The 143,153-nt window shown below is 39.1% G+C and overlaps 9 protein-coding genes and 1 pseudogene across 17 annotated transcripts in view; 2 read left to right on the top strand and 8 right to left on the bottom strand.

The window, feature by feature from the left end:
• Window positions 1–689, top strand: part of LOC116324169 — a 6,183-nt gene extending 5,494 nt beyond the window's left edge. The window contains exons 19-21 of the mRNA XM_031744737.2: window positions 111–249; window positions 338–431; window positions 592–689. Coding sequence (XP_031600597.2) covers window positions 111–249; window positions 338–431; window positions 592–662 — 304 coding nt within the window. The 3' untranslated portion in view covers window positions 663–689. The remainder of the gene's footprint in view (window positions 1–110; window positions 250–337; window positions 432–591) is intronic.
• A 3,343-nt stretch (window positions 690–4,032) lies between these two features.
• zpax1 (zona pellucida protein AX 1) lies at window positions 4,033–8,767 on the bottom strand. The gene is made up of 21 exons (XM_039599504.1): window positions 8,608–8,767; window positions 8,447–8,523; window positions 8,273–8,368; window positions 8,069–8,193; window positions 7,717–7,860; window positions 7,556–7,636; window positions 7,316–7,480; window positions 7,138–7,234; window positions 6,848–7,065; window positions 6,616–6,772; window positions 6,332–6,540; window positions 6,139–6,256; window positions 5,862–6,061; window positions 5,652–5,766; window positions 5,411–5,580; window positions 5,222–5,310; window positions 5,008–5,138; window positions 4,723–4,912; window positions 4,435–4,570; window positions 4,227–4,356; window positions 4,033–4,127 (listed from the first exon to the last, which is right to left on the bottom strand). The coding sequence occupies exons 1-21, from the start codon at window positions 8,625–8,627 to the stop codon at window positions 4,060–4,062; spliced, it is 2,736 nt and encodes a 911-aa protein (XP_039455438.1). The 5' UTR covers window positions 8,628–8,767; the 3' UTR covers window positions 4,033–4,059.
• Window positions 8,768–8,944: 177 nt separating this feature from the next.
• On the bottom strand, window positions 8,945–11,721 carry ttc32 (tetratricopeptide repeat domain 32). Its single transcript, XM_031744746.2, has 3 exons — window positions 11,557–11,721; window positions 11,177–11,343; window positions 8,945–9,731 (listed from the first exon to the last, which is right to left on the bottom strand). Exons 1-3 carry the CDS (start codon window positions 11,670–11,672, stop codon window positions 9,604–9,606), a joined length of 411 nt encoding a protein of 136 aa, XP_031600606.1. The 5' UTR covers window positions 11,673–11,721; the 3' UTR covers window positions 8,945–9,603.
• Window positions 11,722–16,279: 4,558 nt separating this feature from the next.
• On the bottom strand, window positions 16,280–21,053 carry matn3a (matrilin 3a). 2 transcript variants are annotated; one of them, XM_039598731.1, is made up of 7 exons: window positions 20,863–21,053; window positions 19,820–20,266; window positions 18,741–19,316; window positions 17,623–17,748; window positions 17,186–17,284; window positions 16,973–17,038; window positions 16,280–16,875 (listed from the first exon to the last, which is right to left on the bottom strand). In XM_039598731.1, exons 1-6 carry the CDS (start codon window positions 21,029–21,031, stop codon window positions 16,983–16,985), a joined length of 1,473 nt encoding a protein of 490 aa, XP_039454665.1. In that variant the 5' UTR covers window positions 21,032–21,053; the 3' UTR covers window positions 16,280–16,875; window positions 16,973–16,982. The 2 variants fall into 2 exon arrangements, with proteins under 2 accessions (XP_039454665.1, XP_039454664.1); XM_039598730.1 differs by lacking the exons at window positions 16,280–16,875; window positions 16,973–17,038 and having other exon boundaries at window positions 17,045–17,284.
• Window positions 21,054–21,930: 877 nt separating this feature from the next.
• On the bottom strand, window positions 21,931–31,226 carry laptm4a (lysosomal protein transmembrane 4 alpha). Its single transcript, XM_031744740.2, has 7 exons — window positions 30,998–31,226; window positions 27,028–27,148; window positions 25,490–25,566; window positions 24,332–24,454; window positions 23,334–23,429; window positions 23,096–23,194; window positions 21,931–22,881 (listed from the first exon to the last, which is right to left on the bottom strand). Exons 1-7 carry the CDS (start codon window positions 31,163–31,165, stop codon window positions 22,807–22,809), a joined length of 759 nt encoding a protein of 252 aa, XP_031600600.1. The 5' UTR covers window positions 31,166–31,226; the 3' UTR covers window positions 21,931–22,806.
• A 7,705-nt stretch (window positions 31,227–38,931) lies between these two features.
• Window positions 38,932–59,251, bottom strand: pum2 (pumilio RNA-binding family member 2). 8 transcript variants are annotated; one of them, XM_039598822.1, is made up of 24 exons: window positions 59,016–59,251; window positions 57,373–57,736; window positions 56,830–56,868; window positions 55,640–55,708; window positions 54,220–54,325; window positions 52,267–52,454; window positions 52,002–52,174; window positions 51,417–51,714; window positions 51,220–51,313; window positions 50,979–51,086; window positions 50,686–50,831; window positions 50,101–50,221; window positions 49,702–49,842; window positions 48,341–48,646; window positions 48,017–48,244; window positions 47,545–47,812; window positions 47,208–47,337; window positions 46,941–47,069; window positions 46,663–46,800; window positions 46,348–46,473; window positions 45,994–46,065; window positions 44,942–45,063; window positions 42,431–42,623; window positions 38,932–41,571 (listed from the first exon to the last, which is right to left on the bottom strand). In XM_039598822.1, the coding sequence occupies exons 2-24, from the start codon at window positions 57,721–57,723 to the stop codon at window positions 41,440–41,442; spliced, it is 3,678 nt and encodes a 1,225-aa protein (XP_039454756.1). In that variant the 5' UTR covers window positions 57,724–57,736; window positions 59,016–59,251; the 3' UTR covers window positions 38,932–41,439. The 8 variants fall into 8 exon arrangements, with proteins under 8 accessions (XP_039454756.1, XP_039454755.1, XP_039454758.1 ...); XM_039598821.1 differs by having other exon boundaries at window positions 46,935–47,069; window positions 48,341–48,643; XM_039598824.1 differs by having other exon boundaries at window positions 46,935–47,069; window positions 52,267–52,358.
• Window positions 59,252–59,622: 371 nt separating this feature from the next.
• On the top strand, window positions 59,623–62,807 carry LOC116324150 (rho-related GTP-binding protein RhoB). The gene has a single exon (XM_031744718.2). It carries the CDS (start codon window positions 59,866–59,868, stop codon window positions 60,454–60,456), a length of 591 nt encoding a protein of 196 aa, XP_031600578.1. The 5' UTR covers window positions 59,623–59,865; the 3' UTR covers window positions 60,457–62,807.
• Window positions 62,808–64,149: 1,342 nt separating this feature from the next.
• On the bottom strand, window positions 64,150–78,776 carry LOC116324148 (apolipoprotein B-100-like). The gene is made up of 26 exons (XM_031744710.2): window positions 78,650–78,776; window positions 77,998–78,042; window positions 77,604–77,716; window positions 77,352–77,497; window positions 77,069–77,216; window positions 76,513–76,665; window positions 76,106–76,230; window positions 75,919–76,004; window positions 75,338–75,788; window positions 75,101–75,215; window positions 74,780–74,926; window positions 74,446–74,657; window positions 74,112–74,331; window positions 73,772–73,945; window positions 73,463–73,666; window positions 73,199–73,366; window positions 72,805–73,007; window positions 72,455–72,625; window positions 72,032–72,153; window positions 71,700–71,901; window positions 71,423–71,595; window positions 71,170–71,345; window positions 70,963–71,078; window positions 70,465–70,838; window positions 65,654–70,350; window positions 64,150–65,543 (listed from the first exon to the last, which is right to left on the bottom strand). The coding sequence occupies exons 1-26, from the start codon at window positions 78,705–78,707 to the stop codon at window positions 64,425–64,427; spliced, it is 9,918 nt and encodes a 3,305-aa protein (XP_031600570.2). The 5' UTR covers window positions 78,708–78,776; the 3' UTR covers window positions 64,150–64,424.
• Window positions 78,777–93,246: 14,470 nt separating this feature from the next.
• Window positions 93,247–113,968, bottom strand: LOC116324192 (apolipoprotein B-100-like). The gene is given in 36 exon segments (XM_031744764.2): window positions 93,247–94,490; window positions 95,107–95,293; window positions 95,462–95,573; window positions 95,667–97,581; window positions 97,584–97,656; window positions 97,658–101,381; window positions 101,623–101,849; window positions 101,851–101,994; window positions 102,083–102,192; window positions 102,318–102,478; window positions 102,812–102,984; window positions 103,070–103,088; window positions 103,091–103,279; window positions 103,579–103,709; window positions 103,798–103,980; window positions 104,185–104,390; window positions 104,481–104,611; window positions 104,614–104,647; window positions 104,736–104,930; window positions 107,316–107,495; window positions 107,580–107,775; window positions 107,854–108,065; window positions 109,642–109,652; window positions 109,655–109,787; window positions 110,279–110,393; window positions 110,505–110,949; window positions 111,042–111,127; window positions 111,230–111,354; window positions 111,622–111,774; window positions 111,921–111,979; window positions 111,982–112,067; window positions 112,148–112,293; window positions 112,385–112,497; window positions 112,591–112,623; window positions 112,914–113,082; window positions 113,748–113,968. Coding segments are annotated over 35 exon segments (11,058 nt in total). The 5' UTR covers window positions 112,969–113,082; window positions 113,748–113,968; the 3' UTR covers window positions 93,247–93,494.
• Window positions 113,969–139,199: 25,231 nt separating this feature from the next.
• The window catches only part of LOC120433040, a 20,373-nt pseudogene continuing 16,419 nt past the window's right edge, over window positions 139,200–143,153 (bottom strand).

Raw genomic sequence — 143,153 nt, 5'->3', positions numbered from 1 at the left:
CGCTCAAGCTGGTGTTTGCGTATTAGCATAAGCTTTTCCTTCATACTGAAGCAAGGATGGGGTGGGGACTAAATTTTTCTTTCTTTTAACGTATCTTTTAAATTGTCCAGCTGTCCACACACAGACCCACACCATGTGGTCTTCCATCCAGTGTGGACTGATGCCAGGGTTCAGCATCCCTCTCACTTCAAGCGCTTTGAGGTCCAGATGTTTGCCTTTGCTGAAAATGAAGAGGATCTAAGTCTTCAGGTAACTCGGCCTGTAAAAACAAATCATTTCATGGTTCAGAAAACTGCACATGCAAATCAGTACTCATAAAAACACTTGCATCTTCTAGGTCTTCGTCCACTGTGATGTTGTGATCTGTGATACCAGAAATCCATTAGGTGGCATTTGTAATGGGCAATGTTCAGACCCAGAGAACAGAAAAGGTATAGTATGAGGTCCTCTATAATGGAACACTCTGTTTCCAGGGTTTGACCCAGAAAAAGAGAACCTTGTGTGCCATAGTACTTCCGTCTCTGACTAATTTTCTATTCAACCTGTTGAAATTGGTTACTGTTAACTTTCTTCATTCTCTTCTCTCCACAGGTAAAAGACATATCTCAGAGGAACCAAGTTCAAAATCATTTGTGACATTTGGACCAGTAATTATGAGTTGATACAATAAAGCTTTTCTTTTAAATTCACTTTTGTCTTGTCTTTCCTCTGCTTTGCTACCTGTGGAAATTTGAGTTTTCAACTGTAATTCTGAGTATGGAGTCAGTAATGTTGCCTCACCTATCAAATTATGTGAGAAGTCATAATTGAATGTACCTCTTTGGGTTAAGGACTCTTACAGAGGTGAGTGTGCATTCACAAGTGGAATACTAGTGACCATGTGTCTTAAGAGACAAATGTAAGGTTTATGATATGGAGAGATGTGTGGTTTTGAGATTGTGGCACTGACAAACCGCAGTCAAAGCTGGAGAAATGAAGGTGCCAATATATTTGGGGGTTGCCAGACTGGACAGGATTGAAGGACAGCTTAGGTTGGAGACAAATTGCTCTGTCAGGCAGGAGGAAGACCAGAATGATGATGTTCCGTCTTGTGACGGAAGATGCAAATGAAAGTAGATTTAATGTGGTGATGCCTAGAGTTGGCAAAAGACTGATTAGAATCCTAATAATTTAAGGTTGCTTTTGTACTTTTAAAAAATGCCCAGTAAGTATTTGAGTAGTTTTCTTCAAAATGCATCAGTATAAAGGGGCTCATTTTACAGCCCACAGGAACAATTTCCACACAAACTCCTATTTTCAGAGGCATTAACTGGGATTTTTGTAGTGTGGTGGGTGCCTTTGTGCACTTCAAAATATTTCTTGATAAATGGATACTTTGTCATTAAAAAAATTCCATTCAGCAGCTCATCAACGGTAAATAAAATGGAGTACTCTTCTTTCTTGAGCAGCCGACCAGTGCATCTTTCCAGAGTGGTGTAGTTCCGATGAGGCCACTTTCGCCGCCCTCTGCACATCTTTCTGATCTTGTGCTATCAGGAGCCTCTCAATGGTGGAACAACAGAAGCTCATTAGCAGTTGCTGTGATTCAGGATTGGAGTCGATTCAGCTCAATACAGTGCCAAATCACAACAGTGGCCTTAAGGGGCTGTATATTGGAAGTTAAAGACCTACAACAATACAGAGAAAACCCCAACAGTCAAACAATCCCCAATGAGCCAGCACTTTGGCGACACTGAGAAGGAAAAACTCCCTTTTAACTGGAAGAAACCCCTGGCAGAACCAGCCTTGGGGAGCGGCAGCCATCTGCCGTTACCAGTTGGGGAAGATGGGATGAAAGACGCACTGTGGCAGAGGGCCAGAGATTAATAACTAATGATTAAATGCAAAGTGGTGTATAAACACACAGAGTGAAGAACAAATACTCGGTGGATCATGGGATGCCCCCAGAAGCCCAGGTCATTAGCAGTGTAACTAATGGAGGATTTGGGTTCACCTGAACCCATCCTAACTATATGCTTTAAAGGAAAGTTTTAAACCTAATCTTAAAAGTAGAGGGAGCATTCCACAGAAGAGAAAAGCTGGAAAGCTGAAGGATCAATTAAGAGGAGCTGATATGAGAGAAATATGCTCTCACAGAAGCATTTGGAATCAACCAAAGGCTTTTCTGTTAGTTTTTAGCCTTATAATATCAATTACAGTAGTCCCACCTAGAAGTAATAAATGCACGAACTAGGTCTTCAGAATCACTCTAAGACAGGATGTTTCTAATTTTAGAGATATTGCACAAATGCAAGAAAGCAGTCCTACATATTTGTTTGATATGCATGTTGAAGGACATATCTGGTCAAATGATTCCTCCGTGTTACTAGAGGCCAAGGTAATGCCATCCAGAGTAAATATCTGGTTAGACACTATGTTGATGAGGTCTGACATTTGGGGGTCTGTTTCACAGGGAATGTAGAGCTACTGTAACATCATCACATAAATGACAGCATTACGTATGCTTTCTAGTTGATCCAGGTGTGTAAGAGAGTTATAACTGCATGACCTGTTAGTCTGATATGCAGTAGAAATAGCAGTCTTGATGTGGGTTTGAAGTATGGAAAACACTTAGCGATGATGGGCGGACTGGGTTATTAGTATTTATCCAGCTGACTGCTGTTTTCTTGAGAATTGGGACAATCGTGGCCGACTTGAGCCAGGTGAGAACTGCTGCCTGCCTTAGTGAGAGGTTAGAGAACATGCTTTTCTTGTGCACAGGCCTTCAGCAATCATTATCTCCATCTGCTCAAGCCACTTCTGTGCGGGGGGGTCTGAGCCGGTGTTGCCTCCTCCTTCCCTGGAAGCACAAGATGGATGCTGACTCCACTTTCTGGCAGTCAGAGCAAGCAAAGTACTTTAGTTTGTCCATGAAAGTTTCGTCAAAGCGATTTATGGCTGTCCCTGTAGCCAGTGATTGTCCTTATTCCACATGCATTTTGAGTTGTACTCTATACACTGACATTTCAATTAAAAGTTTATGGGTGAGGGTGTGATTTTATGGTGCATCTATACAAGACTACATAAATTATAGGGCTAGGACAATATCTGATCTGTGCCAACCATAAGCTGCCTTCTGTGAAAACTGGATTATAAAAATGAAACCAGTTTATTTGTGGTGCAATTTTAACCCTTGAAGGGTTGATTCTTCTCAAGTGAATATCAAGAGCAATTTCATTTCATTAAGATCTGTGATTAAAGATTTCTTTTTTTACCCCTCCAAGCCACTTAAACTATAGGATTAAACCGACTAGAAAAATTATTGAACCACAAAATTGTAGCCAAACTGACATAATTTACAGGTGATAGTTTAAAGTGTAAGTTTTACTGGTTGCACAGACAAATTAAAAGCTATGAAGGTGCACAATGCATTGTCACTAAAATATGATGAGAAGCAATTCTGTGAGTAGCCTCAGATAAACTTGCTCAACTACAGAAGTTCTGTAATTTGCCATAGTAGCAAGAATTGTTTGTCGAGTATCAAGTTACATGTATAAACCAGAATGGCCATTTAATTTGAATACTTTGTTCTGCATTAACCACAGTACCATTCTCACAGTCACTAGGAATCACTCAGCATTTACAAGCCTTTGGCAAACAGCAAGATGTCAGCTAGGAAGATGAAGTTGACTCAGCCACACTGGGTTGTGAATGGAACACCCCATCCACAGAGTATTGCATTTATAAACAGTGACCACACCCTTCTGAAAGTTGTAGCAAGTTTGTACAAGTAATTTAAGCTTAACGCTTCATGTGAAGCTCAGCCCATGACTCTACCATGCAGTTTACTTCACATTTCAATGCCCTTTTGTTTGAACCCAGTGTGTTCAGACAAGTGCATTATGCAAATGGCATTATTTTAAGTAAACTGATATGACTACATTTGAAGCTTCGTTATAGCCAGTTAATGTCAACCAGAACAGTTTAGAACTTGAGGCCTGTGTCTACAATACAGTCATGACCAAACTTACAAATTGAAAAGCTTAGACACCACATGCTTAAGATTTTTTTATTGAAATATCAATTTGAAAGTAGGATGGGTCCAGAGGAGAGCTGCCATTGGTGAGCTGACTCTGTACTTCTTTGCTCTACAAGTGGGGAAGGAAAAAAAAAAAAAAAAGAAAAGTTACCAACTGCACTTCAAACTTAAAGTTTGTCCCAGTCTTACTTACACCATTAACACGTACCCCTTTTAGCACCTTTCAGCCCTTGAAATTTAGTGCCCTTTGCGCCTGTGGGATGCACACACTGGCCTCTGCAGATGCCATCTGGTGGGCCATTTGTATTACAAATCACTGCATCACAGTGCACATAGATCTGTGGGGAGACAAAGGTTAAGCACACATTGATACAGTATTGCATTAGACAGGCCTATGACTAGATCGACCGAGTCACCTGATCTCTCAGAACTTCATTGTCATTGGTGAAGGTGAACATCCTCATAGAGAAGCGTTTGACATGGGATGGCATGGCAACATTATCCATAACTGGGTGGAAGACTGTCACATGGGTGTCATCGCGATTCTCACAACTAGTGAAGAAAAAAAAAAAAATGTAGCATGAAGACTCATTCGCTAAGTGAATTAACCACCCACTCTAGACTATTAATGATGGCAAAGTTAGCTGAACTACATAGTTGAAGTATTGAGATCTTCAACTTTGGCATTTACTTAATGCCATCACCTGTTCACAATGATGTCCCAGCGGGGTACAGATGTCCTGTCTTCTTGACGAGTAGCCCAGCAGTTCTCCACGATGAGCTCCAACTGAGGGTCTGTTGACTGCATCAGCACCACCTCAAAAAACAGGGGGTCTCTCAGGTATTTCTTCAGTGGATAATCTTGAGCTTGGTAAAAGTGCTCATAAGCAGCATCTGGAAGAAAAGCTCAATTAGAACACTAAGGTGGTGTATACACCTAAAGACATGTCAAATTCTCCACCTTTTAGCAAACCGACTGTCAGACTTACCCCGGGCTAGCCTCATTTGCACCATTAGCAGCCCTGTCCCAATTTCTGCTCTAGGATCATAGCTCCTTGGTTTGTGACTGAATGCAACAGTTTGTGTTTTGTTGACCATGTAGTAGCAGTAGATGGTTTGCCTAAACGGGATAAAAAAAAAAATACATTTTAACTTGGGAAATCAGCAGTTCATCAGGATAACTCACTGGTCAAGTCTACCTACCTGTACTCAGGTTCAGCAGGTGATGTTTTTGCGGTTACCTTGTGATACAGGCTGATCTCATTTTGATAAAGCATGTAGTTGTCAAAGAACTAAAAAAAAAAAAAAAAAAAAAAAAAAAAAAAAAAAAAACAAGTTGATTAACACATTTCCCAAAAGGCACTTTCAACTGAAAAAGGTCTGTAAACGTACCGTTCTACTCGTTCCACATGAATCTGCAGAGAAAGAAAAGCGGGCAAAGCGATCGTCGCTGAAAACTGGTCTACAAGACCGGTCCTTCAAAGTTAGCTGACTTGGGACGAGACTGGGCACAGATTCCAGCTTCACAGCCACTGCTGTTATTGTTCCATTGGGATAGCATTCTGAAGAAAGTAGACATTTATTATGATTGTGTTTGTTACTTTAATGAGAAGCTTAAGTGATCAAATCTTACTAGTCGTCATCAAGGGGAAGCTGCAGGCCAGGGAGAGGTCACCAAGCACCCACTGATTGTTTGGTTCCCAGAGCACGATGTCAAGTCTGGCTTGGATGGAAACTGAGGAAACGAGCTGCAAGATGTTCAGAACACATTTAATTCCAATCCTGAGGAGACTGGCATTTACCAGTCTATGCTTGAAGGTTTTCAAGGAGTTATATTATATACCTCAAAGTTTGAGTCTTGGGCAGTGTAGGGCACTCTGAGGTGCAAGTGTGTGCGGTTTTCCTGCAGCTTGTAGGCTTTAGCCAGTTCAGGGGTTAGCTGTCGAGTTCCAACCGTGGTCTCAAAATTACGGCCTTGACTGCCATATTTCACCCTGATGTAAAAGTGCTTCTGATCACAGGTGCCAGTAAGTGCAGGCAGCACTTCAAGGAAAAGAAAAGTAAGTCATCTGGAGTTCAAAGCTCAATTTTCAATTCTAGAAAAGTTAAGATTGTCTCACCAACATCCTGCAGAGATGCCTGCAGTGTCACCTCATGAGCAAAGGAAGTTCCCTCAGGCAGGATGAGCAGCCCAAAGGTCAAAGGAAGAGAGTAGGTTGTAACCAAGGGTTCAGGATTCTTAAGGGAGACAAAAAGTCATGTTGGGAGTCGGAATACAGTATTGAGTGCAATTTCCCATAGTTGGCCACATACAGTCTTCAGGACGACATCGGCATCGAAGGCCACTTGTAAAGAGAAGCCCTTGGTGCCATTGGTGTAGATGTGCTCCTGGACAATGAGGCCTCTGGCATTGCTCTCCTCCACAGTGAGAACACCAGTAAAGAAGGTGATGTTCTTCAGCTCCACATCATGAAGGAAGCTCCCCAACCTGACGCTAAACAAACCGTCCTCTGGAACGGTATCTGAGGAACAAGCCATGTGTTAAGGCTTTTCCTGCAACATCTACTTTCAGTTCTTTACCTTTAAGTGGGACTTACAATCTTCCGCATGGGGAGGTCTGGGCATCAGAGGTGTTGTAATGGGGAACAAAACCTTGTATTTTATATCATTTTGGGTCCCATCTGCCCTCCAGAGTACCTCGAGCATCGGCTCCACAGTGTAGGTGACATGGTACTGGTATTCTGGGGCATGACTCTGCAATTATTTATGGCATTTTAATAAAACGTGCATACAAACACACAAGTTGCATGTTGAGCTAGATTTCCAGACCTTGTAGTAACCGTCGGGTGAGCCCACTGGGATCTCGGCAACAATGTGAAAGTCTGTGGTGGATAGTGTGTACCCTCTCGCAGCCATCTGAGACCTATCCAGCCTCTGCCCATTGATGCCCATGTGCATCTCTACAATTCTGAATGTGCCGTCCATCAGAGGGGTCATGCGGCGAGGGATGTACCAAGAGATCACACTCTCAGTGAAGAGGACGCCCCCTAGAAGAGAGGAAGCAACTTATTGACAATTCTGCACTTTAATGCTTATTGTGAAGTAGGTTTGAGGCTCACCTGTGGGACAAGCTGCTGCCAAGTTCACGATACCCAGACCACTTTCTGCCTTGTTGTAGACGCTCACCTTGAAGACTTCCATGGGGATTCCAGCCACCTTAAGGAAAAAAATAAAATATGGAGCTTACTGTCATTTTTAATTACCAGAAATAATTATCCATTATGAAGTAATCCTTACATCCTCCGAGAAGGTCTCTGGTGTATTGTAAGGGCTTCGCATAATCAATCTGGTTGAGGTAGTCATTGCACTGTAGCCAGCTTGTTCAGCCTCCCTCGGCACCATTACCACTGGTTCAGGGGTGAAAAATGTCATCTTCCAGATACCATGTGATGCACCAGAGTCCTGCAGCAAAATGGAACATTTTGAGCCTTCATTCAATTGCATTTAGTAATTTTCTTAAATCTATAATCTAGGAACCTCAAGCAGATTGGAGTCAACGTTTTGATCCTGAGCCGGCCGCTTAGTTTGTGGATTAGATTTCATCAAGTAGTTTGACACCTAGAATACAAGACAAAGCTAATTGAAGAGTTTGAAGGGCACAAGTATTAAAGTAAACCTGGCAATGTGAAGTAACCTACTTCCATGTAGTTCCTGTCACAGAGAACCTCTTTAGGGGCCCAGCGAGTGTAGCTGCACGTCTGACTCACATCATGAGTTACCACATCTGATGGCCTCTGGCTGTACATTTGGAGTTTCAAGCCAATTTTAAATGTTGCATCATCCTATAAGAGAAGAGTTTTTTTGAGCAGTTAGTTCCCGATACACTATTACCTGTACTCATTTGCAAATTTAACTGCAAAACTTGCAGACCTAAAATTTTAAGGTTTCTATTAAATGGTAGGTTGAAGTAAAATCTAGTTGATATTTAAATTTGTAAAGTTTGGAAAGAAAAAAAAAAAAAAAAAGAAGTTCCACCTCAGCTCAACATACCTTGTTGTCCACAAAGCAGCCCATCAGAGATGTGTAGATTCTTGTGTTACCCCAGGGGTCAGACTCCATGCTGTACCCACACTGAGCAGCCAGGCTGGGTGTCAACAAGACACGCTGGGTGCCATCTGGAGATGACATGCAAACATGAGGGATCACTTCTCAAAACAATGACACAGCCCGTTACTAATTAGGCCTTTAACTCACTGATGGCTTCCACTACAAGCTGGTTCCCCACTGCTAGAGCCTTGTCCATTGACAGCCTCATTAGATTTCCTAAACAGTCTGCCTTTATACCACTGCCTGTGAAAGAAGACGATGGTCAGGTAGTGTAGTCTCACTTAATTTGATCTGGAGTAGTTTAACATGAGTTAGTCTTACTTGACTGTGAAGCGAGCTTCGTATTTGGCCATGCTTGACCTAAAACAATTACTGCAGCCACCAAGTTCCATAATAAACTTGAGGGGGGGAAAAAAAAAAATGCATTTTAGAAAAATTTGAGTAACCGTCAGAAAACTAAACAAGACTAAACTTAAACTTACATGTTTTTAAGCCGCCACATGCTGCAGTGTCAACGTAACCATCCAAAAAAAAATAAAAAAAATTACTGAAACCAACCACAACCAGAGCTTGGCATTGGAAACCCCCCAGCAAGACCTGCCACCAACAAACCAGCTCTGACACAAAAGAGCTGACTGCTTCACTCAGGCGTCAGCAGCTGTTTTATACAGCAGGTAATCACCTCTGCACAGGTGAAACGCATCAGTGATGCTTCCTGCCTCACTCACTGTGGGGAGGCTCCACTTATGATGCCTTTGCTTCTCGTAGGACATCACAAAATCTGTATTTGTGTGAATAAGGAAGCGTGAGACAGACATGTGTCATTAAATAATTTATTAGTCATTGATTTGTGATTCTATTTACATTTGTCTATATTATATTTATATTGTTTTCTGTGTATGTTTGTTGTTTCTATATTTGCTGGCTTCCTTCCTTTAAAACCACATCACCTTGTTGTATTAAAACTTAAGCTGTGTCCGAGCTTCAATTTAGGACACAAAGTGTGCTTTATGCAGCTGAGACATTCCTCATTATCATTTTATGTCAGATTCTTATTAGGGTTCATTTAAAGTCACAAAGCCTCTCCTAAAATCTTCAACAGGGTGCTCCAACATTTATCAGGCTTTCACCTGATGGGTCGATAAGTCTGCAGTGTCTAGTCACAGTCTTATACGGCCCTTTATAAAGGGATATCAATTTTTCACTAACTGAGAGGAGCTTGAGTCGGTGTGAAAAAGGAATATTAATGCTCTTCTTAATAAAAATCCATCAACTGTGGCCCCTGATCCAGTGGGACGTCTGCTTCATCTGATCAATTATCCTCTGATTTTCAGCTCTGTCTTTGTTTGTGCAAATCACTTTATATTTAAAAACAAAAAAATGACAAGCGAATAAAAACAGTTGGACAATTATTGATATTAAGTGCACTGGTGTACATTTTGTTATCAGAGCCACATGACACGTAGGTTCAGAAGCTGTCAGTATCCCCTGTTTATCTTGTGCTCCTGGTCCAGAAGTGTCTGTTGAAGGCTCACTTTGGCATCTTCAAAATCCGGATTGAGCTTTAATGCCTGCTGGAAATCGCTCTTGGCATCGTCAAAAAAGCCTGTAAGATAATAAAAATAGTAAATACATATTAAATATAAGGGTATCTTTTATAATACACTTCTTGGCTGGATTTTAAAGAGTCAGCAGTTGTTGGGCAGTAAAAGCACAAGGGTTGTGGCAAGTTTGACAGCAAATACACAGCTCCATCTAGTGTTGTAGAAAAGAAAGCACCAAACAGTTACAGAATAACAGTTGACGATTTCAGAAGCCTTTACTGTTTCTACTGTCTTGGATTTATTCTTATATACAATGTCTTTTGTCTTTGCTGTGTTTGTGTTTTCTTGTAATCATCTTTAGTTTTCAGTGGAGTTGCAGCCATCCACAGATCATCACATCTCTTTTTAAGCCACATTTTGTGACAATATGTTAAAATTTCTGTATACATGTAAGGGTTCTGGCTGCCGGATTCTGAATTAGTTTATGTTGTCCTACTAATGATTTGGATAATCCCGCAAATAGAGAGTTATAGTAGTCTAACCTCCTTGATATGATTACATGGACCCATTTCTAAGAGTCAGTTTGAGATAAGATTTTTCTAACTATTGATATATATGTGCACCGTAGAAAGCAGTTTTGGTAATCGAAACTGATATCAGTGTCCAAAATTATGACATGGCTCCTGTCTTTTTCAGTGTTTCAGAGAAAAGGGTGATAAATAGGTACAGCTGTGTATCATCTGCATAAGAGTGATAGGATATATCATTATTTTTCATGATAGTACCAAACAGGAGGAGCATGTCAGAATAATGGACCAAGAACGGAGATTTTATTTTTCCTCAATAAATGTACTACCTGAAACACAAATGTCTACCCTTGAGGTAGACATTGACAACCTGACCCGTCAAACTAACTGAATCATGAAGCCTTTAAATTAAAGTGTCACGATCATCAGTGTCAAAGGCAGCAGTGAGATCAAGCAAAACAGGGATGAAACTCTCTGTGAGTCATTGATGACTATAACAAGAGCTGTTTCTGTGCTATGATTGGATCTGAAACCTGACTTGTACTTAAATACTGTCTAGCCAAAATAGTTTAAAACACCTTTTCAACGCAATTGGAAGGAGTAATGTCATTCTTCTAATAGACATAGTGTCATTTATGTTTCAGATGATGCTTATGAGGAAACACAGGCGAGTCTGCTCTAATGGAGATGTTCATCCCATATGTTGACCTCACACACCTTGTATAAATACACAGTGTGTGCTTATATTTCTTTATATGGTATACAATAGGTGAATTACTTCTGTCATTATTCATTTGTGATTCTTATTTACATTTTAGTGGACTGTTTTCAAATAGGACCTACAGAGGTTAATAAAAACGAAGCAGAGAAAACGACACTTATTTTGAAGGTAATGGGCGGAAGTTGTTTTTTTTGGCTATTGATGTGCTCTTGTGTGAACTGGCTTGCCGCTGCGAGCTGTGTCTATCGCTTCTTCTTACCTAATCTATAACGAATTAGTCCTCTGTTGTAGAAAGGCACTTCAAACTGGCTGTCTGCTTGTATCGCAGAGGTGTAGTCATCCACGGCTTCACGAAAGTCCACCCGGAGGTACTTTATCTGCCCGCGATTGTTATAAGCAGTTGCTAAACTGCTTGCTTCACATTCCCTGTTCAAATATAACACAGTTAAAACTCCCATTTAAAATCATGGCTACAGTTAAATGTGAACATGAGAGAGAAAGGGGAAGGGAACTGAAATTAGCTAGCAGTTAGCGACAATTGGTCACAAAATTTAATGTGTAACAGAATGTGTCGTAACACCACCATGTCATAAACGACAACAGCTAGCCTTTAGCGTCTCCAGAATAAAATGACGATACCTGGACTGTAAGCAGGAAGAGATAAACTTTGTGTACAGCTCCTCTGCCATTTTAAAATTCTCCCTTTTAAACTCAGCGTGGGCATTTTCGAGTATTTGGGAATTATTCTCCTCCATGTGTGCGAAAGGTTTTCTTGTTTTTCACCTGCGGATGTGACGTTGCGCTACAAACTGTCCAATCATAGCGTGGTTCACATGTCGGCGTAGATCAGCGATCAAACTTACTTTTTAATGTTTGTTGTATAATTATGTGTGTTCATGGTACTAAACACGAATAAAGTTTTAAAACCTTTATTAGTAAAAAAAAAAAAAGAAGAAAAAAATAGTTTTTATTGTTTTGAATACTTACGAAGCACCATTCTCTATGGTCTTCCTCTTTCTGTCCTGCCTGGCAGCTATATATATATATATATATATATATATATATATATATATATATATATATATATATATATATATATATATATATAGCTAACATCCTTCATCTAATCTCTATCTTCTACACATGTCAAACCATCAACTTTGTCTGTCTTGTACACTAACCATTGCTTTGAACGGTTGATCCAAAGTACTGAAAATCATTTACTTTCACTGTTTCTACTCTCTCATTCACAAACAGGTCTTCTGCCTGACTTTCATTCCTCTTCTCTCTCCCTACTCTCACTACAGATCTGTCATCTGCAAACAGCATAGTCCACAGAGACTCCTGCCTGACCTCACCTGTCAGCCTGTCCATCACCACTTTCGGAAGCTTCTCAGAGCATCTCCCTCATGTAATCCCACCCCCACCTTGAACCCGTCTGTCCTACTGCACACCCCACCACACTCTCGCTGTACTCATACATGTCCTGTGCCACTCTGACATACTTATCCGTCACTCCTGAATTCCTCATCTAGTACCGCAGCTCATCTCTTGGCACCCCATGACATGCTTTCTTTAGAGCCACAAAGCCACAGTGAAGCACCTTCCCTGTATGTCTCCATCACATTCTCAAAGCAAACGTTGCATCTATAGTGCTCTTTCTCAGCATGAAACCATACTGCTGCTCACTGATTGTCACCTGTCCTCTTAACATACCTTTCATAATACTTTGCCATGTCTTCATGGTAGGGCTCATTTATCCCTCTGTAGTTACTACAGCTCTACACATCATTCCTGTTCTTGAAAACTGGTACCAGTACACCTTCCTCATTCCTCAGGCATCCGATTGCTCCCAATAATTGCATTAAACAACCTGTTAAAAATCCACTGGTGTGCCATCAGGACCACCTGCCTTTCCCCTTTTCATCCCAGATGCCCTCACTCCTTCCTTACTAACCTTTTTCCATCTGTTCTCCTCTCTCTCCCATTTTCTTCATTAAGTTGTTGTTTCCTATATTATTTTCTTTGCTCATAATAACTACTAAACTACATCAAGCATCTCCCAGCTTTCTCTGTTTTTCTTGATTTTTCATGTGTACACACATTTGTGGAAGAGAGATTATCTTCTTATTGTTTTACTGTGGCTCTTAGGGGTACAGTAAAAGAGCCTCATATATGTATATATATTTAACGTAAAGTATCTTTTAAATAGTTTGTCTTAAACTATGTAAAGCATCTTTTTGTTTCAGATTTGAAAATCACAAAATAGAAAGAAAAAAGGTGGGCAAACTATCTACCTGCACCATCGCCTAATAGCAAGAAGGTCCTGGAATCCACCAGCTGGCTGTGTGGAGTTTCCATGTTCTCTGTGTGTCTCCATGACTTCTCTACAGGAACTCCAGCTTTCTCACACAGTCCAAAAACACGCATGTTAGATTTTATTGGTGTGTCTAAATTGACTGTAGGTGTGAGTGGTTGTCTGTCTCTATGTATTAGCTCTGCAATAGATTTAAAACCTGTCCTGGATACACCCCGCCTCTTCTGTGATGTCAGCTGGGATTAGGCTCCAGCCCTAATGTGACCCTAAATTGGATATGTTGCAGAAAATGGATGGATGTTACATAAGACAAAACACCATGTGAGTGAAAACCAAACTGTGCTTTCTTTTTCTAACAGCAGGTGTCAGGCTCGACTTGGATTTGATTTAAAAAGTAAACGATGCAGTTAGTGCAACTAATATTGATTATATCTATAAAAAGCATATCATCTGACTGGGAAATCCAACTAGATACTTCATATCTACAAAGAGGTTTTTTCATATTTTAAAGAAAAAAAAAATGCTTATTAATCACCTCAACCACCAGTAGCAAGAGAATGGGAACTCTCACTGCAGTAAACAACAAGAAGGGAATTCTGTAGGGAAGAATATCCAGGGTGAAGAAGTCAACTGTCCTGCTGGAAAAAATTACACCCTAAGAGCTAAAGGTCATTCAGAGGCTGTGCACTTCCCTTTTACAGCCCATTTATCTCTAGACTGTGTGGACGAGTTGAAACGGATCAAACAGAGACAGTTTTGACCAGAGGAAGGGCATGTAGGCCACTGTCTGTTGACTCTACTGAGAAAACAGATGTAATATACTAATTTTCACATCACTGTGACTGTAAATTATTACATGACAGGAATCCAAGAAGAGGAAGTCAGCTTTGTGTAAGATTTAACTGTTTTATTTTGACACCAATATCATGAAGAAAACATAATGTTCAGAAATCTCAGCATCGCCGAGTCTCATCACCCAAAATGTTGCTGTTTGCTGAGAGAATTAACACAAAACATCCAAGATCACTTTGAACTGACAGAACCAGGAAAGACACATCTTCAAAAGAGGGTCCTATTGAAGGTGAACTACAGCACAGAGTCACTCTGAAGGTAAAACATATGTGCCATTCGTACATATAGCTGTACACACTTTTATGAGTAATTTACATATTTGGCAGATTTTTAAATTAAATAGAAATGAATGCAACCGTGGCAACAAACAACATAAAAATAAACCTTTCTGTGCGCGCATCATACAACACAAACATGATGTACAAATGTAGATTTAAAATAAATTGTCTGATGAAAAACGCTGACAATGTGGAGCTCATGTGAAGTGCAGCTGATGTAAAACTCTCAGTCTGCACTGTGATACATTCAGATACATCGATCACAATTACAGAACAGACTGTTTATCATGAGATTTGGCTGTTGCACAAGTCAAAGTCCGTTTTCTATTTTATTACTCCAATGACAAAACAGTTACTGTCTGGATTAATGATTATAAGAAATATTTCATGAGGCCGATTTGATTTCTGGAGCCTGAGATAGATGGCAAATTTTTTTGGTCACGAAAATTATGGTCATTTTCACTTCTCTTCCTGTTTCCGGGTTTTATACTAAGGTGATTAATATTTAGTGTGTAGATATGAGAGTGGCCTCACACTTCTCTTCCCAAAATAAAAACCTAGCAGGAAGTTCACTGCTTTGCACCTCTGACAAGCACATATGGTTACTTTAAAGCATCCCCAGCTTAACACTTGTGAGAAATGGTAAACGGTTTATTATAAGGAGACAAGAGAAAAGCATTTAAATGAGGACATGTGCAGCTGTTAAAGTAACAGACTAATCAATGAATGAAAGCAGACGATTCTGCTATTTAAACCTCCTGAAGAGACATTCATTGTAGTGTCTTTTCCACTTCTCAGTGGCATGTGAGTCCCATTCATCTTTTTCCCCCCGAAACACTGGTGGGCTCACCTCTCTCTGTGTGTGTGTGTGTGTGGTAACTATGAACTGAAATAGCAAACAAACCTAAAACAGCTGTCTGCTTAAAGGAAGGAGGGAGAGGATCCAGAGCAGACCTGAGGCAAACGTTGGCATGTTGACTCACACAGACAGCGCAGACAGAGAAGCTCTGTTGTCAGTGCTGCCAAGTCATTCCAGAGGTGACACGATGACCTCTGTCTGTTGTTTTTCTGGCACCAGCCAAAGCGTAAAAGATAGCAGGGTACAAAACCAGAAAGTTTTCAGCTCAGAGCAGTCAGAGAAGTAAACTGTAGACTTTAATCGTGCTTTATGTTTTACTATCAAAGATGTTTCTGAGTGAAAAAAATAGAGGTTTAAAAACTGATTTCCCCCTGACCCCACACATCTTACCGTTCTGTGAAGCCAAACGGCGTTACAGCACACTGTAAACAGACATGTTAGAGCTTTACCTTCATATTTGCCTTTCTAAGTTGACATAGAAATATGTGTATGCCATAAAAGTGTACAGTTATGTAAGAGAGGCAATGACTCTTTTGTATCTGCAGACATGTTTTCCTAAATACCTTCAAGTTTTTGAAGATAGATGTTCATTGAGAGGACTTGGAATGAATTTCAGAAGAGTTACCGAGACAGTTTGATACATTTAATTTTAATTTTATTTAAACTTGAAAAATTAATCATCATCAAGTGCCAGCCTTCATTTACAGTAATGTTTTTGGGTTTATAAGCAGTGAGCAGTGAGGCTTAAACAGACATGTTTAATGAAGATACCTGCTTTCACAGAAATTCTGTTTTTTTGTAACATTTGTATTCATTTTCCTACATCTAGCATATTCCCTCCATACAGCAATATCTACAAAAGGCTAAAACTAACATTAAAACCAAGAAAACTAAACTAATCATATCCAAACAATAAAAGCTTTGCTTAAACAAGGGAACATACACTGAAAAGTAAATACAATAAAACTAAGCTAAAAAAAAAAAAAATACAAAAACTGTAATAACTCTGGAATGCAGAGTTATAATGCTAAATATTTTCACAAAATAAATGCCATCTTTCAGTCAATCAGCTAGAATTTTACTACTTAAAGAATTTACTATAACGCTATTACATCTTTAGATAGTAATTGTATTTTTTTAAATATATATTTTATAGAGTGTACCATGTAATCTTATTTCAAAAATAATACAACAACAAATATGCAAATATGAGATTAGATTAAATTTTAATGGCATTTTTTATTATATATATGGTATGATACATGTTTGTGTCACCACCCGATAAATGGAAAAAGCTGAATTCAAGTTACATATTTATTAAGGCATGTAATACGGCATGAGGCTAATATATACAATATTCATTTATACAAAATAGAAAAAAAAGACTAAAGAAATGTTAGATTACTATACATTTTAATAAGCTCCTGGGGGTTTAGTTTAAGTAACATTTACAGTAGATTTGGGGGAAAAAATCATCAATAAAAAGTTAAAATAAAGTTTATTTGTAGACATTGTTGCTTAGCATTCAGTAACCTGGGGGGTTGATTTGTGAGTCATCGCTTCTCTCAGTCTGTGGTTGAAGTTAGAGTGGATCACAGGAAGTTCCTCCCCATGATGCAGTAGTCTGTGGGAGCAACAAAAGTCATCTGGCTCTGCGGAAAATAAATAATCAGGAGGTCAGATTGCTCCCAGTGGGTGGGAACCTTTTACTACCAATCATGGAGGAAAAAGCCGCTGACTCTTACTTACGTGCAAAGCTTCAGGCACGGCCCACCGTGTTCTCAAGACGCTCTATTCTCCCAGTCACGTCAGCAAGTTTGAGGAGTCAAGGACTTTTATTTGACAATTATACAATGGAGCAATAACACCAGTAACAATAATAACACAAAGAAACCACCAGCTGTCAGCTGCAGAGACTGTTTCTAATAAACTGTCGTCCATCTGAAACAACAGACTGGATATGCTTGGCTGTGAGCTGTTGGATGGCTGCCTGCGTCTGCTTCTGGAAAGCCAGTCTAGCCTCGCATTTGCAGGGATCCTCCACCACCTCGACCTTCACCTCTTTGCCGGGAGAAAGCAAATTTCACATCAGGGTAACAGATCACGCAGAGAGTGAAAAAGCACACAGAGCACCACCCACGCCACTTTCCCCCACTAGACTGCTGATGGAGAACAAAACAAAGCTCAAATGAATGGAAGCAAATTTTTAAGGCAGAAAAGTACAAATTTCACGTAAACTGTCCAAAAAAACAAAACCATCTGTTACAGATTCAGGATTTTTGCAGTGTTATGAAGCCCTGATCAGAATCCAAGCTGGGTATCTACACATGTCTTTAAACTGTTGAGCAGCATTAGTATGACACCAAAGAGCTGCAGGAATCCACACAGTATGTTCTTACGTTTCAGGGAACATGTTTTCTTGTCCGCATTCAAGATATAACCTTTCCGGCACTTGCAGTAATACGAGGCGTTGCTGTTGACACAAATGTGTTTGCAGTCGTGTCCCATGGAGCAGGGGTCCACACCTAGAATAAGCCAGGATTAAGGGATGGCAGCATGGGTACAGTTTTTTGCGTGCAAGCATACAGCACAGTAGGGGGGTAGCTTGTGAAACGTAATACTATTCTAAAAAAGATAGAAGCTATTTTTTACTTCACATTTTGGAATTTTATGATTTTTTTCTGCATGCACGAGTTAAAAAAGTATGACTGGAAACTTTTCGAAGATATTTGTAGTTGATCACACATATGGCGGAAACACCTTCACCGCATCTGTGAACTGCTGTGTGTTGGACAACTGAGGTAACATAATAAAGCACCATCAGTTTGGACAGTTAACGAACAGACGCACACAAAGTCACACATAAGGAGAAACAATACAGCAAAACATGAATTTTCAAACCTTCAGCTTTAACATCTTTTTTTAGTACACGAACATAATTGAAGAGCAGTCACACAAGTTAGCAAACCGTTTCTGATTGTTGATCATTGTGTCTGATAAATTTACTTTGAAAATTCAATGTTTCTATTATTCAAGCTGATGTTTCAAAAAGAGAATAAAATCAGCTTATATGGATGGATTTCACTTATCATGTTATGTTCATCTGAATGCTTTCTAATCAGTTTTCCAAATGTTTAAAAATTTTGTAGAGAGGTTTTACTCTACGTTTGAATTATTTTCACAGACTAAGGAAAAAATCTGAGAATCAGGACACTTTGTTTGCAAAAATAATCAATCTATGATCACCATGTAAACTTTTTGCTTTTTAAAGAGAAGCTGACAGTCTTAAGACTTTCCGTGGGTTTAAATTGGCGACTACAAGCACGTTCTAGAACTGACATCTGCAGTCCATACGGGGGCTGAGACCATCTGTTCTAATACTTTTTTCACATTTTTACCAATAACTGTCAATGACCCACAACAGCCTCCTCCTTGTGGACTGTAGATGCCCCTTACTGAGGAACTAGAACCAGACTTAATGATGGAAAAAGGTCTTGCAGGCCCTTCTATGTCCTACCGCACAGGGTCTCTCTGAACTTGGACGTGAGCTTCTCGATGACGCCGTAGGTTTCCACGTAGAAGACGTGGTCCTCCAGAGGGGTGCTGGCCATCAGCTGCAGGGATCGCATGTCCGCACGGTCCACCCCGACAGCGTAGATCTCGATACCCTTTCCCCGGGCTGAAGCAGACACTTCTTCCACCTGGTCTTGAGGTCTCCCATCTGTCACAATGATGGCCACCTTGGAGATATTCCTAGAACGAGGCCGGGCTCCAGACTGCTCGGTGAAAGCTTCATTCACTGCAGTTTTGATGGCGAGGCCGGTCATGGTGCCAGTCGCCAAGGGCTCAATGCGGGAGATGGCTTTCTTCAAGTCTAGTTTGCTAAAATAGTCTTTGAGCAGGAACTCTGTCTTGACCGTGCTGGCGTAGTTGACCACAGCCACCCTGGTGGTATCTGAGCCCACTTCGAGGGTGTCGACCATGTTGGCCAGAAAGATTTTAACCTTCTCAAACTCTCCTCGACGCACGCTGCGAGAACTGTCAATGATGAAGACCAGGTCCAGGGAACGGCTTCTGCACTGAGAGTCTGTCTCTGTGATCAAACCATGGCAGGATTAAATCGATTTAATACAAAAAAAAAATCCAGTTCGTTATTCAGACAAACATTTGTACTTTCTCTGAGGTCATTATGTAGTTATTCATCCACAAAAGAAGAAAGAATACTTTGGGATGCACTCAATGAAACAATTGAGCATCGCCGTGGTGGTTCTTCTAGAATGATACTGTATGCTATGTGACATACTTATGCATCATTTCAGGGATTCAACAGTCCATCAGAGACATGCTTTATCCTTTCATGTCATTTTCCTGAATGAAAGGGATGCCCTATGCCCAATACATGAAAAATGGCATGTCAATGGCAGTTAGAATCCCTGCCAGTCCGGTTTTACACACATACATTAAACTAGATAATTTCTGGAGTGTTTACCTCTTTACATAAACATCACTGATGAAAGTGAACTAAAATATCTGACCTGAAAAACAGTGAGGAGCATTGGTTGGTTTGGAAAGCAAACCTGACTGGTAATATTCTACCTGTCGGCACAGGACTGACGGTGGTGATGAAGCCGCTTTGGGTACTGACCGGTAGCGTCACAGGAGCGGTGGTCTTCCCTGGCGGCACGGCGGTCACCGGTGCCACTGTACTCGCTGGCAGGGTTGGTAGAATTGTCGGTTCTGGTTGAGTTGGAGGGCGTACCACAGGTGAGGGGCAGAGACCTTTCATTTTGTAAGGGAACGGGTCTTTGATCCCATGTTGGGGATGACGAACCAGTGGTGGTGAGAGAGCTTTGTGTATGTGATGCATATGTGGCACACCTGGGCCTTTGAATGTGTGGTGAAAAGGGGATATGGGGACTGGGGGTCTGTGGTAAGTCACTGGTGGAGATAGAGGAATGGGGTGATACACTACCGGTGGAGGGATCCTTGGTGGCTGGTAGTGGTAGTGATACCTTCCTCTATACGTGTAGTCACTTCTGTGAACTACAGGGCCACCAGAAAGGAAAAGTGATGAGAACATTAGTAGGTTGGTAGAAGGTAAACAGGAAAGTTGTGTAAGTTGACATTGTGCAGTAAGTAAAATATACTGTGCAGTAATCTCTTGTTTACTTAGGATCACAGACAAATTATTAGTATATGCATTCAGCCATCCAGGCTGTTTCAGACAAGCTTCTACTATAGTCTTAACAGAGCTTGTGAAACCCCTGGCCAAGATCTGAGAATTCATGCATGATGTTTGAGGAGTGTAAAACATATTTGTTAGAATGAATTTTTATGAATGAAATATCTGTAATATTAAAAATGAATGGTGTTTACTACAAAAAATGTGCATTACTTTTTTGTGGAAAAAAGCAAAATAATACTGCTAGGAAGGAGTGGTGGACAAAGTATGCTCACTCAAGTATCTTGTACCATGTCTACTCCACTAAACTTGGGAGTCAAATTCTAGTCGCTCTGCTCTCTGATATTTTAAATGTTTTAAAATGTTTTTAAGCTGCTGTATTTCTTTTCCTAGCCTACTTATTCCACCACTGCTAGACTTTTGTGTAAAACGAGAATACTAAAAATGAAAGACTTACTTGCTGGATTCAGGGTCCTGAGCAGTGGGCGCCCGTTATTTCTGGTTTGAGCGTAACTCTGAGCAGCCATCAGCTCGGGATCCCCTGCCATGAGGTGGTATGTGGCCTGTACATCAGACAGCAGCGGTGCAGTGCAGTACAGGAGGATCCAGTGAAAAGCCTTCATCATTTCAGTGTGCAGAGCTCCTACTGTGGTCTGATCTCTCTGAATACTTTGTCTGTGAGGATCAGGGGGTCAAACCGCCACTGAGTAGGAGGAGACCTGAGTGAGACACGTCAAAGTGTCTGCCCCAAAAAGGTGGGTCATGAACTTCAGGAGAAGGTGTATAGATAAGTCTAAAGTGTCTCCTTTTTATTTTTCAGAGAGTTTGTTCTTACTTTTTCAATTTTTTGCAACAGTGTTGCAAATATGCAACAAAAAGTGGGACTATAAAGTGGAAAATATGTGATTTTGTTGGTCTAAACATGCTATTTGAAATACACTCTACCAACAAAGTCCAGAGTTTGAATAACTTAATATAAAACCTGTGTAGCTATAGACAATAACACATTACCTTAAAAAATTCAGAAGAATTACTGTTTAATACCACTTTCAAAAATTAAAAGAAAGTCTGGCTACTTGGAAACAAAATAAAGAAATAAGGGCTGGGTTGAGGTCGTCCCTAAACACTAACTGTATTACTACCTGTTGACACTAGATGGCGTATGAGTATTATCAATCACCAGTATATGAGTCTATGAGACCATTTACATAAGGTTGTAGATTATAAATATATAAGATTGCAGATTTTAAAAAATTTATAAACATTCAAAAACATGTGCATATCGAGTATGGAGCTATTAACTCACTGAATTCTACACTAAACATGGAGGAAAAGTAAGTAAATATAGAACAAGCCCCACCCCTCCGGTCGGTCTCTTTAAACTCAATCTGCTAAAAATCATGTGTTTTTTTTTTCGTCCTTAATGCTATTTCAAGACTTGTAGTGAGAGCTCTTTGTTTTTAACATCTCTCGATTTTCCTTCAGTTTATTTATAATGAGAAAAAAAAAGACGAGAACTAAGATGTAATAGTTTTGAAAGGTTTATTGAAGTCAAATGTATTTCTACTAGAATAAATCATATGATCAATATAGGAACGAGGGTAAGGTTTGCCGATAAGCATGCAACAACTAATTTTCACAAGACTAGCCATTTCCTACAGGTACCAGGTAAAAGTTTTAAAAAAAAAGGCAGAGAAAATGATCCACCATCAGTGCCCTCTGCCCCCACAGTTTTCCTTAGCTGGAACAGTTTACTACCTTTGCCAACACACAGGGGCAGCAGAGAGTGGTGATGATGTCTAAGGTGGGGGTAAAACTTAATTACAGTGAAGCTAAATAAATAACAGACAAAAAAGTGCTACAGACTCCATTCAAGACTGAGATAGAATCATTTACTTCTTAATGATTGGGGGGAAAACTGTAACACAATGCAACAATAAGTGCTATAATAAGTGGATTGTCAGTTTGTTTTTCTTTTAACCTTCATATATCAATCTATTAATGGGATGTGCTGGATTGATAAGAGCATTTCAAGCAGTTTAACTTTCACATATATCCCTTTTACTAAGACACCAAAAAAATGTTGGCAGAAGTTGGGAGTGGGATGGGGATGCACTTGTGCCTCTTTTTAAACACATTCATTCATTCATTCATTTATTTTCAGTCATGCTCTCATTTGCCACCTTTCTTCTCTCATCTCCAGAACGCTCTATAGACACTATAGACATACAGCGGCTGAGGGTGGGTGGGAGGGTTGAACTAAACATCTTCAGTGGTCTTACACTTACACAACAGGTCAGAGGGGTCGGGGATAAGGTTAGGGCAAGAAGGAATGCATATGATGGCTGTGCATGTGTGTGTGTGTGTGTGTGTGTGTGTGTTTTGGCAACAGGGCTGGTGCTTAGGCTGGCATGTAAGGAGGAGGCGGCTCCTTCTCTGGCATCTTCATGGCCATCTCATAAGTAGGCAAGATGTACTAAAGAAGAGAGAGAAACATTTAAAGTAGCTCATTGTACAGAGAGCGGGGAAAAAACAACATGAAACCAAAAACCCAACCAAGCAGAGTCTCTGTAATAAACAGCAATGTCTCTGAAAAAAGGAATTGAGAGTCATGTTCTGCCTCAACTACACCATCACGGTGCTAGTGTCTCAATACTTTCTGTTCATAGATACTGAGGTGGCTTGCATACCTGGGGAGGGGTTTCAAAGGCAGGGTACACAGCGATTTCTGGCATGTTCCTGTTGTTAATATACTTGTAGCAGTTCCACACACAGTTGATCAAATAAGCCTGGAAAGCAGAGAGAAAACTATTTGTATCGTTACAGTCGACAGCTTCCCGTCTCCTCCTCCTAAATGAACACATATGCCAAAACCAAACAAACATACTAATAAAACTATGTCTGACTGTGAATAATTGATAGATTCACCTTGAGGATGATGAGAAAGGCAAAGAAGACCAGCACAACGAGCAGCAGGCAGCTGGAGTTCATATACAGGAGGTTATCCTTGTATGGGAAATCCGGCTGAGGAAGAAAAGGAGACAAAATGTTGATTCTTACTCACTTTACTGTCAGCACTTCCACACTCGAAATGTAAAAATACTACTATCGTTTTCTTTTTTTTTCTTCTGAAGCACCCTTACTGAAAGAATAACAATTAGCTAATTTGTTTTCTTATTTTTTTTCCTCTAGGAAATAACTTCTGTATGTGTAGAGATAAAAATCAGAATACTCTTTCTTATTATCGTTAGAAGCATGAAAAGCTTAGGTTGTGGATACGACGACTGTTGCTTCAGTGGTCATGGCTGCATCTGAAAGTACTCCCTATAAAGACTGACTGTTTACTAATTGAGTGTTTGATATATAAATGTGCACATTTACTCAGTTTTATTTATATAGCACCAAATCACAAAAACAGATGCCTCAAGGCACTTTATATGGTAAGGTAAAGACGCTACAATAATGGAGAGAAAATCAAACAACGCTCTTTAAAGAGGCACTTGGCGACAGTAGGGAGGAAAAACTCCCTTTTAACAGGACCTCATGGAGCGACAGCCATCTGCCGTGACCGGTTGGGGTTGATGGGAGGAAGACAGGTTAAAAGACACACTGTTGGAGAGAGCCAGTTACATTTATATGCTGTAGTGTCCATGAGACTTTCAGTGTGACACAAAAGTACACTACCTTCTTAACAACTTTGCATTTATGCAACAGCACTTATGGAAAATGATGACTAATAAGTGTCCGAAATCTCAGTTTCCGGCTGGGCATGGTGTGAATCACTAAATCTTTAGAGAGAGCAAAGAGGGCGATACTGGATAAGGGCCAAGTGAGAAGTTGTAAAGATACTGTCATAAATGGAAAGGGTGTAGTCAGATTGAGATATTGTGAAAAACAACATTGGACTTTGAACTGCTGACACTGACCAGCTGGTCCAGGTAGTCTCTGATCCTGGGTAGGTACGTGAGAGAACTGATGGCCACCAGGCAGCTCAGAGCAAAGTCAAACAGCTGGTAGCAGAAAAATGGGATGAGCCAGCCCTCACGATGCTGAAAAAAAAAAGGAAAGAAAGAAAGAAAGAAAGAAAGAAAGAAAGAAAGAAAGAAAGAAAGAAAGAAAGAAAGAAAGAAAGAAAAAAAGAAACATGATTAAAAAATGAGTCACTTGGGCAGATCTTTTATAATTTTTGGAAGAACCATAATGCAGATTCAAACCTTATCTCTAAACACTTGTCTTAATTAAGATAACATTAATATGTTTAGGGTTTATTTAGATCTACAAATCTTACAGCTGTGGGTGCACTACTCAGTTCTTAAGAAGTCTCCTTCCAAGTTTTAAACTTTATGATTCTGAGAATTTCCACTGCTCAGATTGAGATATCAGATGTGCTTTGAGGTAAACAAAACACAAACAGCTAACAATGAGCACCCATATGAACAGGCATTATCATAAATATATATAGAGAAGGTTTGAATCGGCAAAACAGTCCTTTCTGATACATTTTCTTTCTACCAAAGCACAGTGTACTCAGGTTCTGACAAAAATCTTCTTCAATGCTAACATTAAGTAGGAAATTGGATTTGGTACATTATAATTAAACACTTGGGTGGGGGTGGGGGTTATCTAAAAGGGGTACCTGGTATACTACAGTGGAAAAGGGTATCTGCCACATTTGTCTCTGGGTTTCTACCTGCACAGCAATCAGCATGCACAGTATACCCAGCCTGCAGATGGGTGTCATACTTTTAACTGTGCAGTCATCCATACTAGCAGCTAAATACAGGTCCACGTCAAAACGCTATCAAACCTGTCAGTCTTGATGCCATCAGGCAAGCCTGTGAGGTAAAGACAACAGGCAGTAAGATCACAGTATTGTGTGCTACAGCCCCATGACATCAGGGCTATTTGGTGTGTTTTTCTCCCTTGGTTACCTCTTATCCTGCTTCTTTTTCTTTTACACTTTCAAACACGACATTTGGGATTACATTTTTGCATTAAAAAAAGCATGACAACACTTTAAATATATTACATGCTGTCAAAGAGATTTAAAAGTAAAAAAATGATTATTTACAGTGCACACTTACAGTAATAGCTCCGTACACCATCATGGCACTGATAGTGAGCATCAACAGAGAGATGGCAAATCCAACACAGGCATTTTCTGTATGAGAAAAAGACAGAAGGAATACACTGAATGAATACAGTTAAAGATTTTACTACATTTTACTACAGCACTACTACTTTATTGTTAAACATACAGTAAGTGAGGAAGAATGGATTTTTGCCTGTGGTCTTTGAGGCAGCTGCATACAGTGTTAAGTGAACAGTCTCCAGGGATTCTCTCTTTCCAGCTCACTCCATTTTAAAGGCCAGCTCTGGGGAGCATTAAGCCTCTCGCTTTCAGTCAGTAAAGACGTAATGAAACTCAGTCTGGTATAATTAAAAGGTCTGCCTTTCATATCCTCCTCTCTCTCCCCATCACTTTCTCAGTCTCTCTCATACTCAACTGTTCTGCCTGTTGCACTGGAGATGCTGTGAGACAGCAACTACAGCAATGCGGTCCAGACAAAATCTTCCGTTATTCAGTAGCTCAGGCAGAACAACATGTTCACTGATGCATGAACCTGACAGGGGACTGCCGCTCAAGAAAAATACATTTAATAGGGGCAAATGCACACACTGCAATAATATATTACAATATATTTTTAAAGCAGGAAGACGAACAGCTAAAATTTTATCAACTCATAGTTCCGATATTAATAACACAGGATTTTGTATTCATACCAGCATATCTAAAAGGAGTATTTAAAGAAATGACCTTAACCTCAAACCCACAGACCCACTTTCACCTGTTCTTTCTATCAGCTGCACTACTTTTTAAAATGACTTCGACTGCTGAATGAGTGGAGGCTGATGAAGCTGCCCTAATGGTCACGACTTTTAACAACTTAACCCATCTGAATATTAACATTGCCTTTGCAAGCAGTGGACATCCTCCAATGTCCTATGTGCTGCCACAAGCCTGTTATAGGAAGGTCACCCCATGGCCGATGTGGCCCTCCTCTCTCGCTGAGTCACTGTTTTAGAAAAATGAAGAGGCCTTCACCAAGCCAACCAACAAAACAACTGCCAGCTAAACAAAACTCACTCAGTCCTGCCAGCCCTGCCCCATCGCACATGCACAAATATCTAAACAAACATAAATCCTCAAGGAGTCACAAAGGAAGTAGCACCAGTGGCACCACACCCCAAACTACATTTTAAGATGACACGTAAACAACTTAACAGTGTTCTGCTGTCCTTGTGAATTTTGTTTTGCAGTCAGTGTGGAGCTGATCTCCCAGTGGAAAATGAATCACATGATCAACCACAGAATAACAGCGACTCATGAGTTAGTGGAAAGCACTGAAAAGAAAAGACATGGCTCCACTATTTATTCCAATGGAGTGAACTAATGTTTCACTGATTCTACCTCAGAGCACAAGCCCTTACTGTCATAGGACGCAGCACAATTCAAAGACCAACCTTTGAAAGTTAATACTGGTGTATGATCCACTAACCAGAATACAATCCAGTTTTTTTTGTTATGAAATTCGTTTTATGACAATTTGTTTTTACTTACCAGACATCCGGTCAGAAGCAAAATAGTGGTCAATGACCTCATACTGCAGGTCGATAGTGGGGACGTTCTCTGGGTGGGTCACAGCGACAGTGAGCAGGATCCCCATCAACAGGTTCACTACCTGAGTGGAGGAAAGAGAAGGTTCAAAAGGGCTTTAAAATACATAGATATGTATTCCTTTACCAAAAGTAGATGAATATACAATTACCATGCACTTTTACATCAAGAAGAACTATTTTGGGACACATTTTAGATTCCAGAAACATGCCAACACTGAAGCCGAAAGGCACAGCAACAAGTATACTGTTGAAAAAAATCAACTGAAACCACTGGTTACATAAAAGGAAGAGAAGTAAACTTGTATGATCAGATAAAGATCACAACACGATTGCAAAACCTCCTTCTTTGCCTTATCTGGGTATTCATCTTGTTCCATGATTCAAGAAGGCACAACAATATCTTTCAGAAACTGTTCTGTTTTTGTTTTCTTTGAATGCTTTCAAAATTAGGAGTCTAGCACATACTGTTTAAGCCCAAAGATATTAAGTGAACCCAATCTGGAAGCCCCCTTACACCTGTGCCCTTCAACTTATGCTCTAATTACTCAATGACATAAATAAAACCTACACTGGGTCTCTGTTATGTAGCCTTCAAATTCTCCTTTGATATCATCTGCTTGAAAGATCATTTTTATGCCAAACATGGATGCCCGAATTAATCACTGCTACACACCATTACCGACTTCCCACTAATGGGCCACGGGACCAGTTCTGATCCGGTGCCTTTGAAAAACCAGCCCACATACTGACAGGTTAAACCAAACACTATTTTAAGAATCTTTTTGGTGACTCATTTGTGGACGGTTAAACAAGAAAACACTCTCCTTATCTTAAAGTGATTAACGTGTCAAAGTCACTTTCAACTAGTTTGATTTTATCATGGACTAGCAACCTGTTTTTCATATACTCCACCTGCTATTTGACAACTGGGAGCCCCAGCTGGATAAGCACTTGAGAAAATTGTAGCTTGAAAGTAAAAACAACATCCCAAAAAACTCTAAAGTAGCACAATTTAAGCTGAAAAAGTTCAAAATTGTTAAAAAAGAAACACTACAAAAAACTAAGTACACTTTTCAATAACTAAAATCTGGAATGTATGACACTTGGTGTTATATGTAACACATAACCCCAGACTAGCTTACCAATTAGTACTACCAGCTATCTTTACTGAATATGACCACATATGTATTGTTAAGACTAAGTGACTGACACATCTGAGACACAATATTTAAATTTTCTAGATCAAAATTACTGACAAAGAGGTGAATATTTAGTTATTTAGTCTATCATTGCTGACACCAGCATGCATGCAATTTAGGATCCGTTAACCTAACGTGCATGACTGTTGGAGGAAGTCTGTACACCTGGAGAAAATCCAAACGGGCAAAAGGACAACTTGCAAACTAAACACAGTAAAGCCCCAGCTGGCCAGCAGACTCAGAACAGGAACCTTCTGGCTGAAGCAACACTGTTAACTGCTGCACCACCATGCTGCATCAACTATACTTAAGTCCCCAGCTCGTAGGTACGTCTTCATTTCGCCTCTCTCAGTAACTCTACTTCCGCTTTTTACATTAACAGTAACAACAAACAAGCCTGAGATGCCTAAACCACATTAAAAACCATGTCGCTACATACTCTGTATTGAAAATAACAGAGCCTGCTGTTGTGTAGCGCTGTCTGAATGCACAGTGAGTAGGGCTGTGCCATATTATAACAGCCATGATAATTTATACCACGTGTTATAAAAGTGTCATATCACAATATCACTGCTATAGCAACATCATGTGTTAAAGTTCCCCAGTGTGCAACAAGGAGACAAGCTTGAGCATGAAAGCAAGAGCCATGGGTCAGCCTCCAATGATAATTTATTACCTAAAAAGGAAGCTACTTCAACATCCTCCAACAAAGTGCAATACTTTACAAAATATGCAAGAAAAATGGTTCTGCTAAAGGTGGAAACAACACACTTGTTTCAAAAAAAAAAAAAATTACACAGTCGAGTACAACCAGGCTACAAGGCAGGAGATATGTCTTGATGTAAGCTTAATCATCCAGGTAAGGATGAATAATATCCACTCACTTGGATGAGTGACTAAACATTTCACCTACTAAACTCCAAATGAACAGAATCAAATTTCTGGAAAGGAGTAGGTACTAACAGCTGGTGAAGTTCAACGTAAATATAAACAAATGACTCCACCAAGCAGCACTGCAACTTGTTAGATGCACCACATATTACAGGAAGAGCAAACGGTGGCTGGAAATTATTCGTGTGGTTAAGCTTGTAGTAGGGCTTCAACAGCTGGTTAAGAAGCTCAAGCCAAGATACAACATCTCAGGTAGATTTTTTTTGTGACAATATTGTACAGCTCCTGTAGTATTACAAGGTTACAACTACTTTATTTAAGCTAAAGTGTTAAGCAGACATTTTCTATTTTTACTTGAAATATCCCAAGAGAAAACTACCTGGAATACTTTTGTGCTGACATTTGATTTATGCTGTCACTAGATATATTATAACTGTTGAACTATAATCCTGCTGTTTGCGTCTTGTTTTATTTGATTCACACCTTAAATTAGGAACTGAGTCATTAAGTTACAAATGCAGCTGCCTGCAAATATAAAAAACAAACTGTTTAGTTTTTTTTCCTATATTGTCAGAAATATTTATATATATATATAATATATGCAAGTTTTCTTGGAATACTGCGACGTAATATTGAGGCTATATCACCCACCCGATAGTGAGCAATACTATACGTATACATGTACGGCTTGAGCTGGGCTAAAGATGAGCGAACATAAAACCCCAAAAAGAAAAACAACAACAAAACAACAAAGGAAAGAGTGGAGGGCTTAACTTTATAAACTCCATCGAAGTTTTTATGGATATTAATTTGAGAAAATAAGCTTGGTATAATGTGTGTAACTGCTAGTATTTATTTATCTACCAGCCATTCAACTGATACGTTGTAACTGTATGATTAAATAATGTAAAATTGACACCTCGGTCGATTACGAGTGTTATTCATTTAACCGACTGCAGTAGAGAGCATTATGGACACGACCGAGTGATTTGGGAGTCGCAGTTCACGTGTTTAAACCAGGCAAATTTTGTGCAGCTGCAGAGGGGTAAAAAAAAGCAAAACGGGATTTACATACGCAACCAAAGCCTGCAACATCTGCTACGTGATGTGGGCAAAGGAAAGGGGGATTAATTCAGTGAGCGATTTAACTCTAACCAGCCAGCAGAGCTGCAGCAACAAGATGCGCAAAAAACAGTTAGCTAACCTTAGCTACATGGGCATGCCCAATTACTTTACTTTTGACTACTTTAATACAACTGCCATCACCATCACCACCACCACATATATGAGACACAATAAGTACCATTATTGTGTTAATTGCGCGTTTTTGGTTTTTTGGGTTCTAAATCTTATTATGGCCACTATTTGTTAACCGTTATGTTAGCAAGTTAGCGAAATGTCAGCTACGCAAGTCAAATTTCATGTATTTTAATATGCATAATAACCAACCAGCTGCTGATGACTGCGATAAAATGATGAATCACTACCTGTTGTCTGCGTTTCAGTTTTCTAACCGAATTTTTTTTAAACTTGTGCGAGTTTGAGACTAACAGAAAGCAAAATCCGACATGACAGCAGTAGCGGGTTATTGCTAACCCTAGCTGTCTGTTAACACTAACTCGACGACTAAAGAGTCCAGAGTAACAGCTACTTCATATTTTAGTCCCTAAAAACTATCGCAACAAATTCTCAGAGCCATTTTCACCTTGTATTAACATCCTTCGTTGCATAACTTCCTACTTTGGGGAACTTAACGGAACTGGTAAAGTGCTAGCTAACGTTAGCTTACTGACCCCTATCATTGCGAACCACAGTACGTACCATGTACCATGTTCCCAGGATGATCGTCCCCGTTCGGACGTGGCAACATCCGCAACACTTGGTGGTGTACAGTCTGTCTCGACTGGGTTTAAAATGATGCATGTCCTCTACAAGCGTAGGGAGAAACATCTGAAGAGCTGATCGCGGAGGAGAAATTCTTCTCAGCATCAACAGTCAACGAGCGAATGCGGAGGAACGCCCACCACTTCCCTGACGGCCTGCGCGCAGCGCGCATGAAAACAAACCCTCTGACGGGCAGGAAAAGGCAGGGACACCAGGGTTTGATTGACAGGGGGTTCAACCATTGGCCGCAAAGAAATAAAAAAATTAAATAGGCCTAAATAGATTTACTTTACTGAATATTCCTCAACGCAAAAATGTTCATAAATTATTTTTATTTCATCTGCACACACCTCATTTTTTCCCCCTTGCATCCCCCTCTGCCATACCAACCCCTGCATGTCCTCCTTCACTGCATCCATAAACCTCCTACCTGCCAGCTCTATCTTCAAGATCCAATAATTTTCCTCTGTACATTTCCAACCCATCTCAGTCTCGCCTCTCTAACTTTGTCTCCAAACTCCTCGACCTGAGCTGTCCCTCGGATGCACACATTTCCGATCCTGTCCATCCATCCATTCTGTGTATTCTGTGTATTTATTATCTCACTCTTATTGCCTGTTTATGCCCTGTCCTTATCTTCAACGTCATGCTGCTGTTTTATCTTAATTGCCCCTTGGGGATAAATAAAGTCTTTCTGATTCTGATTCTGATTTTGATCCTGGTCGCTCACAGTGAAATTCTCAGCATGTTCAACTCTGCCACCTCCAGCTCTACCTCACATGTTTTTTGTGTGCTACCAGTGTCTCCAAACCATACATGATAGCGGGTTTCACTAACATCTTGTAAACCTTACCTTTTAGACTTGCTGCTATCCCTAACTCACATCTCCACCTGTTCCACCCACTTTGGAAGGTTGACCATAGGTTTTAAACTCATCTACCTTCATCTTCCCCCTCCAAAGACATATTCTGACTTTCCTCTACTGACTGTCATTCCTCTTTTCTCCAGAGCAAATCCCCACCTTCACGCGCTCTCTTTTACCTGGTCTCTGTCATCTGCAAACATCATAGTCCACAGTCTGTCCATCTCCGTTGTAAATTAAATCACTACTACTGCACACCACACTACTGTCACTGTCGCTCTTATATCTCAGGTAATAATAATAAAAAATAATAATACTATTGAAAATAATGAAGCTCACTAACACAAAATATCTTACAGATGATATTTATTTGGGTATTATAATTTAAAGCCTTTCAGTTTGTATTGAGCCTACAGGATGCAGTGTATAAAACAACCTTCTACTTAATCAAGGCTCTGCAGTTCTGATCATCTTTGAGTAGTAACACGTGCCATGCAATAAAATGCACAAACTCTCAGTCATATGCACATATAAGCAAACTCTGTGGTTCAAAGAAACCACCTATGCACATAAAAAAAAATCAGATTTTAATTGTTACAAAGTTGTTTTATTATTGATTATTACATAAAAAAATAGACATACATATACGCAACATAAAACATGTTGCATTACAGCAGCTATAGCGGTGTTATGCACTCTTAAATGAGCTGCCCCTTCAATTCATATCTCATATCACATGGGTCACATAGCTTAAAGTAATGGTGAATGACACAGATTTTCCTGCTTATCAATGGTCCCCACATTACAGAAATTTTGATTATCACTCTCTGGCAACTTAACAATGGTTCTCATTTATTCACCCGTCCCTGTAAAACATGACAGAGTAGCCAAGTTTCTACAAAAAAAAGTTAATTCGCCTGCTTTTTTGTGTTTTATTATTACATTGTGATTTGTCAAAATGTCTGGTGGACAGGCCTGTTTCACTCCATTTTCTTTAGAAGTGCAGTAGATATTTTTTTTGCCCGTTTAAAGGCAAATATAAATGCTACAATAAGCTACCTCTTCAAAACAATTAAACAGAAACTTTCATATAATGATAACTAATTACATATTAAATTGTGCATCTTTGCTTTACCTTCATTCAACCAAACACACTGAAGGCAATTAAAATTACACATCGTAACAAAATCCCACATCACCCAAAACTCAGAGGATACGACCCCAGTGCTACAGCTACTCAGTGTACGATGAAGGAATCACAATTATTTTTAAAAGACGGACACCTGGAAGATCATCGATTTAAAAAATCCTTCATGTTTTATCTTAAATATAAATACATTCAACAACAATAGACATATTTCACTTTAAGTGCATAAGAAATATGAACCCCACCTTCCTTCCAGAGACCACGAGTAAAGTATGCATTTACAGTAGATTTTGAGGTACATAAATTGGCCAGTAGCATCAACTTATCAAACAACGGCTTTACAGTTATCAGATGTAGGTGTGGTTAAACAAGGAATACTTTTTCCCTGTTTGGTTTCTGATAATAATGATCTAAAGCCTTCTCTGGGCCCAGACTGTAGCGGTCCTCCTCCTCTTTCTTCTGCCATTTGTAGATTAATATTGCTGCCACAGTTGCTGCAAGAGCCAATCCAGTTACTCCCCCTGCAATAACACCTGTAAACATAAACATAGGTGAGCTATACTAGAAAGTCACAGCTTATAGCTTTCTCATTGTGCCATATTGCAAAGTACCTGCAAGGAATTCACTATTCTCAAAGTAGCTCCTGCTGTTTGCTATAATAACATATCCAGAGTCATCGTCTGCTGCAGACCTGTGCGTGTTACCAAACGTCTTGTCTGAAAAGCCCTAAAGCAAAAGACAAGACAGTTACACACGATCACTTCCTGTTACACCACTAACGTCAACAGGTGAAGAAATCATGGGACTGATTGAAGTAAGTCATACATGGAAAGTAATCTTGGTCTCGTCTCTGGTTTCTGGTTTCAGAATTCTGCCGTCTTTGCTGTTGTGCTGATCTTCAGTTACACCTGGCAAGAGTGCAGTTAGAGAGGATGAAACATACAGTGGTCACGTACATCATGTCAAACGGGTCATTAACATTGTATAGATGAAGAATTACCCTGCTCTGACCCATCTCCATCTCCAGAACCGGAACCAGAACCATCCAGGTCATAACCTGATCCCTCCAAGTCCTCTGGAGGGACAGAAAACTAACATCATGGGAAAAAAAACACAAGAGGGTATTTAAACATGCTGACTGCTTCCCGTTGTATTGTTAGATATGAAAACATACAAGAGGTGAAGGAAGCTAATGAAGGTACTTTCCTTAAGAAGCCAATAAAGACATGAATCATGTCAAGGATACAAAGTCCCACAAAAAAATAAATAACCTGAAACACACACACACTGTGGCTGACAAGCCCATAATGGCACAAGTGATTAGATTGTTACTGGCATGTAGTGTCAAGTAGATGACTTTAAGCGGGAATACAACTCCACCCATTTGGCAAGTAATTAAACTTAACAAAATACAACTTCAGGGAGTAAAAATAAATACAGGTGACATTTAGTTTAATTCTTTAGCTAGAACAATCAGAATGGGAATGTCTAGTCCTCCAGTGAATTCAGAACCCAAAGTACAATAAAACATATACAATCTGTTGTTTATGTGTAATGAACAGATACAAGCCTCATAAGGAAGCCATTCTACAGCTGCAAGAAAGAGTTTGTGTACTCTTCGACCGGTATTCTGCATTATCTCTAATAAAATGTGCTCTGTTACAGTTACAGGCAAACACAGTCATACTAAGCCAATAAACCGAGGCTCCACTGAGTCATAACACAGCCTCCAAAAGCTACTTGAATTCATGTGTTACAGTTTTAGAGATGAGATATTCAATGTGGGTTGTAAACATGACCCACCATACAGAGTCTGTACTGGGAAAGTTTGCTTTTCTCGAGAAAAATTGGTTGAACCATGAACAACATTCACCAAATAAACCATTTTCAATGACTTGAGTATGACAAACACTATTATTATGGAGGGAATCAGAACCCTTGATGCTCTCCCAGATTGTGGATGCCCTTCAAGAAGGCGGTAAACAGAACCTGAGGTTATGAGAAAATACTTGTTGAAACCTCTACAATGCCATTATGACAATGCTCATGGAGAAATGACACTAAAAGCAAAAAGGGGGGGAAACAAGGGACTCCACAACAACATAACATCGTGGGTGGCTGTGGCTCAGGAAGTGGAGTGGGTTGTTTACTAATCAGAAGGTTTCATGGTTTGATCCCTGTCTGCGTGATCGGGCAAGATACTGAACTCCAAAGTGCTCCCGACGATTGCCTACACCTAAACATAGAAGGAAGTGCTTTGAGTGCTCAACCGGAGTAGGACAGCACTATATAAGAACCAGTCTTACAATCCTGCTAAAGCACAATAGGTGCTCAGGGCCTGGAGGGCTTTCAATCACTGAGATGATGATGAATTTTAAGACCGCATCAAAACATTTTTTCAGTCATGTGTCACAGCATGTGTATATGCTCTGAGGTCAGGAGAGGCTGGATGTTGAAACCAGACACAATGAACACGAGTAAATCGACAACAGAATGGTTGAAAAAGAAGAAAACTAATGCTATTGAAGCCAAATCAGAGTCATTACGCTAACCGAACTTAAGCTTATAGCCTCATAGATCATACATCATGTAGGTTTCAGGGAGGATTAAAGGCTCCAGTCGAAACCCTGAAGCACACAAAACTTTGCCTTTTAATGAAGCTTAGATGAAAAGATCAGACAATTTCACAAAGAAATTTCAACTAATTCGAAAACGTTAGAACAATTTATTGAAATCTGCTTTGCAGATATAATAATCTGATTTTTACGGCCTTTACATTACACCATGCACCATTATAAACAAGCGAGAAGCCTCCTTATACTTTTGATTATTTCTATGTTATTTTTTTTACAGTTAAGAATTTCAGCTTTGATTAAAAGGATTAGATTACTTCATCACTACTACTGATAACAATATGGTGGATAATAGGTGTGTGCTATTGTTTTTTGCAGTCACATGACTTTTACAAACGACAGAAACTGGTCTTTAATTGGTATTATCTTCAGTTGACTCATCCTAAAAATAAAAACAAACCACAAGACACCCTTAGCTGACAATGTACACATTAACATCTCTTGCTCGAAAGTCTAATCCAGCCCGGTTAACTTCAGGAAGTGAGAAAGGTGAGCGCGAGATCTTTAGCGTCTTGTATGGCTTTTTAAAAGTGTTGAACAAGATGAAAAGGACTTACCGACGTCCACACCGGATGTATTAATCCCAGAGAGAAAAATAAAGAAGCTGCCAAAGATAGCCGCATGTTTCAGCTGAGCTGGTGTCCACTTTGCTCTTCCCCGGAGCTGCGAAGGTGTTTTTATTGAACTTCCAGCCTCTCACGGTGTCACGGTGTCCAAACCCCGCCCACCAATAAAACACGCGTTCACTGTAGCTGATAACAGGTGGCAGGGCTCATACGCTGGCGTCTGTACATAAGTCAGACCCCTGAGAAGATCAAATAAATTAATAATAAGTTAATTAATAAATTAACTTACCGTAGGAGGAAATAAAAGCAAAACCGTTTATTCTTGCTGTAGTTTGACAGTTTGACATCTTTTTATCTATATCATATCGCGTGAGGATCCTGTTGGCTTTGTATAAAAAAAAATCTATTTAACCAAAACTAAACTTAAAACTAAAACTAGATGTAAAAAACAAAAATCAAAAAACGTTTTAGTTAACTAAAATGATAATAATAAGAAGAAATTTGAAAAAAAAATTTTTTTAACTAAAACGATTTGTGAACTCGAAAAACGAACTAAAATAAAATAAAAATGTAAGGGAAACATCGCTACTTTTCCTATCGGTCTGATTGTTAAAAACATTGATTACAATGAGTTCTAATGAGTCATTGAAAAACATGTTTGCTGTAAATACTATGACACACTATGAGTCACCTGCTTTCAGAAGATTTTTACTGTTATACCTGTACTTTACCTGAAATTTTCTTAGACTTTGCCTCTGACACATGCTCTCCATACAGTAATAATTAAAAAGACTAAAACTAACATTGGAACTAATAAAAATTAAACTAAAAATAAACATTTATAATGAAAAAATTCACCCTGGAAAGGGAAAATAAACTGAATTTAAAACAAAAAGTCAAAACGATATAAAGATAACCATAAAACTATAATAACTGCTGTATAAAATTTTCAGAAGAACAAAAGATTGGAACCAATTCAGTAAAGAATTGAAAGAGTTATGTAGAATTGTTTGTAGATATAATAAGCTGGTTCCTCACTGTGTATTCATGTGTGATCATTTAAATCATTTTTGCTTATGTACCACACCAGTCTCTCAAGGTGTTTATATTGTAAGGTAAAGAAAGAGAACCATACTAATCAGCTGATTCCCCAGAAGCACTTGGCAATGGCCCAAAGGAAGAACTCCCTTCACACAGAAAAAGATATCTTGCAGAACAGGCTCAAGGCCAGAGGATGGTAGACGTGCTTTTTTAATTACTCTATTTATTTACTCGACCAAAATGCTTTTTACAACCCTGATTCCAAAAATGTTTGGACTCTGTGTAAAAGTAAAAATACGATACAGGAATCTGCAGATGTCATAAACCCATTTTCTGTTCACAATAGAACGCAGAAAATATATTAACATGTTTAAAATGCAGAAATCTACCAATCTAACAAAACATATCTTTGGGTCAGGGCCATGTTCATCACTGTATAGCATCCCTTCTTCTTTTAACATCAGTTTGTAAACATCTGGGATTCCTCTCTGAATCTTTCCATGATATTATGTACTGTAGATGATGACATATCCAACGCCTTCACAATTTTACACCGAGCTTCGGCTCAGATTACTTTCTGAGAAACTCTTCTTTGCTAAGATGCGATTTATATACTCAATCATGTAACTGACATTTCCAGTTATCCTAATTAGTTGAAAAATGTTCTTTAATCTCTTTTTCAGAATTTTTCAAGTATTTTTTTCCCCCGAACCAACTTTTTTGAGATGTCTTCCTGCCGTCAAATTCAAAATGAGCAAAGATTTTTCATGAAATAATAAAATGTGTCATTATAAACATTTGATGTTTTCTGTATTTGATTATTAATAACACATGGGTTTATGAGATTTGCAAATTATTGCATTCTGCTTTAATTTACACTTTACACAACATCTAAACATTTTGGGGCTTGGGGTTGTACTTCTACGCATCATTCATTCTGTGTTATTTCATGCCTAAGCTCCTTGTCAGACATAAATAGTAGACTCTTATCTCCTTAGCCACGGCTGCTCCAGCATCAATCCACCTCAGAAAAGAAGAGGTCAGTGCTTCACAGGAAGTCCATAAGCAATTTGAGACTATAGCAGCATAACTAAGGGACTGTTCAGGGTCACCGGATTCAGAGTGGGAGCTGTTCTACATAAAAAGGACCTGAAGACTTGTAACTGTAGGAACTAAGACCAAGGCTGGAAACTGAGATAAATGCCAAGATATCTTTAAGTCATTCAGCATTTCATACGCGAGGAGGAATATAAATGTAATTTTTGATTTACCACAAAGCTGATGGAGAAAAATACGGAAGAGTTAACAAGTTACCTTTTAGCTTCTGTGTTTTCAGTGAAGTGAAGGCTTTTTGTTTTGGAAAGCAGAAATTAATGTTAATCTTTCCAACACCAGTCTGGCACATACTGATACAAGTGGATGTGTTTATACATATATAAAACAAGCTAATCTTAAAAACATGTTAGTCTTCACTGAGGCTAAAACTCGACCCTAATTCACACACACATTCACACACACCAACTAATCTTGGGGCACTTATTTCACCATTAGTTTAAAATCCAGCATCTTGAAATGATTAAGAAATCATTAATATATGAGGAGGAAAAAAAACTCGGCAATAATTAAGGTCAAATGTTAGAAGAACAGTTTAATCATACAATGTCACAATTCTGCTTCGAAAAAGGAGTTCGTTTTCTTCATCTAACATCTGGAAATGTACATAAGGCCACCTGAAAATGTACATGACTTTGACAGTGTGACAAAACTCATATGTTCATATTTATATAATTGACAATATTTTACATTGCTTTTGCTTACAAGGTAGTAGCTGTTCCAAAATACAGCACTCTTCTGTACAAAAATAATTCTTGTCATATCCTGTGAAGTTTCCATGGTAGCAGAGAGGACTAAATGCAGCCTCGATTTTAGTACAGAGTGTTTTCTTTTTTTCCTTTTTTTTTTTTTTTTTTTTTTTTAAACTGTCACACATCAGAAAGACTATCAACAGTGGATGTTACAGCTTCAGTACAAATAGAGGCTGGCCCAGAACAGATTTAAAAACAAAAACCATGCCAGATTGTGAAGCCATTAACTTTTCATTTCCTTTAAAATAACACTTGATCAAATAAAACCTGTATACATTATATTCAAGGGGAAAGGAGTGATGAATATACACACATCTAAATGCACATTAGCCTTTTTCTCCCCCCTCCAAAAAAAAAGAAAAGAAAAAAAAAGAAAAAGTGTAAAAGACATCCCATTTACAGCATAAACGTTTACAAATGTACAACTGTACAGACAAATAAAAGCATCACTACAAATTTAGAGCAAGGCCTGTCAAACACCACAACTAGACTTTTTGTTTTAGTGAAACTAATAATCTTACACTTATTAACTGCACATATACTACATTTATTCTACAATTCATATGAAGCAAAGAAGCCATCACTACGAGCGTTACAGGTGAATTGTATAGCTTTTGATGGCCCCACCGGCCTCCGCCAATCCACTTACATACCCAAAGAAAAAAAAGAAAAAGGTTCTTTAAGCATCCCTTTCTTCAGCTACGTCTAATTTATTTCACCTCAGATGTACAAAACTGACCAAATTCCAGAAATAAAATAATAATAATGATAATTTTTTGGACTGCTCTGACCTTCAGGCGGTGGGGGTTCCCATCACTGCTGCAAGCCCCTCAACCAAAAAAAAGAGCAACAATTTACTCATACATAAAGATGCTATACATTGCTCAACTACTTCTACACAAGAGATGATTATTCAGTACATAAAGATACTGTTTTCTAGGGCAGTGTTCATCTCAAACTACAAGACAGATAAGATGTTACACAAAACATAAAGGAAAAAAAAAAAAAAATCATTCTAAGGATTAAAACCTATTACAGCATGCCAACGCGTACCCCACTCCCACCCTGCTATCCCTGCAAAAAGCCCCACCCCACCCCACCCAAAGCTATGGTCATTTTATGTTAATATTAAACCAGGTCATACGCCCGCTGTACAACCAAACCTCATGCTCTGCTTCTTTAAGTTAAATGGTAGCGTTTTATTTCCCCCTGCATAAAAATCAAGTGATCGCCTGCATGAGGGGAGAGTAAGACAACTCAAATGGTGCTCGGTGGATGTAGCAGCTCATTCTGTCAGTACCAAAACATAATGCAGGCTACGAGCTGCTGGAGTAACCAAACATGCACACACTCCCGCAAAGGGTGTGGGAAAAAAAAAAAAAAAAAAAAAAACAAAAGAAAAAAAACAAAAAAACGAGGCAAGAAAAAGCCACCACTGGCAAACGCTACCCTAGAGTAAAGCACCAATTTCCAAACCCCGAGCTGGCAAAGCGGCCTCAAAGACCTCTGGGTGACTGTGGCACGTGACGCATAGTACTCGCTTGTGGATGGAGGGATTTCTGTCCATCCATACTATGTGATGCTATTTGAAAACTAATCCATCAGCTGCTTTGGCATGGGAAAACACTTTTTTTTCCTTTTTCTTTTTTTTTTTTTTAAACTGTGTGTGGGATAATATACAAATATTATAATAAATTGCCTAAGCTTAATAAGAACAGCTGTTTGTTTACAAAAACAAATGGAATCGTGTTTTAAAAGGATCACTCAGTTTAGCCTTTATAAAGTCACTTGCTGGTGTTAATTGTAAGAACTGTAAATTTCAGCAAATGTGTAATAATTTCTTTTTCTACAGAGAATTTACAAGGTAAAAAACTAAATGTACAAGATAATATGAAAACCAGTCAAATACATCAATTACATCATTAACAATGGGCTTGTGCTTTACCCAGGGAAAAAAAAGAAGAAAAAAAAGGAGGAAAACAAAAGAAAAACAAAAAGAATAAACAGCCTGCTGACTGTGCGTCCCCTGGGGGCCACGCTGGGGACCTGCACCAGGGGTGGCAGAGTGGCAGGGGTCAGTTGTCACAGCGTTCTTAGGTGAAGTTGACTTGTCTTGTTTTTTTGGTAACTTGCCCCCCCAAATGATGGGATAACAGAGGGCGTCAAAGGCTAACCCCTATGGCTAAGGAGCGCATCTCAGACAGAACAGGGGGTTTGGGGCTCCTACTCCTCCACTTGTTCAGGGGACCTGGGATGTGTACGTGACTACATCAGACCATTCGTGGGACCGCCGATTGGACCCAGTTCAGATCCACTCTTCATGTAGTACTTCTCTAGCTTGGCTAGAATGTGCTTCCCGTAGGTGTACTTACGCAAAGTGGCAATGTGAGGCCGGATCTAAAGAAAGAAGAGAAGATGATAACTGCATTTAAAAGCCAAAGAAGCTCAACTGATTTTAAATCTGGAAGTAGGGGTAAAGAATGGGCATGTTTTCAAATTATGGGTAGCATAATTTACAAAATGCATATCATGTTACATTAAGTCTTGAAACTACTGACGGAGATTGTGTATGTAAAAGGGTTACTGAATTCATGAGTTAAGTGATTTTTTTGCAGAAGTCTACAAAAAAATGGCTATTTTTGGAACCACAGGAGTCGCCCCCTGTTGGCCAGCAGAAAGAATGCAGATATTTTAGCAAATTTCCGGTGCCAACACTACACTGATGTTTAAAAACAAAAACAGCACTAACTAGTTTGATGTCAACACAAGAGCCTTCACAACAGCCTGCACTGATGTACACAAAGAGTAATGTAAAATATGTAAACAATGGACACAATGCTGGCAGATACATATGGAAGTGCACACCCTAGTTATTACTTTGTTTTCATGCAAAATACAATCGTTGTACACATAATGGCACTGATAACATGACTAAAAACAGGTCTTTCTGGTCATATTTCACATATCAAGGGTCCTTGAAAGCACCAACGCAGGCACTTGTTTTAACATTGGCTGTTTCATGATCTGAATGAGCTGTGCAACGCCCTGGATACCACTGATAAAACTTCACAGTTAAACTTTTACCAGCCAAGTCGATTTGATCACTTGTCAGAAACTATGGACATAAACAGATTAGACTTTTTAAGCTTTGCTAAACCTTATAGAATACAGATAGAATTCACTGGATCAAATGGACCACAACCCACCCACTAACACCCATTACCACTAACATGAGCACATTTAGTAGACGACTCACCTTGTGCATGATGATTTTACGCTGAGCAGGTTCTGCCATGTCGATCATTCTTTGGACAACATAGTTGGCGTACTGGTCTTTCATCATGGTGTACAAGGCGCTGTGGGGCCCGTCTTTCTGGCAGCACACTTCATCTATCAGCAGAGCTCTCTCTGCACGCGAGGAGTGGATCACACACTTCTCCACCACATTACTGGGGGAAAAATAAGCTACTGTTACTCAAGTTTATAACTGAACAGATGGAAGCAGAGAGATGCCAGCATATTAGAATCATTTTCTTTTGTTTTTGGCATCACGTGCAATGTTTGCATGTGTGTTAGCAAACTGTAATTATTAGGCAGTGTGTTCAAACAGCTCAATTAGTTTAAGTTTTTGCTGACCTGTTACAGGCCATGGTTATTCTGAAGTTTTACACCTAAGACCCCAACTGTGATGCAAGGGCTGGTTGTTAATGGGGTACACTTGAATTTGGGAAATATGAAGGAGGATTACTTTGACCTACTTTTACACCTGACACAACCAGGCTATGTTTGATAAGAAAACAACATGTACAACATTCCCACCTACTGACTATAGAAAATTCCAGATAATCCTCCCCCACTGGACCATCCCAATAAGGGCATTTAGTTTTTAGAGTGTCTAAGCCCTTTGTCTATCAGTTTACAATCTACCAGACACAGGCTTTTAGGAGAGGGGACTACTATTCCCAGCTTAATTTTTTTTTCTGTTGGCTAACAGGTTCAATTTTAGAGTTACACAGCAATTTATTCCTAAAGCTGAGGACATTTATTGATTAGAATTCCAAACTTTTTCTAACAACTTCAGTTGGAAAAAGTTTATGAATTTTATGAAACACAAAACTCTAAACATATGCTACAATGATGGCCCACTGAGACAGTCTTACCGACTGCTCCATGTTACACTACAGAGGATATTAGTCATTTACTATATTCTTACAGCACTTTTCTAAAAGTTACAAGGATCACTTTTCCCGTCAAACACTCATACACTTGTATATTGCTGTTTAATTGCAGCAGTTATGTTAAGTTTGTGAGTATCTTATTTTTTCCTAATATTACAGCTCATCTTTTAAATTTATAAAATATACCACTCTGCTGCCAGCAGACGTGTATTTTTACAAATTGGCTAATGGTAGCAAGACTGGAAAACCTTGTATTACGAAACAAGTAGATAACCACTTTTGTTTAACTACAGGAACTGAACGTGGGAGTTGTTTTGTGATACTGGCTCCTAGTCGAGGATTTGTCCTCAACTTTTGGCTTCTCCCTTTAAAGATCCCCACAGTGGATCATCTGCCTCCATCTCACCCCATCCCTAGGATCCTCTGTCACACCAACCCTCTACACCCTCTGTCCCTACCTCCATGAAACTTCTGTGGTCTTTTCCTCCTACTTAGCCAACATCCGTTGTCCCACATATTCACAATAATCGTGAGCCATGTAATTAAATAAATCAAACTAAAATTAATTAAGGTCCAAAGTTGGCCTAAAGTCGTGTTTGCTCACTGACAAACACATCACATCCACAAGAGCGAAAACCAATATGACAGGTATAACGACTCGTACAGACACATTTAGTTCAACATAGACGTGTCTTTTAAAATATCTACTTGGCTAATGTACTCACATTAAGAAAGCACTTTTCTATTCTTATGGACCACTCAAGGCACTTCACTGCATATCTCATCTTAACCAAGCATTCAATCATAATTTTATGCTATACACTTCAAGCACAGGACCTGCCTAAAATGAATATCTTCAGAGTGTGAGAGGAAGCTCGAGGAAACCCATGCAGGCACAGGGTGAACTTACAAACTCCATACAGCAAGGCCTGAGCCAAACCGGAGATTCAAACCAGGAACATTCTTGTTGTGAGGTGATAGCCATAACCACTGTACCATCATGCTGCCGCCTATACATTACAAAAGAATTTACTCCAAGCTAAGCAGAATGGACTCTGCTTTAAAAACAAAGAACATGGAACCATCAGGTACCTAAAATTCAGCATTCCCATCTTCCTCGACTCAAGAAAGATCTAGGTTATGAACTTCCTGCCATTGTTACCACATGGTTATTGATAAATTATCCCAGGCCTAAAATGATCTCCTATCAGGCCCAAATGTGAGTCGTTAACCTGCGTGTTATAAACCTACTATTAACCGGTTTTTACAAATGTAAACACTCGAAAGATGTAGAAAAACAACAACAGCGTATCGACTGATCTTCAGATGATATGCATCAACTTATGTTCCTTAGTTATGCTAGTGCAAATCACTCACATCTGTCCTCACACCAGCAGAAGTGTGAAGAAACACAGCTGCTCTAATATTGACAGTAATGTGAGCGCTTTCCCTCCCACAACAGAATATTTATTTTTCACAATCATTTCATACAAAATGAACTTCAGAATATTCACCGTCTGCCCTGTTAATGTCAAAATCTGCAAACAATATACAGCCCACTCTTAATCCATACAGACTGCTTAGCTTACCTTGCAAATTTATGCTGGCTCAGGACAAGAACCTTCCCGCGCACCTCTGCCACTATCTTGCTCTTATCTTCTGGTCTGCCATGCTCCAAAACATGCTGAATGACGTAGTTACCGTACTGATCCTGCAGGAGGCAACAGAGATGTAAGGGCAAGGCAAAGTCATCTCAACAAGATTAATCACAACAACAAAAAAACAAACAAACTGTGAGATACAACTGAACATGATTGATACTCATGCACTACTTTCTCCCCATTGGCCTCGATTGATAGGATAGGGTAATCATGCAACTCTACAATGATTGGCCGATGAATGAGCGACACCCCCATTTGTAGTATTTCGAATACCCTTACGTCATCACTGCGGAAGGTCAGACAAAACAGATGCTGCTGGTTTGTGTCGCTGACCAGGCAACACAACCAATAGCATCTTTGCCCCTTCAGAAACGGGTGATAGACAGTTACGGGTGTAATTTTTAGTGCGGCAAGATGGAGACAAAAAATTAACTGACCAAACAACAAATAACACCACTCAACTGCCAAGCTTGTTAAAGTGGTAATTTGTTGGGTAGGTAATGTGATCTCCACCTTTAAATTTGAAGTATTTGCCTCCCGAACCATTTTCTGTCAATCTGTTTTAACATGAACTTGCATTATGTTGGTTTTAAAACACCATTTGTGAACTATTTGGTTATAAAAGAGTTTCAAACTCCTAGATTTGAATCAAACAATTATAATTTTAGCAAAATTAGATTTTTTTTTTTTTTTTTTTTTTTTAAAAAGGGAAAAACAGACTGATCAAAAAATGCTGTAGGCAAAAGAGGGATCATCAGACAGCAGATTAGCATGTCCCTAAATCCTCTGGCATAAAGCAAGAAGGGAGGAAAAAGAAAGAACAGGCAGCTCAGTGGGTTAGGAAAGGACTATAAATGTTGGGAGTTGGAAAACTAAATGTTAAATTAGATTCTTTACAGAAGAAAAGATTAAAAAAAAATAAAGAGGGGAAAAAGGAAGTGAGCACAGGGACATCCGCGATAGAGGCAAATTGCTCTGACCTTGAACAGTGCATCACGGGACACTGTATAATATGTTTTGGGTGTCATCTCCAATGATACGCCTTGATATTTCTAGATGGAATAAGTGAGGGGGGCAGGGTGGATGTTTAAATAATCACATATGTCAGATGTAATGTCAGCTAACAGCACAATTACATTCATCCTTACACTTAGCAGACCACAACTACACAGGAACAATGACAGGCTAAAAATATGAAATGTTCAAACATGAAGGACACATGCAAATACGCAACATAAAATGATAAATGTCAACAGCGATCAGTCGCAGCTAGCAAAAATAAGGCAGTCAGCGTGGAGTTTAAAATGGGACAGAGAGGAAATTGATGTGCACACCTGGCCCAGCTGTTCAGAGTGCTGATGAAGCTCTTCCAGGATGGGCAGAGTTTGCTCCTGGGTGCAGTGCTCCAAGATCCTTTGGATAACTCTGCAGCCATAGGGGTGTGTGGAAAGTACAAAAACCTAGAAAATAAAAACAGTACTTATTGTACCATGTAGTGAAAGTACATCAGAGGATTTAGATATTAATGCAACCCTACGGATCACATGAGTCTACAAAAATAAACTATACTGAATGGTAGTTACATTATAAGGCAGCTTATTATATGGCAGCTATTCTAAAAAACAAAAACAAAAACTGAAAAGACCCACCTGTCCCTGGAAGGCATCAATGATGAATTGAAGGGCCTGAGGCTGGACACATTCAATGCACTTCTGTACCACATGGTTCCCATTCTGGTCTTTCACACACTTCAGCACATGGCCATCAAGCTCACGGACAATGTCGCTCTAAATGGAAGAAAATGACATCAAAGTATATCGTAAAAGAAGACTGTTTAAATCAAAGCCTTTAATATGAAGGACGAATAAAATGCTTTTCAATAGAAAATAAAAAGGTTATAAAGAAGTGAAATCTCACTTACAATTACCTGCTGGTCTGAGGAAATGGACTCCAGGGCTTTCTGAATGACCCTGCACCCATACATCTGCAACGCCAGGGGAAGGACGTGTCCGCGGATACGGGTCGCTAAAGCAAGTTTCTGGTCTGCACTTCCAAACTGAGACAACATAAAAAATATATTATATATGCTGGAATCTATTACAATATGAGAGTAATCTATTATAAATGGAATCTAGTTTAGTTTATACTGTGCAGTTACTCAAAAGACACAAGGATGAACTTTAACACTCCCAACCTCAAAGAACTTTTGGATGACATAATTTCCAAATACATCAGTCATCAGTTGGTATGCTGCTTGCAAAATCTCTCCAAACACCATCTGTCTCTCAGCAGGAGTGGCCCTCTCTAGCTTCTGTTGGATAAATCTAGATGGGAGGAAGCAGTGAACGATTAAAAAGACACTCCAAAGACTCATTATACAAAGTGTAACACTGCAATGTAGTTTTTTGCGTTTTTTTCTTTTTTGGCTAAGGCTTACATTTACGAGACCTAAAAGAAACTCATTATTTCCCAAAAAGCCTATATATTCTATTGTGCTGTGGCATTTTCAAGCATTAAATTAGGCCCGTCACCTGGATCCGTGCTGGTCTTGAGAGAACTCCACCATGTGTCCAGGCAAGTCACGGAGCTGGAGGTTTGGAAAACGGTTGTTCCTGAAGTCTTCCAATAGGCGGCTGCGTCCAGATGGCATGACATCAGAGCGGCTGTAGCGGGGCCGTGAGGGAGGGAACAACTGGCTGCTGGAATTGAAGAGACTGGACGTGCCGCCTGTGCTCCGGTATTTGGCCTCAGCTCCGGGAGCTGCAGAAATGTAACGACCACTGCCATTTGTCAGGCCACCTAGGATTAAATAAGACAATTTTGAATATTTCATTTACAAGCATCAATTTCACTGAAGCTGCCCCTAACAGGGGATGACAATTTAAAGTTCTATTCTATTTAAGTCGCATCAATCCTCACTTACGAACAGGCTCAAATGCTTCTTTATTTTCTACCTCAAAAACAACATTCGACCAAAGATAAACATCCCCCCTTTAGGCTTACCTAGGTGAAGGCTGGAAGAGGATGCATGGGAAGAGGGCAAAGATGGCGGAGGAGTGAGCGGGGAATGACCTGGTGTAAGGCCAATGGGGCTAGGTGAAGAGGAGTAACCCAGGCTGTTATAAAACGGCTGCCCAATGGGAGTTAAACTGCTGCCACCTCGTTTGTATAGGTCAGAACTTGCCAACAGGGAATCCCTGCGGGATACACTGCTACTGGTCGAGCTGGATACTGAAAAATCATTAACAAAGCACTTTTAGAACACAAAACTTAAATTTAACACAAGACCATTTTCCTCTACAAGCAGCATGTTGTTTAGCCACTGACCAGAAGAGCCAAAACCCCCAAGAGCAGAGCCCAGGCCAACGCCAAGAGAGCCGCCGGTGCTGCTGAAGCCCAGGGAAGAGCTTGGGGGTGGTGGGGCAGCAGAGGTGTGAGAGAAAAGGGAGCTGCTCTGAGAGGTGTTAGGGACTGATCCAGATCCGTAGAATGAGCTGGAGGGCAGGCCGCTGCTGGGTGGAGGAGCCTGCTGCTGCTGCGGCTGAGGTTGAGGCTGAGGCATGGAGCGGTACAGTCCGTTGGCTGGAGGACCAGACATGTTGTTACCGGAACCAGATGCAGACACTGCTGCTGCTGATGGAGAGAGATTGTTGTGAGAGGTCAAAGGTGAGGAAAGGTCACATGAGTGGTACTAATCAAGTAAGAATAGAAAGAAGTGGGTGTGCGGGACGGACATTATAGTAGGCATATCTAAGAAGAAAAAAAAAAAAAAAAAGTCCCATCTCTATTAATAATACACACACACATATTATTTGCTCAACACACCACACAGAAGCACTCATTAAGTTATCATTTTGAGAAGAGGACATCTATACAAATCAGATCGCTACATGTGCGCATGCAACTGTGCCTACTCAAAACAGCAGATCTGGCAGATTGCTAGAGAACTGCTAAGTGGGTGAAGTCATTTTTCCACAGATAAACACAAATGACAAGCTCAAATATAAACAAATAATAAAAAGCAGAATTAAATATAAACATATTCAGCTATTTTTGGGAGAGCCACTTTGCATTTTAAACCATCAGCGTGAACACACTTTGTAGAAGCTGGGACTTCTTGGCTGAATCATTTTTTCCACCTATATTTAAATGTTACTGCTTATGTGTGGTGATTAAACTCGGGGTAAGAGGCTTGGGAACGTATTAAAGCAATGAATTTATTCACAAAAATAGCCAAATGAAACATTGCTCGGTGTGTGTCCTCCCCACACACAGAGTGGAGACAGCAGTGGTAACTGCAGGAGACAAACACTGCTAACAGAACAAATATAAACCAAACTATGAGATCTGCTTATCTGATCAACGTCACATTTGGTTTTTGAAGAAGGTGTCAGTGGAAAAAAAATAGTCCACAGGAGATGAGAGAGACCTTTTTTGAGATTTGAATCAGATAAAATAACAGTTGGTACAGTCACCGAATTCCAAATAATGATCTCTAATGCAATTAGATTAGCTAAATTTGAGTTATATAGTGCCAAATATCAACAGTTACCCCAAGGCACTTGAATGCAATGTAAAAACCCTACAACAGGAACCAAACCATCCACAGATCCCCTCTGAGCAAACAGCTGGTGACACCGGAGAGAAAAGAATTCCTTAATTAAAACAAAAAAAAAAAAAATTCTTACCAGCCTGCGCCGCTGCATGGTTGATAAGAAGTGGGGTTTGGACTAGACGAACAGGCCCACCCAGACTGGTGCGGGCACCAGGGCCCATTACCAAAGCTCCAGTCTGGTCATAGTAAGCTGCAGGGGCCAAAACCTGATAACCTGAGGAAGAAAAAAGACACACAAAGAGGAGATAGTTAGTAATTACAGTTTACTACTACTACACAACATACTTAGAGTGTTGTTAGAAACACTGTTTCAGTGTTTTGTTACTACTACTACTACTACTACTACTACTACTACTTCCACACTGTGTACACTTAATGTGAACCAACAAAGGAAAAAAAAAAAAAATGTATTTGGTTGTCAGTGTCTTTGGCTACATTGCAGTATAGCATAAGTATGAAATGGTAGACCAACCAGGCATTCCTGTGTATGCCAATGCAGGGTTTGCAGCAGCTGCTGCAGCTAGGGATTCCTGCTGGCTCTGCTGGCCTTGCCCAGGTGTAAGAGGTCGCTGGTTGGTTCCAGTGCGCATCACCTGGCAGAAACGGTTAAAAAAAAAAAAAAATAAAAAAAAATACTGTTACTGGCACTGGGAAGGGAAGCAATCTCAACTTGTCGTCACAACAAAAAATAAACAAGTGACTAAATGAGGAACAGCTAAAATATAGCTAACGTGTTTTACCACAACTGTTTGGTTTGATCAGACGTCACGAGTTGCTCGGAAACATATACAACCAACCCCAGAACATTTCTGAATCAAATGCACAACTGATGGAGCTACGCCACCGAAGCCCTGCCCACTTTTAACTTTTCTAAATTTTAACAGCAGGTCTTCATGGATGACTCATTTTCAGGGTAATCCTGTCGTCATAAACATTCTGCACACGATAACTGGTCACAGACAGATGACTGAAACCGCATCCTGAAGCACATTTTTCATACAATCATACGAGGCGAATAAGGTAGGGAATTAATACTGGTTAAAGAAATTATTCCTACCTGTGGTTGCCCTGGCCCTGGCCCTTGACTGGATGCTTGCTGATTGGCCGAGTGATTGGCAGTAGATGCAGGCTGCTGCTGGAAAAGATTAGCTGGGTACACACCCCAAGGGACGCCGTAGTACTGTGGTGGAACAACTGTGGGGCCTGGGGAGGGGGGAGAGAAAAAAAACACTTCTGAAGTTATACATTGGATCTGGGCAGAAGATAATGAAGAGTAAAAGAAAAATAAAATAATAATGATCTGTTGGATATCAATGAGAACTTGCGGATGAACATGTGCCATGTGATCACCTGCAAGCGTTGCTGCTGCTGCCAACCCAGCAGCAGTGTAGGGATCAGCTCCAGGTGGGGCAGCATTAATGATGTAAGGGTTTGGCACAAACGCAGGAGCAAGGCCAGCTGAGTAATATGAGGAAGAACAGCAATATAATTCTCATTCAAAAGTCTATGCAACTCAAACAGAGACAACCTGAGAGACAAAGCAGTTAAACAATACTGCAAAAGAATCTGAGGAGAACAAAGTCTGTCTCACCAAGATGCTGCTGCTGGGCTGCAGCCAGTGCATATTGTTGCTGCTGAGCTGCAGTGAGCTGTTGAACAGTCAATGGATTAGACCTCTGGAACAACTGGGGAGAAAAAAATCAAAAAAAAAAATCAAAAAAAAAAATCAACAAACTGCTCGCAACCTGCTGAGCAAACTACCAACCAGATTTTGTGAATTTAACAGACCTGCTGCTGAGAGTTGTAGTCAAACAATCCAACTGGAGTCCCTGAAGAGTCCACCTGAATCTGATTACCAGCATAGTCAAACTGTAAGGACTCCACACCAGCTTGCTGCTCCATACCGCCCATGTTCTGGGCCTCCTGGTTCTGGAAATCCTCAGCTTGGACCTTGTTTTGGGAGGGGTTCTGCTGTTGGAGAACATGAGGGTGGTGGTGCTGCCCCATCATCTCCAAACCTGTCTGACTGGGACCCATCCTCTCCACAGCCTCAGTGGGAGAAGCTTGACGGCTTCCAGGAGTTGGGCTAAAAAAAAAAAAAAAAAAAAACCAAGTTAAGTTTAAGAAGGACCGCCATATTTATACACAACTGTTACTTTGGGGTGAAACCAAAGTCTAAAAACCCTCAAATCAACCTATAAATGTTCATATTTACACAGTCTGATATTTTATATTTAATTTTGAACTGAAAGGCTAAACATCTGCACATATATCAGAGATACAGTTATTTAAAAGATGGCCACATAAGTCACTTAATTTTTTTAAACCCATTTTCTACTGGTTAACTTGTATCACTGTAAAAGGAAAACCTACTTGAAGTCTTTACAGTCTCTGTCCATGCCGTTCAGCAGACCTCTTCCATTGGCTTTAGTAGGATCACTCTCCTCTCCCACCTTCATCTCAGGGCTTTTGTCCTCTTCAAAAGGCGACACCTTCTCTTGCGCATCACTTTTCTCTCTCCCATCTTGGTCAGCATCTCCTGCACCCTGTGTAAATACGACAGACAGAAAAACAATTAGACAAAGAAATCCAAACTCCACTTTTGGTAAGATCGATGAGATGCAAAAGTCTGGCTTACATAGCCACCATTCCTGTAGCGGCCATCCATCTTGTCACCAGGGGACGAACTCAGGACGTACTCCACCATGCTCACGCCGAGACCTCCGCCTTCTGAGCGAGGTGAAAGCACAGAATTGGCATCACCATTCCCATGGAAACCCTGGCCTGGCCGTCGCTGCACCATGATTGGCTGAGACACTGAATGATCTGAACGAAAAGTCGTAATCAAATACAGTGGCAAGCGAAGTGAACCCGTGGAATTACATGTTCTTCTGCGTTCACTGGTCAGAAAATCTGATTTGATCTTCATCTGAGTCACAAGTAACACAAACGTGATGTTTGACCCAAACAATCTCTTATGTCTTTGTTAAAACTTTAGATTGCTGGTAGAAAAAGTAAGGGAACCCTTGGATTTGACAAGTGACTGAACCTCCTGTGACAGCAGTGATCTCAAAGGTTTTCTGCAGCTACAATCAGGAGGAAGTTTGACTCATTCTTCTAGAATCGTCTGACTTCAGCCATGTTGTCAGAAATGAATCTCTGGTGTGAATTATCCTCGAGCTCATTCTTCAGCACCTCTATTAGATTAAGAAACTGGGCTCTGACTGAACCGTTAGACCTTCTTGTAACAGGAACCTATTATACTTTAGCTCATTTTCAGCCATATGTGAATGGGCACAATGGTCAATGCTCATAATAAACATGGCTGTTTCAAATAATCAGCTACGGTTATTAAGTAAGGATTCAGACTGTTCTAAATGGTTAATTTCATTTTTTCCCCTACTCTTAGCTCTGTGTGAGGTCACTTAGAGCAGATGTGCTTAATATGTTCATCTTATGCACACATATTTGGCTGCAAGCTCAGCAGCTCCATTCACCTGCTGTTCTAACCTTCCGTTTACGAGGGACAACCAATCAGATAAATGTTGGATAAAAGGGACAAATGAGATAAATGAAGAATAATTTGAACTCAGGCAAAGGAAGCGCAGGCTTTACTTTGCAGTTTAGCTACATCATTCAGTATTGCAGTAGTGCTGTGAAGGATCAAAGTACTCCTTTAGCAAATATCAGGCAAGGTTTTATGGGCAGCAGTGGCATTCTAACCAGCGATTTAACTACCCATCATGTCCACGCAGCCCACAACGATTGTGATTGGCCTGTTCAGTACTGCCGATTCTTCCTGTGCATGTCCAGATGCCTTTCTGCTGCAGTTTCTTAATTCATCAGTGAGAGAATAACTGTCATCACTTCAATATGAGGAATAATGATCATAGCATCAATGTAAGGATTCACAAATGTCAGTAAATTCCTGCAGGCAGGTTGTTGAACCTATCAGAATAGATGTGAGGAAATGCAGCGAGTGGGAATCAAAGACAGGGAAAAAAAAAGCCCCACCAGTTAATTGGTTTCTATTGGATGACTCCGCATAGAAATGACCAGGACATAACCACGAGGTAATCAGCACAGAATGTATTTCACACAAGCGTAAATGCCGCCAATGAAGTCGGCCACTTACACAAGTTACACCACAGGCTCTACAAACACTCGCTGCATTACTCTAAATCAGTCCTTACTGTCCTAACCAGGAATGATTTATAGCTGGTATTCGTGAAGGGAGATGTTTACCATTTTCTAACATAGCCTAGTCAAAATGCGCCATGATATATGTAAAAATAATTGTGTACGTGTGCAATTTCAATACAAAATTAAAAAAAGCAGAAAAAAAAATCTGGTTTGTTTATAATTGTAACTCAGATGAAGATCTGATCTGATTTTAAGACAAATTCCAAAGGGTTCACTTACTTTTTCTTGCCACTGTATTTATATCGTTCTAACAGTATTTATATCAAAACGTTATAGCTGGCAGGCACCTGTGAAAACTGAGCTATTCCATTCCCAAAAACATGACTGGAACAGATATCTTAACTACACATGTAATAATTAATTAATTAATTAGAGAAAAGACACTCACGAGATGATCCCCATGCATGGTCTCTCCACTCTTCTCCAAGAAGCATTCCTTTCCTGCCATCTTTGGCCAGCTCATCAGAATCCCAGAGCTTTTTTGCTGGCAAAAGCTAAGAAAAAAATAAACAGCGTTTCTGAATGGTGTAGAAAAGCATTTGCATTTATGATTCCAAACTGCGAGTGCAAAGGGCGACGTATTTTCGACTCCGTATGTGAATGGGATGTTTGAGAACAGAATGTTCTGAGGCCAAGTTAAACTCACTAATAATTAATTGGCATAATTGGAAGATATCAGGAGAAATCACTTAATTCAACAATCTAAGTTGCAATAACGGTTTAGACTGTATTTGTACACAGACATAGGGAGTGACTGACTACTAATTCATAAGATTTTTTTAGGATTCAAATGTTTATTATTTAGTGTAAGTTGGACTAATTACCCATTATAGACACTAATTACCTATAATTGGGGCAATTACACTCAAGACCTTTCAGCAACTCTCGGTTAACTTCAAGTCAGTTCGATAATGCTTTTCTAAAGAATCTGTACAAATTTTCTGTTTCAGACTCCTCTTAAAATAGATTAAATTCTAACTGGAATCTTTTTTTTTTTTTCCCCCCTAGAGTGCTCCGGTGAGGTAAACAAGTCAATGACCCAATCCACACTGCCAGGAAAAAAGGCTGGTTGAGCTTGAAGATTTCTAGGAAAGTCGTGCCAAGTTTTATGACCATTGTTAAGAAGATTTGTCATTAGTAAGAAAGTCAATGCTGCAACTGATGCTTTAACCAAACACTAAGTGAACAATTTATTTGTTTAAGTGAACAGGCTATTTTAGTCTTCTCGTTTCATAAAGTAAGAAAAACACTCCTATACAACACAGTTTTACCATCACTGTAGAGGACTGCACATAGATTTACACGCAGCAGCCTGGGGGTGGGGGGTCTGAGACATATGAAAAAAATGTAACTACATCAGTGTAGCAGACAGAGGAGCAGAAGGTGTTTATCGTAAAAAAAAAAAAAAAAAAAAAAAAAAAAAAAAAAAAAATGTAATAGCATTAAGTCAAAAAGCTTTCAGAAAACTCTTTATTAGGCAAACAAACAGGGTCAGGTGAGGGTTTAACGGATTTCAATAAAGGGTAAGATGAACTAGTTTACAATAAATCTGTATTTTAAAGACTCGGTGGTGGTGATGCAAACATTGATGCTTTAAAAATAGTTCAGCATTTCTATAGTTTCTGTAGACGTGGTTTCACAGGACTGAAGATAGCCATACTTAAATATGCCCTCTGTAAAATAGCAACCTACAGATGTGTACAGTCACTTTTCAATTCTAGAGCGCGGGGAAAGAATAAAATAATAATCACAGAAAACTGTACAAGAGTGAGGACAGTGAACGATATGCAGACAAAAACTGTTCTTACCTCTCCCATCCCCCTCGACTCTAAAGCAAGAGCTTGAAAATCATAGTTCATTTCATCCACTGCACGGACCTGAGACAGAGATTTAAAAAAGGAAAAAAAAGAAGAAAAAAAAACATTTTAACATTTTAAATTAAACAGCACTGATTTAACAAAATTTAAACTGTAAAATTGTACCTGCAATGCTAAAGAGTGCTTGTGTAAGAATATGTGACAATTCAATAGAATACATAAAGATTCATAGCAAAAAACTAACATTTATTCTTCAATCTGCGCAATTGTTTTTACATTACGTAACATTCTGGTTTTGTGAAATAAGCCAGACACGAATTATGACTTACATGGTATTTTGAATATGCTGTTAAGCCAATAAGAGACTGTTGTTTAATAAAGTTATCTTACATGAAATCCCAAAGCAATTAATCCTGACTGTTCGACTTATGTTAAGGTATCTGACACGATCATTTAGCTTTGGTTATTGCATGACCCACCCTGCCCACTATACATGATGTGTTAAGGAAAACTGAAAATAAAAATAAAAATCTGAGAAAGACCTTTTTTAAAAAACATTTTTAGACTAGGACCTATGCAGCACTAAACACAAAAACCATTTGCACAAACTACACATGATGATTTATAAAGAGAGGCGATTACACTCGCTCTTCTGCAGGGCACAATGACTTGCTTGCATGAAACAGAATAATTTGAATGTAGTTTGGAAGAAAAAAAATGAAATAACCTAAACACGAGACGGGGCTTTGTATGTAGCAACAAAAAAAGCTGCAGAGCAGCTTAAAGTACTGTTGAGACAGGATGTGAGGTGTGGCTATTAAATGAAATGAAACACAAAGACAGGTTTTGAAATTAAAAAGAGGATTGGTTTCCAGTGCACCATTGGCTTAACATTACTACAGACAGATTGTAGACATTTCTCAATATATGGTCAACAAAAGAGAAGCCAGAGCTGTGGGAAAATATTTCCATCCATATCTGTATGCTGAGCTGTCCTAGTGAAGCCATTTCTGGCCAACTACATGTCAACCCTCCTTATTCATCTAATACAAGTACCACGCAACTTTATTTATTTTCCTTCAAAATCACATTTGCGTTTAAGAGAAGCACTTCCAAGCCTGATCCAACAGTGTAGAACAAAACCATGAAGCCTCTTAGACCACTAATGGAAGAAGACTTACTACGCTGCTTTGATCACTGAAAGCCCCGAGTGCAGCAGTCTGTAGGTGCAGAAGGGGAATAATTTGAAGGGGAACAGAATTAAAAGACAAGCTTTCTTCATTAAAGTGTAATTGCAGCATTTATTTCATTATTTAATAACCACACTTTCTATTACAACTCTGGCTCAGTCAACATGGTGAGACTCACACCCCTGTTGTGCTGACACAATGGCCAAAACTATAATCTTGCTGATGTCTGTTGTAAATCAGAAGCAGTGCTATGGCTTTTTAATACTTGTAGTAACAGACTGGTGATCTCTGAAATCTGCACTCCAAACCTCACCTCACGTTTGACTGGGCAAACGGCTGTGGATAGACCTGTCTGTAATTCCAATAATAACAAAGTACTACATTTAAACAATAAACAACAGATTGTTTACTTGCCGTTTATACCAATATAATAATCAGTGAAAATTGAGGACTTGTTCTGTCTGGTAATTATACTAAACTGCACATCACCACATGCCTTATCTCAATAAAACAAAAAACAAACCAACTCTTTACCTGATCGACATGATTGGCATCCCCAGTAGGCCAGCGATGCTTGCTAGGTGTGCAACTCACAAGCTGCTCCCCAGGCTGCCTCTGAAAGAAGTATCCTACTGTGGCGTCATCCTGAGACCTCCCGCTCAGCGGGGGCTGTGGGGTACCTGGGGTAGGGTTAGGAACCCTGTCCATGCCCTGTATATGTGGCCCTCCAGGAGCCTGACCAGCTCCCCCAACTGTGGCTAGGGGCCCTCCGCCATGAACTCGGACACCCCCAGACTCAGGAGCACCATTTGCATGCAGCATCCCACCTCTTGTCTCCTGCCAGGCCACGTCATTCATACCTAGGATGCTGCATGGAATGCTCATTCCACGGGAAAGCCTAAAAAACAAAACAAAACAATAAACAGACAAAGTAAGATTTACTTTCATTATATAATGTAATGTAGCACCCATTACAATGTGGTGTTTACGGCATTATAATTGGCTCTTATGAAAGCCCATGCTATTATAATGCGACCATCGTGGACTTATTAAATCCTCCTTGAGCCTTCAGACAAAAATCAGCTTTTACACTGCATCCCATTAAAGACGTTCATCCAAAAGAATAATAAAATGATAACGAATGCTTTTAATTTTCCTCGCTGGGACAAGACTAATTCCCGAGCTGCTAACAACACGCCAGGGATATAGTTGTCTAATTCTGCTGAACTATTTGTCCTACAACAGGTTATTAATGTTTTGTTAAATTAAAAAGATCGGGCCAAGAACAAAACAAGCGACTGACATCGATGTTGGTGGCTTATAAGAGCAACACCGCTCGGTAACGTTGTCGTTAGCCAAATACTAGCTGGTGACTATAAGACTGGGGATACCAGTAATAAAGCTTCGGCTACCACACAGACATACACGCATAAATGCAACTATTCAGCGATAGCCACGACTGATTTTTGAGATGATGTAACGAGCTTGCAACAACGTACTCAAATTTGAAACTGTTCATTGTGGCACACCAATTAGCAGCCTGGCTAGCTAGCCTAGCCTAGCCAGCAGCAAGCAAGCCGCTGTTACAATAAGGAAGCTACCTTAACGACTTTCATCGGGAATTTGCGTAAATGCTTATTTATTTATTTATCTAATAGATTATTTTTGCTTTGTGGTTTGTATCCTCGGTTTTTTTTGATTGTTTACTTTTTCCCTCCCTCATGTATTTCTGCTAGCGGAAATCGAACATGGTTAAAGCTAACCATTGGTTCAGTGGAGCTAACCAGCTAGTGCTAACCGCAAAGGGCCTGTTGTGTTTATTATTGGTGAGACATCAAAGAAATTCGCTTAATTCACTCCTGTTTTATAGTCAGGGAGTGGCTTTGCATGTTAAATAGAACACATTTTCTCGACTTATTACCCAATATTCACTGTACACAACACGTTACGGCCATCTCCGGGAGCTAACAAACGCTAATAGCCATGTTGCTGTTGTTAGCTAAAACATCAGCCAAACACTGAGTGGCTAAACAACATGGCCCCCCTTCAAGTTCCAAACAGAGGGGCCTTAACCGCTAAACAAAAGGGGAAATACTCGCACGGCGACAACCGCCTCCAAAGCAGTTCCCTTACACAGCTTTGGATTCGGTTGTGAACAGATGTGAGGGCATACTCACGCGTTGTCGTGTCGAGAGAGGATCTGTGCTTGTTGCACGCCGTCAACCCGATTCTATATTGTTTTGTTTCCTTGGAGAGAGAGCGGTGATTTAGCAAAGCTTGGTAGTCAAAGCTAAGAGTTTGTCTACGCTAGTGCCCCCTCCCTGTAAATAGCGTGAACTACGTAGACATGCGTATAACAATGTCAGTGTCAATTTGCCTTCCCAGCGTGCCTTTTGAGCACCAAATCCCCCTGTGTTAGGCAACCTAACGTGTGGTACCATAGAAATTAGTCTCAGAGACACTTCCCCACCCAAAATCACTCTCACATTTCATAGGATAAACTGGCTTAGTTTGAATGAATCCGTATTAGATAGCCGGCTCATTTCATTTTGTGAACAAAATGCTGACTCAGTAATAAAAGTAGCAAGGCAATGTGTCCAGGAAGCTTATTTGAAAGGGAGTTTTTAAAGAAGAAGTACGTGTATATTTATCGTCATCGTGCTGTGATATTTAGTTGATTTCGGCTGATTCTCAATCGGGTGGATCCTCGTGGTCAGTGACCCCTCCCTCCTCCAACGCAAGAAAAACCCGACGGGATCCAATCACCTTTTCCTTTACAGACGGTGATCTCACTTCCCCATTTTCGATTGGATTGCTATATTTAGGAAAACGCCTTACGCTTTATAAAGAGATTGCTGTAGTTTGTGGCAAAAGACTCCGGAGTTAGTGGAAAGGACTGGCTTGAGGGACGAGTTTGACCAGTATCTGCTTAGAGTTTAAAAGCTACTCGAGTTGACACGACTAAACGTTACAACTGCCGACTTTGGACTGAGCCGTGTTTGAGAGCGAGAACTGGGAGAGGCAGCAATGGCAGACATACGAAAGAAACTTGTCGTGGTGGGCGACGGTGCATGTGGGAAAACATGTCTACTGATAGTATTCAGCAAAGACGAGTTTCCAGAAGTGTATGTCCCGACTGTGTTTGAGACGTACGTGGCGGACATAGAAGTGGATAACAAGCAAGTCCAGCTGGCTTTGTGGGACACAGCCGGACAAGAGGACTACGACCGGCTGCGGCCGCTCTCCTATCCGGACACCGACGTCATTCTGATGTGCTTCTCGGTGGACAGCCCAGACTCGTTGGAAAACATCCCTGAAAAGTGGGTCCCTGAAGTGAAACACTTTTGTCCGAACGTACCCATCATATTAGTGGCCAACAAGAAGGATCTCCGCAACGACGAGAACGTAAAGAATGAGCTGTCTCGGTTGAAGCTGGAGCCAGTGAAAACAGAGGATGGCCGGGCCATGGCCACGCGCATTGGCGCATATGACTATTTGGAGTGCTCAGCTAAAACCAAGGAGGGGATCTGGGAAGTATTTGACACGGCAACACGGGCAGCTTTACAGAAACGACAAACAACCCCAGGTGGCTGTTTCAAATGCTGTGTTTTAATGTGAAGTGACTCTGGCTTGGGCGGGGGGCTACTGGGAAGCGCAAGAACAGACGTTTCCTGCGTTGGGGTCCGTGTCTGGACATGTGAGGGCAGTGACCATTGTTCGGACACTCCCTCGAAGTCGGATGCCTTTGCTTGAACCAAAACCGATGACTGCAAACGGAGCTGATTGGAACACACACGAATATCATCAGATGGCGGGTGTAATGTGTTTGGGGGGGGGGGGGAATACACTGGTTATGGCATGTTGGCATGTTCTTTTTGGGTCACATGATCCCAGTCTGACTGAAAAAAATCACAAACCGTTTGATTTCAATGGGAGACTTTTCAATCCCCTTCTGCATCTTCTCGTGTAGACGCGAAGGCCTGCTGGAGAGTCAAGATTACTCTGCTCTCTTTTTTTGTGTTTTAAAGTTTGCATAGGCCACAAGCCTTATTGCCAAGGTTATACTGTGTAACAAGCAAAACAAAAAGAACAAATGCACTGTTATTTTTAATATGACGAAATTGAAGTTTGATCTTGCACAAGACCTGGATGCTACAGCAACTCATAGAAAGAAAGCTTGTTAAAACTACAAGTCATTGCCAACTTGTTGTTTTTGTTTTTGTGATGTTTTAGGGCACTTTTGCAAAGACATTTCATAGCACAAGGCTATAATTGGTTATTTATGTTTTGAGAGTTTGTTAGTTAGGAGCACGGCTAAAAATAAGGTATAGTTTTGATTCCACTGTATTAAACGTCTTTTTTTTTTTTCCTTTAAATTGTGCAGCAGGTTAGATTTGATTCAAAGTTTACAAGACTACACCTGGACCAGTCTTGAAAAGGGCTAACCACAATGTCCTGTAGTTTTGCAGGTTTTCAGGCAGAAACTCTGTCAGTATTAAGTGGGAGTCATGTTTTACTACTTTAGTTTTTTTATGTTGCTAAGCATGCTTTTACACAAGTTTTAACTCATTTTGGCTAATTTATACAAACACACTGTCCTCTGTACATATATTTCTGTACAGCACATCTGAACAGCATCTTTTGAAGCACATACATTTCCATCCATTTCCATCCAGCTGTCTCTGCTCGTTCAAACACTTGGGGAAAGAAAAACAGCTTGAAATTTTCTGTTTGGGCACAGCTTCATTTAGAGTGGCACGGAGGATATTTCCCAGAGACAATTAAGCACTTGAGATGGTGTGGCATGTGATGGCCTTGCTCGGTAAAGGGCGTTTTCTCAAAGTGTCATGAAACTGCTGTTTATGACCCAACAGCACACACTCATGTGGGATTAAGCCATCTGATGGCAACACTTTATTGGAAGTGTTTCATGCAATTCTATTTGTAGAACACTTATGTAATAGTGACACACACTTAAACTAAAGGGCTTCCCTTTGATTATTAAAACGCGAGAAAACGGTAAATGTGAAGTACTAATGATTAAGAATGTGTATAGAGCTGTTAAACTGAATTAAATACAGTTGAGAAAGAAAGTTTTTCCTTTTTTTTCTTAAAATCTCAATGTCTTCCATTATGACAGTGAATGTACCTTAAATTTATGTTGTCAAAAAATGTTACTGAAAGCTAAAATCAGTGTATTTTGAGCTGACGTTTTTTTTTTTTTTTTTTTCATTTTTGTGAAAAGGATTCAGATTTTTTTTTTTTTTTTTTCCAGTGTCTACATAAGTGTTGTGTAACTGTCCTCTTGCATGATGGTGGGAGTGTTTGTTCATATGACTGTGAACATCAGTTACAGAGACTGTTGTTAAGGGTGAAACTCTTACTGTTCATGTTTTGCTCTTTTACTTGTCATGGAAACAAAAAAGATGGATTTTTGCTTTAAACACTTTGTCTGTGTTTTACTAAGTAACTGCACTGCAGGTACATCTGAGTTTAAAAAGACTTTAACAAAAAAAAAAAAAAAAAAATCCAGCCAGAGTTACGGTGGCGTTTAAAAGTCACATTCCTCCTGTCTGCTGTCTGTTGCTGGGCTCTTTTTTTTTTTTTTTTTTGCTGACATACAGCACAGGAATGCATTGTGCTGGACTGGTTAATTTCTCACACCGGCCCCCCTCATGTGCCTCTGATTTGCAATGATTTTAGGTTAGTATTTGTGATAAGATGGTACAGTTTGCGTCTCCTTTTATTTAACTAAAACACACAAAAGGAAATTGTGGAATATGCCAAACATATCTCTTTGTAAGAGTTTATTTGATGCCATCGGTGTAATTACAAAATGCTTTCTGTAGAAGAATGGTACAGTTAAAAGAGTGGAAATTTTGTGAGGGGAAAAAAACAGAATGTACGGGAACAAGTGGTACTGTTCTGGGAAAGTCAATAAAGAAAATCAATGTGTTTCAGTAACTGCACTTTTCCACTCTTGTCGCATTTTCCTGACACACAGCTCCCTTTGCTTTGATCATACAAAGAAACATTACGTATACTGATAAAATAGTTGGAACCTGGTGGTAAATTTTGAGAATTAGTATTTCTTTCTTCATTTGCTTTAATCAGGATCCACTGAACCATCACTTTGATTCAGGCCTTTGAAACAAGAGTAAATCTGATGTACTTGTGTATTTGCAGTTAACTTACTTTTGTGTGTTTTGCTGAAAGAAATTTATGCTAGTTCAAAATACCTGCTCTCCAACAAGTGACAACATTAAATAACACTTATACGAAAATGAATAATTATACCCCACTATACAGATTTATGACCCAAATTCCCAAAATTAACAGTACTGTTAATAATGAAAACATTTTTGTTAATATTACAATATGTTCAAAATAAATATTTTTACTGCTAAAATATAATTATTGTTGTTATCCATGAATTTCCACTTTTACCATTTTACAGAAAAGCAGAAAAAATATTTAAAGCACATTATTATTATTTTTACTACAGTTATTTATTTACAAACATTCCTGAATAGAAAAATCTGTTTTAGTGTTTGAATGTTATGTTTGGTTCATATTTGAGTTCTCAGAGAAGTCCAGTGTACTTGGAAACATTGGATTCAATTTGTCATTTGCCTAATAAATAATAAATAACAGCATCATTTGTTTTAGTTATAAATATATTTTTGATAGATTTAAAAAAATATTTGCATTTTCTTGTTTTTATGACAGACAGTCTGATAAATTTGTTAAGCACTGTATACAGCGTACTGAGTCGTGTTCCCATTATTATGAATATGTTTACTTTTAAGAGTCTCATAGTTTACTCATTCTCATATTATTTGCAAACCCTTTAAAGATTTAAGCTTGTTTATACTTTCAATGACTTATTTATCACTTTACATGAGTCACATACTTCTCATGATGACACATAGCCTGTAGCTGTCCCCAGACAAAATAGTCCCATTATTCCAAAGGCGGAGTACATTTTGAGACTTGACTTCTAACTATTGTTATAACCATGGTCAAAATGACTCTGTTTCTACATTTATTGTGATTGTTTTATTATAAGAAATGTGTGTGTGTATATCACAGAAACTATTTGTGTCCTATCTAAAATTAGACCAGAGGATAGAAATGACTAATGGCAAGGGTGTATTGTTGTGATCTTTAGGGAGTAAGCTTTTTATTCTTTTTTTTAAATCTCTACAGGAAAACGTAAAACACTACATGGAGTAATATTCATAGTCCATTAGCTTCCAATCTTTATAACCAGCCATGTTAAACTTTATGTAAAGAATGCACAGACATGAATGCAGTACAAACTGTATTTATTGATACCCAGACAGGGTTTGTTTTTTTTTTTAAATAGTACAAGACAAAAAGGGAGCACTGGGCGTCTGCTGTGAAATAATAAACAAATTTATCAATTTGAAAACTAGTAAAGGAACAAACATTATACAGGCATCATTTTTATTGCTCAGTTTGGTTTGCTGTTATGAAAATAGATTCACTATTGCACCGTTGGTTACAAAACACAGAAAGTCAATACAGACACTATTTCCTATATCATTGATAGCTATGGTTGCTTAGTTGAATTTGGCAACAAATGGCAAAGGAATGTCAACCTCTACTTTTTGGTCACTTACTCTAACATATTTTTCAACATTTTTGCTTTTTTCCTTCAGGGATGTAATGGCATTGTTTTGCAGAGTATTAATGCCTTTTACCATTGAGTTAATCCAGGACTGGATGTCAGCTGTGAGTTGTTTACTAGATATGTCAGCCAAAATATTTTGGAGTTTAGCAGCCACAGCTTTTAGATATTCCATAACAACGCTGCAGACCTCTTCAACCGGCTTGACAACACCAGCCAGAACAGGAGAGTTCATGGCATCGTTGTATGCAGTGCTCACAAAGTCAGAAAGTGTCTCCAGATTCTGGGATTTTAGAGTTTGGAGAAGCTTCTCACTCTGTTGGATGGTAAACTGCGTGATTGCTGATAATTTCTTTATAATGTCCTCCAGCCGGATATCTCTAAATTTTCTCACAGTAACAACCACTTGGTCCTGGATTTTCTTTAAAGCTACCAACATATCATCAAGAATTTCCTTTCCACTGACAATGCGGTTAGAACCTGGGAAGGTGAATTCAATGGCTTGGAAATAATCAAGTGCAGTTGCAAACATGGAAGAAAGGTACTCTGGAATCTTATGGACTGCTTCTTCAGATACATCAACAACAAAAGCAGTACATTTCTGATAGACCTCAAGCCCGGACAGCTTCTCTTTATAGCCAGGAATCTGGAACCTAGTCTCTCTCAGAAATTTAACAACAGCATCAAGGAACTTTTCAACTTTCTTCTGGTAGTTTTTGAGGATCAAAACAGTATTATCTGTGACAGTTGTCACAATCTTGCAAGATTTTACTGATTCGAGACTGTTAATAGCCCTCTTGAACATCACATTACCCTGCTTTTTAGCCTGTGCAAAGGAACCTTCCAGTCTTCTAACTTGTTTGTTGACCTTGTTGTATGTCATGATGGCAGATTCAGACACTATTTCCATTACCGCAGGCACCTGTTTCTTCGCTCCGAGCATCATCTCGTATGGTATTTCCATATTCCAGGTTGTTTGAAGGTTCAGCTTCTCAGAGTTGATCACAGACATCTTCAGACCCAAGATATCAATGTCTGTGGATGGCTCAGACTAAACAGTACACATGAAAACCAATAGGTTAATTATTTAAATAATATATCATTTAGGTTGAAAAAAAAGCTTTAATTAGAAAGTGCATCGATAGTAGACTATTATCTTACCGGGTAACGACCATAGAGTCTTGCTTTCACTTGTGCCGGTCGCTTAGCCTGCATCTGAACTGCAATGAGTCCTGCAGATGGATTGGAAACTGAGACAATAAGGCCTTCTTCTGGATTTCCTGTAATCTCCTCATAGATTTCCATGGTCAGGTCAAGAATGTTGACCTTTGCTGTGTTTGTGATGGCGATAGCTACATTTTCAGTAGTTAGGAAGATGGTGCTGTCATGGTGTCCCTCTAGCATTGAATGTTTCACATTGAGGAGAGAGGCCATTTTAAATCCACCTATCACGTTCACATTGGTGTTGCCCTCAATCATTCCATTCAGGATCTCAAATTCAGATGTTGAAGAAGCATCTAGTTTGATGGTGATGCTGTCCTGGTTTAGGATGCTTGCAGTAGTCTTGAGAGTGATCATTGGTGTCTTCATGGAGATCTCATAGGTCATATCACCCATAACTGGGATCTTGATGCTCTGAATTTTGGGCAGGGTGATTTTTGGAAGAGTTACCTTGCGTAGGGCAGAGGGCACACGCAGAGTGGGCATTGTGATGAGGGTGAAGTCAGGCAGGGGAATTGTGAATGTTGATGTCTCAATGTTCATCATGGGAACCTTATAGGCAGGGACAGTAATAGTTTTAGGCAACTCAGTGCTATATTTTTCATACTCTTCCTTCGCTTTGTCATATGATGTAGCGAGTATGGCAGCAGCCCTATCCTTGCCATTCATCATTTTCTTGTGCAGTGTCTTGAAATTGGTGTTAATGGCATTGATGACTGGATCCATATTGATGTCAATGGTGATCAACTCATGGTTCTTAGTGTACTTCAGCTTGGAGCTCATATCAAATGTTTGCTGTGTTGTGATTAGTAGATTGCCCAGACCAGTGTCTTCCCACAGTGAGTAGTCCTCCACTTTTGGTGTCTTCATGCCAACAAATGGCAAGGTAATTTCAGGAATGGTGATAGGCTGCTTCAATACATCAAGATTGGCGTCGCCTTTGATTTGGGAATGCAGGTTAATTTCTGTTTCTCTGTTGTCCACAGCAAAGTCATGGGAGTATTTGTACTGGTTGAATCTAGCCAGACCTGTCCAACTAGCCTGCTGTACTTTGGTGCTTACATTGAAAGCAATGTCATTCTGGAGATCTATCTTTCCAGACAGCTTTAATGGAAGGGCAATTTTGGTATTTGCTGTGTTCTTGGTATAAAGCTTAAGCTCATTAGGTGTGACCAGAGCAAGGGCTGAGCTTGAGAGAGTTCCTTCAACCTGACCAACCAGCTGTGCACTGTGAGAGGCAGAGAAATCAATTTTCATGTCTTCAACCTTTGCCTCGAACTTGAGTTCTGCAACGCTGTTTTTAATGAAAGGTGTTTCAGTCTCAGCCTTGGCATCAACAACTACGTGGCTGAAAATGCATATTTCAGCACCAACATTCTGATTCATTTTCAGAAGGGTACTGTTTGTTGTTCCAGTGAAACTCACTTTGGCTTTATGGAAATCCATGATCACTGACAAGTCGCTCTTGTGGCGTGCCTCATCTGAGAAGTCCCGAATTGCATATTTTTCACTGGCCACATTGTTAAAGGTCAGTTGGATGGAGCCATCTTTAAGCAGGAAAACTACCTTTTCATTAATTTCCATTTCACTAAAGATGTTAAGGGCAGGCATGTTGAGGTCATGTTTGTAATTAGTGGCTACGGTGGTTGAAATTCCATTTTCCATGTTGAAGACTGCATTGTTAACAAGGGTTGCAGAGTAGAGCTCAGTTGTTGCTGTTGAGGTAGTATCAGCAGAAGCTTCAGCTGTCAGACCATAGAAGGTCATTTGACCCTTGTGGTCAAGTTTAAAAGACGACTGATCAACCTTGATGACCTCAGAGATGGACAAATGACTCATCTTGGGCACAGATAAATGTGCACTGGCATCCACAGTGAAGTCAAGGATTCGCAAAGTAGATGTAGTCTTTGAGATGAGGTTCATTTTGAACTCTGGTGTGTCAGAAATTGTTGTGGTGTTCTCCAGGTCAGCAGTGGTTGTGAGTTTATAATGAGGTGAAGTAACTCTGAACTCGCCATAAAGTTTTCCAAAACAGGGGATCTTGCTCATATCTGCCACTTTCTCTTTCAGCTCCATGGTGAGGGTGTCATAATCAAAGGACTTTACTTTCTGGATCATTCTCATGAAATAGTCACTCATGTCATCAATTAGCTGTTTGAAGTCAAAGGCATATAGCTCATTCAACAGCTCCTGAACAGGTACCATTATGTTTTTCATCACAAGCTGAATGTCAATTGACCTGAGAGCATCAAATGCATGCTGAATCTTTTCCCTGACCTGATACTGCTTCATAATTTTAACAATCTCATCCATGAAGGCTCCAATCTGTTTTTCAACTTCAAAGCTGGAGAGAATCTCTTCAATTTTGGTGTAAATCACTTGGAACTTGTTTGCAATGTCATGTTTCTTCATCCAAACTATTATGGTATCTTTGATAGATTTCAGTATGTTCATGACTTTTTCAGTTGGGAGCTTGGATGTCAGGTTGGTGATGAAGTTTTCCATTGAGCTGATGAATTTTCTCAGGTCTTGGACAAACAGGTTGAAGTCAAAGTTGTCAATGGCCTCCTTTAGTTCTGCCACCTTGAGCTGGAACTTGGCACTGATCTCATACCTGTTGTTGATGTCTTTTAGCATCTCAATGCTGTTGTCCATCAGCACCATCACTGTGCTCTTCATCTTTTCAACGAATGCAGGCAGATGCTCAATAAATGGGATCTGGAGAGAGTGACTGTCACTGTTCTTGTCATATTTCACAAATCCAGAGATGCCATAATTTTGACTGGACTCACTGAAGAGGGGAGTGGAGACTGCTCCTGCCATTTCAACACCCATTCTTTCTGCATTGTTGTAGGCACTCATTTCCTGTTCAAAGCCGTGCTCATTTACTTTAGATGTCACCTTCAGTGCGACGCTTTGCTCTTGGAGGCTCAGCATGCTGCTGAACTTGTTGTCCATATTTGTTGTAATGGTTGGTCTGCCTTCTAGTTCATGTGTGGTTGAAGCTCTGTACTCAAATGACTGTGTGAAAAGCATGGGTTGTGCTCTCAGGAGGAATTTGCTGTATAATTCGCCACTCTGCTTTCCATACAGATTCACTGCACCATTTGAATTGAAAATGGAATCAATGTTCAGGGTGAAGGGTGCAGCCACAGTTGCGACTTTGCTGTCCAGATGAAGAGATGGTGAGTTGAAGTTAGCCACATTGTTGAACTTCATGGTCAGGCCAGCAACCTCGATATCAGTGGTATGCGTCATTTGAGTTCCCAGGAGTTTACCGTTGGTGTTGCACTTTGCAGACAGGACCAGGTCAATAAACTTGATTTCATAGATGTGTTTGAGCTCTTCCTCTGAGAAAGCTCCCATCACTGTTCCAGTCAGCTCCAGGTTGTAGGGCTCTGCCTTGAACTGGGCATCATTCATGAAGCTAACCTCCATTATCTTCAGGTCATTTTTCACAATAACTGAGGCAGCAGAACGGTCCATGTTGACTGTGATGTCATGCTTGTAAGAGTTGCTGCTGTCAAGCAAGTTGTCAGTCTTGGACTGCAGGGTAAAAGACCTCAGTGTAAGAGACAGTGCATTTGTGTTTTCAGTCCTCATCTCCTTGAAAGATCCAACCATGTTGTTAGAGAGAGTCAAGCCATTTTCATTCACTCTGAAGTTCACTCTGTTCCTGCTGTTGATATCAAAGAGGTTAGCCTCAAAGTTGCTGTTAAGGTAGACGTCTGTGGTTGCAATCTTGCCTCCAATGGTGAGCTCTGCTTTGTTTTCTTTAATGCCTCCTTTTGTTGTGAGAGACATGATGGCACTTGAAGTGTCAACTGTACCATGGAAAATATTCTCAAATGTGAATGGACTGTGCTGGGTGGTTGTTGTACAGCTGGTGGTCAGGCCATTGGTGTTCAGGGAAAAGGCGCCCTTGTGAGAGGCGAGGCTTGAGAAGATGTTCATGGAGGCCTCAGTGTTGACCTCCAAGCCTGAGGGATTAAGGGAACCAGTAAGCAGTGAGTAGATACGGTTGCTTGTATCATCGGCTAGATTCTCTATTCTGAGACTGGCCTGTCCTCTAGAGGCAGCAAACTCTGTCTGGCTCCGAAGCATCCTCTCATCAGCCTGTGTCTCAGAGCTGGACTGGATGGTAAGCTTGAGATCCTTGTACCTAAGGTTAATTTTGGTGTTGTGCACAATGGGGTCGCTGTTCACTTTAGTGTTAGAGTCAAACAGAAGCTCCTCCTCTGCATATGATGCCTTCATCTTGTTTTCAAGCTTCAGGTCTTCAGACTTCACATTCAGTGAGCTCTGCATTATTGCTTCTTTCTTCGCTGGCTCGACCGAGAAGGTGTAGAGATAGGTGGTGGTAGCAGTCATGGGTCCAACAGTGACACTTCCATTTGTGTTAACATTTCCAAAAAGCTTTTTAGAGTCAAGGGCCGTCTGGGTAGTAATAGTCAGGGAGGTGTCCAGACCCACAGGGGCAACAGCATGCACGTTGTAGCGGCCAGTTGACATCAAACTGTCTGTGACTGCAATGGTTTCCTGAACATTAAAACCTGTGGTGATCAGCATGTGTTTCAGGGAACCATCAAGAGTGAATTCCATAGTTTTCGCTTCTGTGTCAGTGACTTTGGTTGCTCCTTTGGAACAGACAAATAAAAGAAAAAATTAACAATTCATATCAGCGTCTATGTTTTTTCTGCACTGTTCAATAACAAATGTATAGTTTATGAGAATAAAGAATAAATAATTACCCTCAGCTGAAAACGAGAGGAATTTGATCGGACTGTCAGCCATAATGTTGAATTTGGCCTCATAGTTTGGAGACTCTGCAGTGTTGTTACCAGCATAGGCTGTTGCCTCCCACTTATAATAGTTGGTGTCGACCTTGGCAGCCATTTCCACCATGCCCATCAGAGGCAGGGTGAGATCATAGTCAGATGGGATGTTAAAAGTTGGGATTTGGATTCCTCGTGGGGCAAAATCTATGCCCAACTTCGGCATGGAAATGTGTGGAGTGGTGACCATTTGAGGTATCCTCAGCTCCTCAGATGATTTGCCCCCAAAAGGAACTGGGATGGTGATAGTCAGACGGTCCTGGTTGAACTGGTATCTCAGTGTGCTTTCACTGTTGAAATGGTGAAAGTAGGGAACTTGTTAAAATGTTGTATTTATTCTGTATAAGGTTTGAAAGTTTTTTTTATTATCATAACAATTATGAAGATACTAATTAATGGTTTTGCTTCACTTACAGGTTCATGAACAGGTTTTCAGGCACAGATGGCAATTCCATCATAGTTAAGCTGTTCCTCAGTCTCGCCATATAGGGACAATCAGCTGAGACTTTGTCCATCCAGATATTGCTGGCCTGATTAAAACACATCATATTTCTTATGATTCAGTCTGGACAAACTAAAAACTACGAAATAAACATTCAGTTAGAATAAAATTATTTTTACCTCAAGTCCTTTGTTGAGGATGTGTCGTAGTTTCATATCAGTCTTGACAACCCGCTGGTCCATAACATCCTCTGCAGTCTTCCTGAGCCAGGCCTCGAGGACCTTAGTGTAATGCACTGGGACTTTTGTTTCAGCATTCATGTTGGACGTCAGCTGAACCTCAACCTGCTCTTCACCTGTGACAGCAAAAAGACAGTGTTTTGAACTGTGCCATTCTTTGAGCTCCATTACCACTCTTCTTGAGCAAAATTACCATATTTGAAGGTGACTGCCTGAATAGAGGAGATCTCTGGGAGCTTGACATCACTTCTGATCTCCATGGTGAGTCCGTCAGCTTTGCTCATGGTAGCAGTGACTGTGGCATCTGTCCTGAGTGAGGGGACTAACAGCTGAAGCTGCAGCATGCCATCAGTCATGGCCTGAAGCCTAAAATTAAATATAAAAAAGCAGTTAATTTCTGCAATGAGGTCTGTGGAATTATAGTAAAGTAACTCAACAGTTTAAGGAAAGATTTTGCTGGGTTTACTCACTTGGCACGGCCTGTCAAAGTGAGTTGAGGCACGTTCTTGTTGGAGATCTCGAGGGTAATGGATTTGCCTCTGGCATTGCTATCTGTCATGCCGAGCTTGACGCCCGCCTCAACATCAAAGTCAGGTATGTAGATTTGAGTGCTGAAGACATTTCTGTTCCTGTTGTATTTCATGGTAACTGTAGCCTCAGTTGGTTGAGCACCTGAAGTCACAGAGTCAGAAAAAGGTTAATCACTTATCTGTATAACTGAAAAAAAGAAAAAGGAAAGAAAAGAAAAGAAAGAGGCAGCACATGTAATAAAATCCTTGATTTAAAAAAGCAATATTCATACCTTCGGCTTTCAGGGTCATCTTCACAGAATTAACTTTGTGGCGTCCATCCTTTTCTTCACCATAGGTGATACTGGCTGTGTACTCAGAGACCTCTTTAGTAGGCTCGATGTCCAGAGCAAACCTTGAGTAAAAATAAAGTCTTTAGTAAATTTTTATTTCTCCCAATGCAATGAAATCTATGATCTCATGTGTATACATCCAGCTAAAAACACCATCTCAGATGAGCTAAAATCTTTTCATCTCTATTCTTGACCAAGTATAAATATAAGGTGAAGTAAGGTGGTGTTTTCAACTGTACCACAATATACTAAACAATATTCTGCATTAAATGGAAATATGTTACATGATCATAGTTAAGGCATTTCCATTTCTTGTTTAACAAAGAAACAAAGCAAAACCTGACTTTTTAAAGAACATCTTACTCAGTCTCTCCGTTCAGAGGGAAGTAAGGAACAGCCGTCTTGCCAGGAGCGTCACCATGAAGTGTTTTTGTGCAGTATTTGACTCCAGAGAAGAGAGGGCTGCAGCTGGAGTCGGCCAGTCTGTGTGGGATCACTGTAGCGTGCCCAGCACCCACAATCATAACTTTGTTGCTATTTCAAACAAAGAACAGCAAAATTACTTTACAACTTCTAACAACTTTATTAAACATACAGAATATATAAAATGCAATATGCTCCCTGGTTCTAGTGTTCTTTATAATTATTCAATCAATATCAATTAATACCATTTACTTGTATTACACAAAGTATGTTATCAGATTGTTTTTTACCTGATTCTCAAGAATTTCATGGTGTCCTGTGGAGCAGGGATGGAAAGCTTGACCTGGTTTTGCTCCATGGTGATCTTGGCATTGAAAGAGCTCTCATGGTACATGTTGGTGTGCATCTCAACTGAAGAGACAACAAATTCAGGCACATGGATTCCCATCTGAGTCATGAACTCAATTCCAATGGCGGGCATGAACACCAGCTCCTGGAAACAAATGGGATCACAGAAAAATTGAAGTGTGTGGGGAAAAAATGACCAACAGTCAGGATTAATATTACTGAGAATTCTATAGACATGTCACAGAAACAAACAATTAAAACAGCAACATTGTAATAACAATTGCTGTTTTAGTATAGTACTAAACACAGGTTAAATATAAAAGATGGAAGCTTTACCATGTTTGGAGTAATGCGAAGACCTCCTTTTGCACCAGGAGCAATGGTGCCAGACAGAGCAAATGTCAGAGGCAAGCCAGATGCTGTTGACATCATGAATTTGTTGTCCATGAAGATGTAATGGGCAAAAATCTCATTGCGAGTGCTTGAAATCAGGTTAGACATGACCTGACAGGAAGAAATACAGTTAACAAATACAGTTTTTCAGCGGGAAAGAAAAAAAAAATCTATATAGACACTATATTAATGACTACAGAACACTACCTTTGTAGGCATTATCCTCATGAAAATGTTTGCATACATCATTGCATTTTCAGCAATAGACTTCAGTTCATTGCTCTTGATGTAGCCAAGCTCAGCTCCCATTAGCCTCAGGTAGGCCATGGCCTCTGGGGACTCTCGGTTCAGCAGGTCTTTTACCAGCTTGTTGAGGTTGCGGACAATTTCTATTGCGAGGTTTTCAGGAGCCTTAAGAAAAAGGGACCAATATGTTAGATATGTTGATGTGAGTGACAATGATATGTTCACTCAGATTAAGAGTGTTTAACAGAAACAGTTATGCGAGTGATATACCTTTTGCCCCTCTATTTTCAGTGGAGCAACCCATTTCTCCAGAACTTCCTTGATCTTTGGTGACATCTGTTCTTCAGCCCAGTACAGAGCCTTGGACACTGTGTCAGGGAAGAATCCATTCTTGCCAAACAGAGCCTCAATGGTTGGCTCAAAGCCTTTTCCTTCCATGCCAACCTGCCAAAAATAATTTAATAATATGAATACAAAAATGAACCAGGAGTTGTTAGGGTTAGGTCCCATCAAATAACATTAATCCCCATGAATAAAGTTCAGTGTTAAAGGTGTAAAACTACAATTTGAAATGGCATAAATAATTGTATGTGAAAAGCACTGTACATACCTCCCAAATATCCATGCTGTAACCAAAAGCATTCAGGGTAGTTTCCAGCAAGACCTCCCTTGGCAACGTGCTGCTGGGATCGAAAATGACATTGCCTTGAATTTTGGCCGCCATGCTCTCATGTGCCATTCCCAGCTCATAGTTGCGAGATTTTGTGGTGTAGTCACTGTGTGTAGAAACTTCTGTGTCCTGCAGGGCATCCATTATTTTCTCACCAAGCCTGGAGTGAAGATTAAAAGTAAAACTATTAGCTGAGTGTAAATAGATGGGTGCCCAAATCGGCGCTATATTAGTATAGAACAACACGTTAAGCTGAAAAATGCTTTATTCTTACTTTTTGGTCTCTGAATCAGTCGAGGAAATGATGTTGTAGATGTGGGAGGACACAAAAGCCCTGATCTGCTCGTTCTGCTCTTGGTTAAGCAGCTTCTTCACCACCTCAATGTCACTGTCCTCGGGGTTTCTCATCAGTGTCAGATAAGCTGCCAGACGTTTCTGTACAGCGCCCTTGGAATACTGGCTGACCCTCTGGAGGTTGGCACGAATCTGGACAGGAAAACAATGTGAAAAAACAGTGACTTAATGGTCTTTGTAGCTGCAGCTTGTCTCCACTATAAAACTGGGAAGCAAGGAGACTGTTCATGTAGAAGAGGAATGTGGTTAGTTACCTCATCTGTCACAGACATGCGCCTGAAAGCCTGGATGGCGGCCAGCTGCACGGACAAAGTGGTTGCAGGCTGTCTCATGCACTTGAGCAGGGTGGTCTTAATAGCAGGATCAACGGCCTCCATTGCGTCTCCCATGTTACCAACAACCTGGACAGAATATTAAAGCAAATCATAAATCATGCAATTAAATGTTCCCATGAAAAAATGTTTATCTTTGTCTTCAGGAAATGTGGCATCAGTGTTTTTTCCCCTCTGTATTGTCTTGATATAATAAAGTTTTCTTGAATGAAAATTTATTCTTATTCACGTCTTGTTACCTACCCTTAAAGTCAGGAAAGTCAGGTCTTTGTCACCAGCGCAGTCTGCACCCAGAAGAGAAGCAATGTATTTGTAGACAGCTGTGATCTCTGGAGTGACTCCCTCAGATTTATACAGTCTAGAGGCAAAGATAGACATTAGGGATCATGTATTAATTTAAAACAGGCACCACAATTCACTGTTACTGCATTGAGGAGAGCGTCCTTCAGAATGTCATATATGTACAGTATGTTCACTTACTTCCTGGCTGCATTGCTCAAAGCATACATGATGGGTTTGCTCTGCTTGTACTGAGCCATTGCCAGCAAGTCTTTCACCATCTGGCGGGAAGGGTTCGGCAGCAGCCCCAGGGCGTAGACTACAGCATCAACCTCAACAGCGTCTCCATCAAAGGTCCTGAGAAGCTTGAGCATGGCGCTGGTGCATTCTGGTGTACCACACTGAGCCAGAGCTTGCCACGTCAGAGAGGGTGAAATATCTGTCATCTCAACAATAGCCGAGTTCAGGATGTCCCCCTTCAGGCCACGAAACTCTGACACCAGCTGGCGGAAAAGGCCGGCGCGCTTCTCGCCCTCGTTGGTCTCTGACAGAGAGTTCAGCTTCTGCATTGTGGCAGCGACAGCATCCATGGTTTGCACTGGGGATTTGTCGTCAACAACATCCATTGGCAAGTACCTGACATTGTCCTCATCTGTACAGAAATAAATCACAAGCAGTGGAAAATCTATTAGAATGTGGATGTTAGAGACACACATAGAATATTTATATTAGTTTTTCCCCCATTTTTACAAAATTTGTTTTCACACAACAGAAGCACTCACTGTGATCAAAGATTCTGTCGTTGATCTTGGCAGTCGCTCTCAGAGTCACAGTCTGCTTCACCATAGCGGAAATTCCATATTGGTTTCTTTTTTCAGAAGACAGAAATCCCCAAATGTGCGTTAGATTTCAAAGAGAATTCACAAAATTATTCATGAAAAATATACAAAAAGTCAAAATAAAACTTACTCATGGGACAGGGGCAGGAAGATGTGTTTCTCTGTGCAGGTTCCACTGGTCATGTGTTTCTTCTGGTTGTCAAACATGTAGTTACAGCTCTGAGTGCTCCTGATCAGCTTGGACAGGCCGTATTTCTGACAGGCAAAAAAAAAAAAAAAAAAAAAAAAAAATCAATGTTTTGTCAGAAGTTTGGAGAACGTAGAATGCTGGGAAATGTAGATGTACTTTATGGCTTGACGTGTGAAGAAAAAAGGGATGGATGTCTGCTTTGTGGTTTTATACTATGAAAATATAGCTTGGGTTCTTTTAATAATGTAATCAGACCATATTGTTTTCCACTGAGGATTGAGTGCTGATATTTTGACTCTTGGCCTGAGTTTGTGATGGCAGTGTCAGATTGTTGTGTGAACTCTTACCATGCCAGAGACGAGAGCCAGGGGACTGGTGTCCTGTCTGCGGGCAGTGAACCAGTCACATCTGGACAGATCCCTGCTGACTGTCACATCAGTAGCAATGTCCTGTCTGTTGTTGACGGTGAAGTCGGTGGAGCACACTCCGTGCACGGTGGGCTGGAAATGATTAGGATGTTCAAAACAATTCAATATTCAAGCTGTAAGAACTGGACCTGTGGACGTGCTTTCTTTCCTTTAACTTATCTCTTAAATCAGGTAATCAATCATTCTTATAGATTACCTCCCATTATGAGAGCACCATATGTCAATAACAAGATAAAGTTATCTAGGACTTTGAGCTGTTGCTAAAGATTGTCATTGTTGGAACATGCTGTTACAACAGTGTATTTATCTGCTCTGACTGGGCCAGCTTATCTGCTCCTTGTGCAACTTATCTGTGCATGACTAAACAACAAACTGAATCAGGCTCTACTTGGCCTGATTTAATTGCCAACTATGAAGCTATGAAAATATCCCCAAAAAAGAAGAAATCAAGTAATAAACAAGTGAGGGGAGCTACCATTTCATTGTTCTTTTCCTCTTCCATCACAGGCACCATGAGAGCAGAGACAATTCCTCTCTTGATGTTGAGGATGTTGACGGGCTCATCGTCCTCAGGGTACAGCTTGACATCTGTCTGTCCTTCGACTGTGATCTTTAGAGTGTTTCTGTTGACGTGGACAGATCATCATTTACAGCCTGCCATTCAGGTCACTCTTTGATTTCCTCAGTTACCCTGGATCCTAATTTCTGAGAGCAATTAAAGAAATAGATAACTCTTCCCTACAAACAAGATGACTCACTTCTCCATGGCAGCTTTGAAAGCCTCAGCTTCGGCAGCAGGACGATACAGTGGATTCCCCTCATCATCAATGCCAACAGCCTCACTCAGAGAGCACTCTGTTGTGCGGAGGATGAAGCTACAGGTCTGGGGCACATCAACCTCAACCTGCGCAGCAGAATAAACAGTTTGTTTGGACTTCTTGTTTTACATTCGGGGTCATGAGATTGCTGTTTTTCCCCCCCCCAGCAATGATCTAAGCTCGAAGACTTACTGTGCAGGAGACTTTGGGGCCGCTTTTGTTGTCTGTAGCTCCATTCACAGTGTTAAAGGTCTCAGCTTCGTAGTCATACACAAATCTTCTGAAGTGCCTGTATCTTTTGGCCACTGAAAAGTATTTAAAGCATTTACAGCGACAGTTAGACCAACAACAGCCAGTTTATCAAACGCTTAACTAAAATAAAAACTTCCAAGGATAGCTCCACTCAAACCAAAGCTTTACATCCAGGACTTTTGGAACTGAAGCCAAATCTTTAATGCGTAGTTCTTTATATACGTTCTAGGAAATTAAATATTTCAAGCTTCCCATTTCAATTTTCCCACTTGATAATATTAAATTACACATTATAAAATGTTTACTTTCAAACAATGACAACAAAGAAACTCACAAAAGCAGGCTGGAGATGGTTCCTCAACACTTCCAACATCTTGCTCTGAAAAACGAAAAAACCCCAAACAAACGCACAAGTTGCCGTTACAGTGCAACAACACAAGTGTAAATGATTGAATACAGTAATTATGCCACTTTTGGCTGCTCTCTTATTCCAAGCGTGAGCCTCTGCGCATTCGATTTGGCAGATTTTATGTCAAATACGCTGTCTTATGCAAGCCCTAAGGAATTTGTGTCTCCTACTGGGGGGAAACTGGGGATTTTTGTTTGGTGAATGTTTAAGCTACAAGTTAAATACATTAATAAATACTACTAATAATAAAAAAAAACATGTTATTTGTCAATGCCTTGCAAAACACTTGACACAAACTAACAATATTTACTGTAAAATTTTATATGTCGAAGTCTAATTAAATAGTTACACATTTGTTTTGCTCTATTTTAAAAAACGTAAGAGACATAAACGGTATCAAATATCATCGTCTCAAATTTGTAAAATATGTTTTCCATTTCAGAGCAAGTTGCCAACTTTTCACAAAGCTAAAAAAAAGCATCCGTTACATATTTTTAAACAAGCAGATTTAAGTCACATACAGGTCTAAGTTTTAAAAATCCACTGCCTTTAAAAAATATATATATATTGTACTCACGGGCTAGTGTGCATGTGCCCAGAAACAGCACAAGGCAGAGCTTGTAACCCAACATCATGGGTTAAGCTCCTAGAAGCCTTAAGGTAAGTAGAGTCCCCCTCTTTCTCTGAAGACTAATTCTTGTGCTTTCGCCTTATGGCTTTTATAGCTTTCACGACATACTGTATGTGATTGCAGGGACTTGCAAATGTGTTGCCCTGGTTCCAAAGTCTGAGCAGTCCTTGTGGCAGGTCAAAGGTAAAAAGACTGTCTGTCAGCACTGGGTGGGGGTGGCCAGTGATTATTCTAAATGACTGTTGTTTTATTATTTCTGGTTTGAGATCATCCTGAGGTCATTAATATAGAATGCTAATGCTAATGGTTATTGTTAAAAAACCAAAAAACAACCCCCCCCCTCGTCACACACACACAATTTCTATCTAGCAGATAATTTGCTATTTAGTGCTGTACTACTTTATGTGTTAGTAAGTAATGTGGTGCAGTACAACATAGATTTTGTGGTACTAGAATAATACTAGTGTTTATATGTTTTCATATATCATTATATTTTATTACAACATTAATATAGTCTTGCTAGCTAACATTTTTAATAACCATCATCAGTGTTGTGTAGGTACTAATCATCATGGATCAATAACTTTGTTTGTATGTTGCATTCAAAGCTCAGGGCACAGAAACATTTGGTAGTATCAGGATTTTATTGACTTTCATTTCAATGCTTTGTGCCATTATTCTAAGAGGCAATCAGTTCACCTGACTGAGGTAGGTTTCAGTTTTGATTTTACAGAATTTCCTTTGGGATTAATAAAGTTTCTCTGAGTATTATTTCTTTGTTTCAAACGTATGAGTGCATGAACGTTCATACGATTCAAAATATAGCTTATAGCGCAAATGTGGCACTATGATGTACTACAAATATGTGAACGCCTTCACAGACGCTCACCTTTGCCTCATAGATGCCCGAAGCATGTGAACCCATATCGCCCGCTGCTAGTGTGCTCCTGCTTAAAGTTTGTTATCAGCATATATTAAAGCACGTCTCAAAGCATTAGGTGTTTTATGACATGCACATGGTAGATAGGACTCTGATGGGCCTAACCAGTCATCAGAAGGACAGTGCATCTGCAGTGGTTCTCAGAATGGTGGTGGGATCTCTAGGGTGGCACTTGGAGATCCAGGGAAAAAATACAAAGTGAAAGTGATTATAATGAGTAATTTCACTTATGGAATAAAATTAAAATGAAACCTTGAAGCTATTTCACTCAAATTCAACTTGCATCCCTTTTTATAAGCTGCTTCCCCTATCAGTGGGATTTGGGGTAGAAGGTGTGGTGGGAGGACGCTGAATTTCGATTTCAAAGGGATTGGTCCAGAAGAAGTTGGAATACCTGAAATACCTGAATGGAAAACTCAAAATATTCCCTTCTGAACAGGAAATATTCAGCCCAACTCCAACAGTTATGTCTTGCATTTGGGTGTAACATCATTTTAGGATCCACCCTAGACTCTTGTAGTCTTGTAATAGCCTTAAACATCAACCATGGCTTACTAAACTGTTCATTCACAAAATAAGAAGAGTTTAGTTTTAGCCAATTCTAATTTGACTAAAATGACTTCTACTGCAATATGCACTATGCAATATGTCCCACAGCAACACATGCAAAATGTAATTATTATAATATGACAAATGGCCTGAAGTAGTAAAGTGCTGAAGCTGTTAAATGAATGATAACCAGTGCCTTTCAGATCACTAAAGGTCCAGTAATCCATAAACCTGCTTATTGATTTCTCATTTGCTGTGGTGCATTCGGAATAACAGGGTGAGAGGTGTGACTATGGCAAGGTTTCATAGCTTCCTGTGGGCAAGAGCCCCCTGGAGCTTTAGTCACTCCCAGTGGGAACCAGACTGGATGCAAATAAATCTCAGCAGTGGTGTCTCAGTATTTATGGCTAACCTTTCACCTACTAAGAAAAGCCCGTGAAAGCTTCTAGATAAGGCTTACAGGAGAAATGAACTCAAGATAAGTCAATCAGACACAAGGAGACTAGCTGATGTTGCACAAGAGTAACATCAGTACTGTGCAAATGGGTTACAGTACAGTATGTAGACTTTATGGACTATGTGGCCTTATGGGATGTATGGGAATAGGAGAAAATAGTGAATTTTTGGGACTAATACTAAAACCACTATTTAAATAAGCCATTTCACTGACACCTCCTGTTAACATGTCTGTTTCTTTTGTCTCTGCTATTAATGATTCCATTTTAATGTCAGAGGAAAAAGAGAAACCTTTATAATATCAAAGCTGTAAAATCTTTCTTTACCATTCTATCTTTGGACTAAAGTCAAGTTACCACACAGCAGATCATCTAATTTAGCAACAGGCCAGTTGCAGTGAACAAGATGATATGAAGTGACCAATTGTTAGTTAGTTTAATTGGATAAATGAGGGCTATTTAAAAGAGCAATTAGAAATATGTATCGAACCTTTTTACTTGGCTTTTTTATGTACTTTAATCACTTGCAGCATTATGGTTAAATATCTCATCAAAAAATATGAAATGGTCACTTTGAAAATAAAGCTAGTTTCCTAAATAAAGGTAAACAAAGATGTTTGTCTCCTGTTTCATTTGGGCTCAAGTCAAAGTTCAGTCTGAGATACTGATCTTCTGCTGATCTCCGAAAACAAGGAAAACTTACCAAATCAATAAGGTTCAACAGGTTTAAGTGCTCGCCATCAAAACCAGTGTGAATATATTACCTCTGATTAATACGTTTAAACCAGATGTTTAGTGGATAAAAGAGGGAAATGGCAGTGCTGGACATTTAATTAATAAGTATAAAGCAATAATAATAAAAACCACAATGCAGTAAACAAACATGGGAGATGTAGTGTATATATAAGTCATTAAGGAGACAAAATTAACACAAATGATTTAAGACTAAGATCATGGCATGAATGATGTTTGTACCCTTACAGCTTTTAGTTGGAAGGAGACACTTCATTGCTTTAGAGCCACTCAGAAAAATCCCCTCTGATACTGTAGTGATAGTATTTTGTTGATCCGGCATGAGTCATAATGACTAAACAAACATAAATGAATACAGAGAAGAGTCAAGGCAGATAGAAATATCTTGCATTTTCTGTCAAATGTAACACAATAAGCAAATGGCTAACTAAAGATTTACTGTCTTTAACCTCAATCCTGACATATTTTCATGATAAATATTAAAATTAATAAAATATACTTAAAGCTAAAAGCCAATTCAATTTCTCCACAAGCTGGGTTGTTGTGTACAGTGTACATAAAAACAGAATTCAATGATATGAAAATACCATAAACCGCACATTTTACCCACAATTGAACACAGATGACATATGAAATGTTTGACTTAGAAAACGTAGCATTTAAGTAAAATATGAGCTCAGTTTGAATTTGATGGACAACACATCAGGAACATAACTTAGTATAAAAGATTATGAGCTAATACACAGCTAAGAGCAGGAAACTAAGGCTACAGCTCACGTGGGCTAACCAAAATTGGAAAGATTGGAAAAACATCCTGCTTTGTATGAAGTGTTCAGGTGGTGGGCCCCTTCACACCAGCTGAGGATTGTTTGCCTACCACAGGCTACTAGAGTATTGACAATGAGTTCACTGCATTCAATCTCAATCCAATAGAGCATCGCGGGATGGTGGAATGGTGCAACACGGTTGTGCAACTAACAATTCTGCGGCGACTGTGTAATGTTATCATGTCAACATGGAGCAAAACTTTAGAGGAAGGTTTTCAGCAGTTTGTTGAATCTATGCCAGAAAGAATTAAGGTAGTTCTAAAGGTAAACAGGGGTCCTAGCAAAGTGTAATTACAAATTGTCAGGTACGAGTATGCCATCCTCAAATGTGCCTACTCATTAACCTTTTCGAATGACAGTAAGGCAACATGTTGCAGTTTTATACTCAAATTAACCTCATCCCTGTGCTTTATTTTCATAGTCATTCTGCCTTAAAATAACTTACAAGTTTTTTTGTTGTTTTTTTGTTTTTTTGCATAACAAGATGAATATTGTACTCATCATTGTGAACTGGAAAAGTCAGACAATTCTCACAAGCAACAAGAAAAGAGCTACGTTTCAAAATCTTTGGATTAAAAAGCTAATGCAGAGACCAAATAAGACCCAGATCTCAGGTTTCTTTAATTCTTTACTTCCTTTCAAAGCTTTCCGCCTTGTAAACTGAACACATTTTATAGGATTTAAAACAGATGAAAGTTTCATCACACTGGCTCATGTATCATTGCCTCAAAGGCATAATAAATCAAGCTAATTACTCAGGTTTACAGCGTACTTTCTGACTATGGAATGATCTTTGTTTGGCATGATCCTTGTGTGAAAAAATGTTTTAAAAGCTATTTTAAGTACATTTTAAATAAATCTAATCATGACTCTAGCGATGAAGCTGAAACGACCAATGCATCTGTTAGTACTGGACATTATTAGTTCTGGGCCTATAAAGTAGGTTGCCACGCTTATGTCAGAGTTCAAAATCAACAGAGTGACAGATAAACCAGCTTTAGGAAGAAATCTTTACACTTTCTTTGACTTGGTCTGAACTTGTGGACAATACCATACCATACCAGCTTTATTTATAAAGCACTTTAGCATAAAACCAGGGTTCACAAAGTGCTGTACATATACAAATAGCATAAGCAAAGTAAAAATAAAATTTAAAAAATAAATTTAAAAAAATAGAATAAAATAAGATAAAATAAATAAATACCTAAATAAATAAAATAAAATAAAACATGTTAAAACAAACTGAGTCAACCCCCTTAAACAGTGCCAAAGGCTTCAGTGAATAAATACGTTTTAAGAAGAGTCTTAAACTCAGAAAGGGAAGAGGCCTGCCTAACGTGCAAGGGCAGATCATTCCACAACTTTGGAGCAGCTGCAGCAAAAGACAATAGCTCTGGGTGGCCTCTGCAACACTGGATCAGGATGTGCAACAGGTGAATCAAAGTAAAGCAATGCAGACATGTTGATTCCTGTCAGCTGATGAACAACACAGTGCTGGTCACTATTAAGTAATGTCTGTGTGTTTCTTTAGCAAGCATTTTATATACAGTGTATTTGGGTATCAGACACCAACCAGGCATTTTTATTTAAATATTAAGTTTAATTATACGTGAACTTGACGTGTTTAATACAGAAAATAAAAATTAAAAACCTGTGTAAAACACTGTAAGACAGTGAAAGCAGCAAACTAAAATAGAAGAAACAAACACACACACACACACACACTGCGACTGAACAGCTACTGCATGTAGGCCTGTTTGAACAAAAGGGATTTGAGTCATGGTAATAGCAGTTACCCAACATTTGTTTTTATAGCTTGCTTTAGCTTGAGAGACAAGAATATTACAGATGTTGCAGCTTTAGGACAGCGTCTGAGGTTTCTCTGCCTTGGTCAAGACTGAACTTGTGGAAGGTGGCTTTGGATGTGTCTTGCAAAACCAAATAGGGATGTGCAACAGATGGAGTAAAGAAAGGCCAGACAGACATGTTAAACCCACCAGATGATGAATAATTGCAGCTATTGTTTAGTAGATGTTTAATTTATTGCAAAATGTTGCATAATGCAATGTTTGTGTAAATTTCACAATGTTTGTTCACGTGTTTATGGTCAGAAAGAGGCTTGATTTGTTTAGCATCTGGAAACTTACGGTCCTGTTTAAGGAGAGCATTGGGAAAACACTGTCCTACATCTCACTGACGAGTAACTTCTACTATCTCCAGGAACTTGATAACATGTTCCTGTACTGCTATGGAAGGGCAGTCATGGATCAAAGGTTTCAGTTTCTGGCAATGGTCCTCAAAGTTTTATCAGAGGTGAAGCTCTGCTCGGTTTGCCACGACTTGTTTACGCTAATTTTATATAAAAATGTCTTGTACATCGGTGATGAAGTAAATACAGAGACTATGTTTCTGTTTATTACAAACATATGAAAAAAGAAGGTATACCTTCTTTTAATTGTAAAGTTTGTGTAACAGGACAAAACAAAAATCATACGGTCCTCAGCAGATTGTACAGTTATCTAAATACGATCTCAGATGAACAAAAACCTCAAGACATGTTACACAGTGTAATTGTGAATTTAACAAAAATTAAGCCAAAAAGTGTGAAAATCTATGTACACCCCATAATTCAGTAGCTTTCGAGCAACCTTTAGCAGCAATAAACTGAAGTAATCATTTTGTGGATGACATTATAAGTCGCTTACATCATTGCGGAGGAATTTTCGCCTACTTATAACGTTGCTTCAATTCATTGAGGTTTGTGGACATTGATTTATGTACAGCTCTCTTAAGGTCCCACCACAGCATTTTAGTCAGTTTGAGGTCTGGACTTTGACTGGACCATTGCAACACCTCCTTCTTTTTTTTTAGCCATTCTGTTGGTGATTTGCTGTTGTGCTTGGGATCATTGACCTGTTTGCTTGATCTAGTTTCAACCAAGCTTTAGCTGTGGGCTGGATAGCCTCACATCCGACTCTAGAATACTTGGGTATATAAAGGACTCAAATCATCCCTCATCCACCCCCAGGTTTGACAGTCGGTTTGATCTGCTGGTACAAATCTGCTGTTTGATTTTTTACCAAACGTGGTGCTGTGCTTTATGACCAAACATCTTCATGTTGGTCTCATTTGCCCAAAAGATATTATTCCAGAAATCTTGTGATCTGTTCAGGTGCAACCTTTTACACCTGAGCTGTGTTGCCATCTTGATTCTTGAATGTTCTTTTCTGGTATGAAGAATATTTCTCCTGGGAAGCCTTCTAAAAAAAGCCACAGTCTTTTTGAATTTTGCAGTTGTAAACTTTAAGATTTAAGATGCTAACTGTGGCCTGTAGAAATTAAAATAGAGCCCCTGTTTTTTCTTCTTGCAGTTTCTCTGAGCATTGCATTGCAATTTGTTGGGATGTCCACACAGCTGTTTTAAATGTGAATAATCTTTCTCACTGCAGAATGATGCACTTTAGATTGTTTGGAAATAACATTATAAGCCTAGCCAGATTAATCGGCAGCAGCAATTGCTTCTTTAAGATTACTGACCACGTCTTTCCTACTAGGCACTCTGTTAACACAGCAGAAGGCAAACTGCCCAAACATCTGCTTTTATAGCATATACTTAGTTTTTCATGTTTTTTGGCATTTTGACTTAACTTTTGTTAAATAAATAATGAAACAGTGTAATAATTCTCTGTTGTTGTTCTTTTCTGATTGTGTTTCAATTATTTTAGAACCTGATAACCTGACCTGACCAGATTATTTTTTATTATGTCCTGATATGTACAATCTGAACACTGAAGAACAAGAAGGTATACTTTCTTTTTCACACGAGTGAAATATATTTGAGAAAAATCAACAACCCTGTGGGCTTCAAGCTTTTCATGTTACTTATTTATGTCTAAAATGCATTTTTTTCCCACTTTAACACAAAATTCAATTACTGAAACATGTTAAGAATTAAAAAATGTTGTGAGTGACTAATATATAAATTACCTATATTTTTTACAATAAGTATCGAAAAGACAAATGCCCAGTCTATTTTTGTTTCTCATTAATTCAACAACATATGAGCTATCACAGCCTTGTCGCTCTGTTTTTACATATTTTGTGACAAAAAGGTCCCAGTGACCCCCTCTGGTTGGAAATAGACATTACATTTGTGCATCTGTAGGTTTGAGTTCCAAAATATCCTTCAAGTCAGTATCACTGTTGGATTTTTATCCTTCCTTCACAGAAGAGAACTTTCCAGACATAAGGAGATATGCTTAGAAGATGTTGGTTCTCCTTGGATCTACCTTCATATGCAGAGGTGAGAAATAGTACAAATACTTCATGTGCTGGAAGAAAAAAATAGAACAAGCAAAAAGAGAACAACACAGTAGGGAGATCACAGCAACAACCTAGATAAGTATAAGAAACAATAAATAATAAATACTGAATGCTACTAAGCAGCACACAAGACCGACAATGCAACGTATGCTTTGAGGCAGCAGCCAAGAAAGATATAGTCTGTGTCTGTGAACACACACTAGTGGGTGTCGGGAGCCATAGCCCTGGCCCCCAGGACATGAAGCAGGCATGGAGGAGATCCAGGCCCCAGACACCTAGAGGCCCCCCAGAGAGAGCAAGAGCCCATGGAGGACCACCAGAGGGGCCCTGATTTTCAAATTAATGCACACACAGTGCGATAAAGTTGGTCTCAAGGTTGAACATGAAAACAATCCTTAGTGGTTTTCACGTGTTGATATCCTCAAAGGCATTCATTAAACTACATAACTGATAATTCTGTCAATATTTAATTTTTTAGACAGCTTGAGAATTTTGTTATTTTGGAATTTATTATGTTGATCTTACTCACGAGACCCTGAATTATTTTCCAAATGAAATCAGTGCCAGTGTGAATCTGCCTAAGAATGTAGTTCACTAGTTCCTCAATATAAGCTTTGAAGTCAATGGATGAAAAGAGCCTCTTTAGCTCAGCAGCAAGTTTTTTCAAGTTATTAGTGTTACATTTTATACAACCAAAATCTATTAGTAGATTTGTAAAGTACATTACCAAAACATTATAAAAGAAACAAAGTCACAAACTGCAAATAAATCCTTCAAATAAAAACAGCTCCTCATTTTAACTACTAAGTTAATTTTAAATTTATCAGTGATCTTCAGTGTGTAGCTTCAAGCTTTGGAATTTTATTTGCGGAGGTTATTTTAATGTCCAACTTAGCCAAAAGCCACAGAGGCCTCTTTGTCAAGTTGTTTTTCATCTGTTGAAACCTCAGCTCTACCAAACAGAGGAATAGACACAGTGAAGCTCTCAGGAATAACAATCTCTGGGATGGGAATCTTCATGGAGGAGATTTCCAGTCCATACTGGTTTAGAGACAGGTCTGGAGTGGTCAAAGCTGGTGGGGAGTTAAGTTGGCTTTCCTCCAAGAGGCATACGGAAATAAGCATTGTTTATGTTGTTGAGCTCTAAAAATTAGATTGTTTAAATATTTACCATGAAGTTTAATGCACTTAAGTATTCAGGAATAGTGTCTCTGGTAGGAAAATCTGCTTTCTTACTTGGCACGACCAACCAGGACGCACTGAGAAACATTTTTGTTTATTAAATCAAGAGAGATGGAGTGAGTTCATCTGCCCTTTGTGTTTCCATCCACAACACCCAGCCTCCAGCCTTCACATTGTAGTCAGGGATCTGGATGTCAGCAGTGATAACATGCCTCCTTCTGTTGTATTTCATGACTGCTCTTGTGATCTTGGCATGGAGGCCACTCTCATGGAAAACATTCGTTTGCATTTCTAATCCAGGGTTGACATATTCAGGGCTGTGAGAAACCATCTGAGTTACAAACTCAATACCAGCAGAGGGCATGAAAGTCACTTTAATCTATATGGAAACAGGAACAGAAGTTAACACCTGTGATGATGTGGTGAAAAAATGACAGGTGACATTTAAACATATTTATGGAGAATTACCATGTCACGAGCAATCCTCAGTCCACCCTTGATACCGGGTGTAAAAGTACCAGAGAGTGCAATCCTCAGAGGCACACCTGTGACAGTAGGCAGGAAGAACTCATTGTCCATGAAGATGTAGTGGGCAAAGATTGTGTTGTCAGCTTTTATTATCAGTGCTCTCATTAACACATAAGATATTTATGTCATCAACAACTGATTGCTTACTGCTGTATCCTTTAACTTACATAAGCTGGGAATATTTTGAAAAATAGGAAAAACGAAAACAGAAATAGGAAAAAACAAAACAGAAATAGGAAAAAACACAAGGAAAGTGTTTCTGGGGAGACAATAACCCGACCGACCAGTTGCAGGAACCCAAAACATGCTAGGTGTGTTTTATCAAGATTCATATAATACTGATGACAGATTTTTAGGCTAATAGTTAGGCTAACACACTTACCTCTCATCTTTTCTTTCCCCACAAAACCGATAGATCCTCCACTTCTTTTAAGTGTCTCCCAGCGCAATTCTTAGCATATTTTGGTTCCTGCAACTGGTCCATCGGGTTATTGTCTCCCCAGAAACACTTCCCTTGTACTCTTGGAAATCTGTTTTTTCCTATTTCTGTTTTCCTTTTTCCTATTTCTTTTGTCTTTTTTCCTAATTCCATTGTCGTTTTTCCTATTTCTGTTTTGTTTTTTCCTATTTCCGTTGTCATTTTTCCTATTTCCGTTGTCGTTTTTCCTATTTCTGTTTTGTTTTTTCCTATTTCCGTTGTCTTTTTTCCTAATTCCGTTGTCGTTTTTCCTATTTCTGTTTTGTTTTTTCTTATTTCTGTTGTCTTTTTTCCTAATTCTATTGTCGTTTTTCCTATTTCTGTTTTGTTTTTTCCTGTTTCGGTTTTGTTTTTTCCTATTTCCGTTGTCTTTTTTCCTAATTCCGTTGTCGTTTTTCCTATTTCTGTTTTGTTTTTTCCTATTTCCGTTGTCATTTTTCCTATTTCCGTTGTCGTTTTTCCTATTTCTGTTTTGTTTTTTCCTATTTCCGTTGTCGTTTTTCCTATTTCTGTTTTGTTTTTTCCTATTTCCGTTGTCTTTTTTCCTAATTCCGTTGTCGTTTTTCCTATTTCTGTTTTGTTTTTTCCTATTTCCGTTGTCTTTTTTCCTAATTCCGTTGTCGTTTTTCCTATTTCTGTTTTGTTTTTTCTTATTTCCGTTGTCTTTTTTCCTAATTCTATTGTTGTTTTTCCTATTTCTGTTTTCTTTTTTCCTGTTTCCGTTGTCTTTTTTCCTAATTCCATTGTAGTTTTTCCTATTTCTGTTTTCTTTTTTCCTAATTCCGTTGTTGTTTTTCCTATTTCTGTTTTGTTTTTTCCTATTTCCGTTGTGTTTTGTGTGCTTTTGCAGCGTTTTTCTTATTGCTGGTGTTTTCTTAAGTTGCAGTCCGTTTGGCCTCTTGCGGCCACCGTATGTCCATCTTTAAAGCAGGGATTCAAAGGTTCCAAAATTTGATGTTCGAATAGGGTCTACAGTCCTGTTTGTGGTGCAGAAGGCACATTTAATAAGAATCTGTGGGGTGAACAGAAGATAAATGTTCATGTCAGAATACCATCAAATCTGGAGTAGCTTGAGAGATTCGCCAAAGAAGAAGGGGCTCGGACTGCTCTGGAGACGTGTGCGAGACTTGTTGAAAACTAGAACAAATGACTGCAGATTGTTATCCAGCAAAAAGAATGGGGGGAGGGGTGGATAATTTTGTCCTCATCTGTAGCTGAATCTAAACTTTAAGTAATGGAATGTTGCAGTATATATAATCAGTAACCATTCGTGTAGGACAGGGGTGGGCAACTCCAGGCCTTGAGTCCTGGTGTCCTACAGGTTTTAGATGTGTCCTTGATCCAACACAGCTGATTCAAATGGTTAAATTACCTCCTCAAAAATGTCCTGAAGTTCTTCAGAGGCTTGGTAACGAACTAATCATGTGATTCAGGTGTGTTGACCCAGGATGATATCTAAAACCTGCAGGACACTGGCCCTCGAGGCCTGGAGTTGCCCACCCCTGCTGTAGGACAAAATCTATCACATACTAGGGAATATAGAAAAGATTATAAAAGATTCCCATGTGGAAGAATTTCTGCATTACTAGCATGAAAACCAAAAGGCAGAAATATTAAGAGAATTATAGGGCCAAGTATTATATATGCTTCACATTCACAGTGACTGATATAGGATTTTGAAAACTGATTCCAAACACAGATATTTAGCAATTTAAAAATCTGGTATATTGACTGATATACTGACACACTCTTCCTGGACCTGCTTGGATCAGTTGGTAATTGTCTTTGATGTGCTTTAAACATCTGCTGCCAACTGGGAAGTTGCAGTTCTTTGGTGGACAAAGATTACAACATCGAAACTTATAACATAGTTGAAGGGTGCATAAATAATAAGGGTGCATCTAGAACCCTGTTAGCAACTACAAGTTCCCAGGTTTCCTGTATTGCCTGAATGGCTGCAGGGCATTGCGAGGTGAATTGGTTGCCATTAGAGGTATCAACATGTCTCAAAATGTGCAACTTTACATCAAAGATTTCTCTGTTTGCACTTTACGTTCCATTTTCACATTTTCACTACTGCTTAGTGAACAGTTAGCCGGTATTTTCAGACAAGAAATCACATATAGTGGCTGCATTGAACACTGCCTGAAGTTGGCTCTGCTGCATGTTTCTTCCTGTTAAAAGGGAGCTTTTATTTCTGACTATCGCCAAGAAGTTTAAATCAAATTCTGAATTTAACAGGTAGCCAGTGACAAGAAGCTGATATGGGATAAATATGGTCTCTCCGTCTAGTCCCTTTCTAGTCTCTTTTTACGCTAACTTACGCTAACTACAGCATTCTTGATCAATTGAGGGCTTTTTAAGAAACTTTTAGAAAAACCCGAAATACAGGTGTTAAGCCCAGAAGTAATAAATGCATGAATTAATGACGTTTAACAAATCCAGAAACAGACCCCCTCTCAGTGACAATCAACTTTCCACTGTGTTTCACATTTCCAAATCTGAGAATACTCAAAGCACACGATGAAGAGGAGTGGCAGAAATCCTTCATTAGCGATTATAAAGATAATTAAAGACCTAGAAATAGTTTGAATTTATTCGAAAACCCTATTCTTTGTCTTCTCCACCATGATTGGAAAAGTCAAAAAAACTGTTTTAGTTGTTGCATCCTCAGAGTTTAAAGTCTAATCACATAAAGACCTGGATTACGTCTAATCTCCTGCTCCTAATTTAAGATAAAACTGAGGTTATTCGCCAAAATAATCTCAGGAACATGATATCTAACCAGAGACTTACTCCGGATGTTATAACCCTGGTCGGTTACCTCGGCAGGAATTTTGGAAATACCTGCAACTAAGACATTTGATGGTTAATACATTTGGCTCATCCACAAAATTCCCTTTAAGCTGCGACTTTCTGGAGGAAATCAAAAAAATCTTCGGGCGTGGACAAGAGGCATCAGCTTATTACAAAATGCTTTTATTAGCTTCCGATCCTAACACACTGTCCCTCAAAAGAACCTGGGAAATGGACTTAAATCTCAGCTTTACAGTGGAGGAATGGACTGGCATTTTTAGGAATCTGAAAAAAATGTCACGTGAACTGCGTTCAAGATTGGTTCAATTTAAGATTTTAAATTGAGTTTACTGGACACCCTCACGGTTGCACACGGTGGGTCTAGCGACTGACGATGCATGCTGGAAGTGCCAGCAGGATAGTGGCACACTTTTACATTTGCTTTGGGGGTGCTCCAAAGTCCAAGATTATTGGATTCATATTCACACTGTAGTAGAGAAGGTTGTAGGCCAAGGGGTCCCATTTATGAACAGTCTTTATGTATTAGGAGACCCTTCAGCTTTGAGTCACTTACCCACTCCTCTTGCTCATTGGGTACAAACGACTATTATGCTGGGGAGGAAGCTGTTGACTCCTACCTTCTCTCAATGGTATATTTCTTTGGGACAAGTGGCAGCTTACGAAAGATTATCATATAGGCTGCTAAATAGACTGGACGACTATAATGATAAATGGGCCAACTACCTTTCATATACAGGTCAGTGACGTATCCGGCTAAAGTAGTTAAGGTCGGACTAAATATGATACCTGTAATTGGGTCTATGTGAAATATTGGCATCATTGTGTATTTACGTTATTTTGGATTTTGTTTTTTTGGATGAGAATATGTATTGATTCTTAATTTCTTTTGTTGTTGTGACTGGGAATGTCCATTCTGTTATCTTCTGGGGGGTTTTTTTGTGTGTGTGTTTTTTTTGTTGTTGTTTTTTTTATATTAAAATCTAATAAAGTTTGAGTCATAACCCTGGTCGGTTTCTGCTGATGGGTTCTTGTGTTAAAAGGGAGTATTCATCAACACTGTTGCCACCGTACTCGCTCATAGGGGGTTGTGTAATTATTTGGGGTTTCTTTCTAATATTGTAGGGTCTTTACGTTACAATAAAAAGTGCACTGAGGTGACTGTGGTTGTGAACTGGTGCTATATAAATAAAATTTCCAGTTTAGACATAAGTCTGTCTTTAATCCACTTGTTCAAGTCCAGAACATTGAGAATATGGAGAAAGAAAAACTTTCTGACAAACTGAAGATGAAGCAATTAAACTACAAGTAAAATAGCAATGAATAAAATGAAAGTCTTTGAAATTTTGCGATAGCTTGCACATTTTGTTCCTAGTTGTTTTTGGAAATGCTGATTAAACACTGATAAAATGTTCATATTCTTACAGTTCATTTCACATTCAATTAACACCTCAGCTTTAGAAATTCATGTAAAGCTTTGTCCTGATCTCCATATCTGAAACTAATGTTGCATCTGAAGAGATTACAAGATATAAATATTTATTCCAACTTCAGTGACATTCTCGGACAATTCTGATGATCATTCATGTAAGATACAGTTTAACATGAAGAATTAGTTTTGTGTAGTTTGACAGTTTTCCTAATTAATTAAGTTCAGATGTAAATAAAAAAATCACAAAGCAATAAATCAGACATTTACAGACTGCATTAATGGATTTTATTAATGCTTCTCAGTCTATGCTGGAAGGTGAGTTTGAATAACATTTTACATGTTCTACATGTTTTCTACAAAATAAACCATCTTCAGTAATGGTATAGCCGGTGTATCTGCTGAACTTATTGTTATAAATATTGAAAAGCTATTTGTCCGTACTCTTTCCAAGAATGTGCTCTGAATGGATGGTAGTGCTTCCTATGTACTTAGGCTTCACTCTTTGATGCTTTATTGTTGAAAGTGAAATGGAAGGTCAATCTCAAGCTTTCCATCTCTGACTGTCACGTGGGCTTGAGCTTCCTCTGAAGCTTGCTGCAGAACCCCATGAACCACATTATTGAACTGATGTACTACATACATAAACACATTTATAATGTACTCGCACACCATGTTGAACTCCTCCATAGTGAAGGCAGAGATCTGGTCAACTATGTTCTTTAGGTCCGTGACAAAGTTACGATAGAGCTGATTGATATTGACAAACATTGCATCTAAATAGTCTGACTTGAGAGAGTCTACAAATTCCTGCGATTTCTCAACAATAGCCTCCAGGGTCTCACCTATTTTCACTAGCATTGTGTCAAGACTCTCCATGTTTTTTACAAAATTCACAATTTCCTCAGAGATTTTCTTGGAAAGTTTTTTGACTTGATCTATGATCTGCCTTCCAGTGACTGCATCACCAACCGGCATCTGCATTTTCACATTGCTCAACCTTTCAACAAAAAAGTTATAGGCAGCCTCCATGTTCTCATAGATAATCTGAATGGTTACTTCTAGCATAGCAGCAATGCTGCTAGTTAGCTTCTTTAAGACCTCAGGGAGAGTGGTCATCTCATCTGACCCAGGCACTTTGAACCTGGTCTCCCTTAAGACCTTAATGACAGCATTTAGGAAGACCTGGACAGTTTTCTGGTATTGCACAATGAAGTTCTTGAAGAAAATTGAAAGCTGGCTCATTTGAACATCATAATTGGTTGTAGCATTATAGACTTCATTGATGTGGTTAATGACAGAGTCCTTTAACATCTCCATGTACCCTGTGAACTGATACTTGTCAGTAAACTCTTTGAATGTTGAGATTATGGAAGGAAGTCTCATCTTGATCAGAGAGAGTATTGCTGTAGGTGTCTCCATGTTGTAAACAATCTGTAGATTCATCTTGTCATTATCCTTGGGAGTAGATCTGATGACCAAGATGTCAACATCAACCTCTGGGGCAGACTAGAAAAAAGAAAAAAACAAAACAAAACAAAACAAAACAAAAGAAAGTAACATTTAGAAACCAAAATCTTAATTTATCGTTGTACTGACATTCTTCTTCTTCTCCTTCTTCAGCTGCTCCTTTTAGGGGTCGCCACAGTGGCTCATCTGCCTTCATACCATACTATCCTTGGAATCCTCTTCTGTGTCACCAACCCTCTCCATGTCTTCCTTTACTACATTTAGAAACCTATTCTGAGGGCCTTCTCTCTGGCAACTGCATCTTTAACAACTTTTGTTCAATATATCAACTATCCCTCCTCTGTACCATGTCAATCCTGTTTCTCTCACTTTGTATGTAAAGCACACAACCTGCGTTGCCCCCAAACATCTTAACATCTACGGTCTATCTACCCATCTACTCCTTGTTTTTTTAACCTTTCCATTTGTCTCCTTCTCATTCACACATATGTGATCTGTATGGCGTTTACATTTCCATGTCTATCGTTAGATACCCTAACATGTTGCACATCCTTCCCAGCTCGATCTCTCTGCCTAGCCATTTGATCCAGTGCCTTTCTTCCTTGTATCGCCTTTGTGTCCATTGTATTAAAATGATCTTGCTAACAATACTTACAGGGTAACGGCCATAGACTTTTGCACTCATCTGGGATGGGACTGCACGACTGAACTGAAGGCCCAGAAGGCCAGTGGCTGGAGAAGATACTGAGGCACTGATACCATCGCTGTGTGTAGCATATTGAAGGTTCACATCAGTGAAAGTATGACTGGTGAAGTCCACATTCAGTGCATGTTGTTGAACACTGGAATAAAGGGAAATATTGAAATCACAATTGCTCCTCATCTGTTGTTACATGCAAAAGATACGCAAATATGCAATTTACATATGAAAATACACAATAAAGCATGAATTATAGCTTTGTGCATTTTCCTAAAATAACACATTTTAAAACAAACATATTGATTATTACCTCATAGCTTCCATAATGGCATGGTTGACATTCACGGTCAGGTCAGCATGTGTCAGTGTGATTTGGTTAATCATGTTGAAAGCTTCATTCTCAAAGTTTACAGTAGAAGAAGCTATATAAAGAAATTTCATCAAATTTAGTGCTCAACAGTGCTTAAAAAAGATAAAGACAGATAGAGGTTTTTAGGGAATTTTAATCAACTCACCATCCATGTTGTATTCCAAGATCACAAAAGCAGAGGTTGCAGAGGACTTAGCAACTGCTGTGATGACAGGAGCACGGCTTTCTACTGCAGCTGCCATGCTTGTAGTGTACAGTGGGCTGACAAGTGTAGAATTAGTAAAGATGTGCTGCTTGGCAGCTGTTACTTCAACAACAGTCTTCTCAGAGAAAGCAAAGTCACCCATGTTGGTTGGCTGAGACACGTCAATGTCAATATCAACAGTCAAGGAGGAGGCTGGTGCAAAATCCATTTTGGCTTGGGCAATATGCTTCCCTTTGGTATTGAAGTTGAACAGGTTTGCCTCATTGTTGCCAGTATACTTCAGCACTGCATACAAATGGCTCATGGAGGCTTCAATGGAAAGATTCTCATTTACATCCATATCAATGACTTTGGTTGTACCATGGTTAAACTTGGTATCAATAATAACTTTAGAAGTTGAGCGCAGGGCGTCTTTATTCAGGAACACATTAGCTTCATTATCTAGCAGTCCATAAAGAAGGTAGTCCTCATAGACTGTGCCATCCATGTTTGCTCTAGTAAAGGACTCCATGGAAATATAATCAGAGGTTCCTTCAAGCTTCAGGCTGTGGTCTGCCTCAGCCCTTCCAACAGTTTTGATCACAGGAATATTCAAATTACCACTTATCCTCAAGGTGGAAATGGCATTTGCTTTGGTTTTTGTGTCTGCAGCCAGTTTTTGGTTTGCTTGCATGTCTAGTATTGGCAGGGTAATATTTGCAACTGTTGCCACAGAGACTTCAGTGTCATAAGTATCAGCGCTCAGAGTGATGGTGCTGTCATGAGTTCCTGCAATACGAGTGTTTTCTAGGGACAGGGAGTTAGCCATCTTGAATCCCCTCTTGGTGGTAAGACTAGTAGTGCCAGCAAGTTTGACTTGAAGGTCCTCAAACATAGAGGTTGTGGTAGCTTCAAGACGGAACACAAGATCATCTTCTGTATACATTCTGCCATTAGCAATCAGATTAATAATGGCAGACTTGACAGACAGTTCTGTTACTAGATTGCCCACACAGGGAATTTGGATCAAGCCCATCATATCAACAAGCGGGGCTGCCTTGCTTTTCTGGTAAATAATCTTAGTATTCACATCCAGAGACTGGTCAGTGGTAGTCAAAATGTTTTCCAATCCAGCCTGATCATACAAGTTCAGATCATTGATGGCAGGAGTATGAAAGTCAACAAAAGGCAGATCAATCTCAGGAATACTGATGGGGTATTTCAGAAAGTCAAGACTGGCCTCACTTTCCATGGCAGCAAAGATTCCAACTTCATTTACATTATTTTCAAGAGTGAAGTTGTACAAGATTTTGTACTGGTTAAAACGAGTCAGAATGACTGTATTCATCTTTTGACTGTCAGGACTGATGTGGGCCAAGTAATCATTCTGTAGTTCTATTTTAGCAGTCGAAAATTCAAAACTGTTGACCTTAACATTTCCTTTGTTTTGAAAGTCAAAGAAAAACTCACCAGGGTGAGCTATAACGCTTATTGCACTGGAAAGTCTACCAGTGACTGCACCATAGAGTTCTGTGTCTTTGTTTGCTTTCAACTCAACCTTCATGTCATGAAGGTTTGCATATCCAGATGCAACAAGAAGACTGTTCTTAATAATTGGTGCTTCTGCTTCATTGCGAACATTAAACTTGAAGTAGGAAAATGTGCTAACTTCAGCACTAATATGTTGTTTCATCTTTAACATGGAACAGTCTGTGTCACCACTGAAAGATATGGTGACAATGCTGGGAGTGAATGACAACTCTAACTTGCTGTTGTGGCTATCATCACCATTAAACGTTCCTGTATTGTCAGCTGTTAGAGTAAGCGTGTAGCCATCTTGGCGAACAAGTGATTTCTGTTTTAGAGCTACCTCATTTCTGACAATGACATAACTGCCACTTGAAGGTCCACTAAATGTGTGTATGTTGTATCAAGAGAAGCAGTCATTCCCCTTCCTAGCAATAAAGGCTGTGTTTACAAAGGTAGAAGTGTAAGGTCCAGTAGTGACCTTAATTTCAGTTTTTGCTTGGGCCTGAGCTGATAGGCCATAGAGAGTGACAGATGCCTGATGATCAACTCCAAGAAAATCGTGCCTGAACTTTACTGTCTCTGCAAAGACAACACGTCTCATTTTTGGGATTGCAATGCGAGCAGTGGAATCTAGTTTGTAATTGAGAATTTCAAAATTTGGAGAGTTTCCAATGGAAGTGAAAAATCCCTTGAACTGAGGCGTCATTGCATTCTCAGTTGCCTTCTTAAACTCAGCAGATGTCTCCATTGTGTAGATGGGAGTCTGGAGTTTGAGTTCACCAAAGAGTTTACCGAAAGATGGGACCACAATTTCAGTTGGAATGGTTGGCAAGCTTATTTCAGGGACTTGAAGAAACTTGACAAGTTTTTCTGTAGGAACTTCTGGAATTTGGAGGAATGAGTTCTGAGAAAAAGTGATCTCTGGGAGGGTTACTTCAGGGATGGAAGGAAAGTAGTTCATCGACAAATCTCCAAAGAAAGCATCCATGTCAAACATGCTAATCTTAAAGTTTACAATTAAATCAATAAGTTTAATAATTCTCTGCTTGATGTCATCAGTTGAGATTGTGGTGGCTTCAACAGTGTGTAACCCAAAGATAGTGAACTCGGGGATGTGAAGCTGAGTTGGGATATCAAGGCTTGTAATTTTGTCTTTGACAAGTTGGGGAACTCTCTTAAGAGTATTAAGCACAACCTCATCAAAGATATCCAGTAGAGTTTTAAAAACTTCAGCTACTTTGATTTCTCTTAAGTGTTCTGAAAGGTCTCGAACAGATAATAACACAACATTGACAAAATCTCTTATTGCCCCAAGTACCTCAAGAATTTTATCATTTCTAAAAATCTCATCCATGAATGGTGCAAATACCCTAATCATATTATTAACAAACTCCACAAATGTATTATCATTTAATGACTTAAGCGAATCCACAATCCATTCAATAAACATGTTAATGTCTTGAATTATTACTTTTACCTCAGTTGTTTTCACAGAGTTGATAATAATCTCGGAGATATACATTAAAAGCCAATAAGATGCCTTTATGACTTCCGCGAGAGTAGTGATGGTTTCGTCAATCTTGATCTTTTTCACGACCTCCACAGCTTTATCTAAGATTGCTTGAAAATTTTTGTCAGCCTCAAGCTTTGCAATCAGTTCACTTAATTTGGAAGTTATTGTGTTAATCTTATTTACAATATCAAAGTCCTGAATAATTTTCTGAATAAAATCTGTTATGTGGCTGACAATGTTCGTGGGAATGTAGCTCGTTAATAACTCGATATGAGCTTTTAAGGATGACGTGAAGCTCTTTAGCTCAGCAACAGAAATCTCCAATGTTTCTTTTATACCTCTGAGGATTGACTGTAGCTTGGCTTTGATTTCATCCTTGCCAGCAATATCATGTAGGAATGCAAAGCTGCTGCCCTTTAGTCTTTCCAAGTCAAACTCTTGGATGATTTCTCTTATGGTTTCAATTGCATATACAATACTGGACTCGATATCATATTCCTCATTAAGGTTATTCAGCCATTCCTGGATCGCTTGAATAGTGGTTTCAGGGAAATTGCCACTAAAAATAGTTTCATTCATCACATCAACAAAATTCTGGATGTAAACAGAGAGATTAGCTAGTAGTTTCTCAATAGTAACATTTAGGTTCCTCAAAAATGTTTCCACATCATTCATGGAGATAGTATATTTCTGAATTAAATGACTGAAAAACTCTTTCAGTTGAATTATCTTGCCTTCTATATTCAATTCAGTAAGTAGGTCACTTATATGTTGCGGAAGAGCCTTAACTTTAGCCCTTATAGTCTCATTGTTGATCGAGTGGTGCAGTGCATCTGCAACATTCACAAAAAATCCCTTGTGGTGGTCCAGGAGGGCAAGCAGATTTGGAATCTGAATTATGTGACTATCTGTGTTCTTGTCATATTTGAGGAAGCCAGAGACAGTGAACTCCTGGTTGTCTGTGGAAGCTGCGTTAATAATGTTTGTAACGATTGTACTAGAAACCTCAATTCCAGTTTTCTCAGCAGTGTTATAAACTTCTATGCTCTGATCAAAGGTGTGCTCATTTATTTTAGATTTGAATTTAAAACTAGTCTTTTGCTCTTGGAGTGACAAAGAAGTAATCATCTTGTTGTCAAATGTGGTCTCAAGGGAAAACCCATTATTCAGTTGATGGGTTACGGATGCCCTGCCTTCATTTGAGCTGGCAAGAGCCATGGGCTGAGCTCTAAAGAGAAACTTATTGTAGATCTGGGCACTCTCTCTTCTATAAATGGCCATATCTCCTTCAGCATTCAATATGGCATCCAAGTTGAAATCGAAAGGAACAATATTGCAACGTACAGTGTGGCTAAAGCGCACTGGCTCTGAGTTAAAGCGGACATCATTGGTAATCATGGCAGCAAGGCCGATAACTTCAACTTCAGTGTTGTGGCTCATGTGAGTTCCAAGGAATTTTCCAGTGGTGCTGCATTTTGCATTAGCACTCATATCAACATAACTGATCTGATAGGTGTGCTTGAGCTCTTCTTCACCATTGTTGGCTTTCAAAACTCCACTCAGATCCATCTTGTCAAGCCCTGCCTGCAGCTGTGCCTGATTAATAAAGTTAGCACTCAGGAGATTTAGATTGTTGTTAACATTTGAAGAAACACTGTGGGGGTTCAGGTCGAAGGTGATATCATGAGTGTAAGAGGCATAATCCCTTGCAGAGGCTTCAGCCTTTGAGTTGAAGTTAAGGCCGGAGAGAGTTATGGTCAAATTGTTGGTGTTGTCAACCTTGATTTCATACATCGCAGCCCTGTTGGTAATAGATAGAGTAGCTCTCGTAGCATCAACCTCGGCATCAAAGGTGTTTTCCATGGACAGCGGGCTATGGAGAGTAGTTGTTCCTTTTGAGGTGAAACCATCTTTATTCATTCTCAGAATGACCTTATGAGTAGCCTCATTTTCAAGAAGCTTCACATTGGCATCATTATTTATAGCCAGACCATTGACATCAAGAGAGGCGGTCAGCAAAGAGTAAACATGATTTTCAGAGTGGTCTGTGTTTGTTTCCATCCTCAAGATGACTTCACCAGCACCAGCAGAGGCTTCCATCTGATTTTGCATTTTCATGCCAAGAGCAAGGGCATTTGCAGCACATATCAGTTTTACTCTGCTGTCTCTGACGGAAAACTCAGCATTGTGAGTGATGACATCAAAGGCACTGGTGTTAGACACAAGTGAGACTTCCCCATTGATATAGGTTCCTGTAATTACATTCTGGGCCTTAACAAGTGTGGAATCTACCTGAAAATTAGAATCAAACTTTACTTCTGGCCTGAATGGGAAGATGGTTAAGGACTGGATTGAGAGAGTCCTGCCATAAATGGGTCCAGCTTCAAATGCCACCTCAAATTTGTTGTCAGCAGACATTTCCTCATGGTTTATTCCAGCCATACCAGTGTGCTCTGTCTCAACACTGAGACCAAGTGGACTTCTAGCTTCTATCTTGGTGTTTGTTTTCAAATTAATTGCATCAGAGATGATTGCATCTTCAACAATGCTAATACTGGCTTCAATGAATTTGTGGGCCAAAGAACTTTCAAATTGGGCTTTGATGGAATCGGTAGTGGCCACTTTTCCTGAGCCTAGATTAAAAAAAACAAAAAACACACAAGGACAAAAAATAAAAAAACTGCTTAATTGCTGACTAATAACTTCAGAATCCCTATGGTGACTACTTTACCAGAAAAGATCAATTTGCTTGCATAAAATATCCATATATACATCAAGAATCTCTTGAAAACTATTCCAACACAAAAAACAGCACTTCATTTGAACTACACATTAGCAACTTTAAATTTATCATTGATCTTGAGTGTGAAGTACCTTCAAGCTTTATTGAAAGAATGTCGATTGGGGAGGTTCCTTTGATGACAAACTTGGCTGAGTAGCTTTGTGATTCTTCTTGGTCTAGGCCGAAAGCCACAGAGGCCTCTGTGTCATATAAGTTGCTTTTCATCACTGTTGAAACCTCAGCTCTACCAAACAAGGGAATAGATAGCGTGATGCTCTCAGGAACAACAAACTCTGGGATGGGAATCTCCATAGAGGGATTTCAGTCCATACTGCTGTAGAGACAGGCCTGGTGTGGTCAAAGCTGGTGGGAAGTTAAGCTCTTCTGTTGACTTTCCTCCAAGTGGCACAGGGATAGCAATTGTGAAGCGATTATTGTTTATGTAATAGATGGCCGTTGCCTCACTATTAAAAAGACAAAAGTAAATATCTGGTTGTTTAGGGAGAAAAATTAGACAGTTTTAATATTTACCATGAGGTTTAATACACTTACGTATTCAGGAATAGTGTCTCTGGTAGGGAAATCTCTGGCATGTCAGACAATCTGAAGTTCCGAATGTAAGGGAAATCAGCACCATACTTTTCCATGTAATTGTTTGCTGCCTGAAAACAGGAACCATTATTATTTCATTACAACATTTCCTCTGGGATTAATAAAGTACTGTGATTCTGTTTTTGAGTTCATGTTTTTTTAAGAAAAACATTTGTATAACTGAGCAAATATGTACCTCCACAAACTTCTTGAAGATATGACGAACTTTCATGTCAGTTTGTCCCACTTGCATGTCAAGAAGATCATTGCCATAATTTTTAATCAAGTCACCCTTAGGCAACATGGTGGTCTTGGCGTTCACATCCGACTTGACCTCAACCTCAATTTTTGTGGTGTCTAAAATGATAAAGAAGAGCGCTGAATAAAATCCAGAACAAAGTTACTTTATGAGAAAAATCAAATTCAGATTTTTTATTTTAAAGATTATATCATAGCCTGCATATAGCTATTAGAAATGGGTCACTCTGTCTTGATCATAGTTGCCTTTAAATGGTCAGTAAAACCATCTTTTAGGCTCCAATTATTAACTATGATTTTCAGAGTGACAGATATTTCTACAGATAGGAGAATGTCATTTTTCATACCTTGATACACAAAAGCAACAATATGCAACTGTTAAATAACTTGTGATGGGACATTTAGAACACTGTAACTGAAAAAGCAATTTACCATATTTGATATTGATTTTCTGTTGAGAGTTGGCATCCATGACCTTGATTTCACTCTTAAGCTCCAGTTCTACTTCTTCATCACGTTTCATTGTAGCTGTGACAGTGGCATCAGCACTGATTGATGGGACCAGAAGTTGGACTTGGAGCATACCTTCCTTCATGGCCTTCAGACTGAAAGAACATATACACATCTTGCTGTTAATGATAGCAGTGAGATTAAAAATTATTTGTCAGTGATCTGTAGCTGCTTTCTTACTTGGCACGACCAACCAGGAGAGCTGAGGAACATTGTTGTTTAAAAATTCGAGAAAGATGGTGTGAGTTCCTCTGCCCTTTGTGTTTCCATCCACAACACCCAGCCTAACTCCAGCCTCCACATCGTGGTCAGGGATCTGGATGTCGGCACTGACGACATGCCTCCTTCTGTTATATTTCATGACTGCTCTGGCTTCAGTTGGCTCTGCACCTGTTGTTGACCAATTGAATAACTAAAGTTACAGTTACGTCCATAATTTGTTGGACAACAGAATGATGGAAAGAGAAAAGTATGGGAAGGAGAGAGATGCATGACAACCTATATTTCTAAGCAGTTAATGCAATACTTGTTAAACCCCTTTGAATTAAAGCTGAAAGCCTGCATTCAAATTTAAAATACGCTGTGGTGGTGTAAGAAGACAAAATTATAAAAATGTTGTCTTTGTCCAAAAAATTATGATTTAACTGTAAACCAATTAAAAGAAGAAAAAATCAAATATTGTACATTACCGTCAGCTTTTAGAATAACCTTCAAGGAATCAACTTTCTGCCGGCCATTGTCTCCCTCGCTGAGGAGTTCATAGGCAATAGTGGCTGTGTACTCTGAAACTTCACCAGTTGGGTGCAGCTCCACAACATATCTGTTAAGTTAAATTGACAGTATTTATTTATTAAATAATTAAATTTAAGAGACAGTTATTTGCTGGTGGTTAAGAATATTTCACACACTTGCTGTCTCCAGTGAGGGGGAAGTAGGGCACTGTCTCCTGAGAGGAAGCGTCAATGTATTGCAGAGCAGTGCAGTATTTCATTCCCACAAAGGCAGGACTACACTCACTAACATCAACCTTGTCCCTCACCATAGGAGGGATGGTCTTCACCTCCGATCCCGTCACAGCCACAAGGTTGTTTCTAAATAGGAATTGTAGCAAAGGAAAAATGCAATTCTGTCCGAAATTAATTTAATCAAAGATACATAGAAACAAAGGTTGGTTTATTTTACTTTGACAAACATTGGCCAGGTTATACTTCAAGATAAGATTTAATCAGCTGCTTTCTCTGCATTCATATTGGAGAAAAGTTACATTATATATTAAAGGTCTAGCTTTCGCTTACGTCATTTTGATGAGCTTTGTTGGACTTGTTGGAGCAGGGATGGTCAGCTTAATATTATCATGACCAAAGGTGATCTTGGCATGGAGGCCACTTTCATGGAAAATGTTGGTGTGCATTTCTAATCCAGAGTTGACATATTCAGGGATGTGAGAGCCAATCTGAGTTGCAAACTCAATACCAGCAGAGGGCATGAAGGTCACTTCACTCTGTGTGGAAACAGGAGAAAGGTTAACACCTGTGATGATGTGGTGAAAAAAAATGACAGGTGGCATTTAAATATATTTATGGAGAATTACCATGTCACGAGCAATCCTCAGTCCACCCTTGATACCGGGTGTAAAAGTACCAGAGAGTGCAATCCTCAGAGGCACACCGGTGACAGTAGGCAGGAAGAACTCATTGTCCATGAAGACGTAGTGGGCAAAATTGTATTGTCAGAGTTCACCATTAGTGCTCTAATTAACTGTGGAAAATAAAACACACGTATAATAGAATCTTTAAATCATTAGCAATTGATTGCTCACTGTGAATGTCCTTTAACTTTATCTTACATCAGTTGGGAACATCTTTAACATGTTGTTGATCATCGTAGCAGCAGAGTAGGCTATCTCCTCCATTTCATTGGTCTTCAGATATCCCAGCTCATTTCCCAAAAGTCTCAGATAAACCATTGCCTCTGGAGACTGCATGGTCTTCAGCTCTCTCACCAGTTTGTTGAGATTTTGTCCAATCTCCTTCATCAGGTTCTAGGAGGCCAAAATATAGGCAAACAATTTAAAATGTTACCCACTGAAAGAGTTCATAATTAATTTAAAGTCTGACTAACGTAAAACAGATTGCTCTTCAATTCAATTCAATTTTTATATAACGCCTAATCACAGCAGCAGTGGTCTCAAGGTGGTTAATATTGTAAGGTATTATAAGGTAGAGACCCTAATATAGAGAAATTCCAGTAGTCGAACAACCCCTTTGAGCATGCACTTGGCAACAGCGGAAGGAAATCCTCCCTTGTAACCGGAAGAAACCAGGCCCAGGGAAGAAGAAATAAGTGTATAAACTAGTGTTTTAGCATCACTCTGAGGCAGGATTTTTCTATTTTTTAAATGATCTTGCACAAATGCAAGAAAGAAGTCCTACATATTTATTTAATATACAGACTGAAGGACATATCCTTGTTAGAAATTACTATAAGAGTCCTCAGTGTCACCGGAGGTCAATGCCATTCATGCAGTTATCTTATTAGATACCATTTTTCTAAGGTTTTTAAGTTTTATATCAGTTTAGAAGTTGAGAATGGATAGAAAGAGCTGGGTATCATCTGCATCTGCATAGCAATGAAAATTTATGCTACGCCTAAGAGGAGCATCTGTAATGTAAACAGAATTGGTCCTAGCATGGAACCCTGTAGAGTTTCGTAATTTACCTCAGCGTGTGAGGAGACTCCCCATTTACATAAACAAATTGGAATCTGTTAGATATGATTCAAACCACTGTGGCACAGTACCTTTAATTCCTACTGCATGCTCTAATCTTTGTAATACAACACGTTGCTCAACAGTATCAAACGCTACACTGAGGTCTAGCAGGACAAGCACAGAGATGAGTCCACTGTCAGAGCCAATAAGAAGATCATTTGTAACCTTCACTAATACTGGTTCAGTACTGTGATGAGTTCTGAAGTCTAACTGAAATGAACCATTCCTCCGACCTGATCAGTTAGCTGTTTTACAACTACTTTTTAAAAAATAATTTTTGAGATAAAAGGAAGGTGGGAAATTGGCCTTTAATTAGCTAATACGGCTGGGTTGTGATGGCTTTTTAAGTAATGGTTTAATTACTGCCAGCTTAAATGCCTGTGGTAATTAGCCCATTAATAGAGATAGGTTGGTCATATTTAAGATTGAAGCATTAACTAATAGTAGAACGTCTAAACACACAATGATGGTTTAGAGGAAGTGACTACTCAAGGTAACTCATAGAGCTCAATCTGAGAAAAATTCTAAATAAAGATCAATACTTTTAAAAGTAGCTGTACACCCCACTTTTCAGTTATTTATTTGTAAAAAATGTTTGGAATAATGTATGATTTTCGTTCCACTTCTCAAGTGTACACCACTTTGTATTGGTCTTTCACGTGGAATTCCAATCAAATTGATTCATGTTTGTGGCTGTAATGTGACAAAATGTGGAAAAGTTCAAGGGGGCCGAATACTTTTGCAAGCCACTGTAGCTAAACATGTCACTCCTGATCTGACTTGAGAGGGAACCAGAGAAAGCTAGAGTCCAACATGTGTTAGCAATGTTACACACCTGTTTAGTATTAATTTTAGTGATGTCAAATTTATGGAACTGGGAGTCATTAAATTATAATTTTAGTAAATCTACATTTGTCTTTAGAGAGAAGTTTCAGGGTTCCTTCAATGTCGCGTGCTCTGGCCCCAGGAAGATAATTGACTATTGTTGCAGGTGTCTCTAACATCACACTTCTCAAAACAGATTCACCAATATCCAGAGTTTGTTCCTCAGTGTGTGTGTAGGTGTCTGTTTAGGATCAAGGCTCCTCCTCGTGGTCCCCTAGCCAGCCTGTTTTCTATGGCTGCTCGGGACAGTCTGCTGGGGGAGGGCGAACGGTGGCTAAGCTACCCTCACCTGCACTGACTGCTGGGGCCAGGCTAGCTACAGGATTTTCTAGGTTGTGGTGACAGGTTCACTGATGTGACAATTCACTGATCCTGGCCTTCAAAGCTGCAAACAGGGTACATTTCTTGCAAGTATTGTTATTACTAAAGGGAAGAGGAGTAGCTAAACATCTGACACACTGAGCAGGAAAGTGCGGGTGGTTGAGCTAAGCTAAGCTAAGCTAGGCTAGTGAACTCCTAAAGACAAAATCAATTAACCCTGTTAATATAATTAACTGGTTATTCAAGTTATACAAAGAAAATTAAGATTACACTATAAGACAGGTAATTATCTGTTTTAATTAAATTAATGTTTTAGTTAAATAGATCATCTACACAAAATACCATGTGGGCAAAACAAATGTGCAATGTGCATTGTAACTGGAACAGAAAGTGATACAATACAGCAGAGAGTCAACACCATGTAAGTGCACCACCCCACGACTGAAATACCTGTCTATTTATCTGGTCCGTCTTCAAGGCAGGGATCACGTTCTGCATGACCTCATGGATTCTTTGTGGCATGTTGTCAGACACAAAATACATAGTCTGCATGGCAGTGTCAGGGAAGAATCCATTTTCTCCAAACAAAGCTTCGATAGTCGGCTCAAATCCTGTCCCCTCCATACCGATCTTCAAAGGTGACAGATTTATTCTGTTAAACCGAACATTTCAAAACAGTGTCTCAATTTGCAGTAAATGGCCCAAAATCGTTACCTCCACCATGTCAATGTCATAGCCAAATGCCTTGAGAGTCATTTCAAGCATGACCTCCTTGGGCAGGTAGCTTGTACCCTCAAAGATCATATTGCCCTCCAAAGATCCAAACTTGTAGTTGCGAGAGAACTTTGTGGGGTCCATAATGGGCCCAATCTCATTACCCTGAATGGCATCCTGAAGTTTATGTCGCAGCCTGTAGAAAAAAAAATAGTCGAGTTATTGTGAGCGAATTGGAATAACAACTTTCTATTTACCAATAATTCTCACTTACGCTTGAGTCTCTGACCCAGATGAGGACAAAATGTTGGTAATGTGGGAGATGACAAAGCTCTTGACTTGTTGGTCCTGTATATTGGGCAAGGCATTCACCATCCGGGCAAGTTCACTTAGCTGAGGGTTTTTCATAAGTACCAGATATGCAGCAATACGTTTTTGCATGGGACTAGTGCTGTCCAGAAGAACCTGCATAAACTCCTCTCTGCCCTGTGACCAAAGTACATAAAAAATTCATCTAAAAAGTCATTATATGGGTCTGACTAATTGTCTGACTTGAAAGGAGACCAAATTTAATGACATGCTGCATTGGTAGAGTGTTGGTTAAAAGTTTACATGTACTTGTTATTGGCATGAATGTCACAGTAATTTGGGACTTGTAATGATTTCTTTGAAATGTTCTTTTTCCAGGGTGAAATGATTGTACAACATACATCTTTCAAGTCTTTGAAAAACAACATTTGAGTACACAAATTTGAATTTATTTAGGATTTTCTATTATCTACACAGGGTCAAACATATGCATACAAGTATAAATACACCCCAATAAATATTTGATTAAATGTCCCTTAGAAAGATGCCCTCAAAGATACTTTTGGTAGTTTGTTGGCATTCAAAGGAATCATTAAACTCATAAAATTAACATGACATTCATGCCCATGATGTGGGAAGACAAAAGAGATGAGTAGAATTGTTCACAGCAAGAGGTTAAGAAGTGCTCACAGTGTATGACAGTGAATCACAATAAGTCCTGCAGCACTATGAGCCTATAGCATCTTAAATAAGTGATGGTTCAGGGTCATCAAATCCAGGATTAAGTGTAATCTTCATCAGAAAGCACAGTTTAATCGTAAAAGTAGGGATGGTGTGTATGCTCCAACTCCAAACTGGGAGCTGGTTCCAAGGGAGGGGCCTGATAGCTGAAGGCCTTTCCTCCCATTCTACTTTAGGGACTGTGGGAAAAACATGTAAGCCTGCAGTCTGAAAGTTAATTGCTCTGTAAAGATAACATGGTACTTGGGGTCTTTACAACATGGTGGAACCTGATTATTTAAGACTTTGTATGTGAAGTGAAGGATCTAAAATTCAATTCTGGATTTAATAGGGAGAGAAAGAAGAGACGATAACAAGGGAAATATCTCTCTTTCTTACGCTTGTTAGTACTCTCACTACACTATTTTGAAGTAATTGAAGGCTTTTAGGGAAACTTTGAAAATACAGCATTTCAGTTTAGAAATAATGTATGCATGAAGTATTTTATAATATCCTTACTCATTCTGAGTAAGGATATTTTTAATTTCAGAGATATTGCACAGATGAAAGCAGAAAGAAGTCTGACATATTTGTCTAATATGCACACTGAAGGACATATACTGGTCAAAAAGTAAATTCAGGAGAAAACATTACAAGTCACGTGTCATCTGGCTTTAACCATAAATAAAGCTGGGTGTCATCTGCATAGCAATGAAATTGTATGCAGTGTTGTCTAATAATGTTATCCAAAGGAAACATGTATGTTGTAAGTTTGCACAGAACTCTGTCGAACTAAATGAAAATTTCATTTAATACTCCTGCCATGTGATAATTTCTATAATGCATTTTTGTGATCAGTGATATCAGATGCTACACTGAGTCGCAACTCTTCACTAGTGCTTTATCTGTGCTTTGTTGCACTGTAAATCCTGACTGAAATTCTTCAAATAAACCATTTCTGCAAGTGATCAGGTAACTATTTGAGAACTACTCTTTCAAGAATTTCTAAAAGAAACTTTTTTAAATAGGTTACCTCCTCAGGAGAGGGGTCAGCCTGTAGACTTGAATTGCAGCTTGTTGCACAGCCAGGGAAGCTGTAGGTGTTTTCACACAGTTGATCACAGCTGTCCTGAGTGCTGGACTAGCAGGTACCACAGCTGGAGCCATGTTTCCAATAACCTAAGATTAAAAGTAAAGCAAATAATCAACACATGAAGAAGAATATAAAGTCATACATGCTTCACATGCTCATACAGGTGAGTTCATGATCTCTTGGTTTGTTATGGGCAATTTTAGTGTGTTGCTCTAAAGGATCTACCTTTTAAATTTATATCATCGATTTCTGTTTATTTTACTATAATACATGAAATCTGTGTCTGTGTATGTTTGCTTGCTTCTGTGGTCGTGAACTCCTCCAACACAGTCAGGAGTTGAGAAAACAAATAGGCAGACAGCCACAGCTGAGGACCCTAAAGGTTCTATATCAGATGTTACATTGTAATCATTGTTGCCTAGCAACCACCTAGCTAATAAAAACATTGTATCATCAAGATTCAATATGTGTTGATATATTTTTGCTTCAAACAATCATAATTATCATAAAAGTAATTCTCTAAATTTATTTCTACAGTAACAGTATTCTAGTTTGTAGTTATGGGCAGAATGCCTACCCTGAGTGTCATAAAAGTTTTGTCTTTGTCTCCAGAGCAGTCACCCAACTGGGAAGCCATGAACTCAGCAACAGAGTGAATCTCAGGAATTTGTTTTCCTTCAGATTTGTAAAACCTGTAAAAGGGAAAACACAATATTTAGCCTCAAAATGCATTTCACAAAAAAAGAACTAGTAAAGCATTATAGATAAATCTTTCCTTAATAAAGTCTGATTAATTTGCTTACCTCTTTACAACATTGCTCAGAGCATACATGACAGGCTTGCTGGGTTTGTATTTGGCCATCTCGAGCATATCGTGGACCAAGAGTGCAGAAGGATTGGACACGAGTCCCAAAGCAAAGACAGTTGCATCAACCTCAAGAGCGTTGGTGTCAAAGGTCCTGAGGATCTTCATGATGGCACTGCTGCATTCAGGAGTTCCACACTGAGCCAGTACCTGGTAGGTGAGGACTCGGGACACCGCAAGAGCCTCAGGGAGTGCCGCGCTCAAGGTTTCTGTTTTCATTCCACGGACCGTTGAGACAAGCTTGTGGAACAGGGGAGCCCTCCTCTCACCCTCGTTCTCAGGCAGAGTGTCCAGTTCTCTCAGGAGATTCAGAACTGCATCTTTATCCTGTACAAAACTCTTGTCCTCAACAGCCTCCATGTGGAGATCCTTGACAAGGACACCTTAGCAGACAAACACAAAGAGTATCACGAGTCTGCACTACCTTTTAGTTACAACAAATCAAAACAAAGCAAATTAAACAAAAAAGCCTTACCGTGAGCAAAGATTCTGTCATTGTGAGGAGAAACTTTAACCAGGGTGAGCTCCTGCTTTCCAACATTGGCAACTCCATATTCTCTCCTTAAATATAGAAAACAAGGATAAAAACAAAACAAATGCATATCCCTGTGTGTACTTACATAGCAGAGCATTCAATAGAGTCTAGTACAAGGTTTGACTTACTTATATGAGAAGGGAATAAGGATGTGGTTCTCGGTGCAGGACCCAAAGGTCATGTGTTTTTTCTCATTGTCAAACCTGTAATTGCAGCTTTGGGAGCTTCTGATCAGCTGAGCAAGAGGGTAGTGCTTAAAAGTTATAGATGAGGATGTTAGCATTGTGGATATTTGTGTTGGCACGTTTTTGTGTAATCTTTTGCAAAAGTAAAGGCATTACAATTTTTTTTTTTTTTAAGATACTCAATTCATCTTTTCTTTCCATTATAGCTTAAATTTAACCACCAGTGTGATAAGACACATTAATATCACAGTACAACGAACAAAGGTAGAGTTTCTCTTTTGATTTGTCATAGTGTTCAAAGTTTTCAGCTCACAGCTTATCTTTGAGTGCCTTACCATGCCGGTGATAAGAGCCAAGGGGCTGGTGTGATCTCTCATTGGGACAAATTTGTCACATCTGGACAGATCCCTGTTTAGGCTGACGTCAGTTGCAATGTCTTCTCTAGCATTGACTGTGTAATGGGTCTTGCACTTGCCGTGAATTGTAGGCTGCAGTGAATATGGTAAAGATTAGATGAAATAAATAAAATGTATAATATATCATTACGAAACCATTTTTAATACATATAGAATGTGGTTTAGTGGTGATATTTTTAATCCAACTTTGTTGCACTGTGTATTTCCTTGTGTTGTACCATATTCTTGTTCTTGTCTTCTTCCAGCACAGGAACAGCCAGTGCAGAGATGATACCCTCTTAAAGTTCAGGACAGTCGTTGTTTCACCCTCCTCAGGGTACAGTTTTACATCATACAAACCCTCAATCACGACCTTCAGGGGATACCTTTAAAAAAAGTGCACACTCTCCAAATATACCACTTTTTTTTTTTCAATGGTGTGAATTATCATGGAGAAATTACATACTTTTCCATTTCAGCAGCGAAGGCATCAGAGCTGGGGCTGTTGGCAAACACAGGGTTACCCTGTGCGTCCGTGTCAACAACTTCACTCAGCCTGCAGCCAGTAGTGCGTACAATAAAACTACAAGTCTGAGGCACTTCAATTTCAACCTGTGAGAGGAGGGAAATTTCTCTTTCTGAAATACATGGAATGGGAAGGAAAAACGGATGATTTAGCATCAGTGTGAAGTGTTTCTCATACCTTGCAGGAAGCCTTGTGTCCATTCTTGAGATGTGAGGCTCCGTTGATGGCATTCAGAGATTCAGCTTCATATTGGTATTCATACTTGTGTAGGCTCTTGTACCTTTGAGCCACTAGAAGAGATGAGATCAGCGTAATGAGAACAGTTATCTTTTGGAAACTACTGCTACTGTGCAAACTTGATGTCAACATCAAAATGAACTTACAGAGACAGGTTGGTTGATCACGATCTTGTGCAACTGGAAAACAAAGATTAATCATTTGTTTTAGCACCTGTAATACAGCTAAAACGCAATGCACTACAACTTAAACCCATCTACCATGCCTACTAATAACCTAGCAAGGATTTACACATAGGTGAGTACCATCAGATGTTTTGTGTTTTCCCAATTTTTGTACATGTTGCATGTTTTTTTTTTAACCTTCATTAAACAATTCTGCAAAGACTACAGTACACTGATATCTTGCAACCTTTTCAACACTGTAAAAAATACTTTTTTTAAACTGAAAGAATTTAGGAACTACTCACAAGTCAAGGCAGATGTACTGAGGAGCAGCAAAAGGCAGAGCTTTGAGTCCCCCATGATGGGTTCGTTGAAGCCCCCTCCTTTTGGGTCAACGAGCACTCCGAAATGAGACTGATTTTTTTGTACTTCAGCTTGAGGCTTTTATACTCTCAGGTGGGCCCTGTTGGGAGACTGGGAGGCATAGACAATTCTTTGAATGCTCAAAGTCCACCCTACCCTCTTGTGTGTGGAGGGACAAAGGCAAAAGGGTTTAAAAGACACTTAGAGCTGTGTTAAAAAAATCTTCTTTTATTGATGTGGTTTGTCATTCACCGATTGGATATAAAGGGTTAGTCTTAAGAGATCATCTAATAGCTACTAATTACTGTTCACACTGTTTTTATTCTTCACTCTGTTACATTGTTAATAGGGTGCTAATAACCCACCACCAACAATTCATATTATTTCTTACACTTTCCAGTTAATGATTGTGAATGCGTATGTGATAAAGACATAGAGTTAATGAGCAATTCTACACTCTAAAATACTCAGTTGATTCAAAGACAGAGAGATTGCACACATTAAAATGGAAAAAATTGAAGATTAAAAAGGTAGCATTAAATGTCTAGTGTTACTTTGTTTATTTAACTTACTGCTTCATTTTTAGGCTACAATGATTGGTAATAACTGCCTTAAAAACACTTAAGTTAGCAAAAAGTCTTAGATTATATAACATAATAAATGCACTCCTGTACATATTTGCACTATACACGTTGTTTAAAATGGCAATGTTGCTTTACATGTACTTTTTACAGTCAAAAACCAACCAACCAACCAACAAAAATAATAATACTTACGGTGTAATGAAGTTAGATGCTTGTTTTTCTGCTCCACAGCTCAAAGTGACAACAGCAAAAACATTTGCAGACCTTGATTTGGGTTGGGACACTGAACTTTGAGCTACAAAGGTTCCTGCAAAATTTGATTAGTTGTTTGAATAGAGTCTGCTATTCTGTTTGTGGCATGAAAGGCACATGCAATAAATAAACAGCAATAACCTTGAGCTGTCTTAAGCATTATTATTATTATTGTTATTATTATTGTTATTTGTAAATGGTGTTTACTTCAGTCATTTATATTGCAGTATATTAAACATTTCCAATTACTATACAAATTCTTAAAAACATGAAATTGTCTTTTTATTTGTACACTGATCTCAGAGTTACATCTAAACATTGTGTAATGGTCTGTTGCAATATATATCCTGATCAGTACTTTTTGTTGGATGCTGATAATGTTTGAACTAACACAGAGTCCAAAGGGAGCTTAAAGCGAACACTTTTTCCTTTTCCATTTTAAATTTAAAGCTTATTTATTTTTTCTTTTGTAATAACTATATTCTAACTGAATTAAACTGTATGATCTTCTAAGTTGTAAGTTTTCTGTGTAAAGTACTTGTAAGTACTTGAGACTGGACTTTTTGTTCAGCAGTTAAACAACATGAATCATCAAACAATTCTAAATGTAAGTCTGTGTACTTTAAAAAGGTTACCAATGTATATATAAGTAACAGTACTCGAACTATATGACCTTATAAAACATATAGGCTAATATTTGAAATACTTCAAATATTTAGTGGTAGCTGTTACTGGTGTTTTTGCCTAAAACCAGCAATGCACACAACAGTAATATGGCAAATAGAAAAATTCATTCTTACTAATGTTACTGTTTTTAATGCTAAATACTACTATGTTTACACTATTACAAATTCCCCGTTTTCTTTAATCCAGTGTGTCTTTGTCTTAGTTTAATGTTCTGCAGGTAACAGGGACTTTATAATTAACCAGTCCATTCATTTCTTTGTTTTTTAATCAGCTTCTGGAGTCTGCATATTATATGGAAGATATAATCAGGTCAAGAACAACGAGACAAAGAATTCAGAGAAGGAAAACACCCCAGAGTCATCAGAGGATGAATAAACCTATTTTAGTCTCTTTGAAATCAGATGGGTACCAAATAATAATAAAAAAAATACTAATAAATAAAACTGAATCTAAACTCTGTGACCCAGGTGTACCTAGCAAGTTAGCCGCAAGTACTATTGCCCAACGAATTTTTGGGCATAAAGGTCGATACCACTGGAGATATTTTGCAAGTACTGTTAAACCTTGTTATGTATTTCTTTCTTTCTTTTAAGATGTTACAATGTAGTCTAGGATCCTGTTAGTGAATCAATTTATCCAGTAAACAGTATGGATTGAGGTACTCAGTAGTTTTCAACATAAGCTTTGAATATCGTGATGATCACTCCATTAGTGTATTCAGAAAATATCAGGTCTTCTTTCACAGTAATACATTTTTTGGGAAAAATTCATCTATCAGTATGTTTGTGGGGGTGTAATAGTTAAGAGGATACGATGTGGCCACACTTGGTATCAGCATGTAATCTGTGAGCTTATGGATTCTTCTGGATTCTTTGTAGTCCTGCCCCGTTTCCTAGTTTGCCATGTTTATCCGTCTATAAGTATCTATACGCTGCCTGTGCTTTGTGCTGTTTTATTTGAAAAGAAATCCAGATGCAAAGAGTGCAAACCCTTTGAAAAAATAACAAAGTTACTGGAAAAATAATTTTTAAAATTACTGGTAGATTTTTAATCACTGAACTGTTTTTTTTATGGTTTTTAAATCAGCCTACACTTTGATTATAGCTTTATTCACCTGCACAGTTCTTTTCTTGGAGCAGTTCTCTCAGTTTACTTATATCGAAATCTCCTGGTGTGCCTTTATCTGTAAGGCTGTGCTTTACATTATTGTAAAACTGTGTTTTTTGTATTGTGCTATTTATTTATTCAGTTTTCTATTTTTTAATTTTTTTATATCAACATATATGGGGAAAAAAAAACACTTTCAGTAGAATAGGAAAAAAATCACAAAATATTTTTTGGGCTTTTGTTTTTAGAGTACCAGAGTACAAAGAGGAAATCCATGCAGGCACAGGGAGAACATGCACACTCACAGAGAAAGACCCCAACCAGATTTAAACCAGGAGCTTCTTCTGTGAGCAGACAGAGCTAACCACCGCCTGTGTCTAACATGCAGTCCTTTATACGTAATTACATGTTATTGTTATTATTATTTGTACCATTAATGTTAATATTACTTATGAATAAAAAATATTGTATTGAACAACACTGCAACACTGTCAATTGTGTAATACAGTTTGCGCTGAACTCTTCTGCTGTTTACTGACCTATTTGTCAATCTGATGGTTTAAACATTGGCTAAAAGTCCAGACAATGAAGTCATGCTCAGAATATTGATGTGTCACAAACCAGCATAATCAGTTAAAGTTATATTGCTCGTCAGCTTTGTAAGTAAGTAGCAGATAGCAGTTTAGATCAAACCTAACCCCACTGATAGAACCATTCCAGTAGGACAAAATGTATCACATACTAGGAATATACAAAAGATAAAAGATATAAAGATTCCCATGTGCAAGAATTTTTGCATTATTTGCATGAAGACATGAAGGATTTTATTAATGCTTCTCAGTCTATGCTGGAAGGTGAGTTTGAATAACATTTTACATGTTTTACATGTTTTCTACAAAATAAACCATCTTCAGTAATGGTATAGCCGGTGTATCTGCTGAACTTATTGTTATAAATATTGAAAAGCTATTTGTCCGTACTCTTTCCAAGAATGTGCTCTGAATGGATGGTAGTGCTTCCTATGTACTTAGGCTTCACTCTTTGATGCTTTACTGTTGAAAGTGAAATGGAAGGTCAATCTCAAGCTTTCCATCTCTGACTGTCACGTGGGCTTGAACTTCCTCTGAAGCTTGCTGCAGAACCCCATGAACCACATTATTGAACTGATGTACTACATACATAAACACATTTATAATGTACTCGCACACCATGTTGAACTCCTCCATAGTGAAGGCAGAGATCTGGTCAACTATGTTCTTTAGGTCCGTGACAAAGTTACGATAGAGCTGATTGATATTGACAAACATTGCATCTAAATAGTCTGACTTGAGAGAGTCTACAAATTCCTGCGATTTCTCAACAATAGCCTCCAGGGTCTCACCTATTTTCACTAGCATTGTGTCAAGACTCTCCATGTTTTTTACAAAATTCACAATTTCCTCAAAGATTTTCTTGGAAAGTTTTTTGACTTCATCTATGATCTGCCCTCCAGTGACTGCATCACCAACCGGCATCTGCATTTTCACATTGCTCAACCTTTCAACAAAAAAGTTATAGGCAGCCTCCATGTTCTCATAGATAATCTGAATGGTTACTTCTAGCATAGCAGCAATGCTGCTAGTTAGCTTCTTTAAGACCTCAGGGAGAGTGGTCATCTCATCTGACCCAGGCACTTTGAACCTGGTCTCCCTTAAGACCTTAATGACAGCATTTAGGAAGACCTGGACAGTTTTCTGGTATTGTACAATGAAGTTCCTGAAGAAAATTGAAAGCTGGCTCATTTGAACATCATAATTGGTTGTAGCATTATAGACTTCATTGATGTGGTTAATGACAGAGTCCTTTAACATCTCCATGTACCCTGTGAACTGATACTTGTCAGTAAACTCTTTGAATGTTGAGATTATGGAAGGAAGTCTCATCTTGATCAGAGAGAGTATTGCTGTAGGTGTCTCCATGTTGTAAACAATCTGTAGATTCATCTTGTCATTATCCTTGGGAGTAGATCTGATGACCAAGATGTCAACATCAACCTCTGGGGCAGACTAGAAAAAAGAAAAAAACAAAACAAAACAAAACAAAAGAAAGTAACATTTAGAAACCAAAATCTTAATTTATCGTTGTACTGACATTCTTCTTCTTCTCCTTCTTCAGCTGCTCCTTTTAGGGGTCGCCACAGTGGCTCATCTGCCTTCATACCATACTATCCTTGGGATCCTCTTCTGTGTCACCAACCCCCTCTCCATGTCTTCCTTTACTACATTTATAAACCTATTCTGAGGGCCTTCTCTCTGGCAACTGCATCTTTAACAACTTTTGTTCAATATATCAACTATCCCTCCTCTGTACCATGTCAATCCTGTTTCTCTCACTTTGTATGTAAAGCACACAACCTGCGTTGCCCCAAACATCTTAACATCTACGGTCTATCTACCCATCTACTCCTTGTTTTTTAACCTTTCCACTTGTCTCCTTCTCATTCACACACATGTGATCTGTATGGCGTTTACATTTCCATGTCTATCGTTAGATACCCTAACATGTTGCACATCCTTCCCAGCTCGATCTCTCTGCCTAGCCATTTGATCCAGTGCCTTTCTTCCTTGTATTTCCTTTGTGTCCATTGTATTAAAATGATCTTGCTAACAATACTTACAAGGTAACGGCCATAGACTTTTGCACTCATCTGGGATGGGACTGCACGACTGAACTGAAGGCCCAGAAGGCCAGTGGCTGGAGAAGATACTGAGACACTGATACCATCGCTGTGTGTAGCATATTGAAGGTTCACATCAGTGAAAGTATGACTGGTGAAGTCCACATTCAGTGCATGTTGTTGAACACTGGAAGAAAGGGAAATATTGAAATCACAATTGCTCCTCATCTGTTGTTACATGCAAAAGATACGCAAATATGCAATTTACATATGAAAATACACAATAAAGCATGAATTATAGCTTTGTGCATTTTCCTAAAATAACACATTTTAAAACAAACATATTGATTATTACCTCATAGCTTCCATAATGGCATGGTTGACATTCACGGTCAGGTCAGCATGTGTCAGTGTGATTTGGTTAATCATGTTGAAAGCTTCATTCTCAAAGTTTACAGTAGAAGAAGCTATATAAAGAAATTTCATCAAATTTAGTGCTCAACAGTGCTTAAAAAAGATAAAGACAGATAGAGGTTTTTAGGGAATTTTAATCAACTCACCATCCATGTTGTATTCCAAGATCACAAAAGCAGAGGTTGCAGAGGACTTAGCAACTGCTGTGATGACAGGAGCATGGCTTTCTACTGCAGCTGCCATGCTTGTAGTGTACAGTGGGCTGACAAGTGTAGAATTAGTAAAGATGTGCTGCTTGGCAGCTGTTACTTCAACAACAGTCTTCTCAGAGAAAGCAAAGTCACCCATGTTGGTTGGCTGAGACACATCAATGTCAATATCAACAGTCAAGGAGGAGGCTGGTGCAAAATCCATTTTGGCTTGGGCAATATGCTTCCCTTTGGTATTGAAGTTGAACAGGTTTGCCTCATTGTTGCCAGTATACTTCAGCACTGCATACAAATGGCTCATGGAGGCTTCAATGGAAAGATTCTCATTTACATCCATATCAATGACTTTGGTTGTACCATGGTTAAACTTGGTATCAATAATAACTTTAGAAGTTGAGCGCAGGGCGTCTTTATTCAGGAACACATTAGCTTCATTATCTAGCAGTCCATAAAGAAGGTAGTCCTCATAGACTGTGCCATCCATGTTTGCTCTAGTAAAGGACTCCATGGAAATATAATCAGAGGTTCCTTCAAGCTTCAGGCTGTGGTCTGCCTCAGCCCTTCCAACAGTTTTGATCACAGGAATATTCAAATTACCACTTATCCTCAAGGTGGAAATGGCATTTGCTTTGGTTTTTGTGTCTGCAGCCAGTTTTTGGTTTGCTTGCATGTCTAGTATTGGCAGGGTAATATTTGCAACTGTTGCCACAGAGACTTCAGTGTCATAAGTATCAGCGCTCAGAGTGATGGTGCTGTCATGAGTTCCTGCAATACGAGTGTTTTCTAGGGACAGGAGTTAGCCATCTTGAATCCCCTCTTGGTGGTAAGACTAGTAGTGCCAGCAAGTTTGACTTGAAGGTCCTCAAACATAGAGGTTGTGGTAGCTTCAAGACGGAACACAAGATCATCTCCTGTATACATTCTGCCATTAGCAATCAGATTAATAATGGCAGACTTGACAGACAGTTCAGTTACTAGATTGCCCACACAGGAATTTGGATCAAGCCCATCATATCAACAAGCGGGGCTGCCTTGCTTTTCTGGTAAATAATCTTAGTATTCACATCCAGAGACTGGTCAGTGGTAGTCAAAATGTTTTCCAATCCAGCCTGATCATACAAGTTCAGATCATTGATGGCAGGAGTATGAAAGTCAACAAAAGGCAGATCAATCTCAGGAATACTGATGGGGTATTTCAGAAAGTCAAGACTGGCCTCACTTTCCATGGCAGCAAAGATTCCAACTTCATTTACATTATTTTCAAGAGTGAAGTTGTACAAGATTTTGTACTGGTTAAAACGAGTCAGAATGACTGTATTCATCTTTTGACTGTCAGGACTGATGTGGGCCAAGTAATCATTCTGTAGTTCTATTTTAGCAGTCGAAAATTCAAAACTGTTGACCTTAACATTTCCTTTGTTTTGAAAGTCAAAGAAAAACTCACCAGGGTGAGCTATAACGCTTATTGCATTGGAAAGTCTACCAGTGACTGCACCATAGAGTTCTGTGTCTTTGTTTGCTTTCAACTCAACCTTCATGTCATGAAGGTTTGCATATCCAGATGCAACAAGAAGACTGTTCTTAATAATTGGTGCTTCTGCTTCATTGCGAACATTAAACTTGAAGTAGGAAAATGTGCTAACTTCAGCACTAATATGTTGTTTCATCTTTAACATGGAACAGTCTGTGTCACCACTGAAAGATATGGTGACAATGCTGGGAGTGAATGACAACTCTAACTTGCTGTTGTGGCTATCATCACCATTAAACGTTCCTGTATTGTCAGCTGTTAGAGTAAGCGTGTAGCCATCTTGGCGAACAAGTGATTTCTGTTTTAGAGCTACCTCATTTCTGACAATGACATAACTGCCACTTCGAAGGTCCACTAAATGTGTGTATGTTGTATCAAGAGAAGCAGTCATTCCCCCTTCCCTAGCAATAAAGGCTGTGTTTACAAAGGTAGAAGTGTAAGGTCCAGTAGTGACCTTAATTTCAGTTTTTGCTTGGGCCTGAGCTGATAGGCCATAGAGAGTGACAGATGCCTGATGATCAACTCCAAGAAAATCGTGCCTGAACTTTACTGTCTCTGCAAAGACAACACGTCTCATTTTTGGGATTGCAATGCGAGCAGTGGAATCTAGTTTGTAATTGAGAATTTCAAAATTCGGAAAGTTTCCAATGGAAGTGAAAAATCCCTTGAATTGAGGCGTCATTGCATTCTCAGTTGCGTTCTTAAACTCAGCAGATGTCTCCATTGTGTAGATGGGAGTCTGGAGTTTGAGTTCACCAAAGAGTTTACCGAAAGATGGGACCACAATTTCAGTTGGAATGGTTGGCAAGCTTATTTCAGGGACTTGAAGAAACTTGACAAGTTTTTCTGTAGGAACTTCTGGAATTTGGAGGAATGAGTTCTGAGAAAAAGTGATCTCTGGGAGGGTTACTTCAGGGATGGAAGGAAAGTAGTTCATCGACAAATCTCCAAAGAAAGCATCCATGTCAAACATGCTAATCTTAAAGTTTACAATTAAATCAATAACTTCAATAATTCTCTGCTTGATGTCATCAATTGAGATTGTGGTGGCTTCAACAGTGTGTAACCCAAAGATAGTGAACTCAGGGATGTGAAGCTGAGTTGGGATATCAAGGCTTGTAATTTTGTCTTTGACAAGTTGGGGAACTCTCTTAAGAGTATTAAGCACAACCTCATCAAAGATATCCAGTAGAGTTTTAAAAACTTCAGCTACTTTGATTTCTCTTAAGTGTTCTGAAAGGTCTCGAACAGATAATAACACAACATTGACAAAATCTCTTATTGCCCCAAGTAGCTCAAGAATTTTATCATTTCTAAAAATCTCATTCATGAATGGTTCAAATACCCTAATCATAATATTAACAAACTCCACAAATGTATTATCATTTAATGACTTAAGTGAATCCACAATCCATTCAATAAACATGTTAATGTCTTGAATTATTACTTTTACCTCAGTTGTTTTCACAGAGTTGATAATAATCTCGGAGATATACATTAAAAGCCAATATGATTCCTGTATGACTTCCGCGAGATTAGTGATGGTTTCGTCAATCTTGATCTTTTTCACGACCTCCACAGCTTTATCTAAGATTGCTTGAAAATTTTTGTCAGCCTCAAGCTTTGCAATCAGTTCACTTAATTTGGAAGTTATTGTGTTAATCTTATTTACAATATCAAAGTCCTGAATAATTTTCTGAATAAAATCTGTTATGTGGCTGACAATGTTCGTGGGAATGTAGCTCGTTAATAACTCGATATGAGCTTTTAAGGATGACGTGAAGCTCTTTAGCTCAGCAACAAAAATCTCCAATGTTTCTTTTATACCTCTGAGGATTGACTGTAGCTTGGCTTTGATTTCATCCTTGCCAGCAATATCATGTAGGAATGCAAAGCTGCTGCCCTCAAACTCTTGGATGATTTCTCTTATGGTTTCAATTGCATATACAATACTGGACTCGATATCATATTCCTCATTAAGGTTATTCAGCCATTCCTGGATCGCTTGAATAGTGGTTTCAGGGAAATTGCCACTAAAAATAGTTTCATTCATCACATCAACAAAATTCTGGATGTAAACAGAGAGATTAGCTAGTAGTTTCTCAATAGTAACATTTAGGTTCCTCAAAAATGTTTCCACATCATTCATGGAGATAGTATATTTCTGAATTAAATGACTGAAAAACTCTTTCAGTTGAATTATCTTGCCTTCTATATTCAATTCAGTAAGTAGGTCACTTATATGTTGCGGAAGAGCCTTAACTTTAGCCCTTATAGTCTCATTGTTGATCGAGTGGTGCAGTGCATCTGCAACATTCAAAAAAATCCTTGTGGTGGTCCAGGAGGGCAAGCAGATTTGGAATCTGAATTATGTGACTATCTGTGTTCTTGTCATATTTGAGGAAGCCAGAGACAGTGAACTCCTGGTTGTCTGTGGAAGCTGCGTTAATAATGTTTGTAACGATTGTACTAGAAACCTCAATTCCAGTTTTCTCAGCAGTGTTATAAACTTCTATGCTCTGATCAAAGGTGTGCTCATTTATTTTAGATTTGAATTTAAAACTAGTCTTTTGCTCTTGGAGTGACAAAGAAGTAATCATCTTGTTGTCAAATGTGGTCTCAAGGAAAACCCATTATTCAGTTGATGGGTTACGGATGCCCTGCCTTCATTTGAGCTGGCAAGAGCCATGGGCTGAGCTCTAAAGAGAAACTTATTGTAGATCTGGGCACTCTCTCTTCTATAAATGGCCATATCTCCTTCAGCATTCAATATGGCATCCAAGTTGAAATCGAAAGGAACAATATTGCAACGTACAGTGTGGCTAAAGCGCACTGGCTCTGAGTTAAAGCGGACATCATTGGTAATCATGGCAGCAAGGCCGATAACTTCAACTTCAGTGTTGTGGCTCATGTGAGTTCCAAGGAATTTTCCAGTGGTGCTGCATTTTGCATTAGCACTCATATCAACATAACTGATCTGATAGGTGTGCTTGAGCTCTTCTTCACCATTGTTGGCTTTCAAAACTCCACTCAGATCCATCTTGTCAAGCCCTGCCTGCAGCTGTGCCTGATTAATAAAGTTAGCACTCAGGAGATTTAGATTGTTGTTAACATTTGAAGAAACACTGTGGGGTTCAGGTCGAAGGTGATATCATGAGTGTAAGAGGCATAATCCTTGCAGAGGCTTCAGCCTTTGAGTTGAAGTTAAGGCCGGAGAGAGTTATGGTCAAATTGTTGGTGTTGTCAACCTTGATTTCATACATCGCAGCCCTGTTGGTAATAGATAGAGTAGCTCTCGTAGCATCAACCTCGGCATCAAAGGTGTTTTCCATGGACAGCGGGCTATGGAGAGTAGTTGTTCCTTTTGAGGTGAAACCATCTTTATTCATTCTCAGAATGACCTTATGAGTAGCCTCATTTTCAAGAAGCTTCACATTGGCATCACTATTTATAGCCAGACCATTGACATCAAGAGAGGCGGTCAGCAAAGAGTAAACATGATTTTCAGAGTGGTCTGTGTTTGTTTCCATCCTCAAGATGACTTCACCAGCACCAGCAGAGGCTTCCATCTGATTTTGCATCTTCATGCCAAGAGCAAGGGCATTTGCAGCACATATCAGTTTTACTCTGCTGTCTCTGACGGAAAACTCAGCATTGTGAGTGATGACATCAAAGGCACTGGTGTTAGACACAAGTGAGACTTCCCCATTGATATAGGTTCCTGTAATTACATTCTGGGCCTTAACAAGTGTGGAATCTACCTGAAAATTAGAATCAAACTTTACTTCTGGCCTGAATGGGAAGATGGTGAAGGACTGGATTGAGAGAGTCCTGCCATAAATGGGTCCAGCTTCAAATGCCACCTCAAATTTGTTGTCAGCAGACATTTCCTCATGGTTTATTCCAGCCATACCAGTGTGCTCTGTCTCAACACTGAGACCAAGTGGACTTCTGGCTTCTATCTTGGTGTTTGTTTTCAAATTAATTGCATCAGAGATGATTGCATCTTCAACAATGCTAATACTGGCTTCAATGAATTTGTGGGCCAAAGAACTTTCAAATTGGGCTTTGATGGAATCGGTAGTGGCCACTTTTCCTGAGCCTAGATTAAAAAAAAACACACACACAAGGACAAAAAAAAAAACTGCTTAATTGCTGACTAATAACTTCAGAATCCCTATGGTGACTACTTTACCAGAAAAGATCAATTTGCTTGTATACAATATCCATATATACATCAAGAATCTCTTGAAAACTATTCCAACACAAAAACAGCACTTCATTTGAACTACACATTAGCAACTTTAAATTTATCATTGATCTTGAGTGTGAAGTACCTTCAAGCTTTATTGAAAGAATGTCGATTGGGGAGGTTCCTTTGATGACAAACTTGGCTGAGTAGCTTTGTGATTCTTCTTGGTCTGGGCGAAAGCCACAGAGGCCTCTGTGTCATATAAGTTGCTTTTCATCACTGTTGAAACCTCAGCTCTACCAAACAAGGGAATAGATAGCGTGATGCTCTCAGGAACAACAAACTCTGGGATGGGAATCTCCATAGAGGGATTTCCAGTCCATACTGCTGTAGAGACAGGCCTGGTGTGGTCAAAGCTGGTGGGAAGTTAAGCTCTTCTGTTGACTTTCCTCCAAGTGGCACAGGGATAGCAATTGTGAAGTGATTATTGTTTATGTAATAGATGGCCGTTGCCTCACTATTAAAAAGACAAAAGTAAATATCTGGTTGTTTAGGGAGAAAAATTAGACAGTTTTAATATTTACCATGAGGTTTAATACACTTACGTATTCAGGAATAGTGTCTCTGGTAGGGAAATCTCTGGCATGTCAGGCAATCTGAAGTTCGAATGTAAGGGAAATCAGCACCATACTTTTCCATGTAATTGTTTGCTGCCTGAAAACAGGAACCATTATTATTTCATTACAACATTTCCTCTGGGATTAATAAAGTACTGTGATTCTGTTTTTGAGTTCATGTTTTTTAAGAAAACATTTGTATAATTGAGCAAATATGTACCTCCACAAACTTCTTGAAGATATGACGAACTTTCATGTCAGTTTGTCCCACTTGCATGTCAAGAAGATCATTGCCATAATTTTTAATCAAGTCACCCTTGGGCAACATGGTGGTCTTGGCGTTCACATCCGACTTGACCTCAACCTCAATTTTTGTGGTGTCTAAAATGATAAAGAAGAGAGCGCTGAATAAAATCCAGAACAAAGTTACTTTATGAGAAAAATCAAATTCAGATTTTTTATTTTAAAGATTATATCATAGCCTGCATATAGCTATTAGAAATGGGTCACTCTGTCTTGATCATAGTTGCCTTTAAATGGTCAGTAAAACCATCTTTTAGGCTCCAATTATTAACTATGATTTTCAGAGTGACAGATATTTCTACAGATAGGAGAATGTCATTTTCATACCTTGATACACAAAAGCAACAATATGCAACTGTTAAATAACTTGTGATGGGACATTTAGAACACTGTAACTGAAAAAGCAATTTACCATATTTGATATTGATTTTCTGTTGAGAGTTGGCATCCATGACCTTGATTTCACTCTTAAGCTCCAGTTCTACTTCTTCATCACGTTTCATTGTAGCTGTGACAGTGGCATCAGCACTGATTGATGGGACCAGAAGTTGGACTTGGAGCATACCTTCCTTCATGGCCTTCAGACTGAAAGAACATATACATCTTGCTGTTAATGATAGCAGTGAGATTAAAAATTATTTGTCAGTGATCTGTAGCTGCTTTCTTACTTGGCACGACCAACCAGGGAGAGCTGAGGAACATTGTTGTTTAAAAATTCGAGAAAGATGGTGTGAGTTCCTCTGCCCTTTGTGTTTCCATCCACAACACCCAGCCTAACTCCAGCCTCCACATCGTGGTCAGGGATCTGGATGTCGGCACTGACGACATGCCTCCTTCTGTTATATTTCATGACTGCTCTGGCTTCAGTTGGCTCTGCACCTGTTGTTGACCAATTGAATAACTAAAGTTACAGTTACGTCCATAATTTGTTGGACAACAGAATGATGGAAAGAGAAAAGTATGGGAAGGAGAGAGATGCATGACAACCTATATTTCTAAGCAGTTAATGCAATACTTGTTAAACCCCTTTGAATTAAAGCTGAAAGCCTGCATTCAAATTTAAAATACGCTGTGGTGGTGTAAGAAGACAAAATTATAAAAATGTTGTCTTTGTCCAAAAATTATGATTTAACTGTAAACCAATTAAAAGAAGAAAATATCAAATATTGTACATTACCGTCAGCTTTTAGAATAAACTTCAAGGAATCAACTTTCTGCCGGCCATTGTCTCCTCGCTGAGGAGTTCATAGGCAATAGTGGCTGTGTACTCTGAAACTTCACCAGTTGGGTGCAGCTCCACAACATATCTGTTAAGTTAAATTGACAGTATTTATTTATTAAATAATTAAATTTAAGAGACAGTTATTTGCTGGTGGTTAAGAATATTTCACACACTTGCTGTCTCCAGTGAGGGGAAGTAGGGCACTGTCTCCTGAGAGGAAGCGTCAATGTATTGCAGAGCAGTGCAGTATTTCATTCCCACAAAGGCAGGACTACACTCACTAACATCAACCTTGTCCCTCACCATAGGAGGGATGGTCTTCACCTCCGATCCCGTCACAGCCACAAGGTTGTTTCTAAATAGGAATTGTAGCAAAGGAAAAATGCAATTCTGTCCTAAATTTAATTTAATCAAAGATACATAGAAACAAAGGTTGGTTTATTTTACTTTGACAAACATTGGCCAGGTTATACTTCAAGATAAGATTTAATCAGCTGCTTTCTCTGCATTCATATTGGAGAAAAGTTACATTATATATTAAAGGTCTAGCTTTCGCTTACGTCATTTTGATGAGCTTTGTTGGACTTGTTGGAGCAGGGATGGTCAACTTAATATTATCGTGACCAAAGGTGATCTTGGCATGGAGGCCACTTTCATGGAAAATGTTGGTGTGCATTTCTAATCCAGAGTTGACATATTCAGGGATGTGAGAGCCAATCTGAGTTGCAAACTCAATACCAGCAGAGGGCATGAAGGTCACTTCACTCTGTGTGGAAACAAGAGAAAGGTTAACACCTGTGATGATGTGGTGAAAAAAAATGACAGGTGGCATTTAAATATATTTATGGAGAATTACCATGTCACGAGCAATCCTCAGTCCACCCTTGATACCGGGTGTAAAAGTACCAGAGAGTGCAATCCTCAGAGGCACACCGGTGACAGTAGGCAGGAAGAACTCATTGTCCATGAAGACGTAGTGGGCAAAATTGTATTGTCAGAGTTCACCATTAGTGCTCTAATTAACTGTGGAAAATAAAACACACGTATAATAGAATCTTTAAATCATTAGCAATTGATTGCTCACTGTGAATGTCCTTTAACTTTATCTTACATCAGTTGGGAACATCTTTAACATGTTGTTGATCATCGTAGCAGCAGAGTAGGCTATCTCCTCCATTTCATTGGTCTTCAGATATCCCAGCTCATTTCCCAAAAGTCTCAGATAAACCATTGCCTCTGGAGACTGCATGGTCTTCAGCTCTCTCACCAGTTTGTTGAGATTTTGTCCGATCTCCTTCATCAGGTTCTAGGAGGCCAAAATATAGGCAAACAATTTAAAATGTTACCCACTGAAAGAATTCATCATTAATTTAAAGTCTGACTAACGTAAAACAGATTGCTCTTCAATTCAATTCAATTCAATTCAATTTTTATATAATGCCTAATCACAGCAGCAGTGGTCTCAAGGTGGTTAATATTGTAAGGTATTATAAGGTAGAGACCCTAATATAGAGAAATTCCAGTAGTCGAACAACCCCTTTGAGCATGCACTTGGCAACAGCGGAAGGAAATCCTCCCTTGTAACCGGAAGAAACCAGGCCCAGGGAAGAAGAAATAAGTGTATAAACTAGTGTTTTAGCATCACTCTGAGGCAGGATTTTTCTATTTTTAAATGATCTTGCACAAATGCAAGAAAGAAGTCCTACATATTTATTTAATATACAGACTGAAGGACATATCCTTGTTAGAAATTAGTATAAGAGTCCTCAGTGTCACCGGAGGTCAATGCCATTCATGCAATTATCTTATTAGATACCATTTTTCTAAGGTTTTTAAGTTTTATATCAGTTTAGAAGTTGAGAATGGATAGAAAGAGCTGGGTATCATCTGCATCTGCATAGCAATGAAAATTTATGCTACGCCTAAGAGGAGCATCTGTAATGTAAACAGAATTGGTCCTAGCATGGAACCCTGTAGAGTTTAAGTAATTTACCTCAGCGTGTGAGGAGACTCCCCATTTACATAAACAAATTGGAATCTGTTAGATATGATTCAAACCACTGTGGCACAGTACCTTTAATTCCTACTGCATGCTCTAATCTTTGTAATACAACACGTTGCTCAACAGTATCAAACGCGCTACACTGAGGTCTAGCAGGACAAGCACAGAGATGAGTCCACTGTCAGAGCCAATAAGAAGATCATTTGTAACCTTCACTAATACTGGTTCAGTACTGTGATGAGTTCTGAAGTCTAACTGAAATGAACCATTCCTCCGACCTGATCGGTTACACCCCACTTTTCAGTTATTTATTTGTAAAAAATGTTTGGAATAATGTATGATTTTCGTTCCACTTCTCAAGTGTACACCACTTTGTATTGGTCTTTCACGTGGAATTCCAATAAAATTGATTCATGTTTGTGGCTGTAATGTGACAAAATGTGGAAATGTTCAAGGGGGCCGAATACTTTTGCAAGCCACTGTAGCTAAACATGTCACTCCTGATCTGACTGGAGAGGGAACCAGAGAAAGCTAGAGTCCAACATGTGTTAGCAATGTTACACACCTGTTTAGTATTAATTTTAGTGATGTCAAATTTATGGAACTGGGAGTCATTAAATTATAATTTTAGTAAATCTACATTTGTCTTTAGAGAAGTTTCAGGGTTCCTTCAATGTCGCCTGCTCTGGCCCCAGGAAGATAATTGACTATTGTTGCAGGTGTCTCTAACATCACACTTCTCAAAACAGATTCACCAATATCCAGAGTTTGTTCCTCAGTGTGTGTGTAGGTTTCTGTTTAGGATCAAGGCTCCTCCTCGTGGTCCCCTAGCCAGCCTGTTTTCTATGGCTGCTCGGGACAGTCTGCTGGGGAGGGCGAGCGGTGGCTAAGCTACCCTCACCTGCACTGACTGCTGGGGCCAGGCTAGCTACAGGATTTTCTAGGTTGTGGTGACAGGTGTCCAATTCACTGATCCTGGCCTTCAAAGCTGCAAACAGGGTACATTTCTTGCAAGTATTGTTATTACTAAAGGGAAGAGGAGTAGCTAAACATCTGACACACTGAGCAGGAAAGTGCGGGTGGTTGAGCTAAGCTAAGCTAAGCTAGGCTAGTGAACTCCTAAAGACAAAATCAATTAACCCTGTTAATATAATTAACTGGTTATTCAAGTTATACAAAGAAAATTAAGATTACACTATAAGACAGGTAATTATCTGTTTTAATTAAATTAATGTTTTAGTTAAATAGATCATCTACACAAAATACCATGTGGGCAAAACAAATGTGCAATGTGCATTGTAACTGGAACAGAAAGTGATACAATACAGCAGAGAGTCAACACCATGTAAGTGCACCACCCACGACTGAAATACCTGTCTATTTATCTGGTCCGTCTTCAAGGCAGGGATCACGTTCTGCATGACCTCATGGATTCTTTGTGGCATGTTGTCAGACACAAAATACATAGTCTGCATGGCAGTGTCAGGGAAGAATCCATTTTCTCCAAACAAAGCTTCGATAGTCGGCTCAAATCCTGTCCCCTCCATACCGATCTTCAAAGGTGACAGATTTATTCTGTTAAACCGAACATTTCAAAACAGTGTCTCAATTTGCAGTAAATGGCCCAAAATCGTTACCTCCACCATGTCAATGTCATAGCCAAATGCCTTGAGAGTCATTTCAAGCATGACCTCCTTGGGCAGGTAGCTTGTACCCTCAAAGATCATATTGCCCTCCAAAGATCCAAACTTGTAGTTGCGAGAGAACTTTGTGGGGTCCATAATGGGCCCAATCTCATTACCCTGAATGGCATCCTGAAGTTTATGTCTCAGCCTGTAGAAAAAAAAATAGTCGAGTTATTGTGAGCGAATTGGAATAACAACTTTCTATTTACCAATAATTCTCACTTACGCTTGAGTCTCTGACCCAGATGAGGACAAAATGTTGGTAATGTGGGAGATGACAAAGCTCTTGACTTGTTGGTCCTGTATATTGGGCAAGGCATTCACCATCCGGGCAAGTTCACTTAGCTGAGGGTTTTTCATAAGTACCAGATATGCAGCAATACGTTTTTGCATGGGACTAGTGCTGTCCAGAAGAACCTGCATAAACTCCTCTCTGCCCTGTGACCAAAGTACATAAAAAAATTCATCTAAAAAAGTCATTATATGGGTCTGACTAATTGTCTGACTTGAAAGGAGACCAAATTTAATGACATGCTGCATTGGTAGAGTGTTGGTTAAAAGTTTACATGTACTCGTTATTGGCATGAATGTCACAGTAATTTGGGACTTGTAATGATTTCTTTGAAATGTTCTTTTTCCAGTGTGAAATGATTGTACAACATACATCTTTCAAGTCTTTGAAAAAGAACATTTGAGTACACAAATTTGAATTTATTTAGGATTTTCTATTATCTACACAGGGTCAAACATATGCATACAAGTATAAATACACCCCAATAAATATTTGATTAAATGTCCCTTAGAAAGATGCCCCTCAAAGATACTTTTGGTAGTTTGTTGGCATTCAAAGGAATCATTAAACTCATAAAATTAACATGACATTCATGCCCATGATGTGGGAAGACAAAAGAGATGAGTAGAATTGTTCACAGCAAGAGGTTAAGAAGTGCTCACAGTGTATGACAGTGAATCACAATAAGTCCTGCAGCACTATGAGCCTATAGCATCTTAAATAAGTGATGGTTCAGGGTCATCAAATCCAGGATGAAGTGTAATCTTTATCAGAAAGCACAGTTTAATCGTAAAAGTAGGGATGGTGTGTATGCTCCAACTCCAAACTGGGAGCTGGTTCCAAGGGAGGGGCCTGATAGCTGAAGGCCTTTCCTCCCATTCTACTTTTAGGGACTGTGGGAAAACATGTAAGCCTGCAGTCTGAAAGTTAATTGCTCTGTAAAGATAACATGGTACTTGGGGGTCTTTACAACATGGTGGAACCTGATTATTTAAGACTTTGTATGTGAAGTGAAGGATCTAAAATTCAATTCTGGATTTAATAGGGAGAGAAAGAAGAGACGATAACAAGGGAAATATCTCTCTTTCTTACGCTTGTTAGTACTCTCACTACACTATTTTGAAGTAATTGAAGGCTTTTAGGAAACTTTGAAAATACAGCATTTCAGTTTAGAAATAATGTATGCATGAAGTATTTTATAATATCCTTACTCATTCTGAGTAAGGATATTTTTAATTTCAGAGATATTGCACAGATGAAAGCAGAAAGAAGTCTGACATATTTGTCTAATATGCACACTGAAGGACATATACTGGTCAAAAAGTAAATTCAGGAGAAAACATTACAAGTCACGTGTCATCTGGCTTTAACCATAAATAAAGCTGGGTGTCATCTGCATAGCAATGAAATTGTATGCAGTGTTGTCTAATAATGTTATCCAAAGGAAACATGTATGTTGTAAGTTTGCACAGAACTCTGTCGAACTAAATGAAAATTTCATTTAATACTCCTGCCATGTGATAATTTCTATAATGCATTTTTGTGATCAGTGATATCAGATGCTACACTGAGTCGCAACTCTTCACTAGTGCTTTATCTGTGCTTTGTTGCACTGTAAATCCTGACTGAAATTCTTCAAATAAACCATTTCTGCAAGTGATCAGGTAACTATTTGAGAACTACTCTTTCAAGAATTTCTAAAAGAAACTTTTTTTAAATAGGTTACCTCCTCAGGGAGAGGGGTCAGCCTGTAGACTTGAATTGCAGCTTGTTGCACAGCCAGGGAAGCTGTAGGTGTTTTCACACAGTTGATCACAGCTGTCCTGAGTGCTGGACTAGCAGGTACCACAGCTGGAGCCATGTTTCCAATAACCTAAGATTAAAAGTAAAGCAAATAATCAACACATGAAGAAGAATATAAAGTCATACATGCTTCACATGCTCATACAGGTGAGTTCATGATCTCTTGGTTTGTTATGGGCAATTTTAGTGTGTTGCTCTAAAGGATCTACCTTTTAAATTTATATCATCGATTTCTGTTTATTTTACTATAATACATGAAATCTGTGTCTGTGTATGTTTGCTTGCTTCTGTGGTCGCGAACTCCTCCAACACAGTCAGGAGTTGAGAAAACAAATAGGCAGACAGCCACAGCTGAGGACCCTAAAGGTTCTATATCAGATGTTACATTGTAATCATTGTTGCCTAGCAACCACCTAGCTAATAAAAACATTGTATCATCAAGATTCAATATGTGTTGATATATTTTTGCTTCAAACAATCATAATTATCATAAAAGTAATTCTCTAAATTTATTTCTACAGTAACAGTATTCTAGTTTGTAGTTATGGGCAGAATGCCTACCCTGAGTGTCATAAAAGTTTTGTCTTTGTCTCCAGAGCAGTCACCCAACTGGGAAGCCATGAACTCAGCAACAGAGTGAATCTCAGGAATTTGTTTTCCTTCAGATTTGTAAAACCTGTAAAAGGGAAAACACAATATTTAGCCTCAAAATGCATTTCACAAAAAAAGAACTAGTAAAGCATTATAGATAAATCTTTCCTTAATAAAGTCTGATTAATTTGCTTACCTCTTTACAACATTGCTCAGAGCATACATGACAGGCTTGCTGGGTTTGTATTTGGCCATCTCGAGCATATCGTGGACCAAGAGTGCAGAAGGATTGGACACGAGTCCCAAAGCAAAGACAGTTGCATCAACCTCAAGAGCGTTGGTGTCAAAGGTCCTGAGGATCTTCATGATGGCACTGCTGCATTCAGGAGTTCCACACTGAGCCAGTACCTGGTAGGTGAGGACTCGGGACACCGCAAGAGCCTCAGGGAGTGCAGCGCTCAAGGTTTCTGTTTTCATTCCACGGACCGTTGAGACAAGCTTGTGGAACAGGGGAGCCCTCCTCTCACCCTCGTTCTCAGGCAGAGTGTCCAGTTCTCTCAGGAGATTCAGAACTGCATCTTTATCCTGTACAAAACTCTTGTCCTCAACAGCCTCCATGTGGAGATCCTTGACAAGGACACCTTAGCAGACAAACACAAAGAGTATCACGAGTCTGCACTACCTTTTAGTTACAACAAATCAAAACAAAGCAAATTAAACAAAAAGCCTTACCGTGAGCAAAGATTCTGTCATTGTGAGGAGAAACTTTAACCAGGGTGAGCTCCTGCTTTCCAACATTGGCAACTCCATATTCTCTCCTTAAATATAGAAAACAAGGATAAAAACAAAACAAATGCATATCCCTGTGTGTACTTACATAGCAGAGCATTCAATAGAGTCTAGTACAAGGTTTGACTTACTTATATGAGAAGGGAATAAGGATGTGGTTCTCGGTGCAGGACCCAAAGGTCATGTGTTTTTTCTCATTGTCAAACCTGTAATTGCAGCTTTGGGAGCTTCTGATCAGCTGAGCAAGAGGGTAGTGCTTAAAAGTTATAGATGAGGATGTTAGCATTGTGGATATTTGTGTTGGCACGTTTTTGTGTAATCTTTTGCAAAAGTAAAGGCATTACAATTTTTTTTTTTTTAAGATACTCAATTCATCTTTTCTTTCCATTATAGCTTAAATTTAACCACCAGTGTGATAAGACACATTAATATCACAGTACAACGAACAAAGGTAGAGTTTCTCTTTTGATTTGTCATAGTGTTCAAAGTTTTCAGCTCACAGCTTATCTTTGAGTGCCTTACCATGCCGGTGATAAGAGCCAAGGGGCTGGTGTGATCTCTCATTGGGACAAATTTGTCACATCTGGACAGATCCCTGTTTAGGCTGACGTCAGTTGCAATGTCTTCTCTAGCATTGACTGTGTAATGGGTCTTGCACTTGCCGTGAATTGTAGGCTGCAGTGAATATGGTAAAGATTAGATGAAATAAATAAAAATGTATAATATATCATTACGAAACCATTTTTTAATACATATAGAATGTGGTTTAGTGGTGATATTTTTAATCCAGCTTTGTTGCACTGTGTATTTCCTTGTGTTGTACCATATTCTTGTTCTTGTCTTCTTCCAGCACAGGAACAGCCAGTGCAGAGATGATACCCCTCTTAAAGTTCAGGACAGTCGTTGTTTCACCCTCCTCAGGGTACAGTTTTACATCATACAAACCCTCAATCACGACCTTCAGGGGATACCTTTAAAAAAAAGTGCACACTCTCCAAATATACCACTTTTTTTTCAATGGTGTGAATTATCATGGAGAAATTACATACTTTTCCATTTCAGCAGCGAAGGCATCAGAGCTGGGGCTGTTGGCAAACACAGGGTTACCCTGTGCGTCCGTGTCAACAACTTCACTCAGCCTGCAGCCAGTAGTGCGTACAATAAAACTACAAGTCTGAGGCACTTCAATTTCAACCTGTGAGAGGAGGGAAATTTCTCTTTCTGAAATACATGGAATGGGAAGGGAAAAACGGATGATTTAGCATCAGTGTGAAGTGTTTCTCATACCTTGCAGGAAGCCTTGTGTCCATTCTTGAGATGTGAGGCTCCGTTGATGGCATTCAGAGATTCAGCTTCATATTGGTATTCATACTTGTGTAGGCTCTTGTACCTTTGAGCCACTAGAAGAGATGAGATCAGCGTAATGAGAACAGTTATCTTTTGGAAACTACTGCTACTGTGCAAACTTGATGTCAACATCAAAATGAACTTACAGAGACAGGTTGGTTGATCACGATCTTGTGCAACTGGAAAACAAAGATTAATCATTTGTTTTAGCACCTGTAATACAGCTAAAACGCAATGCACTACAACTTAAACCCATCTACCATGCCTACTAATAACCTAGCAAGGATTTACACATAGGTGAGTACCATCAGATGTTTTGTGTTTTCCCAATTTTTGTACATGTTGCATGTTTTTTTTTTTTAACCTTCATTAAACAATTCTGCAAAGACTACAGTACACTGATATCTTGCAACCTTTTCAACACTGTAAAAATACTTTTTAAACTGAAAGAATTTAGGAACTACTCACAAGTCAAGGCAGATGTACTGAGGAGCAGCAAAAGGCAGAGCTTTGAGTCCCCATGATGGGTTCGTTGAAGCCCCCTCCTTTTGGGTCAACGAGCACTCCGAAATGAGACTGATTTTTTTGTACTTCAGCTTGAGGCTTTTATACTCTCAGGTGGGCCCTGTTGGGAGACTGGGAGGCATAGACAATTCTTTGAATGCTCAAAGTCCACCCTACCCTCTTGTGTGTGGAGGGACAAAGGCAAAAGGGTTTAAAAGACACTTAGAGCTGTGTTAAAAAAATCTTCTTTTATTGATGTGGTTTGTCATTCACCGATTGGATATAAAGGGTTAGTCTTAAGAGATCATCTAATAGCTACTAATTACTGTTCACACTGTTTTTATTCTTCACTCTGTTACATTGTTAATAGGGTGCTAATAACCCACCACCAACAATTCATATTATTTCTTACACTTTCCAGTTAATGATTGTGAATGCGTATGTGATAAAGACATAGAGTTAATGAGCAATTCTACACTCTAAAATACTCAGTTGATTCAAAGACAGAGATTGCACACATTAAAATGGAAAAAATTGAAGATTAAAAAGGTAGCATTAAATGTCTAGTGTTACTTTGTTTATTTAACTTACTGCTTCATTTTTAGGCTACAATGATTGGTAATAACTGCCTTAAAAACACTTAAGTTAGCAAAAGTCTTAGATTATATAACATAATAAATGCACTCCTGTACATATTTGCACTATACACGTTGTTTAAAATGGCAATGTTGCTTTACATGTACTTTTTACAGTCAAAAACCAACCAACCAACCAACAAAAATAATAATACTTACGGTGTAATGAAGTTAGATGCTTGTTTTTCTGCTCCACAGCTCAAAGTGACAACAACAAAAACATTTGCAGACCTTGATTTGGGTTGGGACACTGAACTTTGAGCTACAAAGGTTCCTGCAAAATTTGATTAGTTGTTTGAATAGAGTCTGCTATTCTGTTTGTGGCATGAAAGGCACATGCAATAAATAAACAGCAATAACCTTGAGCTGTCTTAAGCATTATTATTATTATTGTTATTATTATTGTTATTTGTAAATGGTGTTTACTTCAGTCATTTATATTGCAGTATATTAAACATTTCCAATTACTATACAAATTCTTAAAAACATGAAATTGTCTTTTTTATTTGTACACTGATCTCAGAGTTACATCTAAACATTGTGTAATGGTCTGTTGCAATATATATCCTGATCAGTACTTTTTGTTGGATGCTGATAATGTTTGAACTAACACAGAGTCCAAAGGGAGCTTAAAGCGAACACTTTTTTCCTTTTCCATTTTAAATTTAAAGCTTATTTATTTTTTCTTTTGTAATAACTATATTCTAACTGAATTAAACTGTATGATCTTCTAAGTTGTAAGTTTTCTGTGTAAAGTACTTGTAAGTACTTGAGACTGGACTTTTTTGTTCAGCAGTTAAACAACATGAATCATCAAACAATTCTAAATGTAAGTCTGTGTACTTTAAAAAGGTTACCAATGTATATATAAGTAACAGTACTCGAACTATATGACCTTATAAAACATATAGGCTAATATTTGAAATACTTCAAATATTTAGTGGTAGCTGTTACTGGTGTTTTTGCACAAAACCAGCAATGCACACAACAGTAATATGGCAAATAGAAAAATTCATTCTTACTAATGTTACTGTTTTTAATGCTAAATACTACTATGTTTACACTATTACAAATTCCCCGTTTTCTTTAATCCAGTGTGTCTTTGTCTTAGTTTAATGTTCTGCAGGTAACAGGGACTTTATAATTAACCAGTCCATTCATTTCTTTGTTTTTTAATCAGCTTCTGGAGTCTGCATATTATATGGAAGATATAATCAGGTCAAGAACAACGAGACAAAGAATTCAGAGAAGGAAAACACCCCAGAGTCATCAGAGGATGAATAAACCTATTTTAGTCTCTTTGAAATCAGATGGGTACCAAATAATAATAAAAAAAATACTAATAAATAAAACTGAATCTAAACTCTGTGACCCAGGTGTACCTAGCAAGTTAGCCATAAGTACTATTGCCCAGCAATTTTTGGGCATAAAGGTCGATACCACTGGAGATATTTTGCAAGTACTGTTAAACCTTGTTATGTATTTCTTTCTTTCTTTTAAGATGTTACAATGTAGTCTAGGATCCTGTTAGTGAATCAATTTATCCAGTAAACAGTATGGATTGAGGTACTCAGTAGTTTTCAACATAAGCTTTGAATATCGTGATGATCACTCCATTAGTGTATTCAGAAAATATCAGGTCTTCTTTCACAGTAATACATTTTTGGGAAAAATTCATCTATCAGTATGTTTGTGGGGTGTAATAGTTAAGAGGATACGATGTGGCCACACTTGGTATCAGCATGTAATCTGTGAGCTTATGGATTCTTCTGGATTCTTTGTAGTCCTGCCCCGTTTCCTAGTTTGCCATGTTTATCCGTCTATAAGTATCTATACGCTGCCTGTGCTTTGTGCTGTTTTATTTGAAAAGAAATCCAGATGCAAAGAGTGCAAACCCTTTGAAAAAATAACAAAGTTACTGGAAAAATAATTTTAAAATTACTGGTAGATTTTTAATCACTGAACTGTTTTTTTTATGGTTTTAAATCAGCCTACACTTTGATTATAGCTTTATTCACCTGCACAGTTCTTTTCTTGGAGCAGTTCTCTCAGTTTACTTATATCGAAATCTCCTGGTGTGCCTTTATCTGTAAGGCTGTGCTTTACATTATTGTAAAACTGTGTTTTTGTATTGTGCTATTTATTTATTCAGTTTTCTATTTTTAATTTTTTTATATCAACATATATGGGAAAAAAAAACACTTTCAGTAGAATAGGAAAAAAATCACAAAATATTTTTGGGCTTTTGTTTTAGAGTACCAGAGTACAAAGAGGAAATCCATGCAGGCACAGGGAGAACATGCACACTCACAGAGAAAGACCCCAACCAGATTTAAACCAGGAGCTTCTTCTGTGAGCAGACAGAGCTAACCACCGCCTGTGTCTAACATGCAGTCCTTTATACGTAATTACATGTTATTGTTATTATTATTTGTACCATTAATGTTAATATTACTTATGAATAAAAAATATTGTATTGAACAACACTGCAACACTGTCAATTGTGTAATACAGTTTGCGCTGAACTCTTCTGCTGTTTACTGACCTATTTGTCAATCTGATGGTTTAAACATTGGCTAAAAGTCCAGACAATGAAGTCATGCTCAGAATATTGATGTGTCACAAACCAGCATAATCAGTTAAAGTTATATTGCTCGTCAGCTTTGTAAGTAAGTAGCAGATAGCAGTTTAGATCAAACCTAACCCCACTGATAGAACCATTCCAGTAGGACAAAATGTATCACATACTAGGGAATATACAAAAAGATAAAAGATATAAAGATTCCCATGTGCAAGAATTTTTGCATTATTTGCATGAAGACATGAAGGATTTTATTAATGCTTCTCAGTCTATGCTGGAAGGTGAGTTTGAATAACATTTTACATGTTTTACATGTTTTCTACAAAATAAACCATCTTCAGTAATGGTATAGCCGGTGTATCTGCTGAACTTATTGTTATAAATATTGAAAAGCTATTTGTCCGTACTCTTTCCAAGAATGTGCTCTGAATGGATGGTAGTGCTTCCTATGTACTTAGGCTTCACTCTTTGATGCTTTACTGTTGAAAGTGAAATGGAAGGTCAATCTCAAGCTTTCCATCTCTGACTGTCACGTGGGCTTGAACTTCCTCTGAAGCTTGCTGCAGAACCCCATGAACCACATTATTGAACTGATGTACTACATACATAAACACATTTATAATGTACTACGCACACCATGTTGAACTCCTCCATAGTGAAGGCAGAGATCTGGTCAACTATGTTCTTTAGGTCCGTGACAAAGTTACGATAGAGCTGATTGATATTGACAAACATTGCATCTAAATAGTCTGACTTGAGAGAGTCTACAAATTCCTGCGATTTCTCAACAATAGCCTCCAGGGTCTCACCTATTTTCACTAGCATTGTGTCAAGACTCTCCATGTTTTTTACAAAATTCACAATTTCCTCAAAGATTTTCTTGGAAAGTTTTTGACTTCATCTATGATCTGCCCTCCAGTGACTGCATCACCAACCGGCATCTGCATTTTCACATTGCTCAACCTTTCAACAAAAAGTTATAGGCAGCCTCCATGTTCTCATAGATAATCTGAATGGTTACTTCTAGCATAGCAGCAATGCTGCTAGTTAGCTTTTAAGACCTCAGGGAGAGTGGTCATCTCATCTGACCCAGGCACTTTGAACCTGGTCTCCCTTAAGACCTTAATGACAGCATTTAGGAAGACCTGGACAGTTTTCTGGTATTGTACAATGAAGTTCCTGAAGAAAATTGAAAGCTGGCTCATTTGAACATCATAATTGGTTGTAGCATTATAGACTTCATTGATGTGGTTAATGACAGAGTCCTTTAACATCTCCATGTACCCTGTGAACTGATACTTGTCAGTAAACTCTTTGAATGTTGAGATTATGGAAGGAAGTCTCATCTTGATCAGAGAGAGTATTGCTGTAGGTGTCTCCATGTTGTAAACAATCTGTAGATTCATCTTGTCATTATCCTTGGGAGTAGATCTGATGACCAAGATGTCAACATCAACCTCTGGGGCAGACTAGAAAAAAAAAAAAAAACAAAACAAAACAAAACAAAAGAAAGTAACATTTAGAAACCAAAATCTTAATTTATCGTTGTACTGACATTCTTCTTCTTCTCCTTCTTCAGCTGCTCCTTTTAGGGGTCGCCACAGTGGCTCATCTGCCTTCATACCATACTATCCTTGGGATCCTCTTCTGTGTCACCAACCCCCTCTCCATGTCTTCCTTTACTACATTTATAAACCTATTCTGAGGGCCTTCTCTCTGGCAACTGCATCTTTAACAACTTTTGTTCAATATATCAACTATCCCTCCTCTGTACCATGTCAATCCTGTTTCTCTCACTTTGTATGTAAAGCACACAACCTGCGTTGCCCCCAAACATCTTAACATCTACGGTCTATCTACCCATCTACTCCTTGTTTTTTTAACCTTTCCACTTGTCTCCTTCTCATTCACACACATGTGATCTGTATGGCGTTTACATTTCCATGTCTATCGTTAGATACCCTAACATGTTGCACATCCTTCCCAGCTCGATCTCTCTGCCTAGCCATTTGATCCAGTGCCTTTCTTCCTTGTATTTCCTTTGTGTCCATTGTATTAAAATGATCTTGCTAACAATACTTACAAGGTAACGGCCATAGACTTTTGCACTCATCTGGGATGGGACTGCACGACTGAACTGAAGGCCCAGAAGGCCAGTGGCTGGAGAAGATACTGAGACACTGATACCATCGCTGTGTGTAGCATATTGAAGGTTCACATCAGTGAAAGTATGACTGGTGAAGTCCACATTCAGTGCATGTTGTTGAACACTGGAAGAAAGGGAAATATTGAAATCACAATTGCTCCTCATCTGTTGTTACATGCAAAAGATACATAAATATGCAATTTACATATGAAAATACACAATAAAGCATGAATTATAGCTTTGTGCATTTTCCTAAAATAACACATTTAAAACAAACATATTGATTATTACCTCATAGCTTCCATAATGGCATGGTTGACATTCACGGTCAGGTCAGCATGTGTCAGTGTGATTTGGTTAATCATGTTGAAAGCTTCATTCTCAAAGTTTACAGTAGAAGAAGCTATATAAAGAAATTTCATCAAATTTAGTGCTCAACAGTGCTTAAAAAGATAAAGACAGATAGAGGTTTTAGGGAATTTTAATCAACTCACCATCCATGTTGTATTCCAAGATCACAAAAGCAGAGGTTGCAGAGGACTTAGCAACTGCTGTGATGACAGGAGCATGGCTTTCTACTGCAGCTGCCATGCTTGTAGTGTACAGTGGGCTGACAAGTGTAGAATTAGTAAAGATGTGCTGCTTGGCAGCTGTTACTTCAACAACAGTCTTCTCAGAGAAAGCAAAGTCACCCATGTTGGTTGGCTGAGACACATCAATGTCAATATCAACAGTCAAGGAGGAGGCTGGTGCAAAATCCATTTTGGCTTGGGCAATATGCTTCCCTTTGGTATTGAAGTTGAACAGGTTTGCCTCATTGTTGCCAGTATACTTCAGCACTGCATACAAATGGCTCATGGAGGCTTCAATGGAAAGATTCTCATTTACATCCATATCAATGACTTTGGTTGTACCATGGTTAAACTTGGTATCAATAATAACTTTAGAAGTTGAGCGCAGGGCGTCTTTATTCAGGAACACATTAGCTTCATTATCTAGCAGTCCATAAAGAAGGTAGTCCTCATAGACTGTGCCATCCATGTTTGCTCTAGTAAAGGACTCCATGGAAATATAATCAGAGGTTCCTTCAAGCTTCAGGCTGTGGTCTGCCTCAGCCCTTCCAACAGTTTTGATCACAGGAATATTCAAATTACCACTTATCCTCAAGGTGGAAATGGCATTTGCTTTGGTTTTTGTGTCTGCAGCCAGTTTTTGGTTTGCTTGCATGTCTAGTATTGGCAGGGTAATATTTGCAACTGTTGCCACAGAGACTTCAGTGTCATAAGTATCAGCGCTCAGAGTGATGGTGCTGTCATGAGTTCCTGCAATACGAGTGTTTTCTAGGGACAGGGAGTTAGCCATCTTGAATCCCCTCTTGGTGGTAAGACTAGTAGTGCCAGCAAGTTTGACTTGAAGGTCCTCAAACATAGAGGTTGTGGTAGCTTCAAGACGGAACACAAGATCATCTCCTGTATACATTCTGCCATTAGCAATCAGATTAATAATGGCAGACTTGACAGACAGTTCAGTTACTAGATTGCCCACACAGGGAATTTGGATCAAGCCCATCATATCAACAAGCGGGGCTGCCTTGCTTTTCTGGTAAATAATCTTAGTATTCACATCCAGAGACTGGTCAGTGGTAGTCAAAATGTTTTCCAATCCAGCCTGATCATACAAGTTCAGATCATTGATGGCAGGAGTATGAAAGTCAACAAAAGGCAGATCAATCTCAGGAATACTGATGGGGTATTTCAGAAAGTCAAGACTGGCCTCACTTTCCATGGCAGCAAAGATTCCAACTTCATTTACATTATTTTCAAGAGTGAAGTTGTACAAGATTTTGTACTGGTTAAAACGAGTCAGAATGACTGTATTCATCTTTTGACTGTCAGGACTGATGTGGGCCAAGTAATCATTCTGTAGTTCTATTTTAGCAGTCGAAAATTCAAAACTGTTGACCTTAACATTTCCTTTGTTTTGAAAGTCAAAGAAAAACTCACCAGGGTGAGCTATAACGCTTATTGCATTGG

The sequence above is a fragment of the Oreochromis aureus genome, linkage group 15 (assembly GCF_013358895.1).
Source record: "Oreochromis aureus strain Israel breed Guangdong linkage group 15, ZZ_aureus, whole genome shotgun sequence".
NCBI lineage: Eukaryota > Metazoa > Chordata > Actinopteri > Cichliformes > Cichlidae > Oreochromis > Oreochromis aureus.
This window is presented reverse-complemented; position numbering and strand designations above follow the sequence as displayed.

Excerpts from the sequence above, each read along its gene's own strand:
- zpax1 (XM_039599504.1), bottom strand. The coding sequence starts at position 8,627 with ATGTGGCGGCTTAAAAACAT. Across the intron at positions 7,861-8,068 it reads GCTGCTTTGTGGACAACAAG|GATGATGCAACATTTAAAAT; the intron begins GTATGTTGAGCT and ends CTTCTCTTATAG. Across the intron at positions 7,235-7,315 it reads CAGAGACCTTCTCGGAGGAT|GTGGCTGGAATCCCCATGGA; the intron begins GTAAGGATTACT and ends TTTTTCCTTAAG.
- ttc32 (XM_031744746.2), bottom strand. The coding sequence starts at position 11,672 with ATGGAGGAGAATAATTCCCAAATACTCGAAAATGCCCACGCTGAGTTT. Across the intron at positions 11,344-11,556 it reads TCTTCCTGCTTACAGTCCAG|GGAATGTGAAGCAAGCAGTT; the intron begins GTATCGTCATTT and ends ATATTTGAACAG. Across the intron at positions 9,732-11,176 it reads ACTAATTCGTTATAGATTAG|GCTTTTTTGACGATGCCAAG; the intron begins GTAAGAAGAAGC and ends ATTATCTTACAG.
- matn3a (XM_039598730.1), bottom strand. The coding sequence starts at position 21,031 with ATGATGAAGGCTTTTCACTGGATCCTCCTGTACTGCACTGCACCGCTG. Across the intron at positions 20,267-20,862 it reads CAGGACCCTGAATCCAGCAA|TTCACAGAAGTGACTACACG; the intron begins GTAAGTCTTTCA and ends GTGGCCCTGTAG. Across the intron at positions 17,285-17,622 it reads GAAAACATGTTCCCTGAAAC|AGGTGAAGGTCGAGGTGGTG; the intron begins GTAAGAACATAC and ends CTCCCGGCAAAG.
- laptm4a (XM_031744740.2), bottom strand. The coding sequence starts at position 31,165 with ATGCTGAGAAGAATTTCTCCTCCGCGATCAGCTCTTCAGATGTTTCTC. Across the intron at positions 27,149-30,997 it reads TCCTGGGAACATGGTACATG|GTAGTGAACCTGTTGATGGG; the intron begins GTACGTACTGTG and ends TCCTCCACTCAG. Across the intron at positions 23,195-23,333 it reads CCTTTCTCATCATCCTCAAG|GCTTATTTGATCAACTGTGT; the intron begins GTGAATCTATCA and ends TCTGCTTTCCAG.
- pum2 (XM_039598820.1), bottom strand. The coding sequence starts at position 57,723 with ATGAGCATTCCATGCAGCATCCTAGGTATGAATGACGTGGCCTGGCAG. Across the intron at positions 56,869-57,372 it reads ATGCCAATCATGTCGATCAG|ACTGCTGCACTCGGGGCTTT; the intron begins GTAAAGAGTTGG and ends CTGCACCTACAG. Across the intron at positions 42,624-44,941 it reads AGCCAGCATAAATTTGCAAG|TAATGTGGTGGAGAAGTGTG; the intron begins GTAAGCTAAGCA and ends TTTTTCCCCCAG.
- LOC116324150 (XM_031744718.2), top strand. The coding sequence starts at position 59,866 with ATGGCAGACATACGAAAGAAACTTGTCGTGGTGGGCGACGGTGCATGT.
- LOC116324148 (XM_031744710.2), bottom strand. The coding sequence starts at position 78,707 with ATGATGTTGGGTTACAAGCTCTGCCTTGTGCTGTTTCTGGGCACATGC. Across the intron at positions 72,626-72,804 it reads ATGAAATTCTTGAGAATCAG|CAACAAAGTTATGATTGTGG; the intron begins GTAAAAAACAAT and ends TGTTTGAAATAG. Across the intron at positions 71,079-71,169 it reads TCCTCAACAAAGGACTTGAG|GCCAGCAATATCTGGATGGA; the intron begins GTAAAAATAATT and ends TGTTTTAATCAG.